The following is a 118856-nucleotide window of genomic DNA, read 5'->3' as shown; positions in this document are numbered from 1 at the left end:
GCTATGTGTATTAAAACAAGGCACAGTAAGAGATGTACATGTGTACTCAGCTTTTAGTAAGATGCTGGGTTTAATTTGCGTAGACAAAGTGCTGAGTAATCAAAAAGTTTAAGATTTATGTTTATATCCTGCCTCTGCTACTCCTAATTAACCTTGGGTTAGCTATTTTACCTCTAGGATTGAGCGCTCTTTTCTTCCCTTCTTCCCTCCTTGTTTTTTAAAGACTATCTTCCCATGTATAACTGGAACAGTATAATGGGATAATTGTGAAATTCTGCTAAAGACTTATCTAAACATGTAACAGTGCCTGGCATATAAATATTATGTGCTATCATTTTCTCCCCCCAATTTTGAAAACTAGGGTTTTGTGAGTATGTGTTCACTATCTTTTTCTTTTTCTTTTTTTTTTTTGGTTTTTCGAGACAGGGTTTCTCTGTGTAGCTTTGCACCTTTCCTGGATCTCGCTCTGTAGACCAGGCTGGCCTCGAACTCACAAAGATCTGCTTGCCTCTGCCTCCTGAATGCTGGGATTAAAGGGTGCGCCACCACCGCCCAGCTGTGTTCACTATCTTAAACAGTTCAGCAGCCAATTGGTATTCATTTGAGACAGCATTTTTTCATATTTCATAGCTTGAACTTAAATCTCTTAGTTGTTATTAATACTTTTTTCTCAGTTACTATAACGGGTTATTTCCATATCGGGGACTAGTGGGGTCTGGTCCCTTGATAGTCCCCTCCCAGGGTCCGGGAAGAATCTACAACCAGCTGATAATTTAATCTTTGATGAAAAGAAATGAATCTATGTACACAAAACTCCTTAGTCCATACACTTTATTATTCTGTGTCAGTTCTCTTTCTACACAGCTTCTATTCTCTCATGCCTGGCTCCTTTCTTGCCTGATTTGACTCTACCTTTATCTATTGTTCCCTCTAAGTTCTATCTTAATTCCCTTATCTTAGTTCTGCCCCATCTAGGTTCTCATCCATCTAGTTCCTTCCCATCTTAGCTCCTCTTTCATCTCCTTTCTCATCTTGTTCTTCCTTATCTTGTTCTTCCCCATCTGGCTCTTCCTCATCTTCCATCTTGTTCCTCTAGTATTCTCTTTTAGCCCTTCAATCTAGTTCTTCCGTTCCCTTTTTTCCTCTCTCTCCTCCTCTCCGTCTCCTTATACCTCTAAATTTCCTCAAGTCTCTGAGGTGTTCATTTATAAACCCAAGCAATAGCGATCCTCTGCCAGAGCAAGGTCACCAGGCTTGAATTCTTATGGGGTCATAAAGGCAGGTAAGGATTTTCCTCAGGCAGTGGCCAACAGGCTTTCTTTTACAACCCAAAAGGGGAGTGGTAAAGGAGGAGTTCAATAGAGAGCTAATGATCAGTTAGTATATCAAGAAGGGGATCTGTGTCTACATTCCTAGATGTAGTTAGGTAAGAAGGAGTCTATAATGTTAGTAAGACTGTATGAGAAAGGAGGTATCACCTTAAATTGTACAAGAAATAAAACTATCCTCTTGACCTAGGAGACAGGTGTTGTTTTGTTTGGCCTTGGATGCTTGATAGGTATTTTAGATACACTGTTAGGAGTTCTAGGAAGCACGCATAGCATTATAAGAAAACCATTGTAGGAACCAGCTAATATACATAAAAAGCTAAAATATCACCAAGACTTCTTAAGCCTGGCTTGACTTTTGGAGAAGTCCTTGACTTTTTCAAGTAATAGCTTTTGTGATAGTAGCTGAATTCCATTATGTTTCCCTGTGGCTTGTAGCATTTCCAGAAGTACTTTGTTTCAACATTCAGGAATATATGAAGGATTAAAGAAGGACATTTTAACCTATCAACTGATGCAACTCATCTGCCAAGGCAGAAAGTTATTTTGATTTTTGATTTTCATGTCCAGAACACAAAGTACATAGAAAAACACTGATACTGTTAAATGACTGAAGGCAGAGCAGTGCTCAGAGGCAGCTAGTTATCAGGTAAGGGAGGTCTTTCTCAGCCTCTAAATCTTAGCTTAATCTTCGTTATCGCCATGCAATCAATGTATTTACAATATTGTTGGCAACTCTATCCTCTCAGGTTAAGTCCTATAACAATAGATTTGTGACTTGGCTGTCCCCTAGCTGGCTGGAATTTCCTATGTAGACCAGGCTGGCTTGAAACTTACAGAGATCTGCCTATCTTTGCCTCCCAAGCACTTGAATTACAGGGGTGTACCACCATGCCTGGCTACTCTCTACCTTAAAAAAAAACAAAAAAAAACAAAAAAAACTTTGTGTGTGTGCCACATGTGTGCTGGAGCCCCAGGAGGTCAGAAGAGAGCGTTGGATCATCTTGTTAGTGCTGGGAACTGCCAGAGCAGTAAGTGCTTTTAACTACTAAGAATGTCTTGCTTCCTACTTTCCACCTTTTTTTGAGTCAGGGTTTCTCACTAAACTTGGACCTTAATGATTTGGTTAGGCTGTTTCCCCTTGGCACTGGGGATTTGAACTGAGGTTCTCATGATTGAGCAGCAAGCACTTTACCCATCGAGCCATCTCTCCAGCCCAGATTAGGGATTTTATTTTATTTTTATTTTATTTTTTTGGTGTTTCGAGACAGGGTTTCTCTGTGTAGCTTTGCGCCTTTCCTGGGACTCACTTGGTAGCCCAGGCTGGCCTTGAACTCACAGAGATCCGCCTGGCTCTGCCTCCCGAGTGCTGGGATTAAAGGCGTGCACCACCCCCGCCTGGCCAGATTAGGGATTTTAAAATGCCTTCTTTAACCAGAAAGTCTGACATATTCTTTTGGCAAAGTCTGCTCAGGGCTTCTGGTTACTTGTGCTATTTTAAGGGATGTTATAGCTGACATTAAGATTTATTTGTTAGCCGGGCGGTGGTGGCGCACGCCTTTAATCCCAGCACTCGGGAGGCAGAGCCAGGCGGATCTCTGTGAGTTCGAGGCCAGCCTGGGCTACCAAGTGAGTTCCAGGAAAGGCGCAAAGCTACACAGAGAAACCCTGTCTCGAAAAACCAAAAAAAAAAAAAAAAAAAAAAAAAAAGATTTATTTGTTGTTTTTTGATCAGACGAGATCAAGTACATTCTGGATGTTGTGGCTATAGACTACTTTTTTTTGAGACAGGGTCTCATGTATTTTAGGCTGGCCTCAAACTTGCTATGTACCTGAGACTGGACTTGGACTCATGGTCTTCCCATTTCTACCACTGTAGTGCTGGGATTATAGACTTGCATCACCATGCCTGGCTCTAGGTAGTTTTTAGGTCTGGGCTATTAGCTTTCATTTTTCTATACCATATGAACTACTAACAGATTAGTAGAAGAGCTACTGTCTGCAGATGGGTGGGCAGCTGTGTAATATTCTGTTTGGACAACTAAGGTATTAAGTCTTTAAAAAGACCATAGTGGCAGTGCCTAGATAAAAATTACTTTGATATTTCAAGCCATAACTGTGCCAGTTATTCTCACCTTGAGCCTTATCCCCTGGCAGTGTTGTCCATGTGACATCCCTGGGTATAGAGCTGATTTATTTTATGACTTTAGCCCTTCATTTATTTCTTTTCCTCTGCCAGCTCTTGTGAGTGGGAATGTGGGTTTTCCAGTTGTTCAATGAAAGTCTCTAGTTGAAGAAATTATAGCACTCAGCTGGCATGAAAAGCAGCCTCCATAACCCAGTCCCCCCTACCTTGGGGTATTGAACTTCCCATCAAAGCTAGAATTTTACAATTATTCTTGTCTTCCTTTTATGCCTACCTAATCGCATGATCCTGTTGATTCTATCAATGAGATGTTGCATGCTTTTCTCACCTATACTCATATTGTGGCTGTCCTGTTTAAGACCTTCATCACTCATGCATTCATTTTCTTTACTCAGTACTTACTGATTGCTTATATAAGACATAGTGTGATCCTGTGCCAAAGACAGAATAAGGTTGCTTTTCTGTTAAACAGACAATATTTGTAACAGTCAACACTTACTGGGTATGTCTATGTTTATCTCATTAAGTCCTTATAACAGCTCTTGGAAGAGGATGGAGAAAACAGGCTTAGAGGTAAGGTGTATATGCAAACCATAATAAAAGACAAGATAGCCAGGTCAACAAAAGTGAGGGTATCTGTAAACACAGATACTCTATTATGCAGAGTAATATAAAAATAGGGATGCATAATGAACCATAGGTAAGTTATAGTTTAGGGCAAGCCATTTAAAATGTAAGAACATTTGAGAGCAAAGTTTGAGCTTACAGTTTTATGCTGACTTCCTGTTCTTTGGTTACCTTTAATAATATTGTCTTTAGTGAGTATTCTAAGTATTGCTTTCTACTGCTGTAACAAAAATTCTGACAAAAAGCAACTTGGGGAGGAAAGGGTTTATTTCCTCTTTAAACTCCAGGTTAAAGTCCATCATGAAGTTAAGGGCAGGAAGTCAAGGCAGGAACTTGGAGGTGGGAACTAAAGTAGAGACCATTGAGTAATGCTGCTTACTGGCTTGCCCTCATAGCTCACTCAGCTTGCTTTTTTTGTAGAACTCAGGAGCACCTGCCAAAGGGTGGCACTACTCACCATGGGCTCAGCCCTTTGGTTTCATCACATTAATCTTTAGTCAAGAAAATACCTCATAGACTTGTGTAGCAGGAATCTTAAAAGTTCATATTAATAAAACAAACCTGGAGCCAAGTATTGGGGTGAACACTGGAAGATCAGAGAGACAGAACAAGCCACAGCTAACCTCACCTGGCCAACTTCTCAGCTGATCTTGTTTCTTTCAGACTGGAAGCCTCTGTGTCCTCATATCCGAATGGCTCTCAGCTGAACTGTGCTGCTCAAAACCCAAAAGCTTAACCAGCCAAATATTTCTAGTTCCTGATCTTCACGCCTTATATACCTTTCTGCTTTCTGCCTCACTCCCTGGGATTAAAGGCTCACTTTCTGGGATTAAAGGCATATGTCACCATGCCTGGCTGTATCCTTGAATACACAGAGATCTGCCTAGCTCTGCCTCCCAAGAGCTGGGATTAAAGGCGTGCACCACCACCGCCCAGCTTCTGCTATGGCTTGCTATTAGCTCTGACCCCCAGGCAACTTTATTTATTAACATACAAATAAAATCACATTTCAGTACAATTAAAATATCACAACGCCTAACAGCAACTTTGAAATCTTCAAAAGGATGATAGGACCCCACAACAGTGATTCCACATGGACTATGATAAAGCCATTAAGCTGATTAACACCATGGAAAGATTGACTTTGGACTACAAACTGGTCAGGACAATTTCGAGATGACTAGCTGAGATGATCCAGTTTCAAAGACTACTTGAATAAGGACTTGAGATAAACCCTGAACTTTGGCATTATGCACAGACTGGATAACAAAGGATATAGTTACCTTCCCTAGAATTTGACGATTAACCCAAAATTTTTCTTTTCAGGATAAAGATACCTTCGCCCATACCCAGCAGAAAGCAATTTTAAGAATACGACGCCCACATTCCCAAAGAGGTGGTGTGGGGTGGGTGGTTTTTTTGGTCTTCTAATGGGTTTTGGATCTGGGATAATTTTCATTGTTTAGGAGGGTTGGTTACAAGTTGTTGTTAAGGATTAGAAAAAGGGCTAAGCAAAGGAGATTAGATTTAAGGTTATTGTTTAAAAAAAAAAGACAATTACTAGTTTTAAATACTTTACATTGGATTGGATTTTTTTATATTGTATACAAATTATATATATTGAAATTGATATTGTTAGAAAATGCTATATGTATATTTCTAATTTTGTTCAAGGTAGTGTACTTATACCATTCATTTAACAATGTAATGCAAATTACTGATTCTTGAATGTTATTATTACCAACTATTAGGATATAAAGAAATGAAAGTTAGTAGTTAGACATTATAATAGAACTTGTAGTCATATTAGGTATGTTATCAAGATTGAGCAGATATATTTTAGATAGACAGGTCATATTCAAACCCTTCAGAGATCTACAGAATATGGCATTTAAAATGTTTTAATAACTTAGAAAATTTTTCTTTTTGTTATGACTATGAGACATGTCGGCTCCTGGCAGTACCAATCTACTTCAGAGAAAATATGGGCATTGAAGAAACTGCACATGGAGTTAACTTTCATTGTGGCAAAAGTTAGCCACTGGACAACAAAGTATCCTCAAATCAACTGCTGACAAACAGGACAGACAGGACATGAAACAAAGGACTACCAATTCTTGCCAAAACAAGTGTGGTTATGGCTTTATCAAAAGGCATCTTCTGAGGCCAGGACAATATGGCACCATCCCTGAAGTGGCCTTCTCAATCCGGAAAAGATACAGTGCTTTTTTCTTTGAAGGCAGCTGGACAGGCAATGGGCCGATGGCTTCTGAGGTACAGTGGAACAGCAGCTGAAATAGTTATTCTTGAAGAGTAACTATGCTCACACCTCTACGGGATGATGAGATGAAGCCACATATACACAGCCAAGAAGAATGGACAGCTGAATTCAAAAAACATCAACAATTTCCAGAATTTAAAATCCTGAATCATGACAGGACACTAGTGAAATTCAGGTGTTTCTGGTATATGGACTACTCTCACCCAATGTGAGGTCGAACTATTGACCTTGTGTACATCCTACTTCACAAATGAGTCTGTCAGATACACTAAGCATATAGGCTGAAGATGATGCCCCAACACTGTGGAGAAACCTCAGGTGACTGTCCAGGCAGCTGGCTGTTTCTGTGTACTCACATTTTTTTTTTTTTGGAAGCTGCTTGCATGCACTTCCTGTTTTTATTTTTTATTAGGTAATATTATTTCCTTCTTGGGTCTCTGAGGGAGTTGAAGATTAGTTAGTTGTAGTGGAAGATTAGTTAGTTATAGTTGAAGATTAGTTAGGATAGAAAGTGAATTAGGTACATTTTGGACTTACCAAAATAGGATAGATAATGAAATTATTTTCTCTGAATTTGTCAAATACAAATGGACTAGACATTGTTTAGATATTTATTACTTGTATATATGGTATATAGTTATTGTACTTTTGTATATAGTTTTTCTTATGTTAGTTATAACCTTTTTTCTTTTTATTAAAATAGAAAAGGGGAAATATGGTGATATTTTAATTGTACTGAAATGTGATTTTATTTGTATGTTAATAAATAAAGTTGCCTGGGGGTCAGAGCTAATAGCAAGCCATAGCAGAAGCTGGGCGGTGGTGGTGCACGCCTTTAATCCCAGCTCTTGGGAGGCAGAGCTAGGCAGATCTCTGTGTGTTCAAGGATACAGCCAGCATGGAGACACACGCCTTTAATCTCAATACCAACCATAGAAGACCTGCAGGTCTGTACAGACGGGCAGTGACGAGGAGGTCATGCGGTTGGGTTTACAACCAATGAGAAGGCAGAATAGAAGGTCTATAAAAAAGACAGACAGACAGGAAGTAGGGCTCTTGCTGAAGAGGACAACAGCAGCAGTGAAGGCTAAGGTTTTTAGCTCTGACCTCTTGGGCTTTCATCTCTGCATTGGCTCTGTGTTTCTTATTTAACAAGACCGTTCATCTACAGACTTGCCTACAGGTCAGTCTGATAGATGCATTTGAGGTTCCCTCTTTCCAGATGACCTGAGCTTATTTCAAGTTGATAAAAAGCTAACTAACATATTGAGTCTGCCCCAAAAGTAGGGAAAATTGGCTTTTAAATTATGTATTCTAAATTATTTATTTAGAAACAGTTGTAGGATCACATGTAGTTGTAAGAAATAAGATGGAGTCCATGAAATCTTACCCAGTTTCCTTCAACTGATCTTGCAAAACTATGTCCATTATTACAGTCAGGATGCCAACTCTGATAAGATAACATTTTCTTCACCACAGAATCCTCAGGTTACCTTTGTATAGTTCTACCCACTTCCTCCTTATGCCCTCTCCCATGTTAATCCTTAGAAACTTTTGATCTTTGAATTTTTTGTTGTTGTTGTTTGTTTTTTTTTTTTTGAGACAGGGTTTCTTTGTGTAGCTTTGGAGCCTTTCCTGGAACTCGCTTTGTAGACCAGGCTGGCTTCCAACTCACAGAGATCTGCCTGCCTCTACCTCCCAAGTGCTGGGATTAATGGTGTGTGCCACCACTGCCCAGCTGATCTTTGAATAATTTTTAAGGTATAATATAAATATAGACAATCTACATCTAGTACTCTGCGCATTTGTTCAGGTTGTTACCTGTTTCACTGTGTCTTAGCTCTTTCTGTTTCTGTGATAAAATACTCTTGACAAAAGCAGTTTGGTGGAGAAAGTGTTTATATACACTCACGGTTCCAGGTTATAGTCCATACAGCAAGGGAGTTAGCAGTAGGAGCTGGAATATCTAGTCACATCACATTTATTATCAAGAAGCAGTGAGGAACAATTCATACATTCTTGTGCTTAGCTTGCTTTCTCTACTCACACAGTTCAAGATCCCCTATGTAGGTAATATTGTCATCCATAGTGGGCAGGGCTTTCCACCTCAATGAAAGTCCCCACAGACATGCCCACAGGCTAGCCTAATCTAAACAATTCCTTATTGAAATTTTCTTCCCCAGTAATTCTAGATTTTGGCATATTGACAATTAAAACTAACCACAAAACATTCTATCTGTAGACTTCACAGTTCACTCACTGAAGGACAACTGGATTGTTTCCAGGTTTAGGCTGTAAGGAATCCAGTGCTACACACACCCATGTACAAGTTTTTTTTTTTTTTTTTCTTGAGACAGGGTTTCTCTGTCAGCCTCTGCTGTCTTGGAAGTCGTTTTGTAGACCAGCTTGGCTTCAAATTCACAGAGATCTACCTGCCACTGCCTCCTGAGTGCTGGGATTAAAGGCATGCACCATGCCTGCCTTTATGTACAAGTTTTCTATAGCACTGAACTCCACTCTAGAGAAAATGGTGGAAGTGTAACTGCTGGCCCATAGGCTGTTTGCATATTTTAGTTTTTTTTAAAAAGAAACTGATAAATTATTTTCTATAGTGGCTGTACTAGTTGGCATTCTGACCATTGGCATAAGTAATCACTTCTCTGTATCTTTACCAGCATTCAATGGTGCTACTGTTTTTGCTCTCTCTTTATATTGAAATAATTGCCATCAAGTCTTTTCCCTACTCAACAATCTTCTTTAATGAGAAAAAATATTATGGTAGACATGTAGGCATTGGAACACATTTAATTTAAGGAAAGAGGATGTGGTTAGAATTTTGTCACTTGTCTGTTAGGTTGATTCTATTGTTGTGAAGAGACACCATGGCCACAACAACTCTTACACAGTTAAATTGGGGGATTGCTTACAATTTCAGAGGCTTAGTCCATTATTATGGCAGGTAGTTTGGTGGCAGGCATGGCAAGCATGGTAATGAAGAGTAGCTGAGAGCAACATCCTAGTCCGCAGGCATGAGATGGGGTCTGGAATTGGCTGTTGAAACCTCAAAGCTCACACACTCCCTGGAGACTAAGGTTTCAAATATAGGAGCATATGGGGGCTGTTCTTATTCAAACCACCACAGTTAAAGTTGTAGAAGTTCTTAAATGACTGAAGCAGAATGAGAGAGAGAGAGAGAGAGAGAGAGAGAGAGAGAGAGAGAGAGAGAGAGAGAGAGAGAGTAAGAAAATAACTGAAGATAGAATCCCAAGCAGGATATGTGTGTGAGTTGGGAAATAATGTGGTCAAAAGGCTAGGAGTACCCTCTGTAAAATCAACCTGTCTGTCTATTTCTATTTATTGCCTTATTTTATTTTTTTTGATACAGAGTCTCTATAGGTCTAGCTGGCTTGGAACTCACTATATAGCTCAAGCTGGCCTTGAACTTGTGGCAATCCTCTTCCACTTCCTAGTGCTGAGATTACAGGTATGAGCTATCATACCCAGCAACAGATTTTCAAAAAATAGGTGCTGGAGAGATGGCTCAGTGGTTAAGAGTAGTGGCTACTCATCCAAAGGATCTGGATTTGATTCCAAGCACCTGTATGGTGGCTCACAACCATCTATAACTCAAGTTCCAGGGATGGTGTTTTTGACTAAATCTCAATGGTTAGATTTTACCAATAAAGACTCGGGAGCTAGATGCTGGGGTGAAAGCCTGCTAGCTCAGAGAGGCAGAGAAAGCACCAGATGACCTTCCTCCTCAGCCAACATCCTGGAAAACAACAACAACAACAAAAAAACAAACTTCCTCTTGTAGGTGGAAGTTTCTGTCCTGCCAGCAGCTCCCAAATAATTGACATGGAGACTTAAACTTACTGATAAATGCTCGTCGGATAGCTCAGGCTTATTACTAACTAGCTCTTACAACTTAAATTAACCCATTTCTATTAATCTACATTCTGCCACAAGGCTCATGACATTTACCTCCCTTGCATGTCTTGCTTCCTCTCCATCTGGCTGCCAACTTCTCAGACTTGCCCTTCTTCATTCCAGCATGCTTAGTTTGGTTGTCCTGCCTATACTTCCTGCCTGGCTACTGGCCAATCAGCATTTTATTAGACCAATCCAAGTGACAAATCTTCACAGTGTACAAAAAGATTATTCTACAGCACCCTTTCTCCTCTGCCATCTCAAAGAAAAAAACCCTCAAACCAAATGTCCCTCCCTTCTACTTCCTGTGCATCTCTCTGTCCATCTTCCTAACTCCCTCTTATTCTCTATGGTTTTTTTCTCTTGTTCACTTCCTGTTCACTGGTTGCTTGCTCCACCTCTTTATGTATGGTTGACTTTAATCTTGTTTATGATAAGCAGAAAGCTCTTGGATTAAAGGTGTATACTAGGCCTGAGCCACACCACAACTAAAAGAAACAGGTTTTTCCAATAAATAACAATTTCAAGAGTCAGTGTGATCAAATATCCTGCAAAATTCCACCCCTTTTCTTTTGTCTAAATTAAAAGAAAAGGTTTTTAATTCTAACAGAGTAAAAATATTTATAATAACGAAGCTATTTCTGCCACGTTTTCCACAATGTCCATTTTGGATGTATTTGGCAGTTTTAGGATTAAGTTTTTTTGAGTTCAAAGTTTTGTAAAATTTTTGTGTGAGCATCATATGAACTCAGCAATTTGAATGTACTAAGCAGTTTAGTCCAAAGCTGATCTTTGGGTGGTGTTTGTCAAATTAGTGGCAGTCTTGGCTTATTGACAAAATTATTAAGGCCACTCCACGTAGTTAAAAGGAGATTTATTTAATGGTGTAACTTACAAATTAAGGGATAGATAGGTCGTGGGGTCTGGGGAAGGTGTATGGCAGTCCAGCGGTGTTCTCTGGAGCTCTGCTCGGTCCACCTCCACCATTCAGGGTCCTGGAACAGAGAGAGCGTTGGCCAATCCCAATCTCAGGTCTCTTGGCGCCTCCCTTGGCCCCGCCTTGTAGGCGTGACAGTTGTCAAAGCCTCAATGGGGGTTGGAACTTCTAGATCAAAGCTGGAATGGCTACCCACTACACTGGCTAGGTAGAACACAGCAGTCAACCCACAGATGTCCACTGTTTGCATTGAACTTGGTGGCAGAAGAGGTATGTTTTGCCCAGAAGTTAGTATTACCACAATCCAGGTGGATTCATTGTTGAGGGGCCTCATCATCTTCTTGGAGACCTCGAAGGTTACTGTTAGGAATGGTCGTGGTTTATTGTAGAAAACTTAAACATTTTGAATGTCAGATTCAGCAGATCTCTGAAAGGTTTGAGGACCACGCTCTATTAAGTACACCCGAGGAACACAAACTTAGTTTCTAGTTACTTGCTTCGGACTTAAACCTGAAAATATGTACAGGAAGCCAGATGAAGCTTATATCTAGGATTATTTAGTCTTCAGTATGACCACTAGTATCACTATATAATGTTTATATATACCTAATAATCTTGTAGATTTTGAGATAATATTTATACCTTAAGAAAAGTTTTAAAGAGTCAAATGAAAACCAAAAGATTATGAGATTAATGGCAATAGAATAGTCTCTTCCCCCCCCTCTGTCCCATACCAGGTGGTTCTTCTGATAGGAAACAGAGATTTGGATTTCCTGCTAACAAGCATGCATGGTTTAGAGAAGGAGAGAGCTTATTCTTTCTTATGAATGCCCAGTCTTAACTTGGCTTGTTTCTAGCGAGCTTTTAAAAACTTATATTATCCCATCTGCCTCTGGGGTTTTATCTTTCTCTGTATACCTTTCTTTACTTCTTCCTCTGTATAGGGTTTGCTGTGTAGCTGGATGGCTGGCCCCTAATGTCTTCCTCTCCTCCTTTTTTTGCTTTTGATCTCTTCCCATATTTCTCCTCTTTATTCTCTCTGCCTGCCAGCCCTGCCTATCCTTTCTCCTGCCTAGCTATTGGCCATTCAGCTCTTTATTAGACCAATTGGGTGTTTTAGATAGGCAAAGTAACAGCTTCACAGAGTTAAACAAATGCAACATAAAAGAATGCAACATACTTTTGCATCATTAAACAAATATTCCAAAGCATAAATGAATGTAGCAGCCTCTGTTTTCTGCTAGCAACAAGCATACTCAAGAGAAGACAGTCACCAGGAAGCTGTGTTTGACTGTGTTCCAAACCTTTTAATTTTTTTAATTATAAAAGCTTGGCTGATAGCTTAGGTTTATTACTAACTAGCTTCTACAACTTGACCCATTTCTATTACATGCTGCCACATGGCTTATGGCTTGTTAATTCATCTTACATGTCATGCTTCCTTCATGTCTCATTGTGTCTTCACTCTTCTTCCCAGCATTCTCTCTACTCTGAAAATCCTGTCTAGCTATTGGCTGTTCAGGTTTTTATTAAACCAATCCAAGTGACAGATCTTCCTAGTGTACAAGAAGATTATTCCACAACATTTCCCTCTTTTTGTCTAAATAAAAAGGATTTTTTTTAACAAAGAATAAACTTTTTTAAAAAAGATTTATTTATTTATTATATATACACAGCATGTATGACTGCAGGCCAGAAGAGGGCACCAGATCTCATTACAGATGGTTGTGAGCCACCATGTTGTTGCTGGGAATTGAACTCAGGACCTCTGGAAGAGCAATCAGTGCTTTTAACCTCTGAGCCATCTCTCCAGCCCAAAAAAGGGAAATGTTTTAACTGTAACATTATAAAGCTATAAATAATAAGAATAGTTATCAAGTAAGAATTACATTTACAATGCCCAGTTCATTTGTATTTATATTGAGTCTCTGTACTTCCAGCTCCCAAATAATGACACAGAGACTTATATTAATTATGAAAGCTTGGCCTTTAGCTTAGGATTGTCTCAACTAGCTCTTATAACTTAAATTAACCCATTTATATTAATCTGTGTTCTGCCACATGGCATTACCTCTCTTCTATCTTGCACCCCCTGTTTCCTCTCCATGTTTGGCTGGTTACTCTGCCTTTGCTCTCCCCAATGATCTCTCTCCCTTTCTGCAAGTCCTGCCTAACCTCTTCCTGCCTAGCTATTGACCATTTAGCTCTTTATTAAACCAATGGAAGCAACACATCTTTACAGTGTACAAAAAGATTGTTCCACAGCACAAAAGCCAAAGATTCTATTAATATTTGTCTGACTTCTGGATCTGATACTATTCTGTTTATAGCTGAAGTCAGAGTTTGCAAAAAATCAGTGAAGGCATCTCTTGGTCCTTTTGTAATTTTAGTAAATGACTCAGACCTCTTTACTGATTCATCAACCTTGTCCCAAGCACTTAAAACTGCTAAAATGACATAGCGCCAAGGTCTGGCCATCAAATTCAAGTTGCCTTTGTAACTCAGCATATTGACCTCACCTAGAAACTGATACTGGGAACTATTAATAATTCTAGCCCTATTTCATTGTTCTATGGCCCTAGCTTCCTCTTCCCACCATTGTAACTGAGGAGCAGCTTCCAATATTGCTGCTGCCAAATCTTTCCAGTCTTTGGGCAGAATTCTATTCTAAGTTGCCCATGAATTTAATATCTGCTTCACATAGGGTGAATGCATACCATATGAAATGATCATTGCCTTAAATATAATATTTCTAAAGGATTTAATTGAACTTCTTGATAACCTTGCAGGTGCCTATCATCTGCTTGTAGTTCTTGTATAGCAACTGGATAAACTAAGGTTGGTTTTCTAAGAACCTTGGCCCACCCCTCTTCAGTTTCATGGTAGGTTCCTGTCTAAATTCCTCTGTCTGTGTCTGAGTAATTTTCTTATTTTCCTTTATAAGCCTTTTAAGTCTTCCATCTTATCAATCCACTTTTCATATTTGGCACAAAAAAACCACTATGGCTATTAAGGATAAAATATGAATTTCTAGACTGATAGTAATTATAATCCTTATGTCAATCTTAGTTAAGTGATTTATCTTTACATTTTCTGCTTCTATTTTTAAGCCATCTATAGTAGTATTATACAGTATCCTAACTCCCTGTATTATATTTCTAATCCTTAACATGGGAAAGGTTTCCTTTTAGTATTATTTAACTCCCTCCTTGAGGACTTTCCAGGTGTCTTACCAAATCTGATAGCTTTGTGGTTTGTCTGCAGCTGGCATGATTTCTCTGTGTGGTCATGTTACATGTTGGAGTGCCAAATGTTTTTTAATAATCTCAATTGTTTGATTTTACCAACAAATATTTGGGAGCCAGATGCTCGGGTGAAAGTCTGCTAGCTCAGAAACAGGCAGAGAAAGCACCCAGCTGACCTTTCTTTTCAATCTATATCCCTGAAAAAACTCCTTCTCTCCTCCACTGTTGTGGAATAATCATTTTGTATACTATGAGGATGTGTCATTCTGATTGGTTTAATAAAAAAGTAAATGGCCAGTACCTAGGTAGGATTTTTGGAACAGAGAGACTGCTAGGAAGAAGAAGGCAGAGACTCCAGGAGACACAGAGCAAGCAGGATGGGCACTGTGGAGATGAGGTAATAAAGGCATAAGACTGCTGTGGGATGTTCTGTATGTCACATGTGTTGCTAATTAGTCAATAAATAAAACACTGATTGGCCATTGGCTAGGCAGGAAGTGTAGGCGGGACAAGGAGGAGAATAAAGCTGGGAAGTGGAAGGCTGAGTCAGAGAGACACTGCCATCCACCACGATGAGAAACAGCATGTGAAGATGCCGGTAAGCCACGAGCTACGTGGCAAGATATAGATTTATAGAAATGGATTAATTTAAGATTTAAGAACAGTTAGCAAGAAGCCTGCCACAGCCATACAGTTTGTAACCAATATAAGTCTCTGTGTTTACTTGGTTGGGTCTGAGAGGTTGTGGGACTGGCAGGTGAGAGAGATTTGTCCTGACTGTGGGCCAGGCAGGAAAACTCAAGCTACAAATGGCGCCCAACGTGGGGCAAGAGTTTCCACCTAAAAACTGAGAAAAAAGATTCTAAAACGGAGCTGAAAACAGTTCCTAATTGTCTCTCTCAAATGAGCAGCAGCTGCTGGTTTGAGCTACTGATGGGTTCCTGGCATGCGCGCTCGACCTGCCCTATGGCGGGAACGAGGCCTTTGGAAGTGACACTTTGAGCTGCATGGTGGATTTAGCCTTTGCTGGTGCAGAGGAAAAGGGGAGGTTTTTGGGCTACACACTGCTTGGATAAAAGCATAGACTGCTTGGATAAAAGCATAGATAAAAGCATAGCTCCCAGAGCTGGTGGAAAACGAAACCGCTGCCATGTTGGGAAGCTGAAGTGGGTGGAGCCAGCAGCCACAGCTGCTGCAGTTTAAAGCAATAATAGATTCACAATAAGACAGATTCAGATGTAATAGTTTAAAATGTATGTAAAATATACGTAGGCTTGAAAGAGACAAAAAAGGTGATATATAAAGTTATATAAACAAACACATAGTTTTAAAAAATAAAGTCTTTAAAGAGACAGTAAAATTAATATAAAAAATAAGCCACGTAAAGATGAGTATTACACAGAGAATCTGGATTGTGTTGTCTTTGGGATTTTTAACTGCAGAGAAACATTTGATTGTAAAAGCTGTTGAGTTATGCCAAAATGTATATTTTAAAGATACCTTGACTTCAAAATTTGGATGTAAGGATATGTTGCTTTGGAAAAGAGTCTCTGCTTTTGTTTCCACAGAAAGCAAGAGGCTATGGATTTGTTCAAGATTAAGATACATCAGATTTGACCAGCCAAGACCCCTTGGAAGGTCTCTGATGATACCATGGCCCAGATGATCCAACATCCAGAACGGTTTGAAGGCAACTGGCTCAGACGATACAGCCTTATGGACTACTCCATAATCCTAAAATTTTCTTTGTGTCCCCATAAGATACAGCGCCCCCCTCCAGCAGGAAGTAGTAAGAGAAGCTACGCCCAAATTCCCAAATTATATGTAATTTTACTTTGTTAAGGTTAAAACCTTCCTTTTTGAAAAAAAAAGGGGGGGGGGAAAGTGCTGTGGGATGTTCTGTATGGCAAATGTGTTGCTAATTAGTCAATAAATAAAACACTGATTGGCCATTGGCTAGGCAGGAAGTGTAGGCGGGACAAGGAGGAGAATAAAGCTGGGAAGTGGAAGGCTGAGTCACAGAGACACTGCAAGCCGCCACAATGACAAACAATATGTGAAGATGCCGGTAAGCCACGAGCCATGTGGCGAGGGATAGATTAATGGAAATGGATTAATTTAAGCTGTAAGAACAGTTAACAAGAAGCCTGCCACGGCCATACAGTTTGTAACCAATATAAGTCTCTGTGTTTACTTGGTCGGGTCTGAGAGGCTGTGGGATTGGCAGGTGAGCGAGATTTGTCCTGACTGTGGGCCAGGCAGGAAAACTCTAGCTACAAAAAAGTAAATTAATATAAATGGGTTAATTTAAGTTATAAGAGCTAGTTAGAAACAAGCCCAAGCTATGAGCCGAGCTTTCATAATTAATCATAAATCTGTGTGTCATTATCAGGGAGCTGATAGTCCAACTACAAATAGTGCCTAACCTGGGGCTTGAACCAATGACCCTGAGAGAGTCTCATACTCTGCCTACTGAGCTAGTGTGCTTAAGTTATAAAAGCTAGGGGACAAGCCCAAGCTATAGGCCAAGCTTTCATAATTAATAAGTTTCTGTGTCATTTTTTGTGAGCTGGCAGCCCACAGAAAAATATGTCTACACAGGTTTTACAGTAAATAATGCAATCTCCAGGTTTACAGTGTGATCAAAAATCCTGCCACACAGAGGAACTGACATTTTCTTCTGACTTCTTTGGGCACTGTGTTCATAGACATACGTCCAGGCAAAACACACATGTGAAATAATAAAAAAAATTAATAAACAGAATAAAATACAGCTCCAAACAGAGGGAGACAATTTAATATGAGAAATAAAAAAAAAAGTCTACTGCATTTGGTCTCTAAAGGGACAAGTGCTGATCTTTACTTGTCGGCTTCAAGAGAAACAAGGTCAGAGAAGCTTGGGTACACCTGCTTGCAGCATGAATGGAAAGAAAGAGGAGAAATAACAAATGAAGAGCATTCTTTGCAACAAAATCTTAAGTTTTTAAGCCCCACCCCTTTTTTAAAATTTTGAGAAGGGATCTAGCTATGTTGTCCAGGCTGGTGATCCTTTCACCCCAGCCTTCTATGTAGCTAGAAAGACTGTTTTAGGGTGAACTTTAGTTAGTGGGGAGAAAGAGGCTGGGGAAGATATCTAGGGAAAAAAAATCCTACAAATTGTCAGCAAAGAACGTGTAATAAATACCCAAAATTTATTTTATTTTTATGTTAAAAATATTTTTGGATTTATTTTACACATCTTAGTGTTTTGCTTGTATGTACAACTGCACCATGTGCGTGCCTGGTGCCTGAAGAGGTCAGAAGAGGGCATTGGATTCTCTGGAACCTGTGTCATGGATGGTTGTGAGCCAACTTGTGGGGGCTGAGAACCAATCCTGGGTCCTCTCCATAAGCAAGTGCTCCTAACTGCTGAGTCATCTCTCCAGCCCCACCCCCATTTATTTTAATGAAAAAATATGCAAAATGGAGCCAGGCTCTGGAGAATATGGGAGAGGTTCTGTTTAAGATGTAGGGAAGGAGGTGCAGAGGTACACAGAGGTGAATTTGGGGGTGGGTCAATACTGCTGCCAGGGGCTTTGCTTATTTTTGTAGGGCTCTGTAAGATGGAGTGGGGTACCTGTGAATATTCCTATGGTCCAGAACAGCTACTGAGGAATGAAAGGTAGTGCTGGTTAAAGACAAGGGACAGGATTGAATACTGGATGTGAAGAAAAAGCAGCACTACAAACAGGTGTTCTTTTCTTCAGACACATAGTGGTGTCAATGAGCACAGTAGGTCAAAGGTAGTCTTGAGTAGTTGAATTGGGAGACAAAAAAGCAGAAAAGGATGTGTAGTCTCGAATAAATAGTTCAAGAACTAAGGGGTAAGTGAGTTGGAGAACAGGTGTAGAGTTATTAAGGGGAAGACAGAAGAATAGATTTTAATTAGAAAAGAGTACATGGAGGTGAGGCTCATGACTGGAATGTCAGCACTGGAAACAGTGGAAGCAGCAGGATTGCCACAAGTTTGAGACCAGCCTGGCCTATGAAGAGAGATCTTGTGTTAAAACACAGAAAAGGCTCTTAGAGTAAAGATTTCACAAGTAAAGGAAGTTAGGGGTGTGCATAGGAAAGGCACCGTTTTAAATTGAAAATGTGTTTTCACTCTGATGGCTGTGTGCATAAAGGACTGAAATGGGCAGTGCTGGAAGCAATCCGTCATACAGCACACATTCGGTCTCATTTTGTATCCTCTTCTTCTGGTTTTTCAAGACAGGGTTTCTTTGTGAAGCCTTGGCTGTTCTGGAACTCTCTTTGTAGACCAGGCTGGACTCAGACTCACAGAGATCTGCCTGCGTCTGCCTCCCAAGTGCCAGGCTTAAAAGCGTGTACCACCACCGCCAGCCTTTTTCCCCCTTATATTTTTCTTAAAACCCAGGTAATTGAACTAATATATCTTGATTATATGCTCCTGGGAGGATTACAACCCCTCAGCAGCATTTGCTCACAGTCATCTTTACTGTGTGTATTTAGAACCCTCTTTTGGGTTCACCAGAGGAAATTTTGCTGATACTTGTATGCATTGCAGTCCTGGATGGAAACAGTGTAACCCTTCTTGCCTTTCACGATGGAAGCCTGGACATTTTTGGCACTCTTAGTCATAGTTTTTCTATATATGTATATTTAATTGCCTTTCTATTAGATTATGAGTTCTTTCAAACAGACTTGCTTTGAATTTCATCTTGTTATAACATCTAAAAATTATAGTACTCTGTTTGAAAACACATTTTTAAAACATGTTCAAAAAGTGAATGGCAGGATAAAGGGTGGCTCTCATACACTGAGGAAACCTCTTCTGTAGGCTACATATTCCAAGGTCCCAGCAAGTATGTCTTCAAACAGCTCAATTGTGATGTCTAGAGATCTTGAACAAATGGTGTCACTGCATTTAGATATGCCTAATTTGCAGCATCTGTAAGTAGATGCCAGGCCAGCTAACTTACTTTGCTTACACTGGTAGGTAGACAGGTTAGGGTTTCCGTATGGCATCAAGGCAGCCGTCTGCGGGAGTTCAGCTGGTGGAACAAATCAGAGCGCCTTTCCTACAAAACCATGACAACTTCCTGCGGGAGCACTGCTATGCAATGCCGGCTCCTAAGACAAACTTAGAGCGTTTTCCGTAAAGCATCATGGCGTCTCCCGCAGGAGCCGGTCTGCGCAACACGCGCCAAGGGGAAGAGGCTGTCGTAAAGGAGTCGCCGCTTCCTCTTCTCCCACCTCCCACCGGCTGTCGTAAAGGGTGAATGGAGAGAGTTGTGGGGGGGAAGGAGGGAGGACAGGGGGCGCGGAGTCAGAGTGGCGCAGCTAGTAGCTGCAGGCGGAGGTGTCGGCGGCAGGGGGTAGGGGTGAGGTGGTTCCCTGTGGCGGACGGAGCCTAAAGGGGCCAGGAGACACCCCGGGTGCCACCCGGCCTGCTGGCCCTGGGGCCGGAGTCCCCGCCCGGGGACATGGACCTCAACCGGATCATCCAGGCGCTGAAGGGCACCATAGACCCAAAGCTGAGGATTGCGGCCGAGACCGAGCTTAACCAGGTGAGCAGCGGGCCTCCTCTTCTCCCTTCCCTCTCTCCCTCCTGCCACCCCAGCCTGAGATTCGGACCCCTGTGGAGCAGCTGGAGCACCTGTTGGCCATCCAGTCCTTTCTCGGTGCACTTGTCCAGCCCACTTGGACAGCACAAAGAAGCTATGAAGCCTTTGCCAGCGTTCTTTGGGTGTGATTTCTTTTCCTTAGCGCGCTTACGCGGAGACGCGGTGGGAAAATTCACCAAAGCTGAGCTAGCTTTTCTCCGGACCCGCCCTTTTCAGGTGTTGCTGTTGGAAACCCTGCCTCTCGCCTGCTTCTGGCGTTGGCAGCGTGGATCGTGGCAGAGTTTTGCTGGAGCTGGGCAATGCTGTCAGAGAGGGTTCTAGGAGGAGCACGCGGTTTCCATGTACCATGTACCTTTTCAAAGACCTCTCTGATAAAACGTATTTGAGGCATTTCTTTTCAGTGCTGAAATGTGTGTGACTTTCTCTTAACCTCTCTCCATTCTTCTAACCAGTCTTGACATTGTTCCAGTGTTACTCCCAATATTTTTTGTCTTTTTTTTTTTTTTTTTTTTTTGTCCCTACCCTCGCTCCTCCTCCTTTCTTTCTGTTTGTCTTTTTCTTTCTTTTCAGGGACAGGGTCTCACTATGTAGTTGTGGCTAGGCTGGAACTCAGAGATCCGCCTGCTGCTTCTGCCTCTGCTTCTAGACTTCTGGAATTAAAGGTGTGTGCTACCATATCTGGCACAACATTTCAAGATTGTAATAATCGTAAGCTCTGTTTCTGCACATGTAAGAGGGACACGGGGCCCTTACTAAAAAGTACAAATTAAAATCTCCTCACATGGTTTGACAATTGTTTGAGGTTGCTACAAGTGTGAAGGGATATTAGATTGATTAGTCGATCTTAAGGGTTGTCAGAGCCAGTGGCCTCCTCTGAGAACTATTGGGCTTGTGAATAATAGGACTTCATCCCTGATGTAAAGAATCTGAAAAGCTGGGAGTGGGAATACGTTTGTATTTTAACTGGTTCCCCAAGGTGATTCTGTGCCTCCTAAAGGATAAGGATACTTCTTGGCCAGTGTATCTACCCTAGTAGAGTTTGAAAAAGCAGGTGTGTTTTGAATCTTTGGAAGCGATATTAACTGAAAATTTGTGTGGAGTTTGAGGTACATGTGACTCCAGGATCCCCAAGAGATAAGAAGGAAAGTTGAGACCCTATTACTACCCTTTTAACTCTGCTGTAGAGCGTTCAACCAAGAATTCTTGAGTCCCTATTTGATTTCCAGTCCTGCTCAAGCCTGTAATCCTAACACACACAAAGTTGTGTTGAATGAAAGGCCAAAAAGGATGCTTTGACGTTTCAAAAAGAAAAGGACTGTCGCTCTAGAGTGAGAGACACTTAAAGTCAGTGCCTGTCCTAGACTTTGTAGAGTGCTATCTGGAGTAACAATCATTAGGATTTAGTAAGAATGCCATTAGGGCTGGACTTGCAACTTGCCGATGTGCACAGGGGAGGCTTCCTGTTTGACACTGCTCTCACCAAGGAGATGTCCCTTTGATAGTGATAATAGGGAACATAATTTTGATGCCATGTTATACTTTCTGCCCATAGCCTAACCTTGCTTTCTTCTGATTTGTCAGCACATAATTGCAGTTTATATTTGGAAGCAGAAAAGGCTTAAAGCCTGCAGAACCGGAGAGGTTCAATCCCATGCTCTCTTCATAGTGTTTTAATCCAAGTTCTGTCTTTACTCTTCCCTGCTTGCTATCTTTTCATCTCACCAGAGATCGTTTTCTTTTTTACCTATGTTTTTAAAGTATGAGGCCCTAGGCTCATCCCTAGTACCACAAAAATCAAACAAAAACAACAAGGTAACATTGCTGTGTCATTCATTTAGTGTGTATATCTTGTACAATGTTTTGGATTGTAATACGCTTTCAGTAAGTTTTTGTACTTGAAGTAGAAAACTAGATAAGATGTTTTTATTATCAGTAAGATGTGATTTTGGCATTGGGTTTTGCATGCTCATCCCTTAGCACCCCCATGTCGTCCTGTCTTGTTGCATGAGTGAATAAGTATCTACTGTAAGGGATTAGAGCTGAGCTCTTTTATATTTTACCCCCAGAGGGGTCTCATGTAGCCCAGGCTGTCTCCACCTTACTGTGTAGCTGAGAATGTTCTTGAACTTCTGATCCTTCTTCCGTCTCCATCTCTTGAATGCTGCACCACTGTGTGTGGTGCTGATTATGGAGCTTGGGGCTTTGGGCATGCTAGGCAAGCACTCTGCTAACTGAGCTACATCCCTCCCCATCTTTTTTTTTTCTTGAACATTTATTCCACTTATTGCACAAGATAGTATCTTGCTATGTAGCCTAGTCCTCCTACCTCAGCCTCCTGTGTGCTGGGATTATAAGTGTGTACTGTCATGCCCAGCTTTTTTTTTTTTTTTTTAAAGATTTATTTATTATGTATGCATGCCAGAAGAGGGTGCCAGATCTCATTACAGATGGTTGTGAGCCACCATGTGGTTGCTGGGAATTGAACTCAGGACCTTTGGAAGAACAGCCAGTGCTCTTAACCTCTGAGCCATCTCTCCAGCCCCCAGCTTTTTATTTCTTTTGGTAGTACAGAGGATTGAACAGGGTTTTGCTCATGCTAGGTCAATCACTGAACTCTTATTCTCAGTTCTTATTCCCTTAAGACATTTACTTTCATTACCAAGTTCTGTATAGATATGTGTATATATTTTTTATCTTTTTGTGGTGGTGCTTGTTGGACCCAAGATTACACATGTAAGGCATGCACCAAGCTGTATCCTTAGCCATCCATCATTTTCTTTGCCCTGTAAGAGAGTCTGCTTTTAGGAATAAGGAGTTATTTGCTGAGTTGTGTTCTAGGTATTGGTGTGAGACTCTGCTCATGGAGCTCACAGGTTATGAGTTCTGTAGAGAACAGTCTACAAGTGTGTTGGAATAAATAGATGGGATGGTCATTTTCTAAGGCTGACATTACTGGAGACCTGGATGTGGAAACGAGAGGCAGGCCAAGCACAGGGCAGGAGCAGAGAGGAGCAAGTTGAGAAAAGCTTCATCCAGCCCACCAGCTGGGGACTAGAGGGATTAGCTGGTCAGAGACCAGGAATCTCAAGTCTTGGCATTGTATGAGTTTTCATAAAACATAGAATTTAAGAAACACAACAGTTTATTTTCAGAAAGCTTCACAGATACAAAGCAAATATACCCACGAAGTCATTGAGAAATGAATCATCTTATTTGTTAGAAACTTGAAGCCCAAAGAGGAACAATGATGGGGGATTATTAGTGAGGGAAGTCTCAGGGAGTGTATCTGCTTTTGCCCTGAAGTTTTAGCTTGCCAAATTAACATAGGCCAAATCAGCAAAGAAGTCAAAGTTTCAGAAGTTCCCTAAAATGGCCAACAGTTGCAAAATAGGAGTTCCAAAATGTGTACAATGGCAACAGTTTAATAAGTAGCATTAGTTTAAGTGTGCAGGTTATTTTCTGTCTATATAAGAATTTTAAAGAACTGAAGTCAATTTTTATGATTATAATAAACTATGTTTATTTTTGATTTACAAGATCTTTCACTATTTAAAAAGCTATAAACCTAAATTATTTTTATAATATATATGTTGAAGTTGTAGAAGACTGAGTTAAATTTATATTAAAATTTCCCCCATAAAAACCGCTGTTAAGCTGAGTGTGGTGGCACATGCCTTTAATCCCAGCATTCAGGAGGCAGAGGCCTGCATCTCCGTGAGTTTGAGACCAGCCTGGTTTACAGAGAGAGTTCCAGGACAGCCAGGGCTACACAGTGAAACCCTGTCTCGAAAAAACAAACAAACAAACAAAAAACAAAACAAAAAACAAACAAACAAATGCTGTTTAAAAACTCTTTTTTTTTTTTTTTTTTTTTTTTTTTTTTTGAGACCAGGTCCCACTGTGTAGCTCTGGCTGGTCTGGAACTTGCTATGTAGATCAGGTTGGCCTTAAACTCAAAGAGATCCACCTGCCTCTGTCTCCAAGTTCCAGGAATAAAGGCATGTGCTGCCATACCCAGCAAAAAGATTTATTCATATATATAAAACTAAGAATACATATACATAAATAATGTGTGTGTGTATGTACACATGAATGCAGGCTGTGGAGGCCAGAGTCATCAGATCTCCTGGAGCTTGAGTTACAGGGGTTTATGAGCCACCTAATTCGGGTTCTGGGAGCTGAACTCAAGTGCTCTTCAAGGGCAGCAAGCACTCTCAATGGCTGAGCCGTCCCTCCTGTTATCACATCTGTTTATTTTAGACAGGATCTCATGTAGCCTAGGCTAACAAATCTGCTTTTATTTAATTTTAATATGTTTATTTTTAAAAAATTCTGTGTATGTATATGGGTATACGCAGGTGCCTGTGGAGGCCGAGTCACCAGAACCCGCGGAGTTAGAGTTACAGGCACCTGTGAGTGGCTTGACAGACGTGCTGGGAACTGAACTGAGATCCTCTGAAAGAGGGGTAGATGCTCAACTTCTGAGCGCTCTCCAAAACCCGTTTTTAAACACTTATTTTTATTTATGTGTGTGTGTGTGTGTCTCATACACGCGTGCACGCACATGCACCTGAGGAGGCCAGAAGAGAGTCTTGGATGCCCTGGAGTTAGACTTAGGGGTGTTTGTGCGCCACTTGATGTGGATATTGGTGACTGAGCTTGGGTCCTCTGGAAGAGCAGCAAGTGCTCTTCACTACCCTACCACCCCTCCAGTTTCCCACACCTGCTTTAAAAAAAACTACTTTAACATTTTTGTGGTTTCAATTATGGATAAAAAGGAATTTACTGTTTTTACTTTTTGAATTAGAGTAGCCCTCCCTGGCCTGGAACTCTGCTTCTAGACCAGGCTGGCCTAGAACTCATAGAGATTCACCTGCCTCTGCCTCATGAGTGCTGGGATTAAAGTGTATACCACCATGCCCAGTTGGAAAAGTGGTTTTAAAAAATTGAGTGGGGCCTGGAGAGATAGATTAGCAATTAAGAGCTGTTGCAGGATATTTGATCACACTGTGAACCCTGAGATTGCATTATTTACTGGAAAAACCTGTTTCTAGTTGTGGTGTGGCTCAGCCCTAGCACACACACTTTAATCCAGGAAGCTTTCTGCTTGAATATTGTAAACAGGATTAAATAAAATCAACCAAAAGTCAAGAGACAGAGCAAGCAACCAGTTGACAGGAAATAAACATAGGATTATTAAGAAAAAAACATGGAGAATAGGAGGGAGTCAGGAGGACAGATAGAGAGGTGCACAGGAAGTAGAAGGAAGGGACATTCAGTTTAAAAAGTTGTTTTGAGAGAGATTTCTGAGACTTTGGCTGAGGAGAAATGTCAGCTGGATACTTTCTCTGAGCTAGCAGGCTTTCACCCCAGCATCTGGCTAGGGTCTTTATTGGTAAAATTGAACGATTGATATTTTGTTAACAGCAACAAAGAGCATTGGCTGCTCTTCCAGAGGACCTGATTTCAATTCCCAGCACCCACATGGTGGCCCACAATCTTCCGTAACTCCAGTTCCTGACTCCCTCTTCTGACTTCTGTGGAGACCAGATGTGGTGCACAGATATACGTACAAGCAAAGCACTCATATACATAAAAATAGATTTTAAAAAAAGTGAATGGGCTTACAAGAGGGTTTAGTAGGTAAGAGTGTTTGCCTTCCAAGTTGTGACCAGAGGGTGATCCCTAGAACTCATGTAAAGATGGAAGGAGAGAATAGACTCCAAGTTTTCTTCTGACTTCCACATGGGTACACACAGACACACACACATCCCAGTTAACTCAACTACAGATTCCTTCACAAAGATGTCCAGAGGCTTGCCTCAGAGGTGATTTCTAGATCTTGTCAAGGTGACAATATTGACTACCACAGAGGCCAAATAAAAGGTTGAAATTGTAATTCCATTAGTAGCTCTTAGAATTGATTAGTAAAAAATGAAATATCTCCGTTCAAAGGATAAAGGGTGTAAGAAATTTGTAGAAGAAATGAATGGTCAACAAAAAGGACCTTGAGTAACAGGTATCATTTAAAATAGTAATAAGATTTTAAAGTTTTAAAGGTTCTTGTGTTAGGTGAATGAACACTCATGTGCAGGTGTTAGAGAGCTACCTAGAATACTTTGTGTAGAGCGTTTGGGAATATATGTCAAACATCATAAAATTATTCACATTTTTATTTATTAGTTATAAGAATTTCTTCCCCCACTTAAAAGTATTTTCATTTTACCTCAGAATTTCTCTAATTGTTTACAGTTTTTCTTTCATTTGGACAGTAATGTATTTTGTAATGGTGCTAGTAGCTATTCAGAGTGCCCTGTTTTTTACAAAGCATTTCTTTGTAATTTCAGTCCTACAAGATTATTAATTTTGCCCCCAGCTTGCTTCGGATCATAGTCTCCGATCATGTGGAGTTCCCAGTGCGTCAGGCAGGTAAGTTGCCTTTTCAAGTCAATGAGAGTTCTACTTTAATTCTTAATAGTTAGAATGTACTTTACAAGACCTGTACAATGAAAAAAATTAATTAATAATAAAAAAAACCCTTAAGAAAAAAAAAGACCTGTACAAGATCCTGACAGTCCAAGTTCCAGGATAGATCCAGGAATGACCCTGGAAAGCCCCACTCCTCTTGGAAAAGCTCCTGGCAGTTGATGGCTGCTAAAGGATAGAGTCATTCTCCTTTGGGGATGTGGCTACTGGTAAGTTGCTCACGCCTCGTGGATGGCCACACACCCATGTTCATAGGGCATCACTAATTCGACTCGGGGCTATTAATAATAACAGCAAAAAATCAAGAGGACATGAAAATGGGAGGGAGATGCCATAGCCGTCACTAGGGGAGTTGAAGGGAGGTAGTGGCGGATGGATATGATCAGTATACATTATCTGTTGTCAAATTTTCTTCGTCGGGGACCATCAGCTCCCCAATAATGACCTGGAGACTTATGATGAATTGTGAAAGCTCGACCCATAGCTCAGGCTTGTTTCTAACTAGCTCTTATAACTTAAGTTAACCCATATCTTTTAATCTATGTTGTTTTATGTGGCTCGGTTACCTTTACTCTGTACTGCCCAGATTGCTTCCTCTTTGTTTTCTGGCGTCTCTGCCCTTCTTCTTCTCAGTGTCCTCTGTGCCTGGAAATCCTGCCTAGCCATTGACCATTCAGCTTTTTATTAAACCAATCAAATTGACACACCTTCAGTGTACAAAAAGATTATTCCACATTTTCCCCTTTTTGTCTAAATAAAAAGGGAAGGTTTTAACACTAACACAGTAAAACTATATATAATAAGAACAATTATCAGGTGAGAATTACATTTGCAATATCTAGTGCATTGCATTTGGCAAATTCAGAGAATGTACTATATTAATTATCTAAATGTATGGAACATTCAAGCAATGAAAAATATAATTAAAAAATAAATATCAAAAATCTCTTGAAAAATTAGCCAGAAATGCTTCTAAGGCATAAAAATATTTCCTTTTCTCTTGGAAAGTTAGCAGTAGGTACTGAGTTCTCACATCTACCCTAGTTTTGTTGTTTTGTTGTTATTTTAATCTCTGTGCTGTCATCCCTCAGTCCCGTGCCTCTCTAACATTGCTGTTTTCCATATTAATTTCCCAATTAAAATAATTTATCTCTCTAATTTATGATCGGTAGTATTATTACCTTAGGTCACTTGTATTAAGACTGCAGATTTATATATCCGAATTCTAGCAGCAATTATGTCAAGTCACAGATGTAGTGCATTGCTTGATGTTTGAAAGGGGAGCAGGACTTTTCTTCGCCTTCCTTCCTTTCTTTCTTCCTATTTTTTTAAATAGTGCCAGGAATTAGACTTTTTGTTTTAAACATGAAATTTATTTTTTTTGTCTGTGGGATCTTTTTTTTTTTTTTTTTTTTTTGGTTTTTTGAGACAAGGTTTCTCTGTGTAGCTTTGCGCCTTTCCTGGAACTCACTTGGTAGCCCAGGCTGGCCTCGAACTCACAGAGATCCGCCTGCCTCTGCCTCCCGAGTGCTGGGATTAAAGGCGTGCGCCACCACTGCCCGGCTTGTCTGTGGGATCTTATGCAATTCCATGATGTGATATCTTCCCTCCTTATCCCCTACATGTAGTCTAGGTTGGTTTTGAATTCATGGTTGTCGGGTCTCAGCCTCCCAAGTTCTGGGATTATAGGCATGTACTACGGTGTTGAGCTTTTTCTATTATTTCATGATTACTCTTACCCAATCACATTATAGAATATAATAATTGCGCTGGAATAAATGAGATACTTAGTTCATAACCTGGTTTAAATTAAAAAGCCCTTTAGCACTTATGTATACTCCCACATATATGCATACTTAGAATGCTGTAATTTTTATTTTCCCTCAAATACATTGAAATCATAGGTGCATCAAAATGTATGAAAGGGGACTTATAGGATATCAAGTTCATAATTTAATTAAATTTCTGTCACATTTTAACCAATACAGAACATGTTGTATTTTCAATGGCGAAATGCTTTTAGCATCCTTTTAGTTTACATTAAAATTGGAGTGGAAGAAACTTTAGTTTGGGGAGAGGGGAGAGAGAAAGCTGAGGGAAAACCTGGGGTGTTCTTCAGAAATGTGTCTGTCCTTATGCACATTTGAGAATGTGTTTATACTAAGTGGTCCAGCTGGAATGGTTAGAAAGCTTCATAGTCCTTCCTTTTTCTTTTTTCTCTTTGAGACAAGATCTCACACTGTAATCCAGGCTAGTCTTAAACTGATTAGATTGGCCTCAGATTTGAAGCCATCTTTCTGTCTCAGGCTCCTCATGTGTGGGGGATTAGAGGTGTGCATTACCATGTCCAGTTTCTATCCTGGGGAGATAGCTTGGTGGATAAAATGCTTGACCTGCAAGTGTGAGGATCCAAGTTCTGATCGCCAAAACCTATGTAAAAGCCAGCTACATAGCCGGGCGGTGGTGGAGCACATCTTTAATCCCAGCACTCGGGAGGCAGAGCCAGGCAGATCTCTGTGAGTTCAAGGCCAGCCTGGTCTACAAAATGAGTTCCAGAAAAGGCTCTAAAGCTACACAAAGAAACCCTGTCTTGAAGAAAACAAAAACAAAACAAAACAAAACAAAACAAAAAAGCCAGCTACATGTGGTAGCCTTCTGTAATCCTGTCACTTGAAAGGCAGAGGTGGTATCCTAGGGCAAGATGATTAGCTAGATTAGCCCAGAGTTGGTGAGCTCCAGATCCATTTAGAATCCCTGACAATAAATAAGTTGGAGAATGATCAAGGAAGAAACTTTAGGCCTCTACATATGCATGCATAATCCCCCTTCCTCACATGTACCCACACACATACATGCACATACCACAAACATACCTGTTAAAAAAACCCCAAACAAACAAGTCTTATAGCAATGATTCAGATAATTCTTCCAAATGTTGTTTTTGTTTAATAGAAATAGAAAAAAGAATAGAAACAAAGTAATTGATTTATGTATTTTGATAGACATAGATACAGGTTTCTTGAGATTTTCCAAGCATATTTGAAAGTAGATGTCTATTTCTTTATGAATTACAAATAATAAATATCTCAGAGGATTAAATGAAAATCACCAATGCTGTAAGAGCACAGATACTTCTGAATGACAGTGCAGGGTGGCAGGGGACAGGATCATCAGCAGACAGCAGCTTACTGTTATGTTTGAGAAAAGGGAAATTTCCTGTAGGTGGACTTTTCTCTTCTGCCAGCCAGCTCCCAAGTAAATGACATGACGACTTCTTATTTATTATGAAAGCTTGGCCAATAGCTCAGGTTTGTTTCTAACTAGTTTTTATAACTTAAATAACCCATATCTTTTAATCTATGTTCTTTTACATGGTTTGATTACCTTTACATTGTAAAGCCCGTGCTGCTTGCTCTGTGTCCCTGGCGTCTCCTCACAACTCTTCCCTTCTTCCCAGCATCCTCTGTGCCTGGAAATCCTGCCTAGCTGTTGGCCATTCAGCTTTTTATTAAACCAATCTGAGTGACACATATTCACAGTGTACAATAAGATTATTCCACCACAGTTTTCCAATGTCACTGTGGTTGTGCTCAGTCTGAAAACGTGTGTATGATTTCCAGGTCATTTCTGTGTCATTTAAGGGTGTCCTCCAGCTTGGTGCAGTGTTCCTGCTCTGACTCTCATATGAAACTCTTTGAATTCTTCCCATCTCCTCTTCCCAAGTTCACTTTTTGTACCTGTAAGGTTTTCCATCTTTGTTGGGCATTGCATTCACATGGAAGGCTGTTTAGCCTTTGAGCTCCATGAGATTGAGTTGAAGTGGTCTTCCTGATTCCAACACATCTGTGTTTCTCTTAAACTCAGCTGCCATCTACCTGAAGAACATGGTGACACAGTACTGGCCGGACAGGGAGCCTCCACCAGGAGAAGCAATATTTCCATTCAATATCCACGAGAACGACCGACAGCAAATACGTGACAACATTGTGGAGGGGATAATTCGGTCTCCGGATCTGGTGAGGTAGGCCATGCCCTGTCTGTGTGATTTGAGAAGGCAGTTGGCCTTGGATGGGACTGACTGTTGGGTGCAACCTTCAGCTTTGTGTGTTTGTGTGTGTGTATATTTTCTTTTCTTTTTTTGAGATAGATCTCTTGTATCCCAGGCTGGTCTTGAGTATACTATATGACCAGTGATGACGTAGAACTTCTAGTACTCCTGTCTCCATTCTCAAGTGCTGGGATTACAGGTGTATACCACTACGATGGATATATGTGGAGTTGGAGCTTAAACCCAGGACCTCATGCGATCTGGACAAGTTTTTATGAACTGAGCTACATCTGTAGCCCAGGAAATAAGTTTTTGGTTCCAAGTATTGACAGCATAGCTGTGGAGTCAAACATTTTGCAATCTTAAAATAGAAACAAATGTACTTCAACATATTATCTAGTAATGAAGTTTTATTTGCAGATGGAGGGGAGGGACAGCAGATGAAACAGTGGTGGGGAGGTTGTTTATTATCATATATTAAGTGCAATGTGATGAAAACAGGAAAAGAAAGGAAATTTGAGGGAGGCGGTAACAGGAAGAACAAGTGTTGAATTGTGTAGTTATTTTTCTTAGCTAGGAGAACCCAGGTGTACGCACTGAAGAAAGGCACCCTTATTCTCACTGATTGCCCACATGCCAATTGTGTTCCAGGAACCTCTCAAAACCATTGTATGTTCATCTGGGAAGATGCTTGTTTCCTGATCTCCTGAATCTCTCAGTGGTTCTACAGTAACTCATGGGAGTAGCTTCTCCTGCCAAGTCTTGTGCTTGGCTTGGAGTGAGAAATGGGCCCTGAGGCCCATCTTAAGATGAAATCTTAAAAAAGGACAAGGTTTAGCAATACTTTATTTCAGTGTTGTATAGGAAAAGCTGCTGGTAGTAGACAGGGGATCCCTGTTTATTCTGAGACAGACTCTGGCCTTGCTCTTCCCATGTCCTATAGACTCCTGAAGACACTTCTTATTTTTTTATTTTGTTTAAAAGTATTGCAGAGAAAAGTGATTTGGTTCCATAAGGAAGATACAATGTGCTGTTTAAGTTTTTTCCTGTTTTATGGATCTAAGTTATTGGGTATTCAATTGAACACTAGTTTATTATTTATTTTTTTACAATTTGGAATCCTAGGACTGAGGATGTAGCTCATTTGGTACAGTGCTTTCCTAGCATGAGACCTTGGGTTCATTTCCAGTGCTGCATACAATGGTGTAGTGTAGTATGGGGTAGTGGTCCATGTGTGGATCCCAGTTCTTGGAATGTAGAAGTAGGAAGATTAGAAGTTTAAGGTCATCTTCAGCTACATACTACATTGGAGATCAGTCTGGGCTGCCCAAAACCTCACAAGTAAACAGCCCACCAAAAACTACAATTTGGAATCCTAATTTGGTCAGGTTAATTTTCTAATCAAATAACCTCATGTGGACATACTTGGTAATAACAGTGGTAATTTGTAGGAGAGATATTTTTTGTTTCCCCTTTATTTTCTTTTCAATCTTAATTACAGATGAGATCCCACTGAAGAAGTGATGCCTTCACTAAGTGCTGTGGGATAGCATCTTGCATCTTTTTGCTAATGTGGGGAAGGTACTCCACTCTTTCTGTTTTATTTCTTTGGTTGCTTTTTTTTTTCCAGTTATTTCTTTGGCAGCGGTTCCTAGCTTTCTCCTTTTCAGAAATGCCCTAGCAAACCCATATTTGTTTTATTCAAAGTACAAAATTAGTCCGTGTTTTCACTGGTACAGTATACCGTACTGTCTCTTAAAGATGAGAACTATCGCCGGGCAGTGGTGGCGCACGCCTTTAATCCCAGCACTCGGGAGGCAGAGCCAGGCGGATCTCTATGAGTTCGAGGCCAGCCTGGGCTACCAAGTGAGTTCCAGGAAAGGCGCAAAGCTACACAGAGAAACCCTGTCTCGAAAAACCAAAAAAAAAAAAAAAAAAAAAAAAAAAGATGAGAACTATGTTTATCCATTTGATAGATGTGTGTATGTATACATACACCTTATACTTAGAGAGATGCTCTACTAATGAGGCACACACCAGCTCTAGGCTTGCTCATCTGGTAGATATATGTGTATGTGCCTATATATCTATATTTGTGTGCCTATCTATCTGTCTGTCTGTCTATCTATCATCTATGTGTTTGCATATCTCTCTGTATATATTTATGTGTGTTTGTATGTATGTATCTACTATGAATGTGTGTACATAATCTATATCTATCTTGTTAGTCCTTCTCTCTGTGTGTCTCTGTCTCTGTATCCTGTCTTTCTCTGTGCACGTGTGTGTGTGAGTGTGTGTGTACGTATGTGTGAGTGCACACGCACTCTAAATCAAACCCAGGACCCTATACATGTTTGCTGCTCTTTCTGGATATGAAGACCCAAATATAAAATAAGTAACCATTTTTACAGATTTGAGGTAGATTTGCTGTATACTTTGAAGTTTTTTGACAATCTTTGAATCTATCTATCTATCTATCTATCTATCTATCTATCTATCTATCTAATTTATATTTTATGTAATGAGTGCTCTGCATGTATACCTGCATGCCAGAAGAGGGCATCAGATCCTATTATGGATTGTTGTGAGCCACCATGTGGTTGCTGGGAATTGAACTCAGGACTTCTTGAAGAGCAGCTAGTGCTCTTAACTGCCAAGCCATCTTGACAGCCCTTGAATTTATTTTTAAGTACATTAAAAAATATCTTTAGGATAAGATGAAGGTTTCATATATTGAGGAGTTCCCCCATTGTGTTTATTTTCAGTAGATTGAGCCACTGAGAAGGTTTTTAATAGGATCACTTTTCCTCACGCCCCACATGTATACGGTCTTTGCTGCAGAGGTTAACAATATATTACAGTGGTGTCCCATGTGATTACATCCCCTTAGATGCAACTAGATGAACATCTTAGGTTATAAAGGTATACTCTGGTGTTTACACAAATTAGAACTTACTGATGACATATTTCTCAATGTTACCTATGCTCAGTGGTGCCTGACTGGAGGTGTATAATAAAGGTAAAGAGAGTTAGAGAACTTTATAACAATATTGTAGTTCTTTCGTGGATGATACTCTTCACTGCTTGCATTTGGGTATTTTCTTTCCCACTTTGCAGAGTCCAGTTAACAATGTGTCTCCGAGTCATCATTAAACATGATTTTCCTGGTCATTGGCCTGCAGTGGTCGACAAGATAGACTACTACTTGCAGTCACCAAACAGTGGGAGCTGGCTTGGCAGTTTGCTATGCTTGTATCAGCTGGTGAAGACCTATGAGTAAGTTCATTTCTACTGGCCAAAGAGAGTCCTATGGAATCAGGTTCATAGAGCGGTCTTTTGTGGGGTTCGGCAAAATCAGGTCACTGTGGGAAATGCTGAATCGAACACCGTTAATGTGTTCTTGCATTGAGCTGCAATTGCTCAGTGGCACTCAGGTTTTCCGGTGTACACTGCTGATTTTTGAGGTGGTGAGTGACATACTATGTGGTATAACATATTTCTTTCAGTTGCTGCTGCAGATATACCTCAGATACAGAAATCAGATACTTTTCTAGTAAGAAAAGTAGAAAATGTAAAAGTTCATTGAGATGTTTGCATGAAAGTTACTGTTGAGGTACAAGACTTGGATGGCAGTTAATCATATTTTTCGGGTTTTAAGATGAGTACTACGTTTGTATGTGCAATCCTGTAGTTTTCCTTTGTTTTGAGACAGGGTATTACTTGGTAGCTGAAGCTGGCCTTGAACTTACAGCCGTCCTCGTGCCTCAGCTTCCTGAGTGCTGAGATTATAGCCCAGGTGGTTTTCCTTCTTTAAGATGATAGTTCAGACAGTTTTATAGAATTTCTATTTAGAAAATCTTTTAGATTGGCAGCAATAGAAGTGATCAGAGAGCACCCAGGCTTATAAAGTACGTTCACTCTCAAAGTAGGATGATATGAGAAAAATTTTCTCTATGATATTTGCTATACAATATGATGTTTAAGCTAGCAGATCAGCTTTCATTTTACAGAATGAATTATGGTTTGATGTGAGTTAACTTAAATACTAGAAAACTTCCCAAATAAAACTACTAGATAGTCTTGGACTTTGCTTTCGTTTCTTCTTTCTTCCTTTCTCTTTTTTCTTCGTCTCTCTCTCTCCCCTTCTTTCTCTTTCTTTCTTTTTTCCTCCTCTCCCTCCCTTCCTCCCTGCCCCTCTTCCTTCCTTCTTTTTTCATTGATAACACAGCAAACCAATCCAAGGCCTTTTACAAGAGTTACATTTCCAGCCCTTGGCATTTTGAGACAGGTTTTGCTTTATAAGTTCAGGCTGGCCTTGAAATCATGATCCTTCTGACTTGGCCTCCCAAGAACTGGGATTGCTGGTGTTCAGTTTTGGACTCTTAAACTAGTCTAAATCTTTTAAGAAAGATTTTGTGTCTGCCTGAACCAAGGCTTTATTCTCTCAAAGTTCCTTCCAACTTTTTTTTCTATGTAGCAATGACATAGAAAATTTAAGCCCACATTTTGGGTGTTTCTGGTATCATGTGGGTTAATCATTGTTTATAGCTCATTGGGAAGGAGAGAAGTCATCACTTTCTTTATTCTCTGTCTTTGCTTAGATATAAGAAAGCAGAGGAAAGAGAGCCTCTTCTGGCAGCCATGCAGATATTTTTGCCTCGAATTCAGCAGCAAATACTGCAGCTACTTCCTGATGCCTCCTATTACTCTGTGTTGCTGCAGAAACAGATTCTGAAAATCTTCTACGCACTTGTTCAGGTCAGTTCTACTTCAGAAGACAAACAAAGAGCTTCATATTTGTGTCTGCTCTGTAGAAGTGTCATTATTTAGAATCATATATTTTTAAGATTTATTTATTTTTATTTCATGTACGTTAGTGTTTTGCCTGCATATATGTCTTTCTGAGGGTGCCAGATCCCCTGGAACTGGAGTCACAGACAGTTGTGAGCTGCTACGTGGGTGCTGGGAATTGAACCTGGGTCCTCTGAAAAAGCAACCAGTGCTTTTAACCACTAAGCCATCTCTCCAGCCCCTACAATCATATATTTTTACCTTAGGAGAATTAGGCTCACAGAAATTAATTTAGTTAACCATGATCACTGGGTATCCAAGGTTCAGTTTGGTGTTTGTGCTGTTTTCTCAGTCTCGAGTCCCAAGTCATAAAGAACCTAGGTGTTGCTTGAGCTTAAATTCAAGGTGCCCTGTGTGTAGGTCAGTTGTGATTATAGGAAGAGGAAAGAAACCAAGAGTCCTTCATGGGAAATCACACTGATGGCCTTTTCTCTACTTCAGCCAACTTTAAGCTAACATAGATTTAGTGGCTCATTTTTGTGGGAGGGTCCCTGCAGGCTTCACAGCAGGCAGGGGAAAAGTGAACGTGGTGAAGTAAGAATGAAGCTTGGCTCAGCCCGATTTTGGTAACCAGTGCTGGGCCAAGACTTCTTGGAGTCTGACCCAGTTCATTTACTTCAGCCAACTTTGGAAAAAAGTATTCAGACAACAATTAGCTCAGCCCTGTGAGTACAACAAAGCTTAAGATATGTTTACATTGACGTTCTTAGCAAAGTACATGTGGCTTCATCCGTAAGATGGTTTCTTGTTGTCTTAGAAACAGTGCTCAGGATAAGAGTCTGTGAGGTAAACATAACGCCTGTGGGAGTCAGGATTACCCTGGCCCTAAGATAGCATAGATGTTACTTAGGCTGTTGTAAAGTACAAATGACATCTCTCACAAGGATGAGTTTCATAGCCTAGAAGTAAAGCTCAGAGTTTTAGGGGGAAAAGTCTGGGATCAACAAACACCATATTCTGGGGGATATGGGTGGAGCCTGGCCCAACAGGGAGCAAAGGATCACCAGGTTGTAAACTACATTTGCCTCTAGCATTCCAGGAGGAACAGCTAAATATTTTTTCCCTTTGGAGAGATCAGCTGTATGTGTAACTTTCCCTGAATTTTCCAGTGCTTATCCGTGTGTACAAGGCCTTTTTGCCCTCTACGTATTTTCTTTGATTTAAGCCAATCCCCTTTTTTTATGTGGAAACTATAAGGGATACTAATATGGCAACTAAAAAATTAATTACAAGATAGAGATGGAATGTCTTTAAAATTTGAGAATATTTAACACTGAATCCTTGAAAGACTTGAGTAAATGATTTCAGCCTGGGAAGAGGAATTGGGGTCAGCCTAAATGTGATGATGGGTTGAAGCTCTTTTCTGTGCTTTCTTGATAATTCCTTGTGACAGGAGGGTGGTTTAGCTGAGCTAGGGAGGCAGGGGAGTTGCGATGTGCTCTTGTTTCATTTTGACTCGGGTGTCTTTGGACTATTTTAGGGTTATAATAAAGTCTTCTCTCACAAACTTTTTTTTTTAGTTTTCTGAGATATAGGGTCTCTCTGTGTAGCCCTGGCTGTCCTAGAACTCACTATGAGACCAGGCTGGCCTCCAACTCAGAGCTCTACCTGTCTCTGCCTCCTGAGTTCTGGGATTAAAAGTGTGGCCACCACACCTGGCCTCATAATTGTTTAATAAAGGCAGTTGAAGGCAGATTTTTTTCCCCCGGGATAAAAGGAAGGAAGGAGATTTCACAAGAGAGAAGAAAGTAGAATATCAGGGAAATACGTTGCTCTACATTCTCTGAAATATTTGGGAAGAAAGCTGCATGACTTTTCTTGTAGAGTTAGTATTAGAGGTCTCCCTCAGCAGGCCTACTTTATACAGGGGCATCGTAACAACAATAGCCCTGTATTTGGGGCTGGACTAGCCTTTCTTGTTGCTCTTTGTTTTTGTTCTTTTTTTGTGGGGCCTGCTACCCAGCTCCCAAATAAATCACATGGAGACTTATTCTTACTTATGAGTGCCCCACCTTAGCTTGGCTTAGTTTCTTGCCAGCTTTCCTTAACTTAAATTATTCTGTCTACCTTTGACTCTGGGTTTTTCCCATTCTTTTCTGCAAATCTTACTTTTATTCCATGGCTGGCTGGGTGGCTGGGTGGCTGGGTGGCTGAGTGGCTGGCCCCAATATCCTCCTCCTTCCTTGGCTAGTTCCTTCTTCACTCCTCCATCTCTTTTCTTCTTTCTCCTCCCAGATTTCTCCTTCTATATCTTCTTTCTAGCTGCCAGCCCCACCTACCCTTTCTCCTGCCTTGCCATTGGCCGTTCAGATCTTTATTAGACCATCAGATGTTTTACACAGGCACAGTAACACAGCTTCACAAAGTTAAACAAATGCAACATGAACAAAAATAACACACCTTAAAATAGTATTCCACAACACTTTCCTACTGGGCACACAGAGCCCAGGCACTGGTCAGTAATGTGAAGGCTCCTGGCATGAGTTTTCTGTGGTTTCTTTATCTATTTGGCTCACTAACAGGGAAAAAAATTCTTTAAACACATTAAAAAAAACAAAACAAAACAAAACCCAAAACCCAACAACCTAACAACAAAAACAAAAGATGAACTGCTCTAGCATCTTTAACTGTTCTGGCAATCTGTTGTATATAAATACAGTAATGTGCTCCTTTGGAGACAAAATTTAAAAAAAAATTTTGAGAAGTGAAACTGCAATCATGATGTAAGAAAGAATTGCCTGGCTAGGGTACAGAAGGCCCAGATGAACTGCTCTTAATTGTCTAATTAATTCAGTGAGATTGGTTTTGTCTTAAGGAGCATTTATCTGTGTCTAGAAGTACTTGGTTTCTTCAAACATATGCCAGGAGTCACCACTTTCTGCCTAACTCCCTGCCTGCTCCTCCTCTGGACCTGGACCCTAGTTCAAGCCCAAATGCCTCACTCACATAAGGCACTTAGAAGAAAGTATGACCTTTCTCAATTTTTTTTTTTTTAATGGAGACAGAGTCCCACTGTGTAGTCTAGGTGGGTCTCAAACTCACAGCAGCCTTCTGAGTGATAGGATTCCATGTGTGAGCCACCAAGTCTGGCTTGTAGGTATGACCTTAAGTCTCCCCTCTGTGGGGATATATTGTGTACCCTTATTATTTATTAAAATAATAAACTTGCCTGAGGATCAGAGGACAGAGCTAGCCACTAGATTAGACATAGAGGTTTGGCAGTGGTGGCACACACCTTTAATCCCAGCTCTTGAGATCTTATGCCGCACACACGCCTTTAATCCCAGGAAGTAATATGGCAGCGCAGAGAAAGGTATATAAGGCCTGAGGAAACAGGAAACTACTCTCTTTAGGCTGATGATTTTACAGAGGTAAGAACTAGTGGCTGGCTGTTCTGCTTCTCTGATCTTTCAGCTTTCACCCTGATATCTGGCTCTGGGTTTTTTTATTAAAAGACTAAGATTTGAACAACATCTCACCACACCCCTCCTTCACTATTTGCCCTTCCGGCTCTTGAACTTAGGTTTTCCAGCTGCAGTGTGACTTTGTGAGACAGCAGTGATGTCTCTTAGGGTTATGCCATTATCTCGTAGCTGAGGACAGTAGAACAGTGGGCATGGAGGCAGCTCCCTGCAGCTCATGGTATGGCAGGGGCGATAGAAGCCTGAGTAATAGTCATTGTAGGTATTGGGCCACACACAAGAGGATGGGAATTGAAAAAGAGCTTCATGTGTGTTCATGAGGTAAAGATTTTTATCCAAGTGCTTAAAATTGCAAGTTTGATACACAAAAAGGTAAGTTGTAAAATAACCCAAAATGTATTGAAATAAACGAGACCTTATTGATAGTAAATCTTTCTTTTTAAAGGTAGATAAGAGAAACAGCTAATGACATGTATATTTCTTAATTTAAAAGATTTACTTATAAAAGCCAGAGGTAGGTTGTACATGTTTGTAATCCTTATGTTTTCAGATAGAGATGGACAGATGAAGATTTCAAGCATATCTTTGGCTCCATAGCATATTTGAAGCCTGCTTGGGTTACAAGAGACCCTGTTTCAAAACATACCAACCAATCAACCTGACAAACAAAGAGGCTGGGGAAGTAGCCCAAGGTTAGAGTTCTTACCCAGAATGTATGAAACTTTGGGGTCAGTCCCCCGTGCTACGTAAAACTGGGGATAGTGGCAAACACCTGTAATTTCCGTAGGCAGGCGGATCAGGAGTTCAAGGTCATCCTTGGGTGATTTTGAGGCTAGCCTAGGATATGTGAGACCTTGTTGCATCCCACCCTACGAAAGTATATATTTAATTATGGATTTTTTTTTTAAAGTTAAATTTTAGGTTGAATCATGAATTGCTGTTTCTTGCTCAAATATTAGCTATTTTGTGTATTTTAACCTTCTGATGCAAAGTGCTGATTTTCAGGGCAGGAGGGTGACTTCTCTCCGCCACTCTGTTTTCTAGTATGCACTGCCCCTTCAGCTGGTGAGCCACCAGACCATGACAACGTGGATGGAGATCTTTCGGACCATCATTGATAGAACAGTCCCTCCGGTATGTCAGGGCTCTGAGGAAAGCCTGCAAATGGGTTGGAGTACTTACGCTGATTCACTGTCTGGTCTGCTCTTTGGAAAACAGAAAACCACTATCTTATTAACTAATAAAATAATGTAATACATAATTAATAATTTTCACTTTTAGAAAGTCAGATCAGCAAGAACATTAAAACAGTAACTATGTTTAACTTTACTTAAGCCAGTTAAAACATTTTAAACCTTGCTACATATCTCTCTAGTCTTTTTTCCTGAATGTATTTTTAGAATTTTACTTATAAAAATGGTACATGTAGCTATACCTTCATTTTTTTCACCAAAAATGAAATATAAATATTATTAATACTTTTCTGGTTGTAACTTTTTTTAAAATTAATTTTTATTTTACATTTACAGTTTCTTTTTGGTGACTGTGTGTGTTGTATAGGAGTACACCATGGTGTATGTGTAGAGGTCAGAGGACCCTTGTGGTTCTTTCTTTCTACCATGTGGGTCTTGGGGATCAAACTCAGGTCATCAGGGTTGGTAGTGGCACCTTTATGTACTGAACCGTCTTGCTGGCCTTTGACTGTTTTTATACTGTCATTTTAATGGAGTGCTTCATTGCTGGATGTTTGGGTAGTTTTAGTATTTAAGCTTTTATCTCTAAGAATGTGGTTTAGTGCTTGGCTGGGGTGGAACTCAGTCTCAGAGTGGTTGCTTCCTGAAAGTGTTGGGCTTTTGATAGACCTTGCGAAGCAAAAACAGTGCTCAGGTATGTACTTTAATAAACAGTGGTTGAGAGTGTTTGCTGCAAGGGCACACTTGGTTGTAAGCCACCTGTTTTATAGGTAAAAGTATCTCAGTGTGATTTGTGGTAGCAATGATAGTGCCTTTTCATCTGTCAAATTAACTTTTTTGTTTAAAAAACTTGAGCTGGCCCGAAAATGTCCACTATTCTTTTTGTGTCCATATCTTTTATTTATTTATGTATTTAGTGCAAAGGTTGAGCCCAGGGACACTTACATGCTAATCATACTGACCTCTGTTGTCCTTATCTTCTCCATTGTCTATATTTGAAACAAATTATTTCAAGTTTTAATGTATCTCTATAGGCAACAAACAGTTCAGTGATTTTTGCCAACATCAGAACTCAGAACCTTCTCACCCCTCAGAGTTCATCAAGTGACTTGGTGCTTATGTTTTGTTTCCACCTACTTGCTTCCCTTGAAGGTCAGTGTAGACACCAGCACTTCCAGGAAAGATTTGCTTAACTTACTTAGTTCTTAACTAGCTATCTGTAAAGTAGAGTGAATGTTCACATAGCAGTCTCACTTCAAATAGCTATGACTTAATCTATACCAAAATTTATGCTGTTTTTGTAAACCAACTTAGGAAAAAGAAATCTGATTTGGGTGTTTTCCCCCTCCTAGGAGACTCTTCAAATTGATGAGGATGACCGACCAGAGCTGGTGTGGTGGAAGTGTAAGAAGTGGGCTCTGCACATCGTCGCTCGTCTCTTTGAGCGGTATTACTCCACTTGCTATATTAACGATGTTACAGTGGGTATCTTGGCATTGGGTATACTAGAGTTGAGTGGCTCCCTGGTGTTCATAGAGTGGCTGGGCATAGTGATGTATACTTCTGTTCTAAGCCGTAGGGAAGTGGAGGGAGGAGGATCACGGATTCAAAACCATTCTCAGCTACATAGTGAGTTTGAGGCCAGTCTGAGTTACAGGAGACCCTATCTCATACAGCCAAAAACCAAACCAAACCAAACCAAAAAACCCACAGAGGGCAAAGCTTTAACAGCTGTTCAAAGTAGGCTTGTGCCCACTGCCCTAGAAATCATAACAAAGTGTGTAGCCTTCTCTGGCTCTTTTCTACTTTGTGCAAAACATGTAAAGCTTCTCATTTTTTTTTTCCCATTGGAAATACCCAGAAATTATGCAAGAAGGAACACATGGATACTTGGCTCCATAAGAAAGTCAAATTTAATTTTAAAAGCTTTTATTGTAAAGCATGTCAGGCATAACATTTTTATTCCTTTTAGGAGTTAGTTGGTTTAGAAGTTAGAAGTTTTTGTCCAAATGTTAACTGTGCTGTAGAGTCTTTGAGTTCCTCCTGATTCACATTGTGTCTTGTGGAAAAAGAGAACATGTTAGTTTTCTGGCCTGGTAGAACATACCTCCTAATAGTTTAAACTAGCAAGGATGCTTTGTTTTTAAACTTCACAGTAATTAGAGTTTCTTCTTTGAATTTTAAGGTATGGAAGCCCAGGAAATGTCACAAAAGAATACTTCGAATTTTCTGAATTTTTTTTGAAAACCTATGCAGTGGGAATTCAGCAGGTATTAAACTTATGCTTTTAAAATAGAAGAGTAGTTATTACTGAGTGCTATTTCTATCTGTTTTAAAGTAGATTGCTTATATGGTAATTCACTGCACACTTAAAGAGGATGAAATGGCAGCTGTGGGAGTCTGGTCCAAGGGCAGCTGGCTTGAGAATCCAGTGTCCTCCATCTGCTTCCACCAGAAATGCCTTCATGACTGCTAGACGTGGAAGGAGCCTCAAATGATGATGTAGACCTCGCTGTCTTCCTATAAGTTTCCTATTTCTTTGAGTTTTCCCTTGTTTATTTGAAGATTTATACACTATGAGTAAATCTATTTCAAGACTAGTCTAGCTTAGATATTAAAGAAGACTTTCAGGTAAGAACATGCAAGTTGGAGTATCCATTCTACATAAGGAAAATGTGGAATCCATGAGACTGTTGATTAATATTTAAAAACTTTAAAAATTGCAAAGGACAATGGACTCTGATTGGTCCATCAAATATTGCCAACTGAATCATGATATGTTTGCTATTTTTTTTTTTTTTTGAAGTGAGAGTTAGTAATTAATAATTAGCTGTGTCAGGGCCTTCGTAGGAAAGCCAGGACTGCTTAATCAGACATAATCCAAGGCTTCAATGATACAGAAGGTGTTTATAGATGTTTCATAAATCCCTCAGTAATGTGAAATTAAATACTTAAGTAAGGTAAAAGGGTTTCTGAAAAGTACTCTGATATGGTACCCATGAGATACTCTATAGGAGAAATTAGTAAATAATAAGTGAAATTATCTGTCCAGATATTCAGAGCAGATACCAGCCTGATCTAGAAACGGATCGATTGTATCTTTGCCTCTGTTTTGTTGCTGTTAAACTCCAAGAAGTGTCTTAATGCTGATGTCTCTTGAAGTGTGTTTAGAATTTTCTAGTGTTGTTAAAGCATGCATGTATATATACATACATGCATAAACTTGTATTAAAAAGTAAATGCCATGTCCATGTGTCTGTGCCAGAAATGTTACCTAAGACATATAATCTTGATATTTAAAATTAGTTTCCTTGCCAAAACTGTCCTCTGCTGCTGTATGGAATCTCCCCTATTGCTGCTGTGAGGACCGGCCTGCAGCAGCTCAGGGATTGAGAGGGATCCAACAGGGTCAGCAGACTATTGTATCTGAGAGAGTAAGCTTAATTCTCTGGGACTGGCAAGGGGGGCAAAACTTAGCTCTCTGGGACCAGCGAAAAAGAGCAACACACACACACACACACACACACACACACACACACACACACCCACCCCTTCGGCATGTCAGGATCTCTCCTGGGGTGCTGATGAATGGCAAGCCTTCATTAAATCAGAGAAACTGAAGAGGAGATGCAGAGTAGGCGAACTACTGGACAGACAAACAGACACACAGAGACTTTTCTGAGGGCCAAAGCTTAGTTCTTCATTTTATTATTCTTACTGTCATTTCTCTACCCTATTCCTTTTCTGTTCTGTTTTTCTACCTTGGTTTTCCTTCTGTCTCTCGATGGTTTCCTTCTACATCTTTCCTGTTGTTTTCCTTCTCTTGTGTCTTTTTTCCCTTATAGATTATATACCCTAGTAGAATTTTTGAAGCAATATAAAAATTGCAATGTGGTTACATACTCTTTTTCTAGTGAATGATTTCAATGAATACAAGTTAAAAATAGTATGTTTTTCATCTCCCTTACATGATTAAACATTTCATGTATTACAGGTGAAAAACAAGTTGTCCCAAGAGCCCACATACATTCATGTCCAAGTAACTTGTTATAGATTAACAGAGTGTCAGCAAGCAAGGTATTTTTATCAGCCAGTTATTTTGTTAGCAGGCTGCATTTTGTGGTTTCAAAGAAAGGACCAAATATTTTATTATTTGTCCCAAAAGGTGATCTTATAAAAAATCTTAAAGGAATCATAAACTTTTATATATGAAAAACAATCAGTCAGCTCTACTTTAAATCCTCAGGGTGCATACCCACTCATCAATAGTTTTTATATCAGGAAGCTGAGGGCAGAAATGTGTACAGGGAATTAATCATCACCCTTGGTCACCAGCCCATCCTAGCAAGAAAGGTACGTCAGCCAGCAATAGCCAGACCATCTTTGTTCTTGTTCCCTGACCTCAATGAGTCCCTTGCTCAGCTATTAAAAGTGTGTCTTTAAATTGTTTTCCAAGATTTTTTTTTTTACCTCAAAGCCATTAGCAAAAAATCTTAATCTAAACAAGTTATTTTTAAGGCTTTGTTTTAGCTATGATGCATACTGAAACCTGTGACCACACCTCCCAACATTGAGATTGAAAGAACTTGAGCTAGCTGGGCTTCTGGGACTCAGTTGTTTTTCTTAATCATTAACCTAAGCCACAGTCTATATAGCTCCTCAAGAAAAACTAGCTGTGTGACGTTTACTTGCTTTAATTTTCTATCCTCTGCAGGCCCTGCTTTATCGGAGCAGGGGAAATGCCGTATCTTGTGTTTACCTATATTAGGTTTCTCACTAAACTAACCTCTATCATAATCCCTTACTATATTTATTAAAGACCCTCAATCATCAAAATCTTATTTAAACTAACACTATTGTATAAATTATTGCTTCGGTTAAGCAGTACAGCTTAGGAGGAAATCATTTTCTTAATAGTCCACAGGTAAAAATGCCCAGGAGAGAGCCGAGCGGTGGTGGTGTGTGGTGATATTGTGTTCCCCAATATATTGTGCACCCTAATGAACTTACCTGGGGTCGGAGAACAGAACAGCCACTAGATAGACATAGAGGCCAGAAAATGGTGACACACACACCTTTAATCCTAACATTCCAGAGACAGAGGATCTCTGTGAGTTCAAAGCCACACTGGAAACAGCCAGGCATGGTGACTAATGCCTTTAATCCCAGGAAGTGATGGCAGGAAGCAGAAAGGTATATAAGGTGTGAGGACCAGGAACTGGAGTCTTTTTAAGCTTAAAGGCTTTTAGCAGCAGTTCAGTTGAGATCCATTTGGATGAGGACTTAGAGGCTTCCAGTTTGAGGAAACAGGATTGGCTGAGAAGTTGGTGAGGTCAGGTTAGCTGTGGCTTGTTCTGCTTCTCTGATCTTCCAGCATTCACCCCATTAACTGGCACCGAGTTTTTTTTTTTTTTATTATTAAGACCTTTTAAGATTCGTGTTACAGTGGCATACGCCTTTAATCCCAGCACTGGGGAGGCAGAGGCAGGTGGATCTCTGTGAGTTCGAGGCCAGCCTGGTCTACAAAGTGAGTTCCAGGACAGGCTCCAAAGCTGCATAGAGAAACCCTGTCATGAGAAACAAAAAATAAATAAAAATAAAAAACCAAAACAACCCAAAAAACAAAACACAATGCCCAGGAGAACAGGATATTCCCATGAGATAAACCACTGCGTTAAGGGCAGTGGGGATCTCCCCACACCCGTGCACTCCGTGCCTGACGCCAGAGGAAGACGACAGCGGCAAACACGCAAAGACACAGCAGGGGCGGAGACATCTGGGGTGAGGCTCTCGGGGCCTGCCTGTCCAAGACTTGCCCATCAGTGCCTTGCTTCCTGGTGGGCTGGTCCCCTGAGTCAGTTGCCACCTGCTGCTCCTCCGACATGGCCACCACACTTGTTTGAACCCCAGCTATGTTAGGACATTCTTGTTTAATATCATCCTCTCAGCTGCCGTTGCAGGAGTTTCTGGGTGGTAGTTGGACTTCAGATCTATTTTATTAACCTAGATTTTAGATAAGTTGTATAAAATTCATATTCTGATTTATAAATTTTATACATGTTCTGAAAGATTTAGCAACTCACATATAAGCTTGACACAATGAAGTGATGGGGACCAGGAAATGGGAGGCAGGAGTCTTGTGCTCTCTCTGAAGGCCCCTGAGTCAGTCACAGCTGCTCTTCAGGGTTCTTTCTTATAAGCAGGATTGCAACTAGCCCATAAGAAAAGTCAACTGTGTGTTATGTTACAGAGATTGTCGGTGGCCTGAGATTATAAAATACAAATATCCTACATTTTCTTCTAGGAACTCCATGCTTTAGGGTTTTTAACTGCTAAAGTATTTGCCTATCTGGAGTTCATTTTAGTGTGCAGGTTAGTTAGGGATTTAGTTTAATTATTTCAAAGAATAATTGGTAATATCAGCACTATCTTTAGAATAATGTTTATCTTCTGATTAAGGTCTAAGCTTTGGTGCTGCTGGTTCTATGTGAACATGTGCTGCTGTGTGATTATATAGAAGTTTTGAAATGTTTATTTACTCCATCAGGTCTGTAATTTTATTGAAAATAGGAGAAGCTAGCTGTCTTAATCAAAGTTCTATTGTTGTAAAGAGACACCATGACCATGGCAACTCTTATAAAGGAAAACATTTAATTGGGCTGGCTTACAGTTCAGAGGTTTAGTCCATTATCATGGCAGGAAGCATGGTGGCATGCAGGCACACATGGTGCTGGAGAGGTAGCTGAGAGTTCTACATCTGGATTGGTAGGCAGTGGGAAGAGAGAGCAACACTGGGCTTGGCTTGAGTATCTGAAATCTCAAAATCCATCCCCAGTGATACATTTCCTCCATCAAGGCCACATCTACTCCAACAAGGCCACACCCCTAATAGTACCACACCTATGAACCTATAGGGTGCCATTTTCATTCACACCAGCACACTAGCCATGGACTAGGGCATAGACTTATTCTGAGTAGCTTATAGGTTAGAAGAACAAATGCCTAAAATTCAACGACATATCTCTTAGCTCAGTGTAACACACAAACCTATCTAAAAAGTAAAGTGTGCCGGGCGGTGGTGGTGCACGCCTTTAATCCCAGCACTCGGGAGGCAGAGGCAGGTGGATCTTTGTGAGTTCAAGGCCAGCCTGGTCTATAGAGCGAGATCCAGGAAAGGTGCAAAGCTACACAGAGAAACCCTGTCTCGAAAAACCAAACAAACAAACAAAAAGTAAAATGCCTGCATGAGCTTTTTCCCACAATATCTCCCCCAAATCTGCTTGTGTAGATCACTGACTATAGTATTTTATGTCATGCCTCAAACACTCCTTTGCTTTTTAACGTAGTAATTGTTAACATGTTCATCCCTCCCAATCCCCACCTGTTTTCCTGTAGGTACTACTAAAAATTTTAGACCAATACAGACAGAAAGAATATGTAGCTCCCCGTGTTCTTCAGCAAGCATTCAACTATCTCAACCAAGGGGTTGTTCATGCTGTGACCTGGAAGCAGATGAAGCCACATATACAGGTTAGTGTTGGGGTGGCTCTCTAAACCATTGTCGGTTAAGTTGAGTTTTCTAGAGAAAGTAGGTATTGTTTGATATTTTATACTTATGTTTTATGTATTATGTTTTATATTTAATCTCTGTTTCCACTAACCATAATTTCTAACAAGTGCAATCTTATATTATGAAGGGCTTCCAAAGTTTAAGCATTTGAGAAGAGAGAGATCTTCAGATTGTGAGTTGGGAGGCTTGGAGTCAGGTGTCACTTGGTTGTTGATTTAGCCTTGGAGTCTGTTCTGTTAAGGCAGATCATGTTTTTTTGACCCTTGTGTGAAAACATTTTGAAAGCTGCCAGCAGGGCTTTACAAAGAGAGTGTTATTTTGCAGAAGATGCAGTCTGATAAATGACTTTTCTTTTGTGGATATACACCAAAAGGGCAGCCTGCCTTCCTCCCTCCCTCCCTCCCTCCCTCCCTCCCTCCCTCCCTCCCTCCCTCCCTCCCTCTTTCTTTCCTTGGATTCAGTTCTTTAGCAAAAGCTGAAGTTTTGTTTTATTAAAAACAGCTTTATTTATTTTTATTTTTATTGAAAAGTTTTATTAAAACTGCTTTATTAACGGCTAACCCTGTTTTTAATACCAACTGTCTTTTTTTAAAGACAGAATTCAGCATTTTTATTTGTCATAATTAAAGAACAAATCAGAATGGAAAATGATGGACTAATAATATATACATTTTATTTGCACATAAATATCTGGGTAATTTAAAGTATTAAGAACTGACTCTCCACTTCCAATAAACTGTGAGTTCTTAGTGTAAAACATTTTTTTTCCTTTTGAGACAAGGTTTCTCTGTGTAGCAGCCCTGGTTGTCCTGGAATTCACTATGTAGACCAGGCTGGCTTTGAACTCACAGAGATCCACCTGCCTCTGCCACCTGAGTGCTGGGATTAATTCATGTGCCACCACGCCAGGTTTAAAATTTTTTTTGTCGCCTTTTGAGATAATAGCCCAGACTGACATTGAACTTCCTATGTGGTGGGGGATGACCTTGAGCTTCTGATCCTCTTGTCCCTGCCTCCTAGGTTGAGATTGCAGGCATGCACCACTGCACCTACCATGTCTGGTTTATGGGGTGATGGGGATTGAACTAAGGGTTTTAAGAACCTCATGCATGCTAGGCAAGTGCTCTGTCAACTAAGCTATATTCCCAGCCTGTTGTTCTTAAATTCTGTAAGTTGGTATGTGACAAGAAAATCAGTTGCTTTACTGTTCATGGTATCTAGGATAGAGTTTAGGTAGGTAGTATTATCTTTTTTTTTTTTTTTTTTTAAACAATATCTTGCTATATAGTCTGGCCTTGAACTCAACCATTTTTCTTCTGCTTTCTGAATGCTAGGATTACATTTACTACCAACCCAGCTTTGGTTAGCATTATCTGAACACAAGTCTTATATATGTAAGACTTTTTAAAAAATAATTTATTTACCTTTATTTTATATGCATTGGTGTGAGGGTGTCAGATCATGTGGAACTGGAGTTACAGACAGTTGTGATTATCCATGTGGGTGCTGGGAATTGAACCTGGGTCCCCTGGAAGAGCAGTCAGTGCTCTTAACCATTGAGCCATCTCTCTAGCCCCATGTAGTATCTTTTAAATTCGTGAATTGTGGACTCTGTAACTATTTGCCTACTTACTATGATCAAATAGTGGTAATTTCTTTGCAATTACTGTTTTCATTTTGTTTATACCTGTAAATGTAAGGGTGACATGAAATACAAAATAGCATCCTTTTCTTTGGCATTATTTTTATATGGCTTTCACATAGAAAGTTTCAGGAAAATACTAACCTTTAGGCTGAACTTCAACTAAGTGATAAGAAATAGTCCATTTTTTTTTTAAGATTTACTTATTTTTATTTTGTATGTATGGGTGTTTTGCTGCATATTTGTCTGTGAACTGTGTGCATGTTTGGTGTCCAAAGAGGCCAACAAGTCTTTGGCTCCTCTAGAACTGGAGTTAGAAATGATTATGAACCTTCATGTGGGTGTTGGGAATAGAACCCAGGTCCTCTGGAAGATCAGTGAACCACCTCTCTAGCCCTCGTCCTATTTCTATGTGAATAGTTACTAGAACACACAGGGGCCTACTTGAGCTTAGCTGCTGTTCACAGGCTGCTTAGGGAACTTCCTCTCTGAAACACACAGCAGCTGTGGAGTAGAGTACTGGTGTTTTGGAAATGGAAGCAGAAAAGACACAAATATTGTTGATGTATTGATGATTAGGACCAGCATGGACACATGAAGCATTTTAAAAATGAGAACTATAATAGTAAATATAGCCCTGGTGGCATTTTCCATACAAGAAATCAAGGTGTGTTCAATGTTGATCTGTTAGTGAAGTTCTGTTGTTCCTGTCCTTACTTCAAGGAACATCACTTGCGCTGGTCTTTTCTGCTTCTTGCCTCCAGCTTCTAAGTGTTCAGTTTGTCTGAACTTCAGCTATTGCTGTCCTCTCTGAATGTGAATGCAGGCTGAGAAGGATTACTGTAACTGGAAAAACTAATGTGACCAGTCTTGTTGGAATGGCCTGTACCCAATTGTTTTGTTTGTTTCTCATCTTAGAGTATCTCTGAAGATGTAATTTTTTCTGTGATGTGTTATAAAGACGAGGATGAAGAGCTGTGGCAAGAAGATCCGTATGAGTACATAAGGATGAAATTTGGTAATTGAGATGAGTTTTCCCTCTGCAGTTCCTAGATATATAAATGCAACTAAATTTATGTTTCTAAGCAGTTCTGTTCTGTATGATGAACTATGAAATTTAGAAAAGTTTGATGCTATTTTTCAACAAGGAGCTTGATGCTTTGGGTACAGGAGACAAAAGAAGCCTTATTCACTCTTCTGTCAGAGATAAGGCCCTTGCTGAGTGATTTGTTACCCAGGCTGTGTGGCTGAAATGGAGGGACCACCTTTTCTGTGCTGTGTTACCACATAGCACTCATTCTGGGATAATTTTGGGTTTCTGCACATTCAGAAGCACCTCAGTTTAATTTGCTTTCCCCTCCTTTGGACTACATATTCCACTAGGAATAGGATTTCCTTCATTGGCCTCAGAGTATGTGACCCATTCTGTAACACGAATCTTAAAAGGTCTTATTAATAAAAACACTCAGGAGCCAGATATTGAGGTGATAGCTGAGAGATCAGAGAGACAGAACAAGCCACAGCTAACCTCACCTCGCCAACTTCTCAGCAGATCCTGTTTCCTCAAATTGGAAGCCTCTGAGTCCTCGTCGGAATGGATCTCAGCTGAACTGCTGCTAAAAGCCTAAAAGCTTAAAAGCCTAAAAGCCTCAAGTTCCTGGTCCTCATGCCTAATATACCTTTCTGCTTCCTGCCATCACTTCCTGGGATTAAAGGCATGTGTCTTTCTCAAGCAAAGACATGAGATCTCAAGTACTGGGATTAAAGGTGTGTGCCACCACACCTGGTTCTGTTTCTAGTGTGGCCTTGAACTCACAGAGATCCAGACAGATCTCTGCCTCCCAAGTGATAGGATTAAAGGTGTGTGTGCCACCATTTTCTGGCCTCTATGTCTAATCTAGTGGCTGTTCTGTTCTCTGACCCTCAGATAAGTTTATTGGGGTGCACAGTATATCATCCACATTTCCCCTTTTTTTGTTTAAAAAAAGTTATAACTAATATAAGAAAAAGTATATACAATAAGTATATAATATATACAGTCAAGAATTACATTAACAATGTCCAGTCCATTAACATTTGACAAATTCAGACAAAAAATTTCATTATTTATCCTATTTTGGTGAGTCCAATACAAAGTTTATATATAATATAAAAAAATCCAATCCAATGTAAAATATTTAAAACAAGTAGTTCCTTTTAAAAAGTAGAGTCAATAATCTACCTTTTTATCTTATCATATCCATATTCTCTCTTTTTTCTTTTCTGAGTAGATTCAAAAATCTACCTTTTATCTTATCATTTCTATACCTTCCCTTTTTTCTTTTTAGAGTAGATTCAGTAATCTATCCTTTTATCCTATTATTTCTATGCAAAAAAAAAAAAAAGATCTTTGGGGATCTTTTTGGCTTGAATCTTTCTAGAAGCTGTTGAACTGAGTAGGTTGCCTGATAATGACTCCCCCTTTCTCTGGATACAGCCCTGTGCAGATGTTATTATGTGTAAGTCTGTATCCCATAGCTAAGATATATCAGAGCAGGAATGTTACCATACTTATTTGCTTTATTTTATATTCTTTTTTCCTTTCTCATGTCTGTTTCTCCTGGTCTTGATTGGCACCAATCTGCCTTTAGTAATGTTGAAGTAAAGATTGCTAGCTGAAGGTGCTGTGAGAAAGCTGTTTTATTTGTTGAGTCAGTTGTCCAAAGTTCCAAAGTTCAGCTTAAACTCCTGCCAGGGCCCACCTTGTGGGACCCGAGTCACCGAGCTGAGCATGCTTTGATTCCAGGAGGAGCATCCCTTCCTCTCAGGAAAACAAGGGAAGGAGCGATATTGACCATCTCCATTCTCTCTTCACTCTGCCTTTTCCTTTGAAGGTCATTGTCCCATGCAGGATTTGTTTCCCTCTCTTCCTGTGTCTGCCTCTTGTTTGCTTTGACAGAGGCGTGAAATCATTCTTCCTCCTGTTTAAGGCTTTTTGAAATAGGGTCTCACTCAGTTGTCCAGTCAGGCCTCGAACTTACTATGTAGGCTGGTCTCAGACTCCTGGCAGTTTTCGTGACTCAGCTTTCTGAGTGCTGCATTTATAGGTCTATACCATCTTGCCTGGAAAGGTGTGCTGGGATTGAGTCTAGGGCTCTGTGTGCTAGGTAAGTAGTCTACACTGAGCTAACCTCCAACCCTAAGGCATTCTTCAGATGGTTAACATTTTTTTTTATTTTTTATTTTTTAAGACATTTTTATTTATGTATGTGTGGATGCCCGAGAAGGTCAGAAGAGAGTGTTGTATTCCTTAGAGCTGTAGTTAGAGGTGATTGTGAGCTGCCTGATATTGGTGCTAGGGAACTGAACTTGGGTCCACTGGAAGAGCAGCAAGTGTTCTTAACCACTGAGGCATCCCTCCAGTCCCAACTTAACTTCTCAGCCTCCCTCCACCCCATGTTAACTTCTCAGCCCTCCCTCCACCCCATGTTAACTGCTCAGCCTCCCTCCACCCCATGTTAACTTCTCAGCCCTCCCCCAACCCATGTTAACTTCTCAGCCTCCCTCCACCCCATGTTAACTTCTCAGCCTCCCTCCACCCCATGTTAACTTCTCAGCCTCCCTCCACCCCGTGTTAACTGCTCAGCTTCCCTCCACCCCATGTTAACTTCTCAGCCTCCCTCCACTCCATGTTAACTGCTCAGCCTCCCTCCACCCCATGTTAACTGCTCAGCCTCCCTCCACCCCATGTTAACTGCTCAGCCCTCCCTCCACCCCATGTTAACTTCTCAGCCCTCCCCCAACCCATGTTAACTTCTCAGCCTCCCTCCACCCCATGTTAACTTCTCAGCCTCCCTCCAGCCTATGTTAACTTCTCAGCCCTCCCTCCACCCCGTGTTAACTGCTCAGCCTCCCTCCACCCCATGTTAACTTCTCAGCCTCCCTCCACCCCATGTTAACTGCTCAGCCTCCCTCCACCCCATGTTAACTTCTCAGCCCTCCCCCAACCCCATGTTAACTGCTCAGAAACCTAACTGAATACCAACATGATTTAATTAATTCTTTGTTTTGGAAAAATGATATCTTTGTTTTTGTTTTTTTTTTAAATATAACAACTAGTAGGTCTGGCATCTTTATGGCATAGTACAATAATAAAAAACAAACCCTGTCATGTTTGCTCTCAACCTAATTGCTATAGTGGGCATCTACACATTTCACCAACTGTGGCTGGAGAGATGACTCAGCAGTTAAGAGAACTGGCTGCTTTCCCAGAGAATCCAGGTTTGATTCCCAGCACCCACAAAGTGGCTTACAACTGTCTGTAACTCCAGTTCCAGGGGGTCTGACACTCTCTTGTGGCTTCCCTGGACACTGGGCTTGAATGAGGTATACTGACATTCTTGAAGGCAAAATCTCATACACATACAATTTTTTTAAATTTACAAGTTGGTGAGAAGAATATTGGTAACTGAAAAAAATCATTGAAGAGCTTTTCCCTTGTTCATTTTCTGCTGGCATGGTCGAGTGGTCCTTCCAGTCATTTGATCGCAGGGAAGGAAGGATATTACTGCATTCCTGTCTTAAATATATTGATTACTATTAAAATTGATAGTTTTATCATATTCTGTAATCAGATTTGTTCCAGTTCCCAAGAATAATGTTTTTAGATTTGGTAAAAGCTGACCTGAGCTCAGGCTTTGATATTGTAGAAGCCTAAAGTGATGCCACAGCAGCATCCCGGTGCACCTGTGCCTCAGCAGCTGTAAGGTGCAGCTCTGAGCAGGATATGAAAACAGTACTGTGTAGTTTGTAGTATAGTGCTCAGCATGGAACAACTCTTTTTCCAGGGGAGGGGGGAAGGGGCTTTGGAGACAGGGTTTCTCTGTGTAGCCCTGACTGTCTTTGAACTCGCTCTGTAGACCAGGCTGGCCTCAGACTCATAGAGATCCACCTGCCTCCGCTTCCTGAGTGCTAGCATTAAAAGCATGCACCAGCACCACCACCAGCAAGTTTTCAAATTCTGGATCTCATTCTGTAGACCAGGCTGGCCTCGAACTCACAGAGATCTGCCTGGCTCGGCCTCCTGAGTGCTGGGATTAAAGGTGTGTGCTACTACTGCCCGGCTAAGTTTTCAAATTCTTAATGAAACAGCCTGTTATGAAATTGTGGAAGTTTTCATGGTATTAAGTGTGGTTAAGTACTTTGGCATTCAACACATAGTCTGTTGAATGCTGTAAGGTGCCAGGCCTTCCTTAGAACTCTTCCCTGCTGTTCCCACCTGCTGTAGTACATCCATGCAGTCTCTATTTCTTAATTCTTGCCATGTGAGCTTCTGTGTTTGAGTCTTCATTCCTAGATCCTAGAGCAGTTTCTGCACATGGAACACTGAGTAAGTTTTGTTGCATTTTGATAGAGGTGAAGTACATTCTCTGTGTTCAGGGAAATAGATACCTGAGCTGTATTTTTTTTTTTTTGTTTGTTTGTTTAATCTTGTCACTTGAGAGGTTGAGCACATGGTGTTTGCTAAATGTGCTAAATCATTAATTAGATTATGCATGAAAAACCTGAGACCATGACCTTAGCATCTTTATTCTGTAATTCACTGGCCAGGTTTAAAGTCTATATAATAAAGAGTTGTGTTTTTATTAATAAGATTTATTTTGACATTTTAGATATTTTTGAAGATTATGCTTCTCCCACCACTGCAGCCCAAACCCTGTTGTACACAGCTGCGAAGAAAAGGAAAGAGGTATATAGCTGTTTTCAACTGAAAAGTAGCTTGTGTTGATTTGATGTTCTAATATGTCCTCAGTATTTAACAATTTATGTCCGCATTACTTACAACCTATCACTTTAAATAGTTTTTTTCCAAGTAAAAGATTGAAGTATCTTTGATACCTTTCTTCTTGAGTTTATAGTTGATGAATAAAACACAATAAAATGGCTTTAATCTTGAAAATTAAATTGAACATGCACATCGTATTCAACATGGTGGTGATTAGATAGAGATTCATGCAGATTGAAATGGATTTTTCTGTTCCTTTAGGTGTTGCCAAAAATGATGGCGTTCTGTTATCAAATACTAACAGACCCGAACTTTGACCCTAGGAAGAAAGATGGAGCCCTGCATGTGATTGGTTCCCTGGCTGAGATTCTGTTGAAGGTTAAGACTATCAATTTCTTTTTCTCATATGTTGGAAGGTATTTGTGTAGTGTATGTGTGATAGTGTGTGTGTTCATGTGTATACACATGTGTTTTGGAGGCCAGAGTGAGGTGTCTTCTGTTACAGCTCCCCACTTTATTTATTTTTGTTGTTTTTCCTACTTTATGTGTGTGGGTGTTTGCGCACGCACGCGCGCGCGCATGTGTGTGTGTGTGTGTGTGTGTGTGTGTGTGTGTGTGTGTACCACGTGCGTGCCTGATGCCTGAAGACACTAGAAGAAGGTGTCAGATTCCCTGAAGCTGGAGTTAGAGATGGTTATGAGGTACTACATGAGTACTGGGACTGAACCTGGGTCCTCTAGAAAAGTAGCCAGTGCTCTTAACTGCTGAGCCATCTCTCTAGCCACTATTTATTTGTTTTTAGACAGACCTCTCATTAGCTTAGAACTTAGCAATTACTAGACTGGCTGGCTGTTGAGCTTTGGGGATTTGCCTGTTGCTGTGCTCCCCACCACTCCCATGCTTAGATTACAAATATGCACTGGTACACCATTACTCCTGCCCCATTTGGGGATTTCAGTTCAGGTCTTCATGCTTGTATGGCTTACAGTTCACCAGCTGAGCCATTTTCCCAGCTCAGATGATCAAAATTTAATTTAACTTAAAGGTGTGAAGCTCAGGTCAATAAAAGCATGAAAATTCCTGGTGACTTGCTCTGATTGATTGGCTTTACAGTAAATATCCTTTCCTTTGTAACCTACATACACTTTAAAAAAATACATTTCTTATTTTCTGTTTGGGATTTAAAAATATTTTTAACTACATTTTTCCAACATAATATTTTTATTGACTGTTTGGGAATTTTACATCGTGTACCCAATCACACTCTCTTCTAGTCCCCCCAAGTCCAACCCCTACACAGCAAAAGAAGGAAAGCTTTTACTACATTTTATTTATTCATTTTGAGTGCATGTGCATGTCCCTTTGCATGTGTGCCCCACAACACAGGTATGGAGGTCAGAGGACAACCTGTGGGTGCTGGGAGTCAGTTCTCTCCTGTGGAGATCAAAGTCAGGTGATCAGCTTGGCGGCAGACGTCTTTATTTGCTGACCATCTCACCAGCTCTATCACCTACTTTCTTAACTAAAAAGAAAATTTACTTTTGCCAGTTTATCAGTGTGAAACTATAGCTTTGTAAGAAAGATCTGAAATGATTTTAGTGTGATTTCTTCTTTCTACAAAAATAAATTAATATAAAATTGTTCTAAGATACTATTCCTGACTTGTTTGAAAGATGCAATGTGTAGATCAAACAATTTTACAAAATTGGGTGTTAAATGCAAGTCACTGTAAACACACTTTTGGGGAAGTGGCTATTACATACGATGCAGTCATTAGCCGCTGAAATTGACTTTCTGTTCTTTTTTTTTTTTTTGACTTCCTGTTCTTAACAGAAGAGTTTATTCAAGGACCAAATTGAGCTGTTCCTACAGAATCATGTATTTCCATTATTATTGTCTAACCTGGGATATCTTCGAGCTAGAGTAAGTTTTCGTTACATCTGTTATGAATATTAAGATCTCACCTGTAGGGTAGTTTCTGAAGTGAATGTGATGATTTGTTAAAAGATTTCATGTGTGACACTGTCACAGGGCGCTGTCGTCCATGGCTGTCCCCTGACACTGTCACAGGACGCTGTCGTCCATGCTGTCCCCTGATACTGTCACAGGGCGCTGTCATCCATGCTATCCCCTCACACTGTCACAGGGCGCTGTCGTCCATGCTATCCCCTCACACTGTCACAGGGCGCTGTCGTCCATGCTGTCCCCTGACACTGTCACAGGGTGCTGTCGTCCATGCTGTCCCCACACTGTCACAGGACGCTGTCGTCCATGCTGTCCCCTGACACTGTCACAGGGTGCTGTCGTCCATGCTGTCCCCTGACACTGTCACAGGGCGCTGTCGTCCATGCTGTCCCCTGACACTATCACAGGGCGCTGTCGTCCATGGCTGTCCTGACACTGTCACAGGACGCTGTCGTCCATGCTGTCCACTGACACTGTCACAGGACGCTGTCATCCATGCTGTCCCCTGACACTGTCACAGGACGCTGTCGTCCATGCTGTCCCCTGACACTGTCACAGGACGCTGTCGTCCATGCTGTCCCCTGACACTGTCACAGGACGCTGTCATCCATGCTGTCCCCACACTGTCACAGGACGCTGTCGTCCATGCTGTCCCCATACTGTCACAGGGCGCTGTCGTCCATGCTGTCCCCACACTGTCACAGGACGCTGTCATCCAGTCACTAACCCTTTTTTATTGCAGTCTTGCTGGGTGCTGCACGCATTTAGTTCTCTGAAGTTTCATAATGAGCTCAACCTCAGAAATGCGGTTGAATTAGCCAAGAAGAGCCTGATTGAAGATGAGGAGATGCCTGTCAAGGTTGAAGCTGCCCTTGCTCTGCAGTCACTGATTTCTAACCAGACTCAAGGTGATGATGATTATGTCTTTTTTTTTTTTTTTTTTTAAATAAATGGCCTTACATAATCTCATTCACTTCCTTCCTTAAAGGAGATTTCTAAGCCTGAGGGTCCAGAGTTTAGATTCCTTGCCCCCTTGTGCCTGTTTTAGGAGCTCTGTTAATTGTGGTTTCCAGTTAACAATTGCTGGGTACTGGGGTAAGCTGGGCCTTACGACACATGGACCAGCTTTGGTGCTCTCTGACTGGCCACATTGGGCTGGGAAGGTATCCAGCAGCTTCTCTCTGAATAACGAAGCTGACAAGGCTCTAAACCTGTCAGGCCTTCGTTTCTCCTGTCTCAGTTTAAGAAGCTAGATTGGATAGCACCAAGATTCAACTCCAGGGTCTCTGTGGTTCTACCAGTTCAGAAAGTAGTATTTCTAGTGGGTAATGACACAGGTATTTTGTTTGTTTGTTCAAGATCCAAATAACCTTTGCAAGCAAGTTCAGCTTTATGAGAACATGAGCTTGTGTCCTGTTTTATGGGGGAGATTAGATGAGGTGTAAAAACCTGCTGGGGGGTGGGGTGGGTAGAGATGGTCAGGATGGGTCAGCCCCCGTCAGTGCTGACCATGGTATCTGTAGACAGGAGTTCTCACACTTGTCATGGGGATCCACAGTCAGGCTGATAACACAACATTTGTACAATTAGAATTTCTCAGGGTGAGGGTGCAGAGCTATTGTTCTTTGGGGCAAGACAGCTCTTCCTTAGGCAGAACACCACACCCTGATGCTGTGTGTGTGACTCTAGGAAGGTTACTTAATACAGCTTTGTAACTTGCTCATCACAGCACAACAACATCTAGAGCCTTATCTAGGAGTTACAATGTATGAGTGACCAACTCTTGCTGATTTCGTTTATCTGACTGCATTAGCCAAGGAGCACATGAAACCACATGTGAGGCCTATCATGCAGGAGCTGCTACATATCGTCAGAGAGACAGAGAATGACGATGTCACCAACGTCATCCAGAAGATGATATGTGAGTACAGTCAAGAGGTGGCCTCCATCGCTGTTGACACAACCCAGCACTTGGTAAGTGTTGGATGACTTCTGCTGGAGAGATGTAACAAGCCTCTTCACCCCAAATAAATAGGGCACTGATGACAGAATGAAGAAATGATTCTGTTCAAGTCTAGCTTAGTGAACCAGTGAGTCAAGGCAGCCACATCACTGAAAAGCCTGTTCTAAATGGGTGACTATAAGCTGCATCCCTGGAGCCCTTGCATCATTTTAAGGCAGCTCCCTCTCTCCCCAAGCACTTGCTGTCTTTATAACTTGGAGAGGAGCCTTGTGAATCTTAAGAACTTTCTGAATTCCCTTTTGTGAACCTTGTAAGTTTTATTTGCTTCCTGAGTCTTATAAGCCTTCTCCTTCCCTCCACTTCCTTTAAGAGGAAATAGCCACATAGCAACAGTAAGAATGAGCTAAGTGTATACTAGTTTGGTAAAGAATCCTTAATGGGGGCGGGAGAAATGGCTCAGTGGTTAAGAGCACTGTCTGCTCTTCCAGAGGACCTGGGTTAACACCTACCTGGCCGCTCACAACTGTCAGTAATTCCAGTTCCAGGGGATCTTATACCTTCTTCTGGCCTCCATGGCATTAGCCATGTGTGTGGTGTACAGACATATATGCAAGCAAAACACCTATACATATTTTAAAAAAAGCCCTGAGGAGTCTAAATAATGCCCCTCCCCCCAATTAATTAAACTCCAGAATTTGGAGTTGAGTTTTATTTATAAACAAAATCTTAATATGATCATATTTGCCTTAGTCATTAAGATATTCCTGAGGCTGGGTTGATTAGCCTTAAATTAGCCCCATTCAGGATAGTCCTTTCACCTGTAATACCCTGCAGAGCCGTAATGACACTCTTTACGCGAGCCTTCTGAACTCTTACTTTTGCACTTGGAATTGGAGTTTCATTTCCCTTCTTTGGAAAATTTAAAGTTTATTTTGATTGTATATGTACATTGTGTGTGTGTGATGCAGAATGTGGAGGTGAGAGGACAACTCTGTAGAGTTGGTTTTCTCCTTCCACCTTTATGTGTGTTCTGGGGATTGAACTCCTGTTACTTACCTTGTGTGGCAAGTGCCTTTTCCCACAGAACCATCTTGCCAGTCCAGGAGAATGTTTTTTGTTGCCTCTTTGATAAAAATTTTCCTATTTTCTCTCCTCTTCTATACTTCCAGTGGAGTACCAGACTGAACTGAGTCCTACTCCTGGACCTTTTCTTCTCTTTTTGTCTATGTCTGTTTTTGTTTCATTTTCTGAATGATCTTTGATTTCATCTTCTAAATGTCCTGTCACATCTTTCCTTTTAGAAACACTTGTTTTCAGTGTTTCTAGATTTTGATTTTGTCTAAAGATAACTAGAAGTTAAATAAATATTAGTCAATGGCTATAATAGCTAATATGTGTTTCATGTTGTGACTATAATAATGCAGAAGGATGTTTATATAAGCGTAACATGATCTGTCATTGCAAGAAAAAAGATGATTTAGCTAACAAAGTGTAGAACTTAGTGTCTGAGAAATGCTAGCATTTGGGCATGCGGCACTGCCTCTCTGCCATGGTGCATTGGTACCAGCTAGTGAGTATTCTAATGTAATTTTTACAGGCTGAGATATTTGGTAAAGTTCTTCAAAGTGATGAGTATGAAGAAGTTGAAGACAAAACTGTCATGGCTATGGGAATTTTACACACTATCGACACTATCTTAACAGTTGTGGAAGATCATCAAGAGGTGGGATTCTTTGTGTTTTATTATAATGGTTATATTAGCTGAAATTTATATGACCAGTGGTTCTGAATTTTTGTCTTTTTAGCTTGATGTGTGTGTGTGTGTGTGTGTGTGTGTGTGTGTGTACTCGCCATGGCATGTGCGTAGAAGTTAGAGAACAACTTTTGGGAGTCTGTTTTCTTCTTCCATTGTGGGTTTTGGGGACTGAACTCAGGTGGCCAGGCTTTTTGTGGCAAATGATTTTTTTCCCTTTAATTTATTTTTTAAATTTATGTATTTGTTGTGTGTATATTGAATGTATGTGCACATGTATGTGACTGCCCTTAGAGTCCATAAGAGGCATTGGATTCCTGGAATTGGAGTTATACGCATTTGTGGGCCACCTGTAATAGGTGCTGGGATATGAACCCAAGTCCTCTGAAAAAGCAGCAAGCACTCTTAATCATTGAGCTATTATTTCTCCACCACTATGACCAGTGATTCTCACCAGCCTGAAGTCTTGGTATTAAAGATTTATATTTAGTTATATTGATAAGTTTTAAAAATTGTCCTTACTTCAGCATTTATGCAGGAGGATTACAAGTCCATGGCCAGCCTGGGCTAGGTAGTGAAATCCTTTCTCCAAACACACAAACAAACAAATTGAATTTCTCTCAAATTTTAAAGTAATGTATTAAGATGATCGAGGAGGGATGTTACACATTTATTGAAAGTTAACAGCATAAGCCTTTGTATTAATCTGAGTCCAGGTCATCATATCTACTGTGAATTCCAGATTGAACAGAATAAGGGACTTGCCTTCTAGGAACCCACAGTCTAATCTTAGTGGAGAAGAATGGAACCTTCAATCACAGTGACAGGCTTTAGTAAAGGAGTAGAGTTGTAATGCAAGAGTAATTAAGGACAGTAACAATGGGAAGGAGTAAGCAGGAACTTGAAGACATCCAGATTCCAGAGGAACATTGATCTATAGAATTAATTTTTTGAGACAGGGTGTCATGTCACCCAGGCTGACCCCAAACTTACTCTGTAGCCAAGGATGGCCTTGAACTCCTGATCCTCCTGCCCTTACCCCTTTCCTTTGTGCTGGGACAAAGCAGGTTTATATTGTCACATGCTTTTTATGCAGTGCTGGGGGATGAAACCCAGGGCTTCAGGCATGCTATCACTCCACCAACTGAGTCACCTAAGGCCCAGGGATAAGAATTTAGACATCCTGTTCGGGGATTACCCCTTAGTTGGCTGGAGAATGCCAATAGGTAATGGAGTCTCCCTTGCAGAGGCAGAAATGAGGGTCAGGAGATTTAGGGTTATTGTACTTGTCAAGCTGGTCGGTTATGGGTCTAGATTTGTCATTTGGCTATTCTTGTCACACATCAGCTTTTCCAACCCACAGTCTACCTGGGTTCTCCTTTCCAAGTGGAACATGGCCGTTCCTTAGTCAAGATTAGCCATGTGTTCATTGCATTTTTGAGCACAGGCTGCTGTGTTTAGCAGTGAAAGATTTGCTCAGTAAGTGAAGGTTTGGGAAGCAGGTACCAGCTCTTTACAGTGTGCTGTTAGCCTTGTGACTACAGGTTCATCCCGTGTTTGTGAGGCACCCAAGGGAGATTGCTGAAATAGTGCAGTGTTACTCTGCTGGACGCTCCTGCACCTTAGGGCTTATGTGAGGTTTTAATTTCCATATTCAATATTTTATTTTTCTCTTTTCATGTTGAAACTCTGGTCTACTTGGTAACAGTGAGTTTGACCAAATCATCTTAGAATAGCTATACTTAAGCTAACTATACTTCTTTCACCTTGTATTTTCAATTTCATGAGACCTAAGAAATTACTGAATTCAGTTTTCCCAAGTATGGGTATGGTAAAGAGAGCAAACTGCAGGATTATTTTGAAAACAATAGCATTTTGAATGTGGTGATATTGTGTTCCCCTAAATATTGTGCACCCTAATAAACTTATCTGAGGTCAGAGAACAGAACAGCCACTAGACAGACATAGAGGCCAGAAAATGGTGGCACACACACCTTTAATCCTATCACTCGGGAGGCAGAGATCCACCCGGATCTCTGTGAGTTCAAAGCCACACTGGAAACAGCCAGGCGTGGTGACACACGCCTTTAATCCCAGGAAGTGATGGCAGGAAGTGATGGCAGGAAGCAGAAAGGTATATAAGGCGTGAGGACCAGAAACTAGAAGCTTTTGGCTGGTTAAGCTTTTAGGCTTCTAGCAGCAGTTCAGCTGAGATCCATTTGGATGAGGACTCAGAAGCTTCCAGTCTGAGGAAACAGGATGAGCTGAGGAATTGGCAAGGTGAGGAAGCTGTGGCTTGTTCTGCTTCTCTGATCTTTCAGCATTTACCCCAATACCTGGCTTCAGGTTTGATTTTATTAATAAGACCTTTTAAGATTCATGCTACATCTTGCCTTTTGCTTTATCTTTTTGATCTTGATATTAATTTTTTTTTGAGACAGGGTTTCTCTGTGTAGCTTTGGAGCCTTTCTTGGAACTCACTCTGTAGCCCAGGCTGGTCTCGAATTCACAGAGATCCGCCTGCCTCTGCCTCTAGAGTGCTGGAATTAAAGGCGTGTGCCACCACCACCCGGCTTGATCTTGATATTAATTTTCTTTTGAACTTCAAGTGATGTTGGGCATTCAAAGTTAACTATACTTATCAAGGGAGGCATGAGTTAAGCAAATCACATCTGGCTTCCTGCCTGGAGATGAAAATGTAAAACCTTCAGCATAATTAGAGGCAAACCTGGCGTGGTCTGGCTTCCTGGTCACCTGTTCTTATTTTTTTGAAGATTAAAAATTTTTGTTTTAAAAATTCTTTCATTTTTTTTTTAGATTTTAGTATAAGCACATTGTTTCTTTCTTCCTTTTCTCCCCTCCAAACCTTCCCATATACTCCCTCTTTATTCTTTTTCAAATTTATGGCCTCTTTTTTCATTAATCGTTACATACATATATGTATATTTTAGATATATATGTGTGCATGTGTCTACGTGTGTGTGTGTGTGTGTGTGTGTGTGTGCCCTTGGAAGGCGCATCGTATGCCCAGGAGCTGGAGTTGGTATGGGTAGTTGTGCACTGTCCGACACCTGTGCTGCTAACTGAACTGGGGTGCTTACGCACTCTTAACTGCTGAGACATCTCTCCTGCCCATTTCATTAACTTTATACTTCTACTTAGTATAAGTGAACTCTGGAAGCCATACTTCTTTCAAAGAAAAACATACCTATGGTTACTTAGGGCAAAATTGGAAATCAAAAATAGATACTCAAGTAGGTTCATTTTTATCTGATGTTTTAAGGATATTGGTAGAGTATAGATTTTGGATCATTTGAACTTCAAAATAATAGTTTAACATATACCAAGTTATCAAACTGTACCTACAAATTATTATTTCAATTAAATAAAAAACCCAAAATAAAATTAAAATTGAGTATTAGACTATGTTCTAAGGTTGAATTATAGTTACCTGACAGTGTATCTCACCACTGATTTTACATTTTATTCATTTAAAAAATACCTGATACAAAAGCCAGGAATAATGTCATACAACTTTAGTCCCAGCACTCAGGAGGCAGAGCCAGGCAGTTCTCTGTGAGTTCAAGGCCATTCTGGCCTACAAAGTGAGTTCCAGGACAGCCAGGGCTACACAGTGAGACTCTGTCTTGGGGAAAAAGAATCTGGTACAGGAGCTAGTCTCTGGAGGCAAAGGCAGGAAGGTATATCTCTATTAATTTGAGGCTATCCTGGCCTACTATATATCCACTATGTACATAATGAGTTCTACTCTGTCTGGGGGTGGGTATGTGGATTTGTTGAATATTGAATAACTGAAGTCATGAAAAGATATTTAGTTAAACTCACTGCTTACTCAGTTCTCCATTTACCAGATTCTCTTCTCAGAGGTGGTAGTTTTCATCAGTTTTTTTAAAAAAATTTTTTATTACTTTTTTAATCTGAGATTTTTCTTTTGCCATACTAGCAAAAAGTAAGTGCATGTATATGTATTTTATGAAGATGATAATATATTTTGCTAAAATTCCTTCTCTGGGGGAGGAGTGTGAACAACATTTACCTCCTTCCATCTAAGGTTTCAGTGACAAACCAGAGTTTGATTCTACCACAGTTATCCTGGAGAATCATTGAGTTTATTGAGCTTAAATCACATGTTGTGGAATATTTCTTTACACCGTATAAAGATGTGTCACTGTGATTGGTTTAATAAAGAGCTGAATGGCCAATAGCTAGGCAGGAAGTGGTTAGGCGGAACTTCCGGGGACAGAGAGGACTCTGGGAAGAAGAAAGGTGGAGATGCTAGGAGATGCAGAACAAGCAGGATGTACAGGAGGAGAGGTAATAGCCACGGACCATGTGACAGAATGTAGATTAATAGAAATGGGTTAATTTAAATTATAAGAACTAGTTAGAACTTCCATAATAAGAAGTCTCCCGTGACATTATTTGGGAAGTGGCAAGACAGAGAAAGACTCTTTACAATCATGGGTGAGCCCAAAGTAGCTACACTGGAATGTCTTCACACAGAATGGATGTTGGCTTCCTCACAAATGAAGGTCCTCTTCAATTATCCCTCCCCCTACTTTAACCTGTAGACTTTAGCCCCTGCCCCAGCACCCCAAAGCCATGTGCATTTGGGGCAGAATTGAATATATATGGCTGGGAGGATTCTCAGGTTTGGGTCCAGTGATTCTCCCCATACTCTCTTTCTATGAGGAATGTCAGTAGTTGACTGGCCTGCTCCTGATGGACTCTGGACTCTTGTAGGCAGTCACAGCTGATCTGATGAAGGGGGCAGTTGTTCTGCTCAGAAGGAAGAGCTGCATAACAATGCAGTAGGTTTAACTGATGTATCAGTCAGAGTAAGCATACAGTTTTAATAGTATTCTCTTGTATATGTGTCACATTTAGACATCCAGTCGCAGTAAGTAGATACTGACATTCCCTGTTAAATGGATATTTGGTTGTTACTGTCACAGATACTATTGCCTTATCCGTGTTACTGGAGTGAGAAGTGTCTGTGGGTGAATTCCTTGAGGAGATGTTGTTGGCTAAGATGGCATACGAGTGTGTAATCCTGAGGTCAGAACACCTGTCTTTCTACCCTTCACTTTTGACACAGCCTTAGTGTCATATTCAGTTATGTGTGAGAGTGACCATCTCTATGAGCTTGAGACTCATTTGTTTTTTTTAATAGATGTAGCCGTTTCTCTGTTGAGCTGTTAGGTTTCATGTATGAGGGGAGTTGATGTTGTTTGTGACACCACCTGGCGGTGTTTCAGTCTGTTGGCTGTTTGTCTGGTCTGTGTCTGCCCTTGTGCAGGAGTACTCGACAGTTTTGCAGTCAGGTGGTTTCTGTGGCTGTCTTTACTTCCTCAGGGTTATGTAAGATTTCTTTTACTTTTTCTATGTTACAGTTTCTTTCATAGAAATCTTTGATCCATTAGGAATTCATTTGGTGTAGAATATGAGGTAAGGAAGTATCTAATTCTAAGTTTCCATGGATTTAACTTCCATTCCTATCATTGGTCTACTTTTCAGAATTTTCTTGTATTTTTGCATGTTTAATTTTCACATGAAGATTGCAACTTCTCCTCTCAAAAATATCTGTAGATATTTTATTGGGATAATATTAATTTATATAATAACCTGAGAATGATCACAGTGAATTTTAGACTCTTTAAAATTTGTCTTTAGATCACACAGCAGTTGGAGAACATCTGTCTAAGAATCATCGATCTTGTTTTACAGAAGCATGTCATTGGTAAGTTTAGAGGTTAGATAAAAGGTGAACTGGGTTTTTTTTTTTTTTTCAATTTGATGAACTCGAAAGTACATTTTTTAGCTCTTTAAACTTAGTGAGGTAGACGGTTTAGGAGAGGGAAACCTGCTTTTTAGACTTGAGGCTCAGCTTTCCAATATTAGCTAGGTGTATTTTCATTCAGTGGTGAACTCTTAATGTGTCTAGAGAAGAATTTTTGGTTTTAGGAAATTTAAAGGATGGAGAATGTAGTATCTACATTTTAAGCAGAACTGAGCTGGGGCTGGGGGTACAGGTCAGTTGGTGGAGTGCTTGCCTGGAGGGCAGGAAGCCCTGGGTTTTGTTCCCAGCACCAGCATACACTGACATGGGCAGGACATGCCTGAATTCTCAGCACTTCTCAAGAGGTGGAGGAAGGACGATCAGAAGTCGGCTACATAATGAGTTTGAGGCCAGCTGGGCTACTTGAGACCCTAGTGTGGAGGGGCAGAGGAAGAAGAGAGGCAAAGGAAAGAGGGGGAAGGGAAGGAAGGGGGGGAGACGGGGGGGGGGGGGGGGGACTGGGATGAAGTTTATCTGGGATTTGTAAAGTGCATAGAACTAGACAAGTGTTTCACTAGAAGTATAAATTGGCAGAAAAGCTTTGAATTTCTAAGGTATGTACTATCTTCTTCATGAGAAAAAGCAGCATTTAGAAGTTAGATATCTTTGCTCGGAGTTAAGAACTGTGCATTTTCAAATGAACTATTTAGATATAGTTTTCTTTCGACTGAGAGTAATGATAGTGTGTATGAATACAGAACATTTCTTTGGGCCTCTTTACTTACAGTGGGTATAAAGTATTCTGAGGTAAACCGAAGAATACTGCTGAAACTGCAAGTTCTATAACTTGAAGAAAAAGCTATATCATTTATAGATGATGGTAAAACTATAAATGAGATAGTAATATATATTATCTCTGTATCATTAAGCTCTCCAAAGAATATTACTAATAGCTTATTTATTTTAAACTACATGATAGAGATATGCCAATATAGTTCTCTTATACATTTCAATATAAATTTTTAGATAGAAACTATTTTATATTATAAAATAGAAATTTGATTTTTTGTTATTGTTGTTGTTTGTTTGAGACAGGGTCTCACTATATAGCTCTGGCTATCCTGGAACTCTCTTTTTAGACCAGGCTGGTTCCAGAGATCTGTCTGCCTCTGTTTCTTTAGTGCTGGGACTAAAGGTGTGTACTACTATGCCTGGCTGAAATTTGATTTTTTTTTTTCTCCACAGGATTTCACTATGTTGCTTTGGCTTTGCCTGGAACTTGCTTTGTATACCAGGCTGGCCTTGAGCTTAGAGATCCGCCTACCTCTGCCTCCAGAGTGCTGGAATTAAAGGCATGTGCCACTACACATGGCCTAAAATAGAAATTTTAAGTTTTTTTTTTTTCAATACTATGAGCAGATTGTTGCCTTGCCTTGTTGAGTAGAGGATAGATCTTAGTTAGCATTGAAGGCAGACTCTCTGGCTGATGCCACTGAGGAAGGTGTTCAGGGAAGCATGTGGCACATGAAAGGAATGTGTTTGAGTCCTCTGTGTGGTCCCTTTAATCTTTCTATTTCCTCACATTCTAACCAGAGGTTTTTCCCTTCTAGAGTTCTATGAGGAAATCCTTTCCCTGGCATACAGTTTAACCTGCCATGCCATCTCCCCGCAGATGTGGCAGCTCCTGGGCATTTTATATCAAGTTTTCCAGCAGGATTCCTTCGAGTACTTTACAGGCATGCAATGTTATCGTACAGTTTTTCTTTCTGACTAGATGTACTTCCCGTAACACTTGATGATTCAGTACTAATCAGATGTTTTCATTTTACTGTTCAGGGAAGGGTGAGATGATTATAGCAGTGTTCCATCCCTTAGATAGGCAGAGGAGGTGGGTCGTTTGTCGCATTTCTTAGGTTAGTTTGCATCCAGAGCATGTAGCCATGCGTTAATTGAGTAAATATTTTCTGAACACAGCTTTGTCCTAAGCACTGTTCTCAGCCCCGCAATCCAGCAGTGAAGACTGCGGCCCTTCTCTAGTTTTCACTCTAGTGGGAGGGGACGGCAAGGGTGTACTAAAGCCCACCAGTGAGAACCTTGGCAGTGTGTCAGATGGTGCTGAGTACAGTGAGGAGAGAGACAGGGACAGATCATACGTGTTGTTTTGATAAACAGTGAGCATTTTAACCTTCTTAGTCTGCATTTCCTTCAGTCGTAAATAGAGCAGGTATATCACGTCCATTTCTAGTTTGTGGCTGCTAAGGGAGACAGCATTTTAGTGCTACAGAAATGTGGTTCCAATGGGAATCATTCATTTCTGCTCCTGTTGCACAAGTCTCAATGGGATTCTGGATCTTTTCCCAGACATGATGCCTCTCCTGCATAATTATGTGACAGTAGACACCAACACTCTGCTGTCAAATCCAAAGCACTTAGAAGTCTTGTTCACAATGTGCAGGAAGGTAAGTGCATCCTGTTAGTTGTCATGTGATTCTTAATAATGTTTGGGTGTTTAGTTTATATTACTTTATCTGAATAGATTTATCAATTTCATTTTAAGAATGAGTTTGGGATTGTTGTAATTTTAAAGTTTCACACTGTGTTATACATGTCACTTCAGTATCTATGTACTTTGAAATTTTTCAGTAAATACAACCATCCCTCTGTATCCATGGAGATCCTTCCAGGACCCCCGTGGATATCAGACTCCATGAGTCCTCCAGTCTCGTAACTAGCAAGAGTGGTATTTGCCCATCTCACCATGCATTCAACCCACTTTTATAATAATATCCAATCCAATAGAATGTTATGTAAGTAGTTGTTAAGCCATGTGGGCCAGAGAATAACAACAAGAAAAAGAATCTGTACACATTTAGTGTAGATCCAAGTTTTAACAAAACATTTGGTTTATGGTTGGTTGAATCCATGGATAGAGAATCTATGGATATGGAGGGCCAGCTCTCTACTTTTCTTTCCATTTTTTTTTCCTTTCAAAAATATAAACTTATGGATGCTGGAGAGATGGCTTAGTGGTTAAGAGCACTTGTTGCTCTTGCAGAGAACTCAGGATTGGTTCCCAGTACCATCTGTAACTCCAGTTCCAGGGGATTTGGATACCCTTTTGTGGCCTCTGTGGGCACCAGACTTATACATGATGCATATACATACATGGAAGCAAGACACTTTCCACAGATAAAATTAAATAAATTTAAAAAGAAAACTAAAAAATGTAAACTTGTTACTAATTAAAGTGCTAGGAAAACTAACTATACAGTTTGCCAGTCTGTGATAGAATGGTACCAATCCTTTTATTTTTAATTGATTGTATATTAGAAGCCACCTATGTACCTAGATGTAGATCATTTGAACATAAGAACTTAAAACAATGATAAGAGTTACAGAAGCAATATTTATTTCAGTATGTGATGATTCTTTGATGCATTTATGCACAGACATGATTGTCCACTGTGTTATCTTAATCCTCTATTGGTTATATCTTAAGAATTTTTTGATGACTAAGTCATGTTTACCTACTTCAGGTGAGAGAGAGAGAGAGAGAGAGAGAGAGAGAGAGAGAGAGAGAGAGAGAGAGAGAGAGAAAATAAACTTGTATTACATCAAGCTGGCAGGCAGATTGTGAAAAGTTCAAATAGCCAGAAACCAAAAAATTTGACCATGGAATTGGAGGGAAAATAGCTGTAGTTGCAGCCCATGGTTCTCATGAGCAGGGAGCTGTAGCAGGAATCTTAGAGAGTCTTATTAATAAAACAAACCCGGAGCCAGGTATTGGGGTGAACTGGAAGATTAGAGAGACAGAACAAGCCACAGCTAACCTCACCTGGCCAACTTCTCAGCTGGTCTTGTTTCCTCAGATTGGAAGCCTCTGTGTCCTCATATCTGAATGGCTCTCAGCTGAACTGTGCTGCTAGAAGCCTGAAAGCTTAACCAGCCAAATGCTTCTAGTTTCTGGTCCTCACGCCTTATATATCTTTCTGCTTTCTACCACCACTCCCTGGGATTTTAGCTGCTTTCTGGGATTAAAGGTGTGAGTCACCATGCCTGGCATTTCCAATGTGGCCTTGAACTCACAGAGATCCAGAGGGATTTCTGTCTCTGGAATGCTAGGATTAAAGGCATGAGTGCCACCATTTTCTAGCCTCTGTATCTAGTGGCTGTTCTGTTCTCTGACCCCAGATAAATTTATTAGGGTGCACAATATTTTGGGGAACACAATAATACCACAGGGAGGTGTATCAGGGTCTGGTAAGAGCTCTAAACTGGTGATTAGTATATCTGGTTTAGGTCCCAGTTAAATTATAAAGAGCTTACAAAGTTGTGCAAATGTCTTACCTAAGCTGAGATTCTAAAAACTTCTGTAGCTCTGTGATAACCCCTTTTTTGAACCATTTTCACCTGTCAATCTTTAGGTCAACCCTCAGTTATAGGGATGTTGAGGAAAGGGGGAAAGAAAGCTGCAGCATAAAGCAGAGCAGTTGTGTGTGTCCCATTAGTAATGCAGCTGCTCTCTACAGCAGACAGAGAAGGCAGTGTTCACAGTGATGTTCTTGTCAAGTAGATGACATATATTTCATATTTTTAGTTTTAATACTAGCTCATATTTAAAGAATTCTTGCAGTGCATCAGGCATTTCCTGTGTGCTTTAAAAATATTTATTTTTAATTATGTGTGTGTGTGTATGTCAAGGAGGCCAGAGGAAAGCATCAGATCCCCTGAAGCTGGTATTACAGGTGGTTATGAGCCTCCCAGTGTGGGTTCTGAGAACCAAATTCTGGTCCTCTGCCAGAGTGTTTTTTAACTGCTGAGACATCTTTCTAGGCCTCCTCCCCCCTCCCCTCCCCAATATTCTGTTTGAGACAGGATTTATATTTCTAGCTCTGGCTAGCCTGGAACTCACTTTGTTTACCAGGCTGGTTTGGAACTGACAGAGATCTGCCTGCCTCTACCTTCTGAATGCTAGGATTAAAGGCATGTGACACCATGTCAGACTCTTTTTAAAATGTTTTTGTTAACATTTATTAATTATATATAATAATGTTTCATTATAATGTTATTTTCATACATGTACTTATATATGTTGATCATATTTACTCATTATTGCCCTCTCTTGCCCAGCTCCAACTCCTAGTGATTCCTTCTCTCCCAAACTAGGGTCCTGTGTCCTCCCGCTACCCCTGTTCTATGAATGTTCATGCCCTGCTCTCCTTTTTGTGACCCAATCGATTTCCTTAGAGTTGGTTACAGGAACACTGGCATCTTGCCAATGGCTACACCTATGAAGAAAATATCTCTTGCTTAGCAACCATTCTGAGCTTTTTTGACCTTATTTAACCCTAAGATATTTGAGAGCCCTACTTTTATCACACTGGACCTGCTGCTTATTAAATTGTTCCAGGTTTCAGAGCTCCTGTGTTGGAGCCACGTTTGAACTCAGGTGTGTGGCTCCACAGCCCATTTGTAAATTACAAGGTATGACTTATTTTTTTACCTTTTTGCAAACCAAGATCAGACAGGCTTTGGGCTCAGAGAGAACTGCCTGTCTGCCTTCCAGTGCTGTGATTAAGGTGTGCACCACCATACCTGCTCAGCCAGTTGCTTTTCTAAAAGCAGTGATCCGTGCTGGGCTGATGTCACAGGCCTTTAATCCCAGCACTTGAAAGGCAAAGATAGGGGGAGTTCTCTGAGCCTGATGCCAGGCAGTCCACACAGTGAGTTCCAGGCCATCTAGGGCTACATAGAGATCCTGTCTCAAAAAACTACAAAACTTATTTCTGTGACTGAATTCACAGGGGTTTGTTTCCTCTGGCACTCATGCTGAGCTAACTTGTTGCTCTAGGTACTGTGTGGAGAGGCGGGAGAGGACGCCGAGTGCCATGCTGCCAAACTCCTGGAAGTCATCATTCTTCAGTGCAAAGGAAGGGGAATTGACCAGGTGATGCATATTAGAAAAGTCTCCTCCTGGACACTTACATAAAAAATGTCCATGCCTGATTGATATTCTACTTATATTTTGATGGAAAAGTAAAAAGGCAGCCATAGTTTGTACTTGCTGGTGCAAATCCTATTTGAATGATAGGGAAAAAAAAAGACTCAGAAACATTCATGGCAATGGTAACAATACCAGAATGCAGACAGGAGCATGTGCAATGGAGGTCATATGTGGCTTGCAAAGTAAAAATCGTGTATGTTAGATTCTGCTCTGAGCAATTAAACAGAGAACCCTTGAGCAGAGAAATGACAAGATCAAAGGCCAGGGTTTTGGTTGTTGAATGTGTGACCAATGAATGGGTCTTCTACAGATGAACAAGGAGGCTGTGGCTGGTGGAGGTGTGAGGAAAGCAATGGGAAGGAAAGAACAGGATTTATAGTAGGAGATTTTGTAGGAAGCATCAGAAAAGAGAAGGCATTAAAGGAGAGAGCCAGGTAAGAGCAAGAACCTGGGTTTGCCTACAGAACCTTCCCTGGAAAAGGAGGCCAATGGGCAGCAGCGTGTGGGAGCAGAGTCATGCCACCCACGTTTATTGCCTACAGGTGGTAATAGATGTTCATAAAACAAAAAGTTTTCTAGGGTCAAATGTAGAGGAAAATGGAACAAACAAAAGTCAACAGATTCCATTGTTGTGTGACTGTCTGGAGTGTGTCTAGGAAGCTACATTCATATTGTTCTCCAAGTTAAATATGGAATGGTTTTGCTTTCTAAACCCTAGGGCCATATTGATTGTCTTGAAAGGGCTGTTTAGATAATGCTAGTACAGTGACTTGTCTTGATATAGAAAGAAGGAATGTGAAAACTTATGTTTGATGACTTTATCTCATCATCGACTTCGGAGAGTTGTATGAAGTTGGAAAAGGTGACCACTTCAGTTTGGAGGGCTGTGGTAAGTAGGAAGGAGCTGGATTGTGTAGTCAGTAAGAGTCCACAGTGTTTGTATTAGACCTGGGTTGCAGAGGGATTGATAAGCTCAAGGCTTTGTTTTAAAGAGCTGAGGACTGTTGGTGATCAAATGTTAGTGTGGACACCACATAGAACCCTCAGGTGTAGCCTGGACATAATGCCTCTCTGTGTTTCCTGTCAGCTAGAGGAATCAGGTTTGACGTTTTAGTTGAGAATACTTCAGAGGTCTCTGAGTTATTTCTACCAGGAGGGCTGGTATATCTTATCTGTGATGTCAGTGCTGTTGGTGGTGATCTTCCATTTATTTATTTATCTATTTATTTATTTCTTATTGAATAAAATATTTCTATGAATATATTTTCCTAAGTCATCAGTGTAGCCAGAAGTTTCTTGGTCCTGCCTGGCCCTGTGGTCCCGCAGCTGTTTATAAAACAATCACTCAGAGGCTTATATTCATTACAAACTGTATGGCCTATGGCTTTAGCTTCCTGCTAGCTAGCTCTTTCATCTTAAATTAATCCATTCCTATTATCTACATGTTGCCACGTGGCCGTGGAGTTACCGGTCTGCTGGCGTCTTGTTGCTGCTCCTTGGGCAGAGGCTTGCATCTCTCTCTCTCCACTCCGCCCTTCTCTCTGTATCTCTGCATGGATTTCCCACCTGGCTGTAAGCTTTCTTGCCATAGGCCAAAACAGCTTTATTTATTATCCAATGGGAGCCACACATATTCACAGCACACAGAAAGACATCCCACAGCACATCAGTCTTGTTTTAATTTAACAGAAAGAGATAATTGTTATATTAATCTTAAAACTTAAAGGTTCCTTTAGCTCTTGGTGGCTTTACATATGATAGTAAATATTTATTAAACTTCAGTTTTGAAACTATCAGAAAGAGGTGTTTTTTGTTTGTTTGTTTGTTTTATTTGTTTGGTTTTTTTTTTGGTGGGGGGGTAAGTGGTGCTTGGGACAGGGTTTCTCTGTGTAGCCCTGGCTGTTCTAAAACTTGCTCTGTAGACCAGGCTGGCCTTAACTTAGAGATCTGCCTGCCTCTGCCTCCTGAGTGATGGGATTAAAGGCATGCACCACCACAGCTAGCTCAAAGTTAATCTTTCCTTGTGATTTTACTGATTCTTAACTAATTATTTCACCATGGCTCATGATTTTTAATGTAGATATCAGACATATGTGACACAATCCACTCCAATCAAGAACATTAAGTATCTAAATGAGAAATAAATGCTGGAGTTTGTAGATGTAGTTCTAAACGGTCTTTAAATAAGAAACATAGAGCCCGATATTTGGATGAACGCTGAAAGGTCAGAGAAACAGAACAAGCCACAGCCATCTCACCTCACCAATTCCTCAGCTGATCCTGTTTCCTCAGACTGGATGCCTCTCAGCTGAACTGTGTTGCTCAAAAGCCTAAAAGCTTAACCAGGCCAAAAGTTTCTAGTTTCTGGTCCTCACACCTTATATACCTTTCTGCCATCACTTCCTGGGATTAAAGGCTCTTGTTACCATGCCTAGCTGTTTCCAGTGTGGCTTTGAACTCACAGAGATCCAGACGGATCGCTGCCTCTGGAATGCTAGGATTAAAGATGTGAGTGCCACCATTTTTTGGCCTCTATGTCTACCTAGTGGCTGTTCTGTCCTCTGACCCCAGATAAGTTTATTAGGGTGCACAATATATTGGGGGACACAATACCACCACAGGAGTTAGCATTGTATTCAGAGGACTTGAGACCCACAGTTTTGTTTTTTCTCAGCATTTTTGAGCTGAGAGTGTAGTGGTAGGATTTTGTTTTTCAAGAGACAAATGGATCATGTCATAGTCTCATTCATTTATTTCCAAATTGACATCGATCCTATCTTTGTCATTTACCTTAGACATGGAAATGGCTGAGTGAGTGAGCTGTTTGGAAGGAGGATCTCACAAGCAATCTCTAGCTAGCTCAGTGTGGACATGAAAGGGAGTGAGACTTTGTAGACTATCACTTTTTGTTTACTTAGTCTCTTGGTCTCTCTGAGTTTGATGGGAATGTAGGGCTTTAAATGTCTCCTAGACACAGTTGAAATAAGCACTATTGTCACGAAGACTCATTTGTTGGTGACACAGCCAGCATCAGCCTTCAGGATGTCTCTGGGCTGCAGTGTGTGGGTGACTCTTGCTTCCGTCCCATCCTCCAGTGTGTCCCGCTGTTTGTCCAACTTGTCTTGGAGAGATTAACCCGCGGTGTCAAGACCAGTGAGCTGCGCACCATGTGTCTTCAGGTGGCGATCGCTGCGCTTTACTACAGCCCTGAGCTGCTGTTCCACACACTGGAGCAAGTCCAGCTGCCACACAACCCCGGACCTGTCACCGCACAGTTCATCAACCAGTGGATGAACGACACCGATTACTTCCTGGGGTACATGCTTTTCTTGGTTTCATGTTGCTTCAGTGTTTGGGAAGTTTACTTTTTAGTACAGTGATGTGTTCAGAGATGATATTTATATCTTGGGGACTATTTTTAGTATATTATTTAAATTTTTGAAAATTATGGATATTTAAAAATTTATTTATTCTGTATCAGTGTCAGTGTATGTGTGTGGGCACAATTGTGTCATGGCATGTTGCAGAGGATGTCTGAGGACAACTTTCAGGAGTTGGTTCTGTTTTTAAACCATGTGGGTCCAGCACCTTTACCCGCTGAGCCATCTCTTTAATCCAAAAAATTAGAAATATGTTTTGAAGTATAACCTGTTGGAAAGATTCATTATACAGTAATTAATATAGTTGTTTTTAATTTTGTTTTCAAGACATTTCATGTGCCCAGGCTGGCCTTGAATGCTTGATCCCCCTGCCTCTACCTTCTGAGTACTAGGCTTTTAAGATTTATTTTTATTCATGTATATGTGTGTATATCTGTGTGAATGCATACCATATGTATGCTGTGCATGTTTGGGTAACCTCAGAGGCCAGAAGAAGTGTTGGATCTCCTGGAGCTGGTGTTGTAGGTGATTATAAGCCACATGTGGGTGCTGGGAATCAGTCTCAGGTCCTCTGGAAGAACAGAAATTGTTCTTAACACTGAGGGGTTTTTTTTCCCCTAGCTTTTGTCTTTTAATTTTTGATGTTTTTAAACAAAGGAAACATTTCACAGAAAACTGTGTCTAATATAAAATAACCAATTATTTTTCCTTTGGAATTAAAATTTTCTTATTCTGTTACAGCAGAGGCTGATGGTAGATGTGTGTGTAGCCAGTCAGGTCAGCATGCTAGATACTGACTTTTTGAAGTATTTTTTGGCACCTGGGTTTGGTGTGGATGGAGCATATCTGCCAGGAAAGCTGAGGACCAGGCCAGGAGAGCACGGTCTGAAGAGCTCTTCATTTTCCCATTGTGTAGAAATCTTATGCTGCCAAATAGGCATTTCATCTCTAACAAACCTCATTTTGCTAGTGTTCAAATACAGCTCTTTCATTAATCATAAGTGGTATTATAGCAAAATTAAAAATGCTAATTGCAGACTCCTATAAGCCTTTTCTCCCCCTCCTGAAACCAAGTCTTGTTATAGAACCTAGGCTGGCCTTGAAATTGCTCTGTAGTCCAGGTTTACCTTGAATTTACAACACCCCTGTTTCAGCCTCCTCAGTGCTGTAGTTATAGGTGTGAGCTACCACACCTGACCTCCCTCACAGGTCTTTGTGGGTAAGAGTTGGTTTGTTTGTTTGTTTGTAGAATTTGGTTTACATAGGATTTCACTTGCTTTAGTCTTTCTAGAGCAGTGGTTCTCAACCTATGGGAATTGATCTCTTTGAGTAACCTCTATCTCCAGAAATATTTACATAATGATTTGTAACAGTAGGAAAGTTACAGTTACGAAGTGGCAGTGAAATAGTTTGTGGTTGGAGTCACCTCAGCATGAGGGGCTGCATTAAAGGGTCTCAGCGTTAGGAAGGTTGAGAACCACTGCTCTGTAGTTTGTCCTTTGTGACCACATCTGCATGTTTTTCAACATTTGCAGACACCATGACCGGAAGATGTGTATAATAGGACTGAGCATCCTCTTGGAACTGCAGAACCGACCTCCTGCTGTGGATGCCGTGGCTGCACAGATCCTGCCCTCCATTCTCTTCCTGTTCCTTGGCCTGAAGCAGGTCTGTGCTACACGACAACTGGTAAACCGTGAAGATAACTTAAAAGCAGAGAAAGCCGACATGGAGGAAAGTGGTAAAGTCTTCTACTTACGATTTGTACTATAGTTGATTTTGCTTTTTAAAATTAATTCATCATTAATTGTTATTATAAAAATTAAATTATTTTATGTACATGACTGTTTGCCAGCATGCATTTTTGTGTGCCATATGTCTGCCTGGTGCCTATAGAGGCCAGAAGAAGGTGTTGAATCTCCTAGAACTGGAATTCAGATTGTTGTGAACCATCATGTGGGTTCTGAGGACCCAGGTCCTCTGCAAGGACAACCACTGCTCTTAACCACTGAGCCATCTCTCCATGTGTTTCCTTTACATTTTAGTCTGTTTGGAATCATTAAACAGATTGCCTTTCTTTGGCCTGTGACACATTTAAACTGGGGCTTGATTGACTTACAAATTTTATCATGTGAGGTACATTTAGATTCCTTAATACTTAAAACTTTCAGTGGCTTCTAAGTGGAGCCCAGTAGATGTGGTTTTGCCTTGAGAAGCCTATATGTAAGAGAATCGGATGGTCTTGACTATGAATTAGCAACTTAAGACTTACTGTTTTGTTTATACTAACAAGCTCAGTGAAAGTAGCTACCAATAACTGAATGACTCTTAGATTAAGTGTACACTGTCAGTATAAGAGTTCTATAGATCTTTAAAAAAAAAGAGTTCTATAGAGATGGATTTTTAAAAAAATAGTTCTTGGGTAATTCATCTTCAAAAATTACAATTTGAGATGTTTAAGGTTTAAACAAATTTAGAGTAAAATGTATGAAAGCAGGCAGTTTAGTCAATCAAGAATCACAGGGCTGGCTAGATATTTTAGTGGGTAAAGGTGCTTGCTGCCAAGCCTTATGACCTGAGTTCAAGCTCCAGAACCCACATGTCCGATGGAGAGAACTGATTCCTGAGAGAACTGTTGTAGGAATTTAGCAGAGTTGCTGTATCTGGGATAGACTTTAGAATGAATAGTTGTTTTTTAGAAGTACTTTGACCTTGAAGAATCACTGTGGTAAACAGTAAAGAATCTTTGTGGAAAGCAGTGATTGTTTTCCTCCCGTGATTTGTAGAATTGTTTTTCTGAAGCAGGGACGCAGCCTTCGCATGACTTTGGTTACAAGATGCCTCTGGTACACCCGAGGCTCTTGGATTATTATGTACTGCAAACGATGCACAGTAAAGGACTAAAGTCATGAGGACAGTCTTGGGTGTTGCTCCTAAGATGTTATCTACCTTGACTTTTTGTTGTTGTTTGTTTCTGAGATAGAATCTCTTACTAGTTTGGAGTTTTCAAAGAAAGTTAGTCTAGATGGGCAGGGAGCAGCCCTAGGGATGCACTCGGATTACAAGTAATGTCACTGTACTTTGAGTTTTTTGTTTGTTTTGTTTTCTTTTTAGTTTGGGTTCTGGGGATTGTCCTCATGCTTGCAATGCAGACACTTTGCTGACTGAGCTGTCACTCCAGTCATTAGCTTAACTTTGTAGGTTACATGTAGCCAACCACTTTATTTTTCTTTACATATTTGTATTGTTACTATTTGTGTTAGCAGAAATGACCTCTTGGGGGCATTTCTGAGCACTTCATAATTGTTTCCTTAGTGTTTAAGAGAGTTGAAGTCATTGTTGCTGAAAACACACATGAATGGGAACCATTCTGCTTTTCTTCCAATGAGAAGAATGTGGTAGCCTGCAGTTAAGTGGTATTCTTATGTGAGTAGGTGGCCATGGCAGCATTATTAATGTTCAGTCTGGGCCACTGAGTTTAAGAGGGTGAGGCCAGACAATCTACTACAGTAAAGATAAAGTTTATAATTTTAGATAGATTCTGTGGTGGTTTCATATTTCAGATTATTTCATAATCCTTGTTTTTCATTCTTTTACATAATTAATGGGTCCACAGAGGAGATTTCCAGTGAGGAGGAGGAGACAAATGTGACTGCTCAAGCTATGCAGTCGCACAGCGGCAGAGGTGAAGAGGACGAGGACGAGGACTGGGATGAAGAAGTGCTGGAGGAGACAGCCCTTGAGGGCTTCAGCACCCCACTGGACCTTGACAACAGTGTGGACGAGTACCAGTTTTTTACACAAGCTCTACTGGGTATGTCTTCAACGCCCTCCACCTCCATTCCTCAAACCTGAAGATGTTTTTAAACATCTGTAATTTCTTCCTGTTAGAAGTCGTTTTGGGATCTACCCCCGTATTGGTATAGATGCTTTAAAATTTTACCTTTTGCTTTAGAAGTATCCAAACATTTAGAATGAAAAAGGTTAGCACACTGAAAAGTCATTCTAAACTCCCACTGCTGTAGAAGCAGCATCAGGATGAACCGCCAGCCCTCTTCCCAGAGTCCACAGTCGTTTCAATTCTAACACATGTACCCAAACGCTGAAGAGTTATACATTGTGCTCACACACCCAAATGAAGAGCCGTCTGCTGTTTCTCTTTGAGCTTACTCCAGTCATGTTCCAGCCTCAAACTTGGCAAGTTTTCCCTAAGACCTCATGGAACACTCAAATGCTCACAATCCTCAATTTCGCTGACTCACAGTTTTATGCCACATACAGTACATACTCAAAATGTCCATCTTTCACAGCACATTATCACAATTGTTAGGAAAATGGACTGCCCTGACAGTTCTGACAGGGCAAGGACCTAGTAGTGCTTTTTAGAAAATGGTTCTACTAGAAACACAAGACTAGATATGACTGAAAATATTCTAGACACAAATGCAGAACTGAGATTCCAAATTACCATTTAGTATGCTTTGTGTTGTAGGATATAAAGCTAGCCCCCTCTACGGAATGTTATGGTGACCCCCAAGACAGTCATAGCCTCTCCTGATTCAGTATCCTGCTATTTTCTGGTTGTACCAAAAAATAAACAACCAGCGAGTGATTTAACCTCTTAAAAAAATCATTTACGCTTAAAAAATGGGGTTAGGTGGGACTTCCTCCCACCTTTTAAAAGTGTTTCTAGAGCCACTAAAAAACTTGCATTTACAAAATAGTTGATAAAAATATCCCTCTGGATTGTAGAAGAAGGGAAGTGGGGACACTGACAGACATGATGGATAGGGCCTTTTTCGGCTTCATGTCCACTCTGGGAGGGGTGGGCTTAGTAACAGCCTTGTGGAGCAGTGCTTGGGCTCCACCTTTGCCACTCCGTCCATGCTGACTTTCCACTTGGGCATCGTGGTGGCCCGGGATGGGAGAGACAAGTGATGCTGAACTTGTCACAGAGTTGCACTGCCTAGCTGCCACTGCAGGAACTCACAAATGGCCGTTTTGACATTTGTGAGTAAAGTGGTCCAGGTATGTGGTGCTTAAACACTGTGGCCACGCGCCTATTAATTATTCCAAATATGGGAAGAAACAGGGTAAGACCCGATGAAGGGATGCTTTTCTACATTAACTGTACTGATTTTGTACAGAAAGTAACACTTATAAGTTATAGGACTCCTTAAAGCCACACTTGTCCAAAGGCCTTGCCAAATGAGTAAGAGCAATAGACTTGTATAACAGTGGGAGATGAGAATGGAAACCTCACAGGGTGAATGCCACTGCAAGGGAATGAAGAAATCATAGGCACATGGCACACTGAAAAAAACTGGATCAGGTGGGCTGGGCTCTCTAATTAAGATGCTGCAGCACCCTTGCAGCTCACTGAGTTTATTGCAAACAGTTGAACAGGGGCAGTTTGTATATACAGCTATAAACACTGGGTGGCAGGAGTTGGGAGGAGCTATAGTGGACATTTTCTGCACACACTGTCAGTATTTGCACATGGACCCAAGGAAAGCTGTACCACTCCCATGGGGCTGAGGCACTGGGGTCCTTGACATGGCTGTACTCATGTCAACAACATACATTCAACTCAGGACTTCACTTGCTTCCTACGATAAAAATAGAGAATAAGCCAATGAAATACTTAGCAAATTATTAATCTAACAGTTGTACTGAAAAAAAAAAAACCTTAACTAATGTCTATTATTTGCTTTATGGTTAAATAGTTCTGTGGTTGTGTTATCATTTATTTCTACTATTAGATGTTTAAAATTCTCATGTGTGTGTACTGTTTTTGCCAACTAGGCAATGCCAACATAACACACCACCATTATTTAGTTTCAACAGAAGTACAAGAGTGCTCTGAAAGCCAGCTGTGGAGATAGAAATAGTATGTTCCAAGACGGTCACCTGTAGACACAGCATGCATCCTGAGTACTGCAGGAGCTTTTGGGTCTCACGTACAACCTGAACATGCACAACAGTTTAGAAGCTCCTCTGCTGGGGTTGCACAGTCATCTGTGGACAAGCTTGGATAGACCACTAGGAAAGAAGCCTCTGAGGCATTCCTGGGAAGGATGGCATAGAACTAAGGGTGCTTGCTGCCTTGAATATGGGCCCTTTTAACCCAGTGCATAGTGGAGTGTTTTCCTATAAGCTGTTGACCTGATATGGTAGTTTACTTTTGGGAGTAATTAGGTTTGAAGTACAAGATCTTCAGGATCCTAGGCAATGTGAGGTTGTTAGATCAAAAGTACAGTGTGGACTTTGATGGGGAGAGTATGTAGGTAGAGGACTTTGAGAGACAGGCAGAGGTGATGTGGGCTGGGCATGGTTACACATGGGAAGGGTTTGCAATGGTTTCCTGAGAGACCAATAGAAATGAGAGGTTGAGCTGATGGGTGGTGGCACACGCCTTTAGTCTCAGCATTCGGGAGGCAGAGACAGGTGGATCTCTGTGAGTTCCAGGCCAGCCTGGTCTACAGAGTGAGATCCAGGACAGGCATCAAAACTACACAGAGAAACCTTGTCTTGAAAAACAAAACAAAACAAAACAAAAAAGGGGGGGGGATTGAGAGCATTCAGAAAGAAAATATTAAACTTTGTTTCAGTTGTGTTAAGTTTGAAGTATTTAGCTGGAAAAGTCCAGGAAGAGAAGGGAAGGATTTTGCACAAGGGTGCAGACTTAGGCCCTCGGTGTAGAGACAGAGCTGGTATGGAAGGTACTAGAAAGATTCCCAGGAGGATGGTAACAGGTGAGTCCAGGTGTTGCCCAGTGTCAGGATTTTAGGGAATATATATAGTTGGGGAAACTTCCAGAAAAAGAAGATAGAAAAAGACAGAATTAGGGAAACCACAGATTTGTAAAGGGGACTTTCCTTGGGGTTCCTTATAGTTGGGTAAATGGGCCCTCAGAAATGACTGTCTGTTGGGATCAGTTTCATCACCCTGTCTCTTACTGTCTAAAATAATTTCATTGAGATCTGATCCTACCACTTACTTTTCCTGACATAATAATGGTCACTGGCTTTCTTACCTTTTTTCCTCCAAACCCCCTGAAATGCTATAGCTGTGCAGAATCGGGATGCTGCCTGGTATCAGCTGCTGGTGGCACCACTCAGTGAGGATCAGAAGAGAAAGCTGCAGGAGGTGTACGCACTGGCGGAGCACCGGAGGACAGTGGCAGGTCAGCCGTCCTTTCCACAGTTGTATGTCAGAGGGCCACCACCTGCCTTACTTGATTAAAATGGCTGAAGAGCAACCCCTTCATTATAATGAAGAATTCCATTGTCATACGGCTCTTCTTGCCATGTCGCCTAGGCTGACCTGAACTTGTCCTCCTATTTTTACCTGTATGTGCTAGAGTTACTGATGTATGCTACTTCTCCTGGGCTGTATGGTTGTTCTTTCTCTCTTTTTCTCTTTGAGATGCTGGGGTTTGAACTCACAGCTTCATACATCCTGGGCAAATAATTTACCGGTGAGCTACGATCCTAGTCCCATTGCCCACCCGTCTCTCTGTCTCTGTCTCTCTTGAGTTAGGGTTTCACTTGGTGGCTGGCCTGGAACTCATTGTGTAGTCCAAGCTGGCTTCAAACTTACTATCCTTGTGCCTCAGCCCTCCCGAGGGCTCAAATTACAAGTGTGTGCCACCGTGCCTACCTTTTTTTCGTCTTTTTTTTAAAGATGGGTTGTTGCTAAGTTGACTAGTCTAGCCTCAAACTTACAATCTTTGGACTTGTTATCCTCCTGCTTCAACCTTCTGAGTAGCTGGGACTATAGACATGTCTCTGTGCCACCAGGCCCAGTTTGGTGGTTCTTTTTAATAATAATATTCTATCTCTGTCAACACCATTTCACAGGTAGGGGTTAATAGTGTTTTCCCTTTCTGACATCCTAATGCTTTTGTGTGTGTGTGTGTGTGTGTGTTAAATTTTTAGTTTATTAAGTAATAAAACAGTAGAATACAGCTTTTACATGATTAAACCAAATAAAAATTTCAAATTAAAAACCCGAAAACATTGCAAAAATACCTGAAGAAAAAGCAATGGCTCAGTGGTTAAGAACCCTTGCTGCTCTTCCATTGGACCCAAATTCAGTTTCCAGCATGCTAATCGCGTGACTCACAACCACATGAAACTCCAGCTCCAAGGGACAAGATAGGCCTCCCTGACCCCATAAACACACACAAATGAAAATCAAACAAATCTCAACAAAACAAAAGTCAACTTTAGCATAGTGACGGCCTGAGGATGTACTTCGGTTGGTAGACCGCTTGCCTAGTACGGATAATAAACCCTGGGCCGTCCCAAAGCACTGCATAAAAACCACATGTGGTGGCTCAGGCTTGTAATCTGTGCACTTTCGAGGTGAAGACTGAAGGGTCAGCAGTTCAAGGTCATCCTCGGCTGTGTAGTTTCAACCAACTATGGGGTGGGGGACGATGACGCAGTTGGCGTTCTGATTCCAAGCCTATTGAGTGGCACTACAGGGCTGAGCCAGAGGTGGCTCCAGTGAAGTTTGCTCTTTTCCTAAAGCCGGTTGGAAGTGGATCTTTTGGAAACCCAGCCCGCTCACACGTTTGGTCATCGTTTCTTCAATTTGTGGGAACTTTGAAAGTCACCCGGTAGCACTACTCTCATTCCCGTCCTTCCGACAGTTATCCTCGTGAGGAGCGCGCAGATGCCTAGGACCAGGGCAGCAGCAGCTTCCAGGTCCGGGGTTCTCCACCGCCCTCGCTTTCCATAGCGAGGCCTGGGGCTTCCTGTCCTTCTCATCCGGCGTTGCTAACTGGAGGCCAGGCGGGTACTCCCCGCCGCCCTCCTGAAGGGGGTCTGTCGGGGTAGCGCACCGTTATCTCCCTCAGCGGTAACACGCCCTGCAAACCTTTCCGGCTGGGCAACAGTTCCTCGAGGTCATGCACCCTACAGCGCTGCCCACAACTGAGGGGGTCGGACAGCAACTCCGGCAGAGAATCCTCCTAATGTTTTAGAGAAGTTAAGGGTTGGGATAGGTCTTGCTTAGAAAGACTTAGCCCATTGCCCACCTAACGTCTCAACCACAGACGGACTAAAAAAACTCTGTGGATCTTAGAAGGAGCTTGTATTCTTGAAAATGAAATGCCACATTACTCAGTTTACCATCGATGTTACCCAGTAGCTAAGGAGATCCACTTAAGAGGAGGAGATTTTATTTTGGCTCTTGGTTCAGTCCTGGCCACTTGGCCCCCTTGGTTTTGGGCCTCTGGTAGGAGTGTGAGGTAGAGGAAATGGGCTTGTGTCAAGGGACCTCAGAAGCAGAGAGAGAATGGGGCTGGAGTCCTAGTATCTCTTTAAAAACACACCCTATGGGGCTGAAGAGGGGGCTGAGCAATTAAGAGCACTTGCTACTCTTGTAGAGGACCCCAGGTTAGGTTCCCAGCACCCACATCAGATGGCTCACAACTATCTGTAACTCCAGTTCCCTTTTCTGGTGCCTTTTTATGGCCTCTTGGACACCTGCATACATGCAGCATACACTCACACAAACGTGTACACACACACACACACACACACAATAACCTCACTTCCTCCCAGGAGTCCTCTTCTCTTTTTTTTTTTTTTTGGTTTTTTTTTTTTGAGACAGGGTTTCTCTGTGTAGCTTTGCACCTTTCCTGGAACTCACTCTGTAGACCAGGCTGGCCTCGAACACACAAAGGTTCTCCTGGCTCTGCCTCCTGAGTGCTGGGATTAAAGGCGTGTGCCACCACCGCCCGGCAAGGCCTCTCAAAGGCTCTCCTACCTCCCTGTAGTGCCAGAGGCTGGGAACCAAGTTCATCATATGGACTTCAGGGGACATTTATGTCCCAAACCAGAGCAAGTTCTCATTTATATTTGTTGGGATTCATATGTTGGTGATGTCAATTTTCAGCTTTTAAGAAGGAAAGATTGTTTAATGTTGGGATTTTGAGCGCACTCCTGGGTTATTAGTGGGAAAAATTTTGTGGTTACAAAGTATTTCAATGGGAGACATGAGTTTTAGGTGAGGACTGTTCTTGAGGGTCACAGTTTTTGTCGGCATCCTGTGCAGAGTGGAGCCTGTACCTATTAGCTCCCAGCCTCAGAACTGTTCACATCTCACCTGTGTTAGCAAATCGTTGTTCCATGATAAACATAATTGCTTGTGAATGTGGTTTTGTTAAAGGCTGGCATTCAATTAGGTGGCACAACTAATACCAGGAATCATATTAAAGCTGTAAATCCATGAAAAGAGCCAGGCATGGCAGCAAGGCCGGGAGGGGAATTGGTGTCTGTAATCCCAGCACTTGTGTTGTGGAGGCAGGAGGATCAGGAGTTCAGGGCTATCCTCAGTTACATAGCAAGTTAGAGGCTAATCTGGCTACATGAGACCCTGTCTGGAAACAAACCAAACAGTCCATTATCATAAAAGTCCGGTTCTTTAAAGTTACGTTCAGTGCTCTCACCTTAAGCATTCTTTGTCTTCCCTCTCCTCTTTTCCAATAGCAGGGCGGCTGCACATTTGAGGACAAGGGCATCTTCTCTGCGTTTAACTTTGGGGTTGCGCCCAGCAACAACAGAAAGGCGCGTCTACGGTTCACCAACCAGCATCACCGCCGCTGCTGCTTTGACAGGATGCGTGAGGGCCAAGAGGGGAACAAGGGTCTGTGCCATCGGCACCAGGCAGCCATGGACTCGCTCGCCTTTCCCTCGACCCTTCTTAACCTGGTATATATATTTTTCAACAGCTACTGTAATGTACGAAATTAAAGAAAAGCAGTCATTGACTGGAAAGGACAAAGCGTCCACTCTGAAGGCTGAACGCGGAGGGGTTAGAGTTAGGGATTGGCGCATGCGTCTCAGGTTTTTGCCATGAAGAATCAGTGGATTTAGGCGGATAACAGTGCCTTCTGTTGTACATGAATTATCAGAAAAATTTTTTTTGGAGTGTGTTGCAATTTTTTTAAATCATAAAACGTATTTCTAGATATCCTGTAAACCTTGGTTATATGTCATTTCATTCTGCATTTTACTCTGCATTGACTGGCAGTTAGTGCAAGTCTCTCTCTCTGGTTTCAGAAACGTCCCTGTTCCCTTTGACCACCCTGTGCCCAAAGGCTCTCTTCATGAGACTTCCATGGCTTTCCTAAGAACTGTCGTATTCCCTTTTCCGTCACATGTTCCCTCTTGAATGGGGTGGTATTTCTTCAGGATCACAAATGTATTGATTGCGTTGGTAACCTACCAAGTTCAGGCTTTACCCACTTGTTGGCACTAGCCGCAGGGGCCTGTTAGTTACTGGGCTTAGCAGCAGGACTGAAGAAGTTCTTAGGAGTCATGTGTTTAATTATACTACAGGGGTTGGGGGCATCCAAATTCGAAGGCACATTGAAGTTCTAAGCAGAAGACAGTTTCTGGGTGAGGACTTGGTTGGTAGTTACTTACCATTCCAGCCATGTTGACAGGACCCAAAGCATTTTACAGTTTTTTTCCTCTTTTTTCTTTTCTCCTTCTATCCCTCTCTCCTTTCTTTTTGAGGTAGAATCTTGCTCTGTATGTGACTCAGGCTGGCCTCAAAGTTGCAGTCCTCTTGACTCAGCCTCTGACTGCTGTTAACATACCCAGCTGATTTTTAACTTTTTTCTTTTTTATGTTAGGGTCTTGCTACATAGTTCTGGCTAGACTGGAACTCTGTGTGCAGCTTAGTCTGGCCTCAGACTTGTGGCAATCCTGCCTCAGCATCCCAGGGATTGGAGTTATGGCCATTACAGAAATTTTTTTTTTTAATTTAGTAAAAAGACCTAACAGATCCAACTACCTGCTTTCTCACAGTCTGAAATTTCTCCAGCCTGATTTATTATGGCTCAGTTGTTTTTTAAAAATTCTTCAAGGGTTGGTCTCTTGATCAGCTGGGTTTGTAGGTGAATGATGTCAGTATTGCAGATGAATTTCCCGAACCGTTCAAAAGCAGAGCACGAACCACAGTGCTTTCATTTAGCAAAATGAAAATATGTCATCAGGACTTGTCGTATTTCTGGATGTGATATAGATTTTGTTTCTGTGAAATGCCTGTAGTTTAAACAGCAACTGGCAGAATTTTCTAGGTGCTTCCTGAATTATCAACTCTTACTCATATTATTTTTTAAAAATTTGGGTTATTTAATTTTTTTTTTTTTTTTTTTTTTTTTTTTTTTTTTTTTGCAAACGTATCTTGAAAAGCCATACATTTCAGAGTGAAATGACCCTGTATTTTCCAATCTCTCGTTTTTCAGGGCACCAAAGCTGCATGACCCCCAGCAGTTAGAAAGGAAAGATTGCACTGTGGGGGATTCTAGATCTCTGAAGTAGTTTGGTTTCTCCCATGTCTCATATGGTTTAATTGTAACAGGGGTAATTTGCCTTCACACTGGATCTCGGGGGCATGGGTTCTGGAAATGAGACTTTGTGGTGAATTGTCACCTGCAGTATTAAAGGGAAGACATATTCCTGCACACCACCACACCTTGTTTTTGAAGCCAGAGTCACGGTATGGTTTTGTTACCAGAAGTGCTAACCGGAATGGGATCTGGTTACCTTGGAAATGCAGGAACTCACATGAATGTACTGTAAAATAAAATGTGGGCTGATTCCCAGGAACTGAACTCTGCTAAATGGAATATTTTCTGGGATGGCGCAGGTTATAACTCATTGGCATGTTTCCCTGACTTCCAGGAACCTGGAACAAGAGGGCTGTTGGTATTGAGAGGATGTAGTGGGTAGCCATTCCAGCTTTGATCTGGAAGTTCCAACCCCCATTGAGACTTCGGCAACTGTCACGCCTACAAGGCGGGGCCAAGGGAGGCGCCGGGGGACCCGAGATCCGGAACGGCGGGATATTGGTGAAATTATTAAGGCCACTCCACGTAGTTAAAAGGAGATTTATTTAATGGTGTAACTTACAAATTAAGGGATAGGTAGGTCGCGGGGTCTGGGAAAGGTGTATCGCAGTCCAGCGGTGTTCTCTGGAGCTCTGCTTGGTCCACCTCCACCATCCAGGGTCCCCGCGCCTCCCTTGGCCCCGCCTTGTAGGCGTGACAGTTGCCGAAGTCTCAATGGGGGTTGGAACTTCCAGATCAAAGCTGGAATGGCTACCCACTACAGAGGACAACAGGAGAAGTCAGAACCAGCAGGTCTGACATGAACAGTGAGAGCGTGGGAGTACTTCTGCAGGTCATGGTAGTGCATCCTGGTAGGCAAGTGCTAAAGAAGATGAGACAGGAGGATCACTAATTTGAGGCCGACCTACACTACTTTTAGAGCTGGGCAGGGTGAAACACACCTGTAATTCCAGCACTTGATAGCAGGAGGATCATAAGTTCAAGGCCATCCTCATCTACATGGTAAGTTGGAGGCCAGCCTGTGTGATGGATGACTATCTCAAAACTAAATGTATAAGAATTTAAAATATTAAAAACTGAATTGAATAGCACGTCAGAAAAGGATTATATACTGTGGCCACATGGAATTTATCTTAAGGGATTTGAGAATGATTTAACACATGTAAATTAACATACCTATGGGACAAAACCATCATCATTTCAATAAACATGGTAAAAGTATTTGATAAAATTTAGCATCCTCCAATAATAAAAACTTCAAAAATCAGGTATAGCAAGAATTTGCCTCAACATAGTTTCCTATGTAATAAATTCAGGTAACACCATATTAAATGGGAGAAAGTTAAAAGCCTTTCTTCAGAGAACTAGAGTAGACAAGGGTTTTAACTTTGGCTGTTATAGTTCTGGAAGGTCTAGCCTGAGAAATTAGGGAAGAGAAAGAAATAGAGAGCACCCAAATCAGAAAGAGGTCCCTTTTTAAAAAAAATTATCTTTTAACTTTCTTTTTATTTATTCTTTGTGACTTTCACATCTTGCATCTTGATCCCATTCATTTCCCATCCCTATGTATCCGTCCTCTGCCCTTGCAACTTTCCCCATCACCCCCACCAAGTAAAATAAAATTTAAGAGAACAAAAAGGAAACAACAAAAGAATAATCTTGTTATGGAAACTGTAGTGTGACACAGTAAACCCTTTTATCCATAGGTGTTCATTGCAAGTGTTCATTGCAAAAAGTCATTGGTCTGGTTCAAGGCCTCTGGGACTCCTCTTGGATATCCTGTTGTTGCCCTGTGTCATGGAGATCCTGAAGCTTTGGGTCTGCAGGACCAGCCACCTCATTTGCTCCAGCAGATCATAGATGGAATGGATGTTGGGGTGAGCCAACTCATAACGCTGGTTCTGGCCTGTGTAGTTGCGGGATTGATCAGCCCACCAGCTCTCCCTCATCTTCATCACCAGGGTGAGCTCTCCAACATGGCCCCAGCCAGTTCACCCCTTGCAGTGATGAGCAAGGGGTGGAGCCAGTTCTGTTTTCATGCCCTTGGGTTGGTCCTCCCACAACTACATTTTCAGGGCCAGCTCTACTGTGTTGCCCAGGCAAGGTACAGGGGCCATTCTCCGGACTGCTGCAGGTGGTGAGGGGCAGGGACAGCTCTCCCACCTGCCACAGATGGTGAGGGCCAGGGTGGGAGGGCATCTCTCCCCAGTTCACACCCCCATATGCAGATGAGGGGTGGGGCTAGGTCTCCCATGCTCACATTCTAGGGGCCAGTTTACCTTCATCCTGTCTTTAGGGTCACTTCTACTGTGCTGCCCAGGTGAGGTGCTGAGTCCACAGAAAGAGGACTCTTTATCTCTGTTTGCAAATAGCATGATTTTAAATTTTATTAGTTAATTTTTAATTTTACTGACAGAATTTTTTTTTATACAGTATATTCTGGTTATGCTTTTCCCCCTCCTTCAATTCCTCCCAGATTCTCCCCACCATATTTTTTGTTACATTCAGTGTGTGGTATGTGTGTGTATGTCCTGCCATAAAGGTTCTAGGATCAAATTCAGTTGTTCAGGCTTGGCAGCAATCACCTTACTTGATGAGCTATCTTGGGGGCCTAGTATGATATTATATGCAGAAAAATCTAAAGATACAACTAAAAACCTGTTAGAACTAAAAAGTTCCATTAAGTTGCAGAATATAAGATTTACCTATCAAATTAGCATATCTATACTAGTAATAAATTAGTTGAAAAACCAAGAGAATAATAATGATGTTCCTTGATTCCAAGATGGTTTCAATGATTCCAAGATGGCCCTAATGACTTCAAGATTGCCTCCATGACTCCACAATGGCCCCTAATCCAAGATGGGTCTCAGTGATTCTAAAATGGAGCCCATGCCTCTAAGATGACTGCCAATGATCTTGTTCAATTGTCTTATGTATCTCTGCGGTAATGATGATGGCAAACAGGAGACATTGTAGTACAACATTTTAGCATTCCATCTTGGATGGATGCTTTCTCTGAACTGTGCATGTAGTAACAAGCATGGGCAAGAAGTCTTGCATTAGATTTCAGCAGAGGCTGACTTGTGTCTCTGCAGTGTTTAATGCCATCTTCAGCTCTACTAGTCTTCCTGAAACCACAGGGACTTTAGAAATTCAAGTAGACTAGGGACTCACTGTGTCCTTAGCCTTATCAAGATAGATAGGAACCCATAAGATGGAGCCCAATACTTATGAAATCTGTATAATCACTTCTGTGATTCTCATACATGCTTATGACAGTCTTGAGGATAAGCTCATGATGGAATGCTTAATAAAGTATTGTAAGCATTCTAGCCAGGTGCGGTAGCTTCCATGTTAGTTCTTGAAAACTGGAGGCAAGGAAATTGCCAAGAGTTTGAGGCCAACCTACGATAGAAGACAGACAGTCCTGATAAGATACTAGTGGAAGCCGGGCGGTGGTGGCGCACGCCTTTAATCCTAGCACTTGGGAGGCAGAGGCAGGTGGATCTCTGCGAGTTTGAGGCTAGCCTGGTCTACAAAGCGAGTTCCAGGAAAGGTGCAAAGCTACACAGAGAAACCCTGTCTCGAAAAACCTTTTTTTTTTTTTTTTTAAATACTAGGGGAAGTGAGGCAGTTTTTAATACACCATTTTGCAGAAGGGAATGACAGCATAGGGGATTATTTTAAAGTCCCTGATCATGAGAAACTGCTATTTGCTCCCTGCTCCTCCTTTTTTTTTTTTTTTTTTTTTTTGTATTGTGGTAAAATGTACAGAAAGACGGGCTGGAGAGATAGCTCAGTGGTTAAGAGCACTGGTTAGTCTCAGTGGACCCAGGGTTTGGTTTCCAGCAGCCACATGGCAGCTCACAACTATCTAAAACTCCAGTTCCATGGGACCTGACATCCTCTTTGTATTTGTCAGGGTTCTCTAGAGGAACAGAACTGGTATATTAAAGGGGGATTTATTAGAGTGGCTTACAGGCTGAGGCCTGCCTAGTCCAACAGTGGCTGTTTCTCAATGGAAAGGCCAAGAATCTGATCGTTGTTCAGTCCAAAGGCTGGATATCTCTCAGCTGGTCTTCAGTGTATGTTGGAATCCTGAAGAAGTAGGTTCTAATGCCAGCAAAGGAGTGCCCCAGCAAAAGGAAGGAGAACAGCAAGAATGTGGGCAAACATGCAAAATGCAGCAGCTTCCTTCTTAGATGTCCTCTTATGTAAATGCCACCAGAAGGAATGGCCCAGATTTAAGGTGGATTTTCCTGATCACTTTAAATGATCAAGATTTAGGGTAAATATGATCAAGATTTAGGGTAAATCTTCACCCTTCAAATGACCCAATCAAGAATAATCTTTCACAGGTGTGTCCAGCTGATTCCAGATGAGGTCATATTAACAACCAAGATTAGCCATCTCCACAGGCACCAGGTATACATGTGGTACACAGATACACATGCAGGCAAAACACTCATATACATAAATAAAGTAGAACAAACATACATAGAGACAACCCTCTCTCAAGGAACCCATACCACACTTAAACTATTCTGTTCCTAAGTGACCCACCCCTCTTGTGTTTAAATCTATGTTAAAAATCTTTTCATAATAAACTCTGTTTGCTTTTAAAAATACAATTTACCATTTGTGATGGTCTGAGTGACATGTCTCCCATAATCTTATGGCTGCATAAACACACACACACACACACACACACACACACACACACACACACACAGAGAGAGAGAGAGGGGCGATGTAGTAAGCATGGCTCCAAGCAACCCACAGAGATCATTTCTGCTTTTAAATAAGCAGTTGACTGAATATGTCAGAGCCTGACTGTGAGCCACAGAGCTGAAAGGGTTTATGTTTTCAGCACACAGTGTACTAACAAGAACACTTCTGAATTGGGCTTGTGAGACGGCTCAGCAGGTAAAAGTGCTTTCTCTGTAGGTCTGGTGATCTGAGTTTGATTTCCAGAGCCCACAGTGAAAGGAGAGAAACAGTTCTGAAAATTATCATCTGACCTCTGTATGTACACACACACACACACACACACACACACACACACACACACACGCACACACACACGCGCGCGCACACACACAAATAATAATGATACCAATACTACTAATATTACTACTAAAAAATAATAGAATAAAAAGTCATGTTAGAGCTGGGCAGTGGTGGCGCACGCCTTTAATCCCAGCACTGAGAGGCAGAGGCAGGTGGATCTCTGAGTTTGAGGCCAGCCTAGTCTACAGAGTGAGATCCAGGACAGCTAGGACTGTTACACAGAGAAACCATGTCTTGAAACAACAACAACAAATAAAACAACCAAAAAAAAAAAAAGTCACGTTAGCAAGGCTATGGAGAAAGTGAACCCATGTACTTGTTAGTGGATATGTAAAGTGGTACTGTTAGAAAGCTCAGGATTGCAGAGTACAGAGACCACCACTCTTGTCTGGACAAGGCAAATTTTACTCTTGATCAGGAGGGCGTACTTAGAGGAGTGAACACACAGAGACAGGAGGTACGTTTGGTTTTTATTCTAACTCAGGTGGTAACTGTCTTTTCCCCACTGGCTGGGGTCTAACTTTGCAGTCTTCATTCAGTTGGCTAGTCTGAAAAAAACTGGCACACAGAAAATGAAGGGATGGGAAAGGAGTCAGTGCTCCAAGGAGAAAGGGGGTCACTGTTCCAAATTCCTGGAATATGGCATCGGGCTTTTGTGTAAATAAAGGTTTTACTCTGTGTGTGAGTGAAGGGGGGATTAAAATATTTGCATAAATGTCTTACAAGATATTTGATAGAAAAGACTCATGTTTGATATTTTTTACAGTACCATGGAAAATGCAGAGGTTCCTTAAAGATAAGCTAGAATTATAGATAATACAGCAACCCCACTTCTGGGCAAATATTAAGGGACAGACACCACTTTGCTGAAGTGATCTGCAATTTAGCTGCTAATGGGAATCATTGGCCAGAGTCAAGATATGAAAAAGCCCAGTTATATCCTTGTGGATGAACACATAAAGAAAATGTGGTATTGATGAAGGAGGAATTCAAAGTAATAGAATTGGTGTTGCAAATGACTTACTAATAGATTTGTTTAAGAGACATTAAATCACACAAAGTAGGATTTAGCTAAGGGAACACTCCCCCACAAACACCCCAAAGATAAGTAAGTAGTAATCATCTGCTGTCAGGCTGTTAGAGATAAGCAAAATTCATGACGCTAGGATGTAAGTGTTTGTTCACCAGGACTGACCAGCCATTAGGCCCATCCCCGAAGAACATGCCTCTAACAGGAGGCTGAAGGAGGCAGCTCAGGGTCACAGCCAATGTTGTCATGGGTGTCCATAAAGGCTCTCTTTCTCTTTGAGAAAAGCATAATTCTGCCTGATGGGTAAGATGACCCCAGGTAGCAACTATTCCAAAAGAATAACATGGGTGTTACCTTTGCTGTATAATATCTCCCATCTGACCAAGTGGCCAGTCTTGCAGTTTCCTGTCTCTGTTTAAATTGTTCAGAGTGTAACTTGGGGCTGGAACCTAAAAGAAATTTAAGGATGACAGCATTTGTAAAATGCATAAGCCTAAGGTGTAACACCCTGCAGATCCCACTTAACTGTGGAAATTAAAAGTATGAATCTAGAATTGGAGAGTAGTGTGATAGTTTCCAGTGATGATCCAGTGGAGGGCTAGATGCTGGTCAAAAGACAAAGTTTCAGTTACTCAGGTGAGTATTCTGGAGACTTTAGCATGGTGCCACCAGTTAACATACTGCATTCTCAAAACTAAGAGCAGATCTCCAGTATTCCCACTCCAAAATCAGAACAAACCAGAACAGCAGTACCTATTGGAGGTAACGGATGTGTTAATTAGGTTAAGTCAGTCACTTGACCTCATGCAATATACATTACATATAGTTTTTGTTGGTTATCTTTCCATAAATCTGGGGAGATCCCCCACTCTCTCTCCTGTGTGTGTGTGTGTGTGTGTGTGAGATAAAGATTGTGGGGCACTCAAGTTCATGAAGATTACAGATAAGGCTTTTTTCTAACTTTCCACATCCCTATGCTGGCAGCACACTGAAATCTCTCTTCTTGAAATGGTCAACCTGCATTTCCCCCACTCCCAACCCTGCTCTGGGCAGGACATAGGTCCCCAATGGGCCCATCTGAGTGGTGCCACTGTCCCCACTGTGCACTCTGGCATTGTCGCTTTTAGCTTATGTGATAGGTATTGATGTGCATTACTCCAGGAAGGGCTGAACCATGATCATACTGTCTAGGTCAGAGAATACACATAAATAAATATGCTGTGGTTAGTCTGGCTTGAAAAAATGAATCAACATTTTAAAATCAGTTGCAAACACTGAAAATTTTGCATGGAGCTAGCTTTTTGACTCATTTTGAAAAGCTGGAAGATTTGGCATTAAAGGACTTACAGCTGTTTAATAAACACAGTGAGCCTGGCTGTTAGACGAAGCCATGCTCTTTAGCTCAGTTAATTAGCAGCCTGGAGGCATCCACATGTGAAACTGGGAGACTCCACCAGGCTTTGTACCCATTGCTTCAAACTCATTGTTGGATGAACCACATAACAGCAAAGTAAGCTTGTCTTCTTGCTTATAGACCGCCATGCTAGTTCATAGTACCTACCTGCGTCAGGGCTTTTTCCCGCCTAAAAAGTCACAGGACAGCACTCAATATCTTCTAATTCAAACTTGGATCCTCACACATTAAACAGAGAACTTGGCCCACCACTAGCCCATCCTTGGTTACGATTCTGCAGGTGTCAAGAGTGGCCTATGCTCACATCCCTTTTAATCGTGGTCTCAGGAGTGTGCTACCCCTGCTGATTAGTTCACTTCAAAGTGGTTTTGTTTTCTTTCCTTCCTTTTTTTTTTTTTTTTTTAAAAAGATTTATTTATTTATTATGTATACAGAACAAGGTGCCAGATCTCATTACAGATGATTGTGAGCCACCATGTGGTTGCTGGGAATTGAACTCGAGTCCTCTGGAAGAGCAGTCAGTGTTCTTAACCTCTGAGCCATCTCTCCAGCGCCCCCTTTTTTTGTGGGGGCGGGGAGCCGGGGTTTTCTATGAATTATTTTCTCATTGCTGCAAACAGATACCTGAAAAGATAATGCAGGAAGAATGTGTTCTGGCTCGTGGTTTGAGCAGATAGTCTATTATGTTGGGGAAGGCAAAGTGGCAGGGGCTCCCTGGCAGCAGGATCATGATGCTGAGTCCTCACATACTGGTAGAACAGGAAATAGATAATGTCAGTGGTCTCCTTTTTCTCTTTTTTATTTGGTATCCTGTGGAATGATGCCACCCATGTGAAGCTGAGTCTTCCTTCTTCAGTTCAGTCTCTCTGGAAATACCCTCACAGTCAGGCCCAGAGATGTGTCTCCTAGGGGATTCCAAATCCAGTCAAGTTGACAATGATTAACCATGTCAAGATTGAACCTAGGGCCTTGCACACGATTAATTTGCTTTTTAGAGGAAGTTCTGAGTCCATTTAAGGAAGCCTCCTGGGTAGCTCTGATTCAGGTAAGTTCCTTTAATTTTGTCCATTCTGCTTTGGTCTATGTTTTCATACCAACCTGAGACAAGGACAGTGTGCCCCAATGGGAGGCCACCTGGGGCCAGAAAGTCAAAGGTCCATGTTGTGAGTCACCTAAGACCACTTGCCTCTATAACCCAGAGCAGAGTGAAACCAGACCTCTTGGTGAGAGTTACTTTAATTATTATTCCTCAAACAAATGTTATGCTCTGCAGAAAAGGAATGTGGACACAGTCCCCCACACCTGACCTATATCCACCAGTCAGGTACTCTTTGTAAGAACAACAGTGGTGTAAGCCTGTAGATTTCACACTACACATTTTATAAACTAAGATTGTCTGGTTTTGGTTCTACTTTTACATTGTGGTTGGTGGTCGGGAACTAGTAATGGTTAAACTACTGAGGTTTCATCTTGATTCAACACTTCCACTACTTCCTGGTGTAGCTCTGAAGGTCAAGTCCAAGCCATTGAGGCAGCGTAATCCCTCAGCAGTGTTTCCTTCAATATGCTCTGAGAATTTTTCATTACTAGATGACAACTTGCTACTATGGAGTATTCAACCAGAAAAATGAAAAGGGAATGAAGAGTGAAAATTAAATTAACAACTTCTCAGAAACAACACCTTTAGCTCATGAATAAACATGTGTTAGAGATTCACATTAGGTGTTGTCAAGATCTAAATGTCACCCTACCTTCTGCATCTGTTACCATTAATACCACCTCTTCAAAACAGAGCTTAAAAATAACCTGAAAAGACCTGGGGTTTCAAGAGCACAGTTCATACCAAACATTGAGAGTGGAATTTTTTTCCCTGAAAAAATACATTAAAATTAACTCTCTAATACTGTACCTTCAAGAAGTAAAATATAGCAGAAGATAATAATAGTGAAACTATCAAGTGAAACAAAATATGTTAAAAAAATTTTTTTTGAGACAGAGTCTCTCTGTGTAGTAGCTCTGGATGTCCTGGAAGTTATGTAGACCAGGCTGGACTTGAACTCACTTAGATCCACTTGCCCCTGCCTCTTGAATGCTGCAATCAGAGATGTGGCACACATCGTATGTTTCAAACTAAAATGTTTTGCTCCATTTATGGATATCTGAGATAGTTTTCAACTTTTGGGACCCAAAAAGGTAACAAAGTATTCAAAGTGACCATGCATTTTAGGAATAAATAGTCATTCCAATGGCTTCAGTTTCAAGAATGCCCATAAGATTGCAGTGCGGGGACAAGTGTTGCCAGCAACTGATCTTCTTTCTCTTTTCTCACAGGTGTAAACTGAGTGAGTAAAGTGCTACTTTTAAGATCTATGAAGGGGCCAGGTATATGCCTCACATATAATCCCAGCACTTGAAGGCTGAGGCAGGAGGATTGCTACGAGTGTAAGAACAGTGTATTAGTTACTTTTATGTTGCTGTGATAAAGTATCCCGATGAAAAGAAACTTAAGGAAGAGTTTATTTTGGCTTATAGTTCCAGAGGGGGCAAGCGTAGCATAGTGGCAGGGTAGGAAGAAGCAGAGAAATCACATTTCATCCTTACATAGGGAGAGAGAGAGAGACAGAGAGAGAGAGACAGAGAGAGACAGAGAGATACAGAGAGAGAGACAGAGACAGAGAGAGACAGAGAAACAGAGAGAGGAGAGGGGGAGAGAGAGACAGAGACGGAGACAGAGACAGAGGCAGAGAGAGGGAGAGAATGAATACGAAATAGGGTGAAGGTATCCTCAAAACCTACACTCAGTGACGTATTTCCTCCAGCAAGACTTAACCTCTGAAAGCTTCCATAACCTCCTTAAACAGTGCCACCACTTGTGTCTATAGAGACATTTCTCATTACCGACCACTGTAGCTTGAGTTTTCCTGCCTGGCCCAAGGTCAAGGCAAATCTCTCTCACCTGCCAGTCCCACAGCCGCTCAAACCCAACCAAGTAAACAGAGACTTATATTGGTTACAAACTGTATGGCTGTGGCAGGCTTCTTGCTAACTGTTCTTACAGCTTAAATTAATCCATTTCTATTAATCTATACCTTGCCACGTGGCTCGTGGCTTACCGGCATCTTCACATGCTGTTTGTCATCGTGGTGGCTGGCAGTGTCTCTCTCAGCCTTCCACTTCCCAGCTTTATTCTCCTCCTTGTCCTGCCTATACTTTCTGCCTGGCCACTGGCCAATCAGTGGTTTATTTATTGACCAATCAGCAACACACTTGACATACAGACCATGCCACAGCAGACCACAGACAGCTTGGAACATACAGTAAACTCTGTAGCTAGAGTTTTCCTGCCTGGCCCACGGTCAGGACAAATCTCTCTCACCTGCCAGTCCCACAGCCTCTCAGACCCAACCAAGTAAACACAGAGACTTATATTGCTTACAAACTGTATGGCCGTGGCAGGCTTCTTGCTAACTGTTCTTACAGCTTAAATTAATCCATTTCTATAAATCTATACCTTGCCACATGGCTCGTGGCTTACTGGCATCTTCACATGCTGTTTGTCATCATGGTGGCTGGCAGTGTCTCTCTGACTCAGCCTTCCACTTTCCAGCTTTATTCTCCTCCTTTTCCCGCCTATACTTCCTGCCTAGCCCATGGCCAATCAGTGTTTTATTTATTGACCAATCAGCAACACATTTGCCACACAGAACATCCCACAGCAAAACTCCTGTGTGGTGGTATGAAGAAACCGGCTCCAGAGGGAGTGGTACTGTTAGGAAGTGTGGCCTTGTTGCAGAAAGTGTGTTACTGTGGAGGTGGGCTTTGCATGCTGTCATGTTGCACTATGAAGATAATGGACTAAACCTTTGAAATTGTAAGCCCTCTAATTAAATGTTTGCCTTTATTAAAAGTTACTATGGTCATGGTGTCTCTTTGCATGATAGAAACCCTAACTAAGACAGTAGTTGGTACCAGGTACTGGGGTGTTGTGATAGGCCTGACCATGTGTTTGGAGGAATGTGGACAGTGAGAGTTTGGATTAAGAAAGCAATGGAATGCTTTAAGCACTGCTTAATGGGCCATACCAATAAGCATGGAAGACAGTGGTGCTAAGAGTGATTTGAACTGTTGGGGGATGGCTCAAGAGGTTTCAGAGGAGAAGAATTCTAGTGTATTGCCTAGAGATCATTCTTGTGATATCTTGGTGAAGGAAGTGGCCGCTTTTTGCCCTTGTCTGAAGAGTCTGCCTGAGGCTAAAGTGAAGAGATTTGGATTAATTCCATTGGCAGAGGAAATCTCAAAACAGCCTAGTACTAACTCTGTTGTGTGGTTATTATTGATCACTCATATATATTTATAATGAAAAGGAACAAGAAAATGTAAAATTAGAGGAGAAAAGGAGCACCAGGAAGTAGAATGGAGCTAAATCCTGTGTTCAAGGAGATAAACAGATTAAGAAATGGAGTAAAGGGAGCGGTGAACTCAGGGCAAGATCCCACCCAGCTAAGTTTCCAATTTGTGTAAAGGAATTAGAGAAAAGCTTAGAGTTGAGTGTGCCTTTAATCCCAGCATTCTAGAGGCAGAGTCTGGCAGATCTCTGAGTTTGAGGCCAGCCTAGTGTACAGAGCAAGTTCAAGGACAGCAAAGCTTAGTCAGTGAAGGTAACCGTTGAAAACAGGAAGCTGGTGAAGATGTAATTGAACAAGGGGGCTATGTTCCAGCCCCAGCAAGCAGCAGAACTTGGCAGCTTTGGCCATGTGGTTTTGGAGTTAGGATAGAAGAAAGGGACTATGGAATTTGCCTCTGTATCTAAGGAAAACTGCTGAGGCCAGTCATGTGTCAGGGGTGTCCCTGAATGGAGGCCTAGAGAGGCCATTGTATGAAGCTGTGAAGTTGAAGCTTGGATTGCCTTGGAGAACCCAAGATGTTGGAGATGCCAGAGTCATGAGATATCTGCCAAGGAAAGCTACTACCAGGGAGTGGAACCAGCCTAAGAGAAAAAAGTGTGCTGCAGTCAAAAAAGCTAAAAGGAGTTGGAGATCTGAAGAGCGTTTTGACATCAGACATGCAGATGCAGAGTTTGGAGTTTGCCCAGCTGGTTTTTGGTCTTGCTTTGGTCCAGCATTTCTTCGCTATGCCCCTTTCCCTATGTTTTGGAATGGTAATGTATATCCTGTGCCATTATGTGTTTGAAGTATGTGATCTGCTTTTTGATTTTGATTTTACAGGGGATTACAGTTAAGAGATTGCCATGAATCTCAGAAGAGACTGAACTTTAGACTTTTAAATATGTTTGAGACTGTCATAAACTGTGGGGACTTTTGAAGTTGGACTGAATGCATTTTTGCATTATGATGTGGCTACAAGCATTTGAGGTCCAGGGAGTGTAATGTGGTGGTTTGAAAGAAAATGGCCCCAAAGGAAGTGGCACTATTAGGAGGCGTGGCTTTGTTGGAGTAGGTGTGGCCTTGTTGGAGGAAGTGTGTCACTGTGAAGGCAGGCTTTGAGGTCTCATATATGCTCAAGCCGTGCCCAGTGTCTCAAACCACTTCTAATTGCCTGCGAGTCAAGATGTAGGAATCTCAGCTCCTTCTCTAGCACCATGTCTGCCTGCATGCTGCCATGTTTCACTATAAAGGTAATGGACTAAAAAATTAGTCCATTAGCTCTGAAATTGTAAGCCCCCCAATTAAATGTTTTCCTTTATAAGAGTTGCTGTGGTCATGATGTCTTTTTACAGCAATAGAAACCCTAAGACACCCTGTTTTGTATTTTTGTATTTGTATTCTTTAGGAGAGTGTCTTAGTATTCTATTACTGTGAAGAGGCCCCATGACCAAGACAACTCTTATAAAAGAAGGCATTTAACTGGGGGCTTGCTTACAGTTTCAGAGGGTAGTCCATTATCATCGTGGCAGGGAGAATAGTGGCAGGCATGATAGTAGAACAGTAGCTGAGAGCTTTATATCCTGATCCACAGGCAGCAGGCAGAGATAGAGAGGGAGAGGGAGAGAGGGAGCAAGAGAGAGAGAGAGAGAGAGAGAGAGACAGACAGACAGAGACAGAGAGAGACAGAGAGAGACAGAGAGACAGAGAGAGACAGAGAGACAGAGACAGAGACAGAGACTAGCCTTAAAATGGGCTTTTGATATCTCAAAGTCCACCCCTAGTGACACACCTTCTCCAACGAGGCTTCTCCTAATCCTTTCTTGACAGTTCATCAGCTGGGTACTAACTGTGCAAATATGTGAGCCTGTGGGTATAAAACTCATTCAGATCACCACAGAGGGCATCATGACGTTGGAAGGTTGGGAACTAAAGCTTTCTGTCTATGATTTTAGTTGAGAGAAAGTGTGGGCACGGGCAGGAAGTCAGCTGCCGACGTCTGTGCTGTTTGTTACTCACTGTGTCACTTTGCACCGGCCTGGGATGGTGGTGGTGGCCGGCATCTCATGGCTTTGTATAGGGTAAAAGTGAAGTGAGCCACAACAGAAGACTGGAACCAGAATGTGGTTCTTTTCTTTTTCTTCCTTCCTTTCTTTCTTCCTTCCTTCCTTCCTTCCTTCCTTCCTTCCTTTCTTTCTTTCTTCCTTCCTTCCTTCCTTTCTTTCTTTCTTCTTTCTTTTTTCTTCAGTTTTTTGAGACAACGTTTCTCCGTTTAATAGCTCTGGCTGTTCTGGAACTTGATTTGTAGATCAGGCTGGTCTCAAACTCATAGAGATCCACCTGCCTCCGCCTCCCAATTTCAGCTGAAGGAAAGGCTGAAATTAAAGGTGTGCACCACCACTCTCCTGCTCTTTTTTTTTTAAGTTACATTTTATTTATTTTCTCTCTTTCCCTCTCCCTCCCTTCTCCTTTTCCTCCCTCTTCTCTCTCTCTCTCTCTCTCTCCCTCTCTCTCTCTGTTTCATGAGAGAAAATATGCAATATTTTCTTTTTAAGTCTGCTCCTTTCTAGAAGTGCCTCCAGTCCAGACCCCGATGTAAACACACACTCTTGAGTCATCTGCCTCACAGCCAGATGACTTTCTGTCGACAACTGGAAAGTGTGGGACAATGAGAGTGTAGGTTACGCTAATTCTCCCAGAGAAGCGTGCAATTCGAGTCACACCGTCTCAGCCACACTTCTCCCTTTGCACCATCTACAGGACAGTTTCCCTTGCCACTGGTATGAAAATTTTTGTGAGAAACACTCTTCAGGATCTGCTTTGCATTTAATCTTTCTTGAAGATTGAAATCATTCTCTCTGCCCACCTTTCCAGAAAATGTCCCTCTTCCATCCCTCAAAGTGGGATTTTCTCAGTGGCTGGCAGGATGTGATCAACAAAATATAAAAAAGAGAGAAATGCCATTTTAAAGTAGAAATGCCAAGAATTCCAAAAGTCAAGGAAAACTGACATAAGCCACAGGTCATCAGCAGGGAGGCAGGTGCTGTGAGGTAACCAAGAGGAAGATAATTAACTGTGACTCCCTAGTCCTGTAGCCTTTCCTTCAGCTCAGCGTCTGCCTTGTTCTTTGCTCTTCTGGAATGCCCATCTTCCTTCTAGCGCTGGAATCCTTAGTGGGAGGTGCTTTATTTAGGCTTGCAGGAGCAGGAGGAATCAACCTTGTGATCTTTACTCTAGGCCTTTACTGAAAACTTACATTTCATTAGCCCAATGTTCTTTTTATCCATGTGCTGGGTAAAGACAAACACCAAAATGCATTCAAGGAAACTATTCAATTAGATATGCTGTTAATTGTTCTAGTTTTTCCAACAGTTCACAAACTTGGGGCTAGTCAGCCATAAGGCAGGCAGCACTAAGCTGGTTATGTGAAACTGGCTAATGACCAGGTCTCAGACCTGAAGGAGGCTCAGAGGACCCCCTGTGAGGCAAGAAATACTCCCTTCAAATCGAAGATTTTCCCTTTCTCAGACTTTCTTTTGGCTTGTTTTGTTTGCTGTCTATATATGAGAAGTCCTACATGTATATTTCTAGATCCAATTTCTCTTGCTTCAAACAATTCAGCTGCCATCACTATATAAAGGTCCTGTTCCAATTTAGACCTAAATGTCAAGCCCGGATAGTGAGAGTGGGAATTGGTACCCTCTTCTGGAAGCAAACTAATAATGTGGATCCATGAAAATATATTCTACTGTCTATTGAGGCATTTCAATTCTAGGAATCCATCATAAGAAATTAATTCAAAATGGACTTTGGGGAAACACAAAGTGTAGACAGGTGTTCACAACTGCAAGGACTCTGAGTGACCAGCAGCAAGGGACTTAAATAACTCTTGAGGCATTATTTTTGTCAGTACTACAACATTATATATAACAACATACTGGCTTGTGAGCTGGACACTACAGTTTTTGCAGGAAACAAATCAGAATGATGATGTAATTAGCAGGCAGCATATGAGTGTTCAGCTTTTTTTTCCAGGAATATATATATCCATTTGTGTAATTGGGGAAGAAAAAAGTTAGGACTGAAACTAGATCTTGATTTCTTCTTCTACTTTGACCTACTTTGACTGTTTATGTCTTCACAGAACTCTAGGGCAGTGGTTCTCAGCCTTCCTAATGCCACAGCCCTAGAATTTTTCCACAATGACTTCACATTTAGCAACTTTTTATATCTGCTGTGTGGGGAGCTATGTGAGGTGTAGGTCTTGGCAGTTTCACAGGGAAATGGCTGTACCTGTTAACACGATTTGGCCCATTTCTGGTTTTCAAGTTGTAGGTTTGTAATCAAGTTGCACCTGCATCTCTCTGCTTTTGAATGTATTCTGTATGATTATTAACTGAAGTCACCCCTCTTTAGGATGGGTCCAAGGTCTGCGGGTCTTACTCTAGCAGCTTCCTTCTTTTGTACTTGAGGAACCCTCTATTAGCTACACCTAGCCGTCAGTGGGGCACGTTCTCACACCCTCCTGAGACTCCCGAGATTGTACTTCATAGGGGGGCACATACATTAGCTGTAGGATGTCTCAAGTGCTTTGGAGCGGGGGGGAGCCACCATAGTGCTGCTCTCTGTACAGGTGGTGGAGCTGTCAAGACCATCTAGGTAGGAATCATCCTGCTGGAGGGAAGGATCCTGGGATGGCAAGAACTCACTAGGAGCTCCACCGTCCTCAGATTCTCTAGCCATGAGCCTCTCTGCGGATAGCTAGCTCCAGCATCAGCTTACTTGCTTGGCTTCAGGCTCAAGGCTTTCAAACTCCAGATGACAGTGATGATGGGGTTGTCTTTCCCCCTGTACAATTCTCTGGGATTTTGGCCTCTCAGCATCCATCTCTCCACACCTGTGTCCTAGGCAATCTCTCCTCCTGTGCTGTGTCCCAGGGCCATCTCTCCTCCTGGGTTGTAGCATGTTGAGTTTGCATTCCTTGACTGATGATTGTTCCTTGCCACCTGAGTGCTCACACAATAGGTTCCCTCTCAAGATGGTTCCCTCTGAGCCATGAGTATCCCTCCCACTGCTGGCTGACCCAGATGCTGGAGAAGTCACCATCTCAGCAAGGCCCACAGTGGATTAAGGCCTTGAGGGTCATGGGTTGTTCCTAGGGATGCTTGCATCACCTTCTCTATGAATCTTCTGATTCTCCTCACGCCACCAGAGAGACCCAGAGACCTGTGTGGCTCAGCTTCCTTGTTTTTGATGTTTCTGTTTCTCTGAAGTTTTTAGGGGTTCTGACTTGTGTGCAGTGTTCAAAGAGGTCTGAAGAGGATTCCCCTGGACCTGAAGTTATAGGCAGTTGCAAGCTGCTCAACCTAGGTGCAGAGAACTGAACTTGGGCCTTCTGGAAGTGCAGCAAGTGCTCTTAACCATTGAACCATCACTCCAGCCCCTAGAATCTGTTTTTTCTTATCTTGACGTTTCCGCTTCACTAAGTTGCACAGAGGCAGTGTCTAGTCTGCAATCTCTATGTTCTAAGGAAGGATCTTCAACTTAGGAAACCAAGGGTGAAATTATGCCTCTCAGGACATGGTGTGATTGGACCTGGTGCTCTCTACTGTTGAGCAATCTTTCTCATCCTGTTTTGGGATTTTTTTTTTTTTGAGACAGGGTCTCTCTATTATGAAGCCCTGGCTGTTCTGGGACTCACTGCATAGACCAGGCTGGGCCTTAACTCACATAGATCCTCTTGCCTCTGCCTCTCAAGGCACATGCCACCATGCCTGGTCAATCTCAGTGTTCTTGAAGAAAGGCTTCTGTAGTTCCTTGTGTTCAGTGACTCTCAGGTAATGACTAGTGTCCTCTAATGGAGGATCCTAAGTTTTTTTTTTTCATACTGGAATTCCCTGAAGAACTTAAAAAAATTTCTACAACCAGGTTACATCTAATACCTTTAGTGTCCAAGACAAGCTCCAGGTCTCAAGATGTACAGAAGTATCCCTTATTGTCCATTTTCACAGCTGAATTTGGCAGCCACATCAAGTGGCTGGATATCGTGCCCTTACAAGGGTGTTGTGTGGTGTGCATGTATGTATGAGTATGTGTGTGTGCTCGTGTGTGTGCTCGTGTGTGTGTGTGTGTGTGTGTGTGTGTGTGCTCGTGTGTGTGTGTACTTGTGTGTACAGGGGTGTGCACACATATGTGGAGAATAACCTGGGTTGTCTTTCCTTAGATGTCATCCCTGCTCTAGTCTCTTATGGTCCTGGAACTTGCCAAGCGGGCTGGGCTGACTGGCTGACGAGCCCCAAGGATGCACCTGTTTCTGCTTCCCCAGTGTTGGGACTACACACTGATGCCACCAAGCCTGGCTTTTTTTTTAAAAACATGGATTCTGGGGTTGAACTCTGATCCCCATGCTTGCAAATAAAACCCACAAGAGGCTTTGAAAAAGAATTTAAGAAACACTATCTTTAGTAGGATTTAAGAAGCACTGGTTACAGAATCAAATGGATCTCACAAACCACTTGGTGGCAGTCAGCTCTCAGCATCTGCAGCAAAGATCTGAACTGGAAGACTTCTTTTTTTTTTTTTTTTTTTTTTTTTTTTTTTTTAGAGTGCCTGTTTTCTTTTGTGGCTCCCTCATCCAGCCTGAATAAACACTATGCAGAGAGAAGGAAGTCCCCTGTAGACGAATTTCTAAACAGTCTTATTAAATAAGAAACACAGAGCCAAATACAGGGGTGCAAGCTGTAGAGATCAGAGCAATAGCTGCCAACTTAACCTTAGCTCACCACATTGCTGTAGCTTCCCAAGAGAGCCTCTTCCTGTCTAACCTGCGCCTTTATTGCCTTCCTGTTCTGCCTTCTCACTGGCTCTAAGCCCAGCCACATCACTTCCTCGTCACTGCTTGTCTTTATATTCCTCCCGGTCTCTATGGTTGGTACTGGGATTAAAGGCATGTGTCACCACTGCCTGACTGTGTCCTTGAACACACAGAGACCCTGCCTGCCATGTGATCAGATTAAGGGCATGTGCTACCACCACCTGACTTCTGTTTATGGCTGACTATGACCTCTGATCTCCAGGCAAACTTTATTTATTAACATACAAATAAAACATCACATTTCAGCACAAATAAAATATCACTACAGTCCCTTACATGTTCGGAATGTCACAATAACATGCAAAAATACCAGTTGTTCTATAGAAATATCTTTTGACTTTCTTTAAAAAATTTTTCATCAAGTACTTTTTTTGTTTTTCATCAAGTACTTTTTTTCACCTTCTGTTTATTTAAAGAACCAGTGATATACTAAACATATATTTATTTATGTATTTATTTAGTGTGTGCGCATTTGTGATGACGCACTGTGTAGAGGGAGGTCAGAGAACAACCCGCAACACTTAGTTCTCTTCATGCACCATGTAAGTCCTGGGGATGGAACTCAGACTGCCAGTCCTGGCAGCAGGTGCTTTCCCCCACTGACCCATCTTGCTGGCCCCTAAAATATAATTTCATACTAATCGTAAGTGACTAGATTAGGTGCCAGATTATTTTAACTGAAAATTTTGAGTTTGGTTGCTAAGAATCCACAACAGGCTCATCATGTTGTAAGCGAATTAGTGCTAAAGACAGCCCTGTGATGGTGACAGTCACTGGTTATTTACAACATGCAAGTCCAGCCCAGAATTTGTCACCAACTGGCTATAAAAGCCGAATTAGGCCACACAAACTGCCTGAGCTGTGATTTCTTATTTGAAAGGGATTAGGTTAGGCAGCTGTATCATAGAGTCTTTTTTCTTTCTTCAACAAAACTATAAATATAAACTAGTAACTTTACTAAGTATATCCACGGGAAACAACCTGGACATATAACATCTAGTGCAGGGGTTTCTTCAGAACAGATGTCAGACACCATCTGTCAGAAATCTCTGAAGGCTGTATATCCATCCATACCATGTGCTGGCGGTGAAAGAAATCTTATTCAGTTTTGAAATCAGAAAGGAAGCCAGTCATTTCTTCTTTGCCTCAGGAGTCAAGCTTTAGGCCATTACTGGGGCCCTGGGAGGCAGCCTAGATGCTCATCTTACTGAGGGCTATGACACTCTCCCCCATGGACCATGCCTCTGTGGAAGGAGAAGCCAACAAGGAGATGATCTCATACAGTGGCTGGCAGTAATTTTAGTCTCAACCCTGTCATCAAGTGTTTCGAAGTCTCTCAGACTTGCAGACTCTTTGAGGCAGCTGCTTGCTATGCATGAGTAGGCTTCAGGGGATGCAATGCTAGTTTTGTATTGGTAGTGACTACATTTGAGGAAGTTAGTTCCAAGCTACAAGCAGCTAATTACCAGGGGAGGAAGAGACAATTTATTCAGTGGTGTAACTGGTAAGTTGCCTGTGCTCCTGTGAATCTCTGACCCATGACCTACAAACCACTTTAATTAAACCCACCAAGTCACGTGCACATACGCGCAAAGACATGAAAGTAGAAGATGGACTAGTTGGGAAGAAGAATTATCATTGTGGCAGGAGGATAAGGGAGAATAACGGGGCAAATATGATTGAAATGCAATATATATGTGTGAAAATGTAATAACGTCATTAAATGTAATTTATTAAAAAATTTTATTTTATTTTATGTGAATTAATGTCTTGCCTGCACGTATCTATGTGCACTACATGCATATCTGGTACCCGCAGAGGTCAGAAGTGGGTGTTGGATCTCCTAGAACTGAAGTTACAGATGGTCGTGAGCCACCATGTGGATGCTGAGTCCTCTGTAAGAATATCAAGTGCTCTTAGTTGCTGAGCCACCTCTCTAACTCCATTATGTATAATTTATATAAGCTCACACAACATTAATAGTCTATGTCAATCTTGATACCAAAGCATTCTATGATTGGATGGAAAGTATTGAAAATGACACTCCTGCACAATGACAGAAAATTTGTGACTAAAATGAGCTTTTATGGTTACTATAGTCCAAGCCTTTGAATTTCCTCCAAATCCACAAGCTGAAACCCCCTGGGGGAGGAACTAGGAGACCCAAAAGTGACTAGGTCATGAGGAAAGAGAGTTCATGAATGATATTAACATCCTTGTAAAAGAAGTTCTGGAGAGTTTGTTTGCCCTTTTCACACTGTGGAGACACAACAGAGTCATCTATAAGCAATAAAGCACTGGACACTGGCATTGGTCTTCCAAGACCCTAGAACTATGAGAAATAAAGCTGTTTATAATTTACTTTTATATTTTGATAGTAATCTAAATTAACTAAGAAAATGGTCAAAGACTGGGAATAAGGCAAGGATATTTATTTTTATGATTGCAACTTAACACTGTACTGGAGGTCCCAGACAGTGTGATAAGACAAGAAAAAAATTAAAGCTCTACACACTGACAAGCAGAAATGAAGTTGCCCTTATCCACAGATGCTTCAACATATACAAAGAATCCCAAATATTGTATAAAAAATACAACAAAGCAACTATACTATAAATAAAGCAACTCAACTATAAATAGTCAACTTAGCTAGGTTTCCAAGCAAAAGGCCAATATACCATGATCATTGATGGGGATAGAACTCAGGTTGTCAGGCTTGGTGGCAAGTGCCTTTACCCACAGAGCCATGCTGCCTGACCAGGATAATCTTTTCAATATGTGGTGTTATAATAATGACACCAGTAGTCACAAAACTAAAAATTTCAACATACAACTCATTCGTTAGGCAAATATTAATTAAAAATGGATCATAGAAATAAAGTGTGACACTTCAAAAGGTTTATACAAAAACACACAAAAATCTTCCCTATCTGGGATTAGGTAAAGAATTTTTGCATGTGACATCAAAAGTTCAAGAAGAAAGTGAAACTTATGGAAAATTGGATTTCACAGAAATTTAAATTTTTGTACTTTAAAGGACACCTACCAAGAAAGTGAAAGGACAGCCCACAAAATATTTGTTTCAGGAGAAAATGATCACAAATCAGGTATCGGATAAAAGCCTTACCTCCAAAATCCGTGAAGAAGCTTTCCAATGCAACAGAGAAAGTTAAATAAGTCAGTCAAACAAGAAGCAAAAGATGTAGGTGAGCACTTCATGAGAAAAAAAAGTATGGATGGCCAAATGCTCATGAGAAGATGATCACTAGACCAGTTCCAGGACAACCACAGTGATACACTAGCCTGTTAGGCCAGCCATCATGAAGCGACAGACAGTGAGCAGCCTGTGAGAGGATGTGAGGAATCAGAACATCGGGGAATTTTACAATGGGAGTCACTTTGAAGGCAGTTTTATAGCTCCTCAAAAAGCTACATCCAGCAGTTCTATTTCTAGGCACACCATACAAGCAGAAGCACATGTATACCAAAACTTTGTCATGAGGCACTATCCATAGTAGCCCAACAGTGGAGACAGTCCAGTGTCCATGAAAAGATGGATAAAGAATGTGGTATATCCATAAAATGGGACAATATTCGGTCAGTCAGGAATGAAGTACTGACATGTACTATAACATAGATGAACGTAGAAAATGTACTGAGCAGAAGAAACCAAGCACATACTCTATATTTCAATAGACGAAATGTTTAGAATAGACCGAACCACAAGAACAGAAAGGGTGATTACTGGGGACGGCTGTAAGAATTCTAGTGCAAGTGACTTTATACAGCAAATACCCACCACAGATACTGGAACCAGCATACAGATATTGCTTGATAAATGGTACTGAGTGCTTTGGGGTCAGCTGGACTAAATAACCTAATTCCTTGGAAAATTCTGTTAAAGATTTCTGTAAATTATCACTTATCCACTCCCCATGTAATACTTTCTGTCCAGTAAATACAGAGCAAAGCTGTTTGTTATGGACAGCATTCAACACACTGAAGAGGGACAGTCAGACATCAGGCAGACATAGACACACAACAGACATACTACAGATAAGCTGGAAAACGGAAGGTACAGACAGATGGAAGACACAAGGAGAGAAGCTGAGAATTCAAACTTGTGCTGGCTCTTGGTCAAATTAATCCAAGGGAATATGATGAACTTTCTTTCCTTAATGCTCCACAAAGCATTTTGTGCCTCTGAGGATGTCTTTCACATTTTAACCAATGTATTTTGGTGCCTTATGTGAGGGATCTCTAATACATTTAATAGATGCATATCAAGAAACCTTAAAGAAGTCTTAAAAAATAAAGGGACCCTGCTTCTGTGACAGTGTAGTTAGTCTCCATCACCATCACTTGAGGAAGTTGGAGTCCACATAAAGTGACTATGCTGAAGCTTGAAAACGGTAAGGATCCCATTATTTAAAAACCTGATGAGAACATGAGTCTAACATGCTTCTCCGTTAGAAAATAGGCACCTGGGTGAGCTGAGATGTGTACTCACCTCAGTGACCTGCACAGCACAATCTTTTGAAGAGGTTGAGAGACCAGGCACTTTTCTGGTCTCCATGGAGATCAAGTCAGAGGCCAGCTTCCTCCATCCTGGTCCATGGACGAACCTGCTACTGAGCAGAGACTTTATGGAGAAACCATTTGAAACTATGACACTGGACAGCCCTGAAACCTGGCAAGTTACAGCGTGGACTCCAGTTCGGATCAATAGGGGAGCACATGGTTGAGGCACATTTCCCACAAACCTCTAACAAGCACTGTGGTTGCCTCTATAGACCAAGGAGCACAGAGATTGGCTATGTCTCATTCACAGGCTGTGATGATCCCAATTACCAACATGATTATTTCTGACAGCTCACCACTAGATTCTGCATCTCCTGCACATTTGTGATCCAAATCAGGATTGTTTAGCAAAGCTTTAATGATGTCTTTTAAAGCTTGGAGTGGCAGAACACCCCTGTAAGCCTAGGAATGAGAGGGAGTAGCCTGAGTTACGTAGCAAGATTCTATCACAAGTAACACCCCCAACTAAACCAAACCAACCAATTAAACAGAGCATCTAACTAGAGCAACTGACCAAGTTGTGAGTTGGGGGAGCTGGCTTCTACAGCACTCACATGTCTTTCCTATGACTTCTTCATTAGAAACAGAGGAGGCTGAGAAAGGTAGTAAGAAGCCTGTCTCACCTCTCCATCTCTCTTCTTGAATCAGGTCATGAAACCAGGAATGGAACTCCCTGATATGCCCTGAAGACCTTCCTGTGATGGATATCTTGCCTATATGTGGAGGAAGGAAGTTGTGTGAGAAAAATTGAAGAATCAGGCCTTGCTAGGCATTTCCCACTCTTATCATTAAATCATATCATTTTGTCTACCATATTTCTGCAGAGCTGTGCATAAAAGTAGAGATTTCTTTCTCATGGGTCTTCATTTCCTTATGATGCTCCCAAATGTACAGAACCCAAATGTCTGGAGTGATGAGCAAAGCATGGTTATCCATACAACAGAATATTATTTAACTATGAAGAAGGATGAGGTATTGGGGCATGCTACAAGAAGAGGGAATCTTGAAGACACACTAAGCAAAAGAAGTCAGCCCCATGCAACTCTATTTCCTATATTCTATTTAGATGAATTTCTAAGAATAGGCAAATCTATAGACAAAAAATAGTTTAGTGATTAACTCATGCTGTATAGGGTTTAGGGTAAATAGGGTGACTAGTGGCTAGTGTGGGATCTTTTTGGGAGGTGATGAAAATGTTCTGGAACTAGACAGAGCAGTAGTAGCAGAGTTCTGTGACCACTTGAACAGTCACTGCTTTCTAGACTTAAATGAATGAACAATATAACATGTGAATGACACTTCCATAAAGCCATAGAAATAAGAAGGAGGGGCTAGTAGGATGGCCACTGTCACAGAGAACAACCAGTGATGACCTAAGACCCGAACGGTGGTCAGAAAGTAACAAGTGCTGTCAGGGAGGGATACAGAGGAGTTAGAAGCTATGTGCTCTCTTGGTAGGAATGTGAAATAGTCACTAAGGAAGATGGTGTGATTGTTCTTCAAAATTCAGAAATAGAAACATCATGTAATCTAGAAACTCTGAATTGAAAATAGGGATCTGAAAAAAATGCTTTACAACTATGCTTATAGTGTTATTATTGGCTTTGGTCAAAAGCAATCCAGGCAACCAATGCCAGATGAATGGATAAAGAGAATGTGTGTGTGCATAAGTGGGATAGTATGTAGCCTTAAAAAGGAAGGAAATCCCAATGCATACTGCAATGTGGTTGAACCTTGAGGGCATTGTGCAAAGTAAAACAAGCACCAAAGGGTGAGTAAACACATGCAACACCCTTTATATGTATGCATTTTATTTTGCTACACTAAAAACCTTAAAAGGCTTGCATTTGGAGTTTATACTGGAGAAGAAACTTGGGATCTGGGAGTTCAGTGGTCTGGGTTTTGTCTTACAGGCTCTGTGGCCATAGGTAGGTTGCACAAGCCTTCTGACATTGTGTCTTACCAGGACATGGTATTTTTATACCTCACAGGGTTGTAATCAGAGTACTTGAAATAAATGTCAGATGACTATTGGTGTCTGTCGGGTGTGGTGTCTTCAGAGGTGGAGCCAAGAGTGTAGATGTGAACTTGGGGACACTCTGCCACCTCAGTGTCAGTGAAACAAGACAAGTTTTATGAATATGAAAACAAACTCCACTCATGATAGTTACGTGTTGTGGAATATTTAACTATGTAAAGATGTGTTACATTTGCTTATGTTGTGGAATATTGTTCTGTGTAAAGGTCTGTTACATTTGTTTTTGCTGCATTTGTTTAATTATGCAAAGATGTGTTGCATTTCCTTCACCTTTCCTGCCTAAGGCACCTGACCGGTCTAATAAAGAGCTGACCAGTCAATAGCTAGGCAGAGAAAGGATGGGCAGGGCTGGCAGGCAGAGAGAACAAGTAGGAGGAGAAATCTAGGAGAGAAAATTGAGAGGAAAAAGAAGAGAGGAGAGAGCAAGGGGACACCTGGGGTAAGAAAGTAAGATATACAGAAGAGAAGAAAAGTAAAAAGCACCGAGGCAAAAGGTAGATAAGGAGAAACAGATTAAGTTAAAAGAACTACCCAGAAACAAGCCTAAGGTAGGCCAAGCATTCATAATTAATAAGAAATCTCTGTGTCATGATTTGGGAGCTAGTTGGTGGCCCCAAAGAAAAAGCCTGGTACAGTTACAATTTACCCAATTTATTTAATTTAGAGGGTAATCATTTGCTTTTTAAGATTTTCTGAAAACAGTCTTAAAATGGCAACTTCCCTGTAGGATATTATTTATTTAAAAAAGGTTTAATTTGTTTAACTATCAGGCTATGGTCCAGCTCTGGAACCCCCTTTGCATGCTGTGAGCTGCTAAAACCCTGGGCTCTGGCCTCTTGAACTTGGCCCTGGTGGTGCTCACACTGGCTCTGGCTGGCTGGGGCTCATGTCTGCACATGATTCCCTTTGCTTTCACTCAGGTGAACTTTGGAGTCTCACTGATCAGGATACTCAGTGCAGCCTACACTGTGGCTTCCAGGCCACTTCTTCCTGCTGCCATGGGCCCCTTAGAGAGCACTCTGGCACATGATGCCCTCCTTCCTTGCTTATGCCAGAGGGAAACATCTGCCCTTCCCTGTTTCAAGTCAGTACTAAGAACACATACAACTGCTTTAGGAGCACCCTTCAGGATATTCCCCACAGCATGACATCATATCACAAAACAATTGAATTTCAGAGGTAGACCATACAACATGCACTAGAATTTCAGATCCACCCCCTCAAACTTCACAAAGCATGGTTAGATGGTGATGGTGCACAGTTATGATCCTAGCAACAAGGAAGCTGAGGCTGAGGATCAAGAGTTGAATGCCAGCCTGGGATATGTGATGAAATCCTGTGTCAAAAAATGAGAGAGAGAAGGAGATAGAAGAGGAGGAAGGGGGAGAGGAGGGGGAGGAGGAGGAAGGAGAAGAGCAGAGAATAAGGAGGAAGAAAAGGAGGAGGAAGAGGGAGAGGAGGGGGAGGAGGAAGAGAGGAAGAATAGGAAGAAACATGAAGGGGAGGTACAAGTGTTGTCAAGTAAAGATTTTAATGATTATTTTATTTAGTATTCTTAATTTTGTCATGTAAGGATATTAACGAATAAAGCAGCTATACTGTCTACCCTCATTATCATTTCAAAAGAGAAAGGACACCCTAATAGCACTAAATTGAAACAGACATGATTTCATAATTTAGAAACTGCGTAAGTTAGCTTTATGAAGAATTCATGACATTGTCTGCTCATTTCCACTTGGATACAGATGAGCAGAATCCTGACAAGGACCAACAGTCCACAGCCATCCATCCCTTCAAACAACATTCTGGTGCAAGGCTGGCCCTCTCATTTATAGATCAGAGTGTGGCAGTGGGCCAAATCCCAATTATTTTCCAAGGTAACCAGCCAGATTGGTATTGTTTGAGCCACATTTGCTAAATTAGGTTTCTGATCCCAAGGCAACTCTCCCTTTGATGTTAATCTTGACAAAAACTAGGCTCATTCTTAATTCACTATTTTTTTTCTACAACTCCCAGACAGCAGAGGTTAACATGCAGATACAGAATGGACCCCACATGTCAAGTGTGACATTCCTCATGTCTCATCTCAAGAAAGAAACACCAGAGATGCCTCTTCGTGGAGGTCCCCATTCATAATTTTTCATTTTATATTGATAAATATCTTTAGAAAGTGTCATTTTCAGTAGAAAACAACAAAAAATTACTTTAAAATTCCCTATGCTTTAAGTCTCTGCACTTTTTGAGCCTCGTGGTAGGAATCACCCTATTTATAAGTTGGTGACTATTTTTAGTTTTTCCTCTTTCCCTAAATATTTATGACAGCTCTCTGTCTGCATTCTGTTAGTCTAGATCTTTTTCCAAGTCATGACATCTGTTTTCATAAATTTGACTTTCTCCTTGTTCCAATCTACACATGTTCTTATTAGCTTAGAATTTTTTCCTCTCTCTTTTTAAAGATTTATTTTATTTTTAACTATGCATATATGTGCTTGTCTCTGTGTAGGTAGTGCATGTGAGTGCAGGTGGCAGAAGACAAGGGTATAGGATTCCCTGGAGCTGGAGTTACAGGTGGTTGTTAGCCTCCCCGTTGGAGCCATCTCTCCAGTCCTGAAGTTGCTTTTTAATACTGAAGTGAGTGAATTGTCTTAAACATGTAGGTGTTTAATCAGAATCCATTACTTATCTGATGTTTCTTGCTGTTTCAACTTTTTCAACCATAAGACACTTCAGTCATTTGAAATAGAGCTAAATCCGGAGGAAAAGACTGAAAATTTATGTCTCCTTAGATTAAAATTGGGGCCTCAGTTTATGGAATGAACATGCCATATGACTGCCTGTTCACAAAGGACGCCTGCAAAACGGCTCTTGTCGCCAGAATGACAGATCGCTCTCATATATTTTGCCAATAAAAGTCTTGACCTTGAGACCATACAGTGAAATCTTGGATCATTTTCTATGGTCATAACAGAATACAACAGATTGGGTAATATATAAAGAGAACACCTTCTCACAACTCTGGAGGCCAAAGGACAGACACCACAGGGCCAGCGTCCCTTTGCCCCTCTTGCTGTTCCATAATATGGCAGTAGTGGTCTGTAGCTTGCCTCTCTCTTTGTCTGGCAAAGTTACAGATCTCACTACGACCTCATCCAACACTGATTACCTTGCAAACACCCTGCCCCAGAGTTTGACCAATCTGTGTATTTTGGGCTGAATTTTTGGAGCCTTGAATCTGGAGCCCCAGCCCACGGAGGCGCCACACGCTTGTGTTGTCTCTACTCAGCTAAAGCTCCGTAGGGAGCACCTGCACAGACATGCCTACAGGGGTCTCCTAGGCGATTCTAAATCTTGTGAAGCTGACAATCAAGATTAGAGGTCATAGCAGCCAGGAGACAACGGCTTACTCTGCACTCATTCTTCTCTATGATCTGCTGACTCACTACTCTGCACTCATTCTTCTCTATGATCTGTTGACTCACTACATCGGATCATGGACCAGAACCTCTAAAAACATAAAAGTGAGGTTCCTCCTGGGGTTCTTAGTCTCATTAATGAAATAATTTAAGAACATTCAGGGCTAGAGAGATGGCTCAGCAGTTAAGAGCACTTGCTGCTCTTCCAGAAGAACAGAGTTCAGTTCTCAGCATCCACATTGATGGCTCACAATTTCCTGTAACTGCAGCTCTAGGGCATTTAACACCTTCTGGCCTTCACTGGAACACACACATGCATGTACTTATACATACATGTTCACATACCCATACACAGACACACATGTATACACATCAATTTTTTAAAAAGGACTCAGAAATTCAAGGACAGTTTTTTGTTTTTGTTTTTTTTTTTTTCGAGACAGGGTTTCTCTGTGTAGCTTTGCGCCTTTTCCTGGAACTCACTTGGTAGCCCAGGCTGGCCTCGAACTCACAGAGATCCGCCTGGCTCTGCCTCCCGAGTGCTGGGATTAAAGGTGTGCGCCACCACCGCCCGGCTCCCCAAGGACAGTTTTATCAGAGTTTAAAAGAACCCCTACCCTGATCTAGGCAAGCTGTAAATCTCAGCACCTGTGTGGAGGAGAGAAGGAAAAAGGCCATGATTTTTAAACTAGTTAGACACTTGGCTGATAAGCAGCTGAATGGCTGGGAGGGAGGCTTAGAACAGATTATGGAAGCCTAGAGTATCAGAGAAAGCATACTTAGGTTCTGGCTAGCACCCAAAAGAACAAGACAGAAAACAGAAACGTTATGCATTTCTGACTCAGGCTTCAGAAAGGTGGACAGACCTAGCAGAGCCTCCTTGGTGGCTTATAGGGACTGAGATAGAGTGGAGAGGGGAATGGGATTCTGGGAAGGAAAGTACAGAAAAATTATTTCTCCTGTCTCTTTAGCAGAGCCAAGGTGAGCCCGCCCTCCTAGGGATGGTTCCTTGGCCAGGTGGTTGACCTGGCCCAACTGGACTGTTAGGTCTCCGTCCAGCCAGAGGTTCTATTTCTTGACCAGGATTCCTGCCCCCCCTTTTTTTTTTTTTTGGCTTTTATTGCTACTCTTACAATTTGAAGGATTGAACAGATCAAACTGACCCACAGGCATGTCTGTGGGGATTTTCTTGATAATTGATCCTAAATTTCAGCTCACTGGGCTGGGCTGTGTAAGAAATCTAGCTAAGCATAAACCATGAGCAAGCCAGCAAAGATCTTTCCTCCGTGGTTTCTGCTTGAGCTCCTGCCTCAGTTTCTGCTCTGACTTGCCCCAGTGATGGACCTTAACCCGTAAGCTGAAATACACCCTTTGTCTCCTAAGTTGCTTTTTGGTCAGAATGTTTTATCATTCTGAAACTAGACCTGGAAGGAGGCTAGTGTCTTGCCCATGGCCAGAGTGATGAGCTTGCAATTTCCTTTTTGGCTTGGGAGGTTGTAGAAAAGCATCCTCGGGAGCCTCAAATGGCTGACCTTTTCTTTCAATACTCTTGCTACAGTCTCCAAGGTGACCAAGTTTGAGCCACACATGTAGCTAAATAGTTCATAGGAAAGCAGCAGCCTTTCTCAGGCTACAAATTACCACAGATGAGTCACAGCACCCAGACCAGGTGTCCTGGAAGCTCCTTCATCTGTCTGTCTTCCCCATAGCTCAGCT

General features: G+C 41.4%; 1 protein-coding gene across 2 annotated transcripts; it reads left to right on the top strand.

Annotated features, from left to right (window-relative positions):
- Positions 1-19662: 19662 nt before the first annotated feature.
- Ipo8 (importin 8) lies at positions 19663-86957 on the top strand. 2 transcript variants are annotated; one of them, XM_059256414.1, is made up of 25 exons: positions 19663-20064; positions 26469-26550; positions 30472-30628; positions 33773-33931; positions 35257-35413; positions 39973-40062; positions 41474-41568; positions 42307-42391; positions 47517-47651; positions 50252-50351; positions 54985-55061; positions 55359-55475; positions 56931-57020; positions 57805-57970; positions 58876-59036; positions 60623-60748; positions 66473-66539; positions 68189-68314; positions 68940-69037; positions 72430-72525; positions 75678-75898; positions 77498-77703; positions 79579-79776; positions 83032-83148; positions 86468-86957. In XM_059256414.1, the coding sequence occupies exons 1-25, from the start codon at positions 19981-19983 to the stop codon at positions 86482-86484; spliced, it is 3027 nt and encodes a 1008-aa protein (XP_059112397.1). In that variant the 5' UTR covers positions 19663-19980; the 3' UTR covers positions 86485-86957. The 2 variants fall into 2 exon arrangements, with proteins under 2 accessions (XP_059112397.1, XP_059112396.1); XM_059256413.1 differs by having other exon boundaries at positions 19665-20064; positions 86465-86957.
- Positions 86958-118856: the final 31899 nt, after the last annotated feature.

This window comes from Peromyscus eremicus, chromosome 3, assembly GCF_949786415.1.
Source record: "Peromyscus eremicus chromosome 3, PerEre_H2_v1, whole genome shotgun sequence".
Taxonomy (NCBI): Eukaryota; Metazoa; Chordata; class Mammalia; order Rodentia; family Cricetidae; genus Peromyscus; species Peromyscus eremicus.
This window is presented reverse-complemented; position numbering and strand designations above follow the sequence as displayed.

Coding starts and splice junctions, on each gene's coding strand:
- Ipo8 (XM_059256413.1), top strand. CDS start 19,981: ATGGACCTCAACCGGATCATCCAGGCGCTGAAGGGCACCATAGACCCA. Junction 20,065..26,468: donor CCGAGACCGAGCTTAACCAG/GTGAGCAGCGGG, acceptor TTGTAATTTCAG/TCCTACAAGATTATTAATTT. Junction 57,021..57,804: donor TGGGATATCTTCGAGCTAGA/GTAAGTTTTCGT, acceptor TTTTTATTGCAG/TCTTGCTGGGTGCTGCACGC.